This window comes from Erigeron canadensis, chromosome 3, assembly GCF_010389155.1.
Source record: "Erigeron canadensis isolate Cc75 chromosome 3, C_canadensis_v1, whole genome shotgun sequence".
Taxonomy (NCBI): domain Eukaryota; kingdom Viridiplantae; phylum Streptophyta; class Magnoliopsida; order Asterales; family Asteraceae; genus Erigeron; species Erigeron canadensis.
This window is the reverse complement of record NC_057763.1, coordinates 45,430,654-45,539,270: the sequence shown is the minus strand read 5'-3', so window position 1 is coordinate 45,539,270 and position 108,617 is coordinate 45,430,654. Positions and strand designations below refer to the sequence as shown.

Sequence of the window (108,617 nt, the reverse complement as noted above, 5' to 3'; positions counted from 1 at the left end):
CAACTACAACCTTAGATCCTCATCATCATCATCGTTTGTTGCTAATTCTTTTCAATCAGATCCATCTGAATTGGTTTCACCCTTGAAATCGGTCGAAACTCAACAAACCACCACCATGCCGCCGCCTACTACCGTATCCCACCCGGCTGCCGGCCACCATTCAATGGCCATGGCAGCGAATATTGATGGGGGAGGGTCAAATCGCGATCAGATCAAAGGAGGGGGGGAGAAAATAGCGGCTGCACTTTCAAAAAACCCTAGTCGACCCGTTTTTTCATTCCCACCGATGATCACCACCACACCACCGGCCACCACTGATCTCCACCACACCGCAGCTGCTGGATCGACTAAACCCACCCATATTTATGATGGGTCGGGTTCTGGGTCGGCTACTTATGGGGATTCGGGTAATGCTACAACCGAAAACCCTAATTTGAATGGTGAAAACCCTAGTTTTGCCTTCAATGTCGCGATGCCACCCCCTCCACCTCCTTTGCATGGGGACTCGACCACCTCTCCGATCCAGTCTGTTCCAACTGTTAATCTCGACCGCATGAGTACCTTCTTGCAAGAACAACTACAAAATTTAAACACTAGTGTACCAACATTTTCGGGTTTTCCTAACCCTTTTGTTGGTTCAACTAACAGTGGTGCTACTCTTGCTAAGACTACAACTCCATTGGATCAAGTTGATGACACTGTTAGTGCTGGTTTACTTGTAAGTTCGAAGGAAAATGAAAATGTTGAAGGTTTTTTGGATAAAATTGCACATGCAGCCGAGTTGCATAAGGATTCTCATGCACACGTTGGTTTTCATATTTCATCCACGGGCCCTACTGATTTACTTGATGATGATGGTAATGTGAGATCTATATTGGATGATGATGGAGTCCCGCCTATTACTGATGCACACTTTGCTCATTCTAGTCCGAAAGGTGCTCAAACACCTATTTATTTGCCAATCTTTTCAAAGAAGCGGCAAATATACATAGGACTGGTAAGCTTCGTTTCATTCCTCCTGTTTTCACTGAGATAGGTACTAGACATGCTGTTATTCCTGATGATCTCATTGTGAAACAAAGTGAGCAATGGCTGATGACTTTGGTTGGTAGTTTCGTTGGTAAAAGACCTGCTTTTCCTTTTGTTCGTTTTCATGCATTTAGGTTGTGGAAAAAATATGGTCTGGTTGATGTTGTCTTGAATAATCAGGGTAGATTCTACTTTAAGTTTGATAATGCTGAGGGTATGGATTTTGTGATTAAGAATAGGCCTTGGTTGTTTAATGACATTCCTGTTTTGTTGAAGAAATGGGAAGTCGGGATTGAGAATGATAAAATTAGACCTACTTATGTTCACATGTGGGTTAATATATATGATTTGGATGCTACTATGTGGGATTATGATATTCTTAGCCACATCACTAGTGTTATTGGGGTCCCCGTTGCTTTAGATAGATTTACTGAGGAGATGATTGAGAAAAAGTCGGGTAGGGCTATGTTTGCTAAGGTGTTGATTAAAGTTAGAGCAGATCATGATATTCCAACTTTTGTTGAGGCACTAGTGTTGGGTAAAATGCAGAAATTCAGGTTACAGTATCTCTGGAAGCCGGATAGATGTTCTCATTGTGCTATTTTTGGGCACAAGTTTCTTGATTGTGTTGACAGGCCAAAGTCTGCTGAAGAAATGGAAGCTGGGGCTACTACACCAGCAACTGAAGCGGGCCCATCTGGCACCAACACACATGATCCACAGGTCCCACAGGATGAGCAGGGCTTTCAGCAGCCTAAGAAGAGAAGAAGAAGGGCCAAAAAAGCCCAAGTTGCAGCAGGTATCCAGATTCCTAAGCCCAAGGTACGATATGTACCTAAGGTCCCACAACAGCCTGCCAACTCCAAAGGCAAGGCACCGATGACCACCCAGGACACATCAGCATCTATAGATTCATCTCAGCCAGTCAGGGTTACACCAGATACACATTCAGGTACCAGTGCTATTCCCCAGCAGGACATTCCATCTACTTCAGCACTAGTTGTCACTACAGGTAACCAGTTTGAGGCATTATGTGCTTTAAACACTGATGATGCCAGCATCCCATCACTACCCACTATGTCACAGCAGCATTAGTTGCTTTATACATCATTATTGCTTAGATTACTAGTCATAGATTCATGTGATAGATTCTTTTATTTTGATATAGTCTTGGGTGATCTGGGTCTGTCCAGTCACTCAATTGGTTCATATCCTGCATCATGGGTCTCCTTTATTTACTATAGGGAGACCCGTGAGGGCATTTACTTTGTAACTCTTTATTTTTTCAGTAATATTATCCAAAGGCGCAAGTCCTTTTATCCAAAAAAAAAAAAATTAACATTAGAGTTAATTGTATTTTTGGTCCTTGTCGTTTGTAGGTTTTTGCAAGTTCAGTACCTTTTTAGGTTTCATTGCATTTTTGGTACCTATTTTTGAAACCTTTTGCAAATTTGGTACAAATTAACGATGGCTGTTAAATAAAACCGTTAAGTGTCGTTAGAATTAAAAATGGTGATTAATTATAAATTTCTAAAAGTGTAAGGGGTATTTATGTTAATAGTGTTTGTCAAAAAGTTTGTCATGTTATCACTGAGATATACACGTGGTTCTTATTTATAAAAGTTTACAAGCTCTATAAATGAAAGTTTTGTAATTAGCTCGCTAAATCTAAGAAACAATGGCGGCCGGAATGTACCATAGTTCGCCGGAAAATTGAAAACGCATCAGGAAAACGAAAATCACGATTTCTACCTCATTTCTTCGAGTAAAAACTCGAAATTGATACCAATCGACTTTGAATTTCACCGCACACAAACCTGACCAAAATGAACTTCGGAAACCGTTGATGGAAAATATAGCAATTTGTCGAAAAACTTAAATTTGTGATTTCTCCTTTGTTTTATCGAATAAAACACGAAACCGGTACGGAAATGCTCAATTTTGCACTCCGCACTAACCCTAACCCATTATTTTGTCAAAAAACTTTGTCGGAAAAGTATCTGTCAACGAATCTCGATGAATCGAAAAACTTAAAATTTGAATATGGCCGGAATCGAATCGTGAACAAAATCTGATGTTTTCATATCAATTTGACAAATCATGAAAACGGAATCGAAAAGGGAAGTTTGCCCAAAAAAAAGTTTTTCTTTTTTTTTTATAAAAAAAGTGGATATAAAAGCAATAAAAGGAATAAATGTGTAACACAAGACAACAAACTACAACAATCACGTGTATATCTGAATGACAACATGACAAACTTTTTGACTAACACTATTAACGCAAATGCCTTTTACAGTTTTAGAAATTTACAATTACATACCATTGTTAATTCTAACAGCACTTAATGGCTTCATTTAACAACCACTGTTAATTTGTACCAAATTTGCAAAAAGTTTCTGAAATAGGGACCAAAAATGAAATGAAACCTGAAAAGGTCCTGAACCTACCAAAACATACAAACCATAGGGACCAAAAATGCAATTAACTCTTAACATTATATGAAAATATAAAAGAAAGTTCGTATCGTCTTATCGTAACCGAAGCTCACCGTTTCCTTATCTTCTCCTAATTGTTGTTTTTTTACATTAGAAATAATACAGTTGGATATTTTCTTGGCAATTTACAAGTGAAAAAGGGAATTGCCAAATGGAATATTTGAGTTTTATCTCGTTGCCAACATAAGAATTATCAAACAATGACGTTTAATTATGTTATGTGTCAACTTTAATTTGTCAAATATAATTATCAAACCTGAGAATGTATGATTTTTTTTTTTTTTTGAACATTGAGAATGTATGATTTGATTGTGTTGAATGGATGTTGTTCACTTGTTTTAATTTGTACGTGTAATTGGATTGTATTAATAAAGTGTTCAATGTAATTATTTACTTTTTTTATGTGTTATTGGAAATTTAATTTGAAATGTATCAAGATTCACGAATCTGTATTAATACGACAGTTGAAACCTCGCAAAGCGGCCACAAACCTGACTACTTTTCCATGATTCATGTGGAACACGAACATTAGTGAGTCATCTTCGTTTTTTGTAGTAGACAAATCATTATGATATATGCAACTTGGAAAAGGCAAATAGGCTGGTAAAAGCCTTTGTGATGTATTACTTAAATCTTTTTTTGTTTTTCATATACGAATGTAATTATATCAACATTGGGTAATCAGTTAAAAATGACATGAGGATATGAGCATTTTCAACATAAGTTCACAGTATATAATATAGTTTTATTGGGTCCATGCAACTATGCAAGAGAGCCTATTCAACTAGTTGATCTTGATTTAAAACCATAGAAGGAAAACTCTACCTTACCCACCTATTTCTAATCCCTTTTTTCTTAAAAAACATTTTACGTTACGTTCTTTTAGTAGAAAAATTCAGTTAATATATAGAAATTTCTCTACTATAAAATATACCTCTTTCCATGCGTTCTTTGTTGCGTAGCCGTTTCATTTCTCCGATCTATATTCATCATTTATGAGTTTAGTAGATACACATTATTCTAGGATTAGAATAAAGTTTATGAGTTTTGCTAATCATAGGTTGTCATTAATATATAAGTTATTTTTATTATTATTACTATAAAATTACAAGTTTTTTATACAGTTTAATAGCAATTATCAATAAAAAAAAAAATTTAAGATTATATATCGTTTGATGCATAAAAGAAATTGTCAACAAAAAACCAAAAAAATCAAATCTTGGAATAAGTCAAGATGATATAACACAAAGCCATCAATAATAAATTAATAATATTAATATTAATATTAGTAATAATATAAAAAAGAAAGACGCAACGCATAGCCGATATATCGAGTTTGACATCGATGGTCCTCCAAGTTTTATAATGGAATCTATCTAATAAAGTCAACTCTAGTGCAGTGTTTAATAATTGGTAAAGAAAAAAATTATCTTTTATTATTTCAAAACTAAATATATAAAATGATATAGGAACCTAAAAGGTAGTGAAATGGAACCATTTTTTAAAAAATTATTTCATCTAACTACAAAATCATAATATTTAGAAAACCTAAAACACAATGCTATTTATTGTCACACATCTGTCCGCTTAGAAGAGCCACTCGCTCTGTATTGTCACACAAGATAAGCACGCTGCCCACTTGTTGGCCGAGCGAATCTAAGTTCTCTTTCGTCTTCCAATAGTTCTGACCCGCAAAGTGACCCCGAAAACTGTCAACCTATGACCAACTCAAAATTAGAGTTGCAAGGTGAGATTTTATATTCTATAGCCTATGCGTCTGCTTATGATGAGATAGGAGTAGGCTCCGGGGGATAAAGTGCATAAAATAAAATGCATAAATTATATTTTATAAGCAGTGCGCCGCATATAGCGATAATGCATATAACGAGAAGGGAAATGATCCCTAATCCCTATACAACATAAATTTACTATACATAATAATATATGCATTAAACAGTTGTACAATACAATTGTCTGATGCATATATTGTTGTGTATGATCAAAATATGTTATGTAGGGATCACCTCCCTAACGAGAATGTCGTGTATGGTCAAAAATCAAAATTTGTTATGTATGGTCAATATATATTATGACATTCAAACTTTTGTGTTTATGTGTGTATACATGGATGGTGTTTATTAAAGATGGATGAAAATGATAAAGAGGCAATGAAGTAGAAGAGGATTACAAATATTGAAAGAGGAATAGACAAGAGATAAAAACTATATTATGGATCAGATTAAATTTTAATTTAAATTTAACAGATTTGGATATGTATTATAATAATGTTAGACGGATTAAGATTAGTAACAGGATATGTTAAAAAAACGGGTATCTTCTAAATCCACTATGTGGGCCCCGCAGGTGAGTTTTTTTCAACGTCTCATGTTCGAGTATTGAGTTTCTCATCTCAAGGTATTTTCCATGAGGAGGGGGTTAGAGGTCCAACGATTTGTTGGTTAAAATTTCCCCCAGCACGTCTGAATCGAAACTAACTTAAAAAAAAAAAATCTATCTAGCTTAAAAAGAAATAAAGATTAAAGTTTAGAACTGATGTATAACTAATGTAGCATATAATGTCTATAAATGTGACAATAGTAATCTTTTATTGATATTTTTATGCTTTTGTTACTGACTCACTGTTGATTTGGTAAATGCATTATAAAAAAAAAAACTATTTCAATGATTTTAAAAATAGTATTAATAATTTAATTTTTTCAAACATAATTAAGTATATAAATGATAAACTTTCAAGTATAGATAAAGTAAAACAAAGAAAACAATAAATTTTTTTTCCAATGATAATCACCGTGCATCATGAAAATCATCATACATCAATTGCTTCGTGAATATTCGTGCATCAATTTAACCATAATCTAAGAGTCAAGACCTTGTCATATTTGTTTTACTTGTAATTAAAGTTATTGAAAAAATTAAAATTTAACTAAAATAAATTTTATTTTAATTCTGTACGACAAATCTAACTACAATATTAAAATGCCCCAAATATACACCGTGTTTGGTTGGAAAAATTCATTGTAATTATAATTTAAGTACTATTTTTTTCATGTTTGGTTAGATAGTTAATGACATTATAATTTAAAACATTTCATCAATTTACCATATATATATATATATACACACATATATATAACTAAAAGAGGATAATTTTTTGCTTATTTGACAATTATGAGAGAATGACATGTAAGATTTTTCATTATGTGTCATTTTTCCATTAATTTTCTAATTTTAAGCATTCTATGTCATTTACATTATTTCTAATCATTTATCCTAATCATCATTTTTATTCACAAATTGTTCCTAAAACTATTACTAATATTAATTAATTAATTTAAAGTCTTCATATTATACGTATATCTACTAGATTTTAGTCTTTTAGATAATTACTAACATTAATTAATTTAAGATTTTCAAAATATACGTACATATTAATTTGACATTTCCAAAGTATACATAATAAAATTTTAAAATATCTCTATATAACTAAGAGAAAATATGTTTTTCTTATGTGACATTTTTAGTTTTTTCCATTAAATTTGTTATATTTATATTGACATATATGATCTTGATCATGAATTTTAATCCTAATCATCAATCATAATTTTAATAATTAATAATTATTTTTCTATTTTCTTTATGAGTACAAAAATATTTATATACATTATATTGTGTTTTTTTTTATTAATTCAATGATATTTTTATTTTTTAAATGAGATTGTTTATTATATTATGTTATTTTTCTGAAAGTAATTATTATATTATATTTAAAAAATATATATCATAAAAACGATTTTCATGATTTATAAATATTTATGTTTCATTAGTCATTCTTTTTAACATATTTAACGTATCATATATTCATAAATTATAATTTTTATTGTTTGCATTATTCGTAATCTAATAGTTTTTTATATCATCATAAATTTTGAATAATGGTATAACTATCAGTTATTGTATTTTTTTATTTATGCAATAAGTTAGCCCCGCACAATGTGCGAGATTAATCTAGTATATATATATATATATATATATTATATATATATATATATGAATTTGAAGTTATTTTATACATATGAAAAAAAAGTTTTCAATTCCTTTCAAATTCATAACGTTGACTAAAATACTCATCTTAAGTTCTTATAATTATTATGATTGTGATTATTATTATTTAGTAATTATATTATTGTTATTTTTATTTATTATTATATTATTACTTATTGTAATATCGTTTTTGTTTACTTTTACATTGAATTGTAGCAAATTTTTATATATATCTTTTATAAAAAAATAAAAAAATAATAATTAAACCTACCAGTAATACCAGTACCGAGTACAACAGCAATACGATTAAAATACCGGTATTTAAAATATTGTGTATTTCAATTAGAATTGTGTATATTGGCCATTACCCACTTGTCGTTTGGCACAAGAGAGCTCTAGAGGCGTGGCAAACCCAATTTTCGACCTGTATATATTTTTGAAGGTTCATAAAATTTTGAAAATATATATATATATACTATCTTATAATAATTATCACTTTCTCTCTCATAAAAGTATTAGATGGAAAATTACCATTTTACCCTTTATAAATTAGTTTACACCATTAAATCCCTTATCTTCTAAATTATATCTACTATCACTTTACATCAATTACATTTACACAAATTACTTACACAGTTGCACCCACCATGAACACCACCACCATGGCCGCCGTTACCATCGCCAATCGCCGTCACCATCAAACCGCCCCCGCATTGCGCGGGTACAATGCTAGTTATAAAATAGAAGAGCTAATCATTCAATATGTTATAATAAAAATAGGAAAATCTTAGAAATAATTGGTTAATTAATAACTTCTATTGTATATATATATATATATATATATATGGGAAGGGAATATGAGGCTGTTAGGCATTTAAGTTGCGTGAAAAATCCCTCACATACCTTTTTATAAACCATAAAAATCATGGGGGGCCAAACATTTATTAAAAATATTAAAATATTGGTATGTGAGAGGTTTTTCACCTAAGTTAGATACATAACAGCCCTATACTCATTTTTCTATATATATATATATATAGGGGCGGTACTAAAGGGGGGCAAGGGGTCCAATGCCCCCTCCAAATTTAAAAAATTTCTATAGGTTTTTAATATTTTGTCATCTTTCAAATTTATTTTTCATAATTTTTTTAAGTTTGCTCCCTTTGGAATTTTTTCCTGGTACCGCCTCTGTATATATATATATATATATTAAAACAGTAGTTGACTGGGCTTTTAAAAGCCCTCTTCAAAACTAAGACTATCTTAGAAAATTGTCACCTAAGATTTATCCTATGTGTCATTCACATAATTTTTTTTGATAATATTTATCCTATATATATTAGAAATCTAATAAAGAAAGTTTAAATAATTTTTAAATTCAACAAATCTATGTTACCTAAATGTTTTACTTTCATATTTTATCATCTTAATTCATATTTTTCTTAAATAATAAAATAATATTAATTTATTTACTTTAAAATTGTTTGATTTTCAATTAAGTTTGATTTTCTTTCAATTGCCCAAGCTGATGAATGATTACATTTACATATTTTTAAGATGGCCTTATTTATACCTAATCTATAAAATTTAACAAAGTATGAACTTAAATATGATGCTAATAGTTAAACATATACTTATAGTCATATATCATGGTATATAAACAAGTATATTTATAGAAACAATTCAATCCACTAACAACATGTTTCCATGATATATTTTTTAATTCTAGTGTTGAAGTTTATTTGGATAATCTTTTGAAAATTTTATTGTAAACTTGAATGTATTCATAAATTCTTAATTAACAAATATACATGAGAAGATATAAATATATAAAAATTAAAGTATATATATATATATATATATGATCTTGCGATTTTAATGGTCGATTTTTGCATATAAAACGGAAACCCGGACCGATCTATTCCGTTTTTTAGAAAACCAAAACCAAACCAGTGGGGTTGTTTTTGGGTTTCTTCAGTTTGGTTTTTTCCAATTTCGGTTTTGCGGTTCGCTTTTTGCTCACCGATGATATATCGTAATGTAATGTAATTCAAAATAATGGTCATATGTGAATTGACCATGAACTATAACATATCAATTTTTACATAATGAACTTATAGAGTAATTACTAGTGCGTTAAATAGTTATTGAAACCTGTATATGCATAAAAAAAAATTTCCAAAAAAAACCTTTTTTACGTATGTATTAAACAATTTTTTTTAATTGTCACACATCATGTGAGTGAAATACCTAGTTTGTTATATACTTATATAGTTATATTACTCCGTATGATTTTGTTAGGATACATAATTTATTGTAATAACATTAGTTATAACTTATAAATTATTTTATCTATATATTTGACTTCATTAAGATTTTGCGACAGTTGTTTTTTCGAACTTGATGTGTACATAAATTTTCTAGGCCGCTGGGGTCTCAGATTTAATATTGTACGTATAATACGTAGTTATTGCTGAGCACAATTGATCTCGTGCTCCATGATCCTAGTTTAGCCAACCCAACTCTATTGCCTTGTTAATTGCAATGAATATCCACAATCGACCTCCACAATCGTGCACCTGCCGATTATGTAACCAACATGCTGAATCCGCGGATCACCTATTTTCACACTGTACCTTTGCAACCACACTCTGGAGTTTCATTCTCAACTGGTGCAATCTCCCATTTACTGTGCCTTCCAGCATCAGAGAACTTTTCGAGCTGCACAAGTATGTACTTTCAACTCCAACCGGTAAAATGCAAGCTTGTGAACCTCGTCGTTCATGCATAATGTTGGGTGATATGAAAATGCCGGAATGACTGTATCTTTTTGAACCAAAACCCATCAATCCGATATGCTACCAAAGAAGTCAAAATCACAAGCTTCTTATGGTTAACAACTCAGATCATCAAAAGCCCTTGTAGACTGCCCAAATTGGTTTCGTTTTAACAACTAATTCTTCATGTAATCTCGACTTCTCTATGATGTAATTCTAGCTCCTCGCTAGCCATCAATTTATAAAATCGTTTTGAATGTTCAAAAAAAAATTACAATGAATATCCAAAGCAAATTTTGACCCATAATGCATCCGGGTTATTCATAATTGAAATTTAAAAAATTAAGTTTCTATTTAAATGAGACATCTAAATGTTTGAATAGAAGTTATTGAGTAAAGTTAAGCTCGAAGAGTGTGTTTGTAATTTATCCATCTTAAAATTAAAACGAAAGTATAAAATGTCTGTAACGTATTAAATCTTCATATTAAAATTAGTATTCCATATTAGTTTAAGCCCATATTTCTACTTTTCATTATAAATCTCTGGTTGAGCACTAAATTTACATGTTAGAGGTATCGAGTTTGAGACATGTGAAAGACATTTCGAGGAATTTGTGAAATTAAGTCTTCCAGTGAAACAGGTTTAAGTCCTGCAGAGGCCGTATAGTAGTTTTATCCCAATTAAATGTCGTGTCTTTATGGCGGTTTAATTGGGGGGTTTCTCCTTCTACTATGTATTGAGAATGTGAGAGCTCTCTAGCGCGAATATGGTTAAAACAATATAAGCTAGATACCCTGCTACGAACAATACACTTAAAAAAAAAAGTTTTAAAGCCCATTCTCGTCTTAATTGACATTCTTATTATATAATTAGTATTGTAAACATAATTACTCTTAAGCCCTAGCTAATTATTGGATTGGTATAATACTCGTATTATATATACTAAGGAAAAAATAGTACGTAAAAACGCACATACTATATATACGGCGTATTATTATATGAATTACACTATACTATATGGAAATGGAAATTTACGATACTGAAACATATGGGCTTAATTAATTAGATCGAGGTCGTCCTCCATTTCTCTAATAAGGTTGACAAAGTCGTCGAATTCGCTAACTATACGATAAACCTTATTAGCTTCTTCATAATTTACGTACAAGGAAAAGACAACGATCATACAACCAGTCAATGCGCAAGTTTGTATCTATAAATATGGACAAGTTTTACAAGGAAAAACCACCACAACTTAACCACCCATTTTTTTCTATATATTCTTCCTTCCAATATATATATTTTCATACTAAAGAAAAAATAAAAAAGAACTAGCTAGCTAGCGTATATGGTGAGCCAAGAAGCCATGGATCAAAGGTTTTCAAGTTGTCGTGGCGTATCGTTTGAGATCCAATCCCATAGGGATCCATTCGCCATCGATCGTCATGTAGCCCCTACTCCAAAACTTTGGCTTCCATGGAGCAGTAATTCTTCTAAGAGAATCGTACCAACTTCTGGTGCCATTATTTCAAGATCCACTAGTCGAGCCAGCAGCCATTTTTGCGACGTGGATACAGACGATGATGCGGACAATGTGTTGATCAATATCGAAGAAGGCTATGAGCTAGACTACCAATTGCCCTTACCACCTCAAGTTCAAGAACTCCCCCTAGCTCCAAGTAAAAAGATTGTTCCCAATAAGCCAAGCAACAAACCGAAAGTAGAGTCGAGATTATCGGTGATCTTGCTCGATCAAGGCATGTTTACGGTGTATAAGAGACTCTTTGTAGTTTGCTTGACTCTTAACATTACAGGGTTAGTCCTTGCTGCCACGGGTCATTTTCGTTACGCTAGAGACCATGCTACCTTGTTTTCCATTGGAAACCTTCTGGCTCTGATACTATGTAGAAGTGAAGCCTTTTTACGTGTCGTGTTCTGGCTTGCGGTGAACGTATTTGGGCATCCGCGGGTGCCTCTACGCCTTAAAACTGCCATCACTTCTTTACTTCAATCCTTAGGAGGGATACATAGCAGTTGTGGCGTTTCTTCGGTTGCTTGGCTTACATACTCTTTGATTCTTACACTTAAAGATAGAGACAGCACCTCGAATGAGATCATCGGTGTCGCCTCAGCTATTCTCGCGCTTTTGTGCTTGTCTTGTCTTGCGGCGTTTCCCTTGGTTCGTCACCTCCACCATAACGTCTTCGAAAGAACTCACCGGTTCACGGGGTGGCTGTCCTTGATACTCCTTTGGGCCTTCATTGTGCTCACGAAATCGTATGATCCCGATACCAAATCGTATACAAAAGACGTGGGATCAAAGTTGGTTAAAGAGCAAGAATTTTGGTTCACGTTGGCCATAACTATACTTATCATTATTCCATGGTTGACCGTGAGGAGGGTTCCGGTCAACGTCTCGGCCCCATCGGGCCATGCTTCTATTATTAAGTTTGCAGGAGGAGTGAAACCGGGGATACTAGGTCGGATTAGTCCTTCCCCGATGTCCGAATGGCATGCATTCGGAATCATTTCTGACGGGAAGGACGAACACATGATGCTAGCCGGTGCAGTTGGCGACTTCACAAAGTCGCTAGTGTCAAACCCGCCGAGCCACTTATGGGTTCGACAAGTGCATTTTGCGGGTTTGCCTTACTTAGTTAACATGTACAATCGTGTGCTGGTAGTGGCAACTGGGTCGGGTATTTGTGTATTTCTTTCATTTTTGTTACAACAAGGTCCAGCCGAGGTGTGCTTCTTGTGGGTTGCAAAAGGGATTGAACAAAATTTCGGCAAAGAGATAAAAGAGTGGATGAGTAATCATCCAAAAGATAAAGTGATAGTTCACGACACCGCGGTGATGGGGCGGCCAAATGTTTCCGAGATGAGCGTGGAGGCGGCGAAGAAATTCGGTGCGGAGGTTGTGATCGTAACGAGTAACCCTGAAGGTAGTAGGGATGTGGTGAATGCTTGCAAGAGTAAAGGGATTCCAGCTTTTGGTCCCATTTGGGACTCTTAACTAAAAAAAAAAACTTAATTAATTATTAATAAACTCTAAATTACTATAGCAATATACAATACAAAAAAACCAACAATTGGAATGTAATATTGTAGTATGTGCTATGTAATCGAATGAACTCATGTGATTATTAGTGTGTTTTTGCTGTACTGTAATAAAGATTAACAAAATTTTCCTTTAACTTAAAAAATTGGGTTTAATGTTAAGAAAAAGTGAGTATGGAGCTGTTACACTCACATACCAATTTTTTAATATTTTGAATAAATGTTTGGGCTCTATGATTTTTATGGTTTAAAAGAAAGTATGTGAAGGGTTTTTCACTCAATTTAAGTGTCTAATAGCCTCATATTTCCTTCGCCCTTAATATTATATGGGAAACTATTAGATGTTTTTAGTATCTGACTTTTTTTTTTTCTCTTAAATATATCTTGTTACTTGTTTGAAAGGAATTTTTTTCATTCTTTCATATTTGAAAGCTTCTACGAAAATTAAGATTGCTTTCTTTCAAGTCTTTAGTTTGATTTGACTGGGTCAAAGTACCAAATAATCGCCCCCTTTGGTACCAACACGCAAGAAGTTAAAAGTACAAATTCTAAGTCGGCGAAGCGACTTCAAAGGTCACTTTCTAAGTTTCTAGCTAGATTATAATCATCTAACAATGATGTAAGAGTTCGTTGACATGCACGTTTTCCATCTCTACTTGTCCCCAATCACAAAATTTTATTTCCAATTACTTGAAAATATATATATATATATATAAACAATTGAAATTCTAACCTTTTAAAGCCCTCTTCAAACTCAAAACTAGGCTAAAAAACTACCACGTGTGATTTATCTTATATGACATCTTCAAACTTTTATAATAATATTGTATATTTAACAAAATCTAACATATTATAAAAAAATTAAAAAAACCCCGTACATATTATGAATAAGAAAAACTCAATGTTAATGTGGTAAAGATATCACAAATCAAGATAATTTAAAAAGCACATATTATCAAATCATATACTATCAAATCTTTAATTATAAGAACTAGTTAAAATAGTCTTTCTAATTAGATAAATGATATCACTAACTAAAAAATCAATGTTCAGCCTATATATACATAGATTATTTTATGCCTTGCATATCTCTTCATCTACTCTATATATACAACACGTACAATTAATCTGTAGAGCTATTTGGTTATTATTTGTTAAATGGGTATGCAAATTTGGTTGCAAATAGTTAGCCATCATAGTTTTTTAGCGTAATAGTTATGTCACCGAACTTATAATTTCAAATAAACATTAAGTTGATTGGAGGTAGTGGTATTACGCAACATTGTTAAGATTTGAAAATGCCAGCAAAAAGAATTAAGTAGTTAGAAAATATTTGTCGATGCCCGTCCTCTAAATCATATATATATATATATATATATATAACGTTCTTTGATATTAATATGAGTGTTTTTAAAAACCATGAACAATTTTGTTAAATAGCTGTACATCGTGTGGGTAAAAATACCTAGTATATATATATACGAGGTCTTTTACCCCGCGCGATGCGCGAAATATTATAAGTTATTGTTAGATTGGTGTTAACTTAAACCCTTTGACGTAGACACACACAATAACTAATATTTTGTTTAATTAGTTCAATGCGATTATTATCTAATTTGCAAACACATTAATAAAAACAAAACAATGTTAAATATGAATATAATAAATATATCAAATTATCAAAATGTTTTGGAGATACATACGAAGATGAGAAATAATGTTTACACATAAATATAATTTAGATAAAAACGGAAAAAAGAAAATTAGATGATGCAAAATATACATAATTTAATAGAAGCAAATAAATAAAGCTACATATATTTAAGAATGATTTTCTACTGAAACAAAAATATCCATAAACATTTTTGTAGCAAAAACACAATTGCATATCAACGAAAAACCTATTTATACCAAATACTACATAACATTTACATTCTTCAATGTTTATGAAGCTAAATATGATATGAGGGGTCATCTTACAACTTATCAAAGAAACAACCACCCCCATAAAAACCTTCAAACTAAAATACTAAATCCATAAGAATTTGAAATAGTAAACCTTCTTTTCTTGTAGTTGTGCAACCCGAATTTACTCAAAATTCACTTAGAGAAAAATAAATAAATTATGAATCACGTAACAAAAGAGTTTTATATATGATATTAAAATATTAATATTATTAAAAGAGCTCACATAAACATCAAAATATTAAATGGTCTCGTATGAAATTTTCGTTAGAAACTTTGGTAAACATTTTATTAAAGGAAATGATGACAAAATTTATTGTTTTATGCATTAGTATACAAAATAAACTTTGTGCTAGTTGATCGATGGAAAACAATAATGTGCATGGCAAATCGGTTTTTAATATAATGAAAGAGTATACTTGCCTTATAAAATTGAATCTAAATAATGAAATAAATATAGTTTCTTCTTTTTCACATATAAATATTGTGGAAAATTTATGGAGATGCCACGTAACATAAATCTTACGTGATAATTTTTTAGAATAACTTTGAGTTTGAAGAATGCTTTAGAAGGCTCGGTTTCCTACTGTTTTAATAATTATATATATATATATATATTCCAAAAACAGAACTAATATCAAGTAGTTATTTACGAATTACGACTAGTGAGGACGTGTGGTACGGCTTCAGATAAGTTTAAATGGCCCGAAACTACTATATATTAAATTGGGTCGTCGATCTATGAAAGTGGTAAAAGTAAAAAGGAAAAAAAATTAGACCCTTAAAATAATAGTCGATAAATTCACCGTTTAACTAATCAAGTAATAATTGAAAGACATTCAATCATATTTTGTCTAACACATTATCTTTTAACAATTAAAACAAATTAACAATGCATGAACTTTATTCAACATATGAAGATAAGATTTTAAAAAGCAAAATACTATACAAAAAAAAAAAACTAATTGGCGGATCAAAGAAAGTATAAAACTAAATAATATTTGAATCTTAATAGAAGAGTGTCGAACGTATTTCAAGTTGAATAAAATTGGTTGAAAACTTGAAATATTAAATTAATGGGTTGATGCTGGAAAACTTGTAGTGCATTATGTAATATTTAAATGAAAAATAAATTAAACGAGCATCTTCATCGATGTTTTAAGGTAAATATCGACGGTATTACTGGTATTACCGGTATCGGAGACCACGGCGGTATTTTAAGTCCGATATTTTCACTATTCAATACCGGCCGGTATTTCCGGTATTTTCCAGTATTACCATACCGGTATTTCCGGTATTTTCAAAATATAAATTTTGATTTTTTAAAAAATTTATTTTTATGATAATTTTATGTTATTCTTTTGTTATTTGTGAACTTTAAAACCTATATTTTGTTATAAAATACATATTTGATATTATTTTTGAGTAAATTATAATTGCATTTTGACTTTTTTTTGTTAAATTGTAACAAGTTTTGTAAGATTTTTACACAAAAAAATATAATAAATTAAAAATAGTCGTACCGGCCGGTAATTCCGGTATTACCGGAAAATTTTTCCACGCCGGTATAACTAAAATAACGATTTTAAAACATTGATCTTCATCACTTCATGTCTTCATGTATATGATGTATTGGGCCTTAGGCTCATGACCCTCCGGGCCTCCTGCCTTGTCTAAGATCCGGGAATGATTATTAAAGTGATAATTCTTTTTTGAATAGCAGCAACTAAAGTCATAATTTTAACAATATACTGTATATGTTAACTATTAAGTTATCTATTAAGTGGAGTATATTTTGGTAAATTAGAGACTTCTTGCAAGAATGAACTAACATGGTCGGCTACTCAAGTAACTTTCATAATTAAAAACATTTAATTAGAATTATTTTTTTCTAAAATTATCTAATAGTTATAAGTTATCATATTATTGGTTATATATATACAACGTTTTCATAGTATTTCATTTCTATGTATTTTTATTTATAAAATTTTTGTGTACATATATCTGAACTTTTTTTCATTTTTTTTTGGAAAATGATTTTATGTATTTATTTTTTTAAATATATAATAACATTTATGATTTATCTATCACATATCATGTTTATTAGTTTAAGTTTAAGTTTATACGAGGGCTCAAAAGCCCGTGCTACACACGTCGAATGTGAAATTCGTTGTTTGCATGCATTTTGTTGCCGATGTTTATACAGTAATATTTTTTAGTGTCTAAATCAGGTTAAATATGTGTATAATAATAAACTTCTTATGATATGTAAAAAGAGGCAAGACTTTACGGAGGCAATCTTCATAATAAAGAGTAAATAGTCTTGATATGTGTGAGAGACTTATGTCTTCCATCTTAAATCTTACCTTATTAAAAAAAAATTCTAGTAATTTTATGCGATAACATTATGCAACCGTTTGCAGTTAAGACCATGTTGATGCCAAATAAGTCGATACACACCTAATGAGCTTATTGGGGTAAATAGGTAAAAGTATTACAACTACTATTGAAGCGGGTGAAAACACTCACCTTCTTCCACGAATTCCAGTCAGCATAACCCAACAATAATGACGTTAAAGAAACTCGACGGCAGGAGACCCTTCCCAAGAGATGTCAAAACATTATGCAATAGTGCCTTTAGTAATTTACTGATTTTCCTTTGAAGTTGGAACATCATGCTCCATTCTACTTGACCCAGTCAGTTGCAAGTACCTTTAGACTTGACCGTTCAGTTGCAAATATATGGCAAGACACTCTATTAGTGCAGAGCTTGTTGCCTATGAATGTAAAAGAAAAGAAAATAGTCCCAATGGGAAAGCGCACAATTTGATTAACAGGGATATCCTTGACACAAATAGAATGTCTTGATATGTTTGAAGTGATAAACTTTGAAAGCATGTAAAAGTAGAAGCCGTTTCAGTATGTGTTGTAAGTTCTCTATGAGTCCTTGGTCATGGCATCTCCAAGGAACCTATATGACACATCGGAAAGCAATTTTGGGCTGAACAGAAACAAATCAATGACATGTTCTCTTTTGTGTCTTACACACAACGAGTCTTTGTTATCTCGGTATTGCTCAAGCTTTGAGCCGCCACCTGAGAAGTGTCAACATCAGCTTCAAAGTCTTGATAAACAATCTTGGCGAATCAACAAATGAAAGGATCATTATAGCTTGGGTCCATATGAGTTACCATCTGTGGTTATTGTGTCACTTAATATTTTCCTTTTACTAGGTTCGTCCGCCTTTATAATCATAAATTTTAACCCACTCAATTATATGATGATATACCTCTATGCTCATGTGGTTTAACCGTTCAGTTATACAATACTCATTATATAATGAAACACCTTTATGCTAATGTGGTTTATAACATATCATTATTGTTGTTTGGAAGTATGAGATAATAAAACAATTGGGTAGAACTAAGACCTCATATATAAATCACACTTCTATTAACATAGCTTCTATTTATATTCTTTGAGTGATGGTCCAACTTTCGGAGTAAAATTCTATAGGAGAGTTATGCGTTGAAAGTGAACTTTGAGAGATTTTTTACCAGTTTGACCCATTTCCTTGATTGGTTTTAAAATGTACAAAAATATGCCATGTTTCAACTCAAACCCATCTTGAACCATTACCCACTCTGCACAACCCACCCATCTTGCCGCCTATAAAGTATTGGAATTACACAAATTAAATACTTAGCTACTGGCGTAAAAACTGCCATTTTAGTATGTGCAAACAAATTTTGTGAATTGGTGGTCCATTAAAGTTGAGTTACCCTGTTTTCAGATTCGTGATCCAAATTTGGTGGCAATTTGGTCTTTATAGAAGAAGATCATCATTTTATGTGGATGGGGCCTTTTGCACAAATCTTGTGAATTAGTGTTTAAAAAAAGTAGAAATAAAACTTAATAGTTTATAATGATCAAAGTGATTATTGTAAGGATACCTAAACACCACATTGTAAAAAGCACACACGTTAGGTTATCAAAACTTTTGACAACTACAAAATTTGTGTTTACCATGTGCATAACATATTGTGATTTGCTATGAACCATAAACCTCATGGTGCTTTTCCTTCCAGGTCTGTGATATGCCACGTAAAAAAGTTCCCTTCAATAATTTATACACACACGCACACACACATACACACACACACACACACACACACACACACACACATATATATATATGCCTGGATATAATTTCAATAATGTTTTTGAACTTTGAAGTAATTGTTATAGTTAAACATACCAGTACTAATTTCTATATTTAATATGACTGTTGGGATCCATTAGCTCATTTGGTGTTGTGTCCACCTTTTTGAATACGTGTAGGGTTGTATCCACCATGGCAGCCGTCGATAACTCCGTGCCAAAGTGAGCGTAAGCATGCATAAGGGTCTTGTTGGAATTGGGTCCTCACTAATATTCAGCCTTTTAATGCTGCATTTGTTGACGTTGTCGCCGCTGAAATGCCCAAGTAAAAGAATCTCGTCTCCGGGAAATGAATTGAAAAACGATGCAAAGTAAGAAAGTGTTCTTTCTTAGAATCATAACCCATAACCTACATTTGTTTTGTATACTGATAAATAATTCTTTTAAGATATTTTTAGATCAAAACTACTTTGCCAGCAGTTCTAGATGCAACTCAACCATTCAATTTAGTCGAGGTGGTGAGTCAATTCAGTTACCCAGGAATGGGTTGATTACATTTTCTCTCAGAAATGAAAGTTAGCTTTATAGGCAATAGGTCTAATGGGTAGAAAGTAGCTGATGTATGCTTTAAAGCAATTATATCTCTTATATCAACTTTTCTCCAAAATTCAGATTATTATGATAATAATTTTATTAATAATTCATAAAATGAATTTAAAGTGGGCAAAAGGTGTTTTCATGTGAGACCAAACGGGCACACTTACATCTACAAAAAATTGACCCGTTACCCAACCAGCTTACCAGCCCATCTTGACACATGACACTGCCACTGAACCGAGACAGAAAAGTTAAACATAGATACATTCTTGGGGGGTAACAGTTTCCTTTTTAATGAATCAAGAATGTTCAAATAATACATCATTGTTTCCGTCATATGGTAATTCCCTATTTCACACATTTAGGTAAGGTGTAGTTATCTGAACTTTTGACCGAACGGCTAATGACATCCCCCGAATATAAACGACAGTTAAAGTCCAGCAACATGTGATCAATGAGACTACTACTATTGTTTTCGTGTTGTTCGATGAGCCTGCAGAGAAACAATTAAAAAAAACCTACGAAGATGACAATTACAAAAATCCATTGGTATGACGTATGATTTTAATTTTGGAACTTCATATTTGTAAAAGATTTTCTTTGACTCTTTATTTGAAACATGTATTTTGTGCCGAGGCCGGCTTTCAGAGCAGCCGGCAAGACAGATGCATCGGGATGATCTGGCAAAATAGATGCATTAGGTGAGTCATCCCGCACCTGTAAAGGGTGAACTGGCATATTACATCAACACAAAAGTGCACATTGTTCACCCATTATCTACAACATCGCATTAATGCATTTATACCTTAAGGTGTTCTTCCAACAGTGACTTGGCATCCCTATGAGCAGCTTCTCATTGGTTTCATCATGCCATCACAATCTCAAGCTGAATCCTATACATGTGAAACCATCTAACATAGACAATGTAAGTAAAACTGATACTGCATGCTAACATAGGGAATCCGTGTAGGTAGAATCAATACCTTGTCCGTGGATGATTGACTTTCGCTTTGGAGCCTTCACAATTAAAATGCCCATCCTCTCGCTTGAGATCTTTCCCACACAAATTCAGATGATTAGAACATTGAACTTACAAATTTAAACCCAAATATGAGTAGTACTTTAAAACCAATAGCTAAATATTGAAAGCCAAAATCCAAAAGAGGCATGAAGAAACAACAATAACAACAAATAAGAAATCTACAAAGTCATGTTGGCAAGAGGTTTATTTGACGACTGATTTTGACCACTAAATTTCATAAGTAACCATATAATAGGATGATGTGGTTTAATGCAATACCAATTAAAAGGGATGAAGGAAGGCTGGAAGGGTCATGTGTTTAATAGAATAGTTATTTGTCAGAGGCAAACAACTTTACCCTTAACTATGAGAAAACGAAAGATACTTCTAATAAAGTAAGCTGCTTATGAATTAATTGAAACTACATGAGATAATTAATAATACCATACTGTTAACGTTTCCAATTCCCAAATTTCACTAACTAATTACATTCTCTTTCAGCTTCCAGCGATCATAACTCACTAACTAATTACATAACCCATCATACATAATTCACTAACTTATTACTAACTTATACATTCATTCATATACATAAACCGGAAAACGAACAACTTATATATATATATATATATATAGAGAGAGTTTCCTTATTTTGAGAACCAATTTTTTTTGTAAGAACCATGAGAACTCTTAACTTATATGTTTGTTCACATGTTTCTTTTGTTCATTCACATGTGAAATGATATAAAAATGTATGTTAAAGAAGAAAATTTTTGAAGAAACCTTCAAAATAGCCTTTTGTGAACTTGTGAATGCATTTGTTCACGTTTTTCGTTCACATGTGACAAATGGCTATAAATAAGGTTTTGAAAAAAATATTTTCTTCTGCAACATATATTTTTATAACGTTTCACATGTAAATGAAAAAAAAAACGTGTTATCCTATATAAAATTTAGGAGTTCTCACAGTTCTTACAAAGAAATGGATTCCCAAAATAAGGGCCCCTAGATATATATATAAAGATTGCAAAATTTAAAAAGACACTCAATAATTCATGAATCATTCCATTAATAACAATTAAATAAAATTTAACACCTACATATACATAAAAATTTTACTATAGCTCCGAATAACCCAATCACCACCATTAATAATTAGTAAAATCATAAATCCAAGTAAAATCATTAAACACCTAATTAATTTTTAAGTCTTAGCATTGATTTCATTTTTACAACTTTTATATATAATATATATATAAGATAAACACGAAAACATGGCCATATTTGGATTCGTAAAATGAAGTAATGAACATGAAATTGCCTAAAGCCCAATTTTTTAGCCCAAAAATGCCAGTATGATACTATGATTTACCAGTCACAGGCTTTACAGCCCAAAAATAAAAAGACTAGTGCACGACTGCACGCGCGTTTCGAACTTTTCATATCAACTTAATTTGTTTAATGTTCTAAAAAAAAAACTTAATTTGTTTAGCATAATACATATTTGGTAAAGAGAGGAAAAAAAACAAACGAAAATGTAGACATAAAAAATATCAGACTTAATCATTAAATGTTTTATAGCAATATTAATAATGAATGATTTTGTATATTACTATTAATAATAATATTAATCAGTTATTTTGTATCTTATTTTACTTTTTGTCTTTTAAATTCTTCCCTTTTTTTATTTTGGAAGATTTAAATATATACCCAACTAAAAATGTTTTGTTGGATGTACGTACATTGATTATAAAACTTGACCGATAACTTTTATTTTCAAGAATGCACATAACCACAAATAAGCTAAGAATCATGCAGCTATTATATGTGGATTGAAAGCCCTTTGCAATGTGCCAATGTATACTATACATGAGATAAGACAAAAGAAACACTTTAGCTATTGTTATACATATTCTATGATGGACAATTATTTTGGGCCAAATGAAATAAATTATATGGTAAGTGATATATCTACAACAGTTTTTTGTCATTCACAATAAATGTATATACTGTACAGTTTACAACTGTATAAAGCATACATTGTTGTGAATAACTAAAAGTTGTTTTTGATATATCACTTCCCAAATTATAAACCTTGAACACAAACTTATCTTGTAATTCAGGTAGTGATGAGAAGATTAAAAAAACGTTATCTTGATCGATCCAACGAAGATCAAAACGTTATCTTAGACCGGCACACAACAACATAATTTTTCAATTAAGTAAAGCTTGCATATAGGAGTTGGTTCCAAGTATCGGGCAGCCCAGGAACACACCAATGACTGCAATCTACACCTGAACCGCCACCATAAGATTCGGGATGTGCATCCTTCCTCAACTGCGATAAGGTCGTGATGTCTAGCAAGTAAACGGGTTTCTTTACACCCCCTAGAACTCTGTTCAAAACACCTTGTGCTTCAGGTAACCCTGCAGGATACGTTGACCCTTGCAGCGGTTGGAGTTCTCCATAACAACTCTTGGAGGATGATCCCCATTCCTTCCCCCTAATTGTGAAAAACATTTCGTAAATCAAATATCTCATTGTGCACTAAAAAACATTAAAATATATGACACATTTATAAAGTTTCACTAAAAGCCATAAAAGTGTCATTAAAAGCAATAGAAGTGTCACTCATGCTCAAAACATCTACTTCCCCATAAAAAGTGTTACTATAGTATGGGTAAGGATTTTTACCTGCTCCATTTTTACCTAGCTATACTTTTGCAGTTATCGTACACTTTCTTAAAAGTACTAAAAAACTGTGACTTAGTGACACTATTTTTTAGCAAAATGTGTCACTAAAAAGTAAAAACCCTTATATGTTTTACCTACATTTGTTAAAATGGGTCACCTAAAATGGATTTAGTGACACTTTTAATGGTCACTAATACCTGTCAATGAATGACATTTTGCTTGTACATTGTTATAATCTCAGTTTCTTTTCTTTGCAGGGTCTATATATAGTTTTTAAAAGTATTAATAGTGGCCGTCTAGCTAGCTTGATGTTGGATATGAAACACTTACTCGTAATGTGAAGGAGAGATCCCTTGAAATATTACTTTGGTTTTGGATGGATCAACATTAAGGTCGACCCATTTCCCCCATGTTGTCATGCCTTTATAATATGCATCCAGACGGTCCATATCTTTTGATACAGTTGAGCCATATTGCACATAATCCCATCTATTGGAATATATATATAACATATGAGATAATCAACTTAATTATTAGTATTATCATTATAGATGATGTAAAAATGCTAGCTATATATGGAGATGAATGATCATGCATACGGTTGTAGTCGTCCTTTGTGTGTCCACCAATGCCATGAATTGAAAACCAACACATCCATCCCTTTCCACGCATTGCCTCCTTGAATGGAATCCAATTTCAGTACGCGGCCAATGTTTTCTTTCACAATATCAACCAAGTATGTCGAGCGATATAAACTTATAGTTACTCCATAATCCTGCACACATGTATCCATTAACTGTTAAACCATGATATTTCAGCTGGCCGGACCGATGTGTATTTTAACTAGTTCTAAACATCTATGAAGTTTATGCATTTTCCTCTAATTAAGCTAATTAACCTTGGCCCGAAATGCCAAATCTAGCTATATACACTAGACATAGTGAAGATCTAGCTTGATCATTTTCATCTATGAAGTTTTTGACTTTGATATATTGAGCATAACAACTATTCAGTTCTAGTGGCCTTGCCTGATCTTAGACTTCTTCCATACATCTCATGATGTTTACGATATACCCATAAATTAAAACTTTTATGGCTATCAAAAACTCAGATAATGATATACCCTCCTAATTCAACCCGGACACCTAACTACAAGACGATGACATTTGACAAAATCAATAGGTTGAAAAAGAGATTTAGTAGAACCCATATGTTAAATTCATGCGTTTTAAGTAATTTTCCCAAAAAATATTAGTAAGATATATTCATATATAGTTTGAAATGATCTTTTTAACATATTTAAATTGTCAAATCAAAGTGGTCGTTCACACGTCGTTTTTAGCAAAAAAAAGAGACGTACTAAGGCTAGCTGATGTTTACAAATTAACACAGGGGACTGTCAAAGGAAACACTTTCTGCGAACATTTATTAACTACTTTCCACTAGCTTTGAAAACACACTTGTGAACTTTGTTGTTTTCTTTTGTTTTGTCTTCATCATACCTTGAACTTGACATAATTTTATTCTATACGAAACCACTTCAAATTCGTATACACGTAATTAACTGCATGTGTCTTTGATCAAAATCGTTGATTGAATTGTGTATTTGATTTTAACCTGTACTTTTAAATATTTATTTCTAATATGTCACTATATATGTATTATATATAGATAGTCAGTATGTTTAATTAATACGAGTAAAATATATTTCCAAAAAAGAAGTACTGTAATGTATACGATAATTGGCCTTTTGTGAGGCGAGACGCTATAATAAAAACAAAAAACATAAAAAGTTAATTGACGCATAACATAAATCATGCTGTGATCGATTAGATATTTCATATCCCAGTTTACTTTGTACTTGGAATTAGAAGTATATATATTAATTTGTATAGATATGTACGTACGTAGCTAGAGTCCCAATTTTAAATTAAGGTTGTACTTATAAATTAGATATAGATAAATGACTATTTATAAACATTATAGATAAGAAGTCTGTGAAGAAAATGAATATATACAGTACGTACGTACCTGAAACGTAAGGGAAGTAAGAGAGTCTTTGTGTTGAAAAGATGTCTTAGATTTGGGTACAGATGCATGGAGCAAACAAGCTAACGATTGCCACATATTCTGACTCAGTGAGTCACCCACGAACATCACCTTCTTCCCTCTCCATTTGCTCAACAAATCCAACCCATTGAACCTGCGCATGCATTACGTACACATCCATCTATATTCATTAATTATTTACCAATATATATATATATAGTTTTTTGAACATATATAATTAATGTTTAACTAACGAGTAGTTATTAAACATTAAAATCAAATTTTTACAATTAAGTCATATATATATGGACCCCGGCCCCGCATGCCAAATTTGATTATCATTAAGTAGTTATTTGCGGTAGCTATCTTAATTAAACTGAAAGTACGTACTACTAATGGACTAGCTAGTTGTCATTTCACTATAAGCATCGATCAACTATGGTCCATAGATTCCATATACTTCATAATTATTTTATAATTATTAATTGAGACATATTAATTTAATCAACAAGTAGACACCTAGCCACGTTAAAATAATAATGTTACGAATCAATTAGTGCATGAGATCGATTCCACTTTGATGTACTTTAATTATTTCTAGCTAGTTCAATTCTTTAAATGAAAATGAAGATGTCTTTGAAAAAAATGCATATATAATAATAGTGTGGTAGCTTGTCATAAATCATAGACGGGGATATATGGATCGGAGCGTAACTGTATATATGCATGACGTACTCAATAATATTTCGTTTTCAGAACATGAATGATTGTTCACGTCCCTTCCATTAAATTAATTAATTAAAACACGAAAATAATATATAAATGAAATCGATCAGAAAAAACACTAAAATCATAACAGTTCTACTGTAGTATATCATTTGTTATCAATTACGTACGTACATGTGCAGCTAGCTAGGATTGAAAATTTAAACGTACACCACATTATATTATATGATTAATCATCAATTAACATTATGCAAACCATGATTTTGTGTACATACGTATGATCGCAAAATAATTAATAATGGTTTAGATCGAGAAATTACGTCAAGTTTTATTTGACTGTTTTATAATGAGATCAAATTAAGTATCAAAATGTATATCGTTATTATTTTGTACGTGTACGTGTGCATCAATTACTAGCTAATTAACGGTGCTCTAAAATTGTATTCCCGTGTACATATGCTATGTACGTATATGTGTCATGTGTGCCCGTGTGTAAATAAAGATAGAGATGGGTTATATATATATATATATATATATATGGTGGGTTATTTTAGGACCACCTCTTATTTTAGTACCAATTAAGACATGTGTTTTTTGTAACTTACATACCACCATCATCATCTATAACGATATAAAAGACTTTTTTGTCAAAACACTAAGACTTTTTGGTGACGGGCCCATCGGAAAATCATGTGTAAGTTAACTTACACATGATTTTTCAGCGACGTGGTGGCCGAAAAATCATGGTGGTGGTCGGAGATGATCATGGTGGTGTGTAAGTTACAAAAAAACACATGTTCTAAAATTGGTCCTAAAATAACTTGCACCTATATATATATATATATACACGTACCTGGGCAAATTACATGACTGGGGTTGCCAAGCATACTTTAGATACTGAGAGTCCGGGCGGCCGTGTTTAGAGCAATCAAATTCAGAATCAATATAGGGACAGCTAGAAGCTGCATAAAGCGGGTATGAATTATCAACAACCCATTTTCCCTTGAACAAATCACACCCCAATAATTCTCTCCCCCTTTTTACTGATGAACCACTACTACTATTTATATTATTATTATTATTATAGGAGGATGATAAGGCTTGTGTTTTAGATGACAAAGTTACAACTACAAACAGTTGCAGTTGAAGAAGAAAAAATATGGCACCAGTCAACAAAAGGCATCTCTTTTGACACCCAAAATCCATCTCTTAATTTATATTGGATTTTGGTGTGAAGAGAGCTGATCGAGGGTACCAATTAAGAAGAACTGTGTACTCAATCAATAATTGTGTGTTAAACAAAGCGGTCTTTGTGCCCCTTTAGCTTGGTCTCTCATGCCTTTAATTAGCCCATTCACATTATTCTCTTTATATATAGAGGAACATATATACATTTGCATGCACATAAATACATCCCTACATACAAATTGTACATGTATATATATATATAGTACGTGTGTCTCTAGTTAGAGTACGTCGTTGTATCTAACACACGTGTATTTAGTTTTATTTATTATAACTATATATAGTATTACAATTTACAACTGATTAATTAAACCGATATATGTTTTTGGTTTCAAAATATATATATAAATATCAAATATAATATTGCTACTTTATGTGGAAGTGAACTAAGTTACAAAAAAAAGAAATGTAAGTTTAACTTTTTACGATTGATAGGAAAGTGATATTGTATGTACATGGAAAATTGTATGTTGAAAAGGATGTGAAGGGAGAGAACTGAAGTTTCATATGTTTAATTTGGAGTTTTTATTTTTAAGTAAATTTCTTTTTAGAGAAATTAAAATAGGGAAAATAATGGAATCCATATACAGTATATCTTGGCTGGATTCTCTCTAGGAGAAATATTTTAGCCAAAAACCGAGCTTTACTTTTACTGGGTAATTAAAATATATCAAAATGGAACCATTCTCATATCTCCTCATTTTCTGTTGCTCAGATTGTGGGCTATCGGTTTTCATCGGAAACTGATCATTGTGCATCGAAATATTTGAGTTTTTTTTAGGTAGATGTGTAAAATATTCACACATGTAAGGGGTCTGACGTATATTATTTCAACCAAGTCAATATTAAAAAGAATCCGGCCTCAAAGGTTAACATAGGTTATATATATATTTTTTTTATATATATGTGAATTAATCATTGCAGTGAAGGCTAACTCTAATATAAGCTAGTTTTATATACTTTCTTACCCTCCAATACCCGATAGGAGAAAAACCTTTTAACTAGCCGTCCAAAGGCACGACACTAATTAAGGATAAAACTCTGCCCTTTCAAGGTTTGATCCTGAGACATCACCCATCACAAAAAGACTATTGTCTTATGTCCAACTGCAATGCAAGTGGAAGTACAACATAGGTTATATTTCCCAACTTTAGTATCGAAGGTTTCTTTATAGAATTTTTTTTCTTTCTTTTGAAACCACGGTAGTAGATCACTAATGTGGTTTAAGTACATTCGTATGGAAAAATACATACATGTCTATATGAAATAAAAATTACTATTAAATACCTAAACAATTACATATAACTTAATATGCATGTCCATGTGTGATTAAATTTGTTCACATGTACCATTTACACATATGAATATATTAAATTACATATATTTTTATATGTTTTTAACAAAATTTTTATTATATAAATCTTTACATATTAATGAATTTAAAAAGAAAAAAAAAAGGAACTATAGTGTAAAAAAAGAGACATATGTATACTCAACTGGTCATCCTTTTGTCATGATTTACATTTCGGTCCCTCCTTTGTAATGTAATGTTTCTTTTGATGTTATTTGATATGAAAATTATGCATTATTGAGTATAGTGTTTAGTTTTATCTTAAGATATAAGTAATTTTTACACTTTTCATGTTGTGTGGATATAAATTTTATTTGGTTCATTATATGTAACTAACCCGTTAAATGTAGCGATTAATGTAAAAGTGTATACGTGACAAACCATATGAGCTGCTAAGTAGAAATTTTTGATTGGTCAAAATAAAAATATTACATTAATCGTTTAATTTAGCGGGTTAGTTATATACAATGAACCAAATGAAAGTTATATTAACACAATAAAAAAAAATATAAAAGTTACTTACTCTACCAGATACTTAACCCAATATATATTATCTTGTTCAGGTTAATTTGAACCTGAAAGTTTTTATAATAAACATAATATCTTACTTCACCAGTTACGAATCATCCACACGCATTATATGATAATTACGAATTTTTTAAGTTTCTAACAACAAAATATCACACAGATAGATCACACCATTAAACAGTAAATTATAAGGGTTGTTTTGGCACTTCAATGGTAATAAAGGATTTTAATATAAGTCATGCATGGATTACAAATTCATGCATGGAAATTTGAAATTTATTTTGTTAATTTAATGTCAATAAACTTGAGTAAAAAACTAAAAATTCAAACATATTAAATAGTACTCCCTCCGTCTCACTAAACTTGTCCACTTTTTAATTTTCAAAGTCAAACTTTACGAACTTTGACCATAACAATTTGTATTTATGTTATATAATAGTTGATGAAAGTTATACAAATGAAACACACATCTAAAACACAATCAATTCATATAACTTTCATCAAATATTATATAACACAAACAAAAATATTTATAGTCAAAGTTTGTAAAGTTTGACTTGTATAAATTTTTTTTATACAAGAAAAGTGATCAAATATATACATAGTAAATATTCATTTGAAAACTAAAATTTTTGTAAAAACTAAAAAATTGGTTAAAACATAGTGATCTGAATCTACCACAATGTGTTTTAACTGTGTTTTTTAAAAACACAATGTTTGTGCTTTTTAAAAACACAATGTTTGTGTTTTTATTGTGTAATTAACACATTTTGTTAAGTCTTATATCACAGTGTGTTTTTTATAACGCGTGAAAATCAGAAAATTGTTCAAACACACTGTGATATGAATCACATTGTATTCGACCAGTTTTCTAGTTTTAACGAAAATTTTAGTTTTCAAATGATCACAACTCTATATACATAATAGTGTTTTAGGTGAAATAAAACAACTATTAAAGTAATACAAATAAAACAATAGATTTTTTTTCAGTAATAATTATCGTGCATCATAAAAATCATTGTACATCAATTGCTACGTGAATCTTCGTGCATCAATTTTACCATGATCTAAGAGTCAAGATCTTGTCTTATTTATTTTACTTTAATACTTGTTTTACAATACTCATACCCATATATAGTACAAAAACTAATGGTATATACAACTTGCATCGCACCGCGTTTTATCATGATGTTTCCGAAACTGGAAAATGTGGCATGCTTTCATGACTTCACCAAAAAGTTAACTTGTTTGCATCTTTTGATTTATACATACTCATTAATCAACTTGTTTGGAACTCGGATCATGATTTACGCATCATCGATCGTGAGTTTAATCATATCCCAAGTTAGAAAATTATCCAACAGATTAATTACATTAAAGTTCGAACAATTCTCAAATGTGATTTCAATTCGACTTTTTTTTTTTTTTTAGTATACACAAGCCAATGTGATCATGACATTATGTCTCTCTCAAGAAAATAAAAACAAATTCATATATAAAAATATAGTTAGTTGCAGTAGCACTTTCAATCTACGGTCCATTTGGTTAATTAGAAATGTATACATACTAACACTCTAGCTAGCTAAAAGTCTTTGTGAAAAAGGACATATATATATCCTTAAAGTTCAAACATACGATGTATACTCAGGAACATGTAAATAGCTGTTAGAGCATACTGAATCAATACATTGAATTCATTCAATTTCACTGAATATTATACTTAAACACATAGATAATATAAACATTAGATGATTAGATAAAAGTGATAATATTTAAAAATTAAAATCTTAATTAAGACTCAATACACATGCATTATACTATATACTAGTTACAGAGTATTTAAGGCATCATACAAATCAAAATTATAAACTTAATTAATGAAAATATAGTAAAATTATAAAGGAAAACAACGTTTAATTAGATAATATTGAATTATTACCACGTAGTATATAACTAATAGCAGTTTTGTATATTGCAATACATATATAATTTACATATACAAAAATGCTCGTCGAAGGTCGATTGTTGCAAGCTTGTGGAAAGGAAAACATTATGATGACTTTTGATGGTAGTTCAGGCTTGAGTACAACTTTTGCCTCTTGCTTCTATGGTTTGTCAACTTCAATTCATTTGGTACAAGAACATAGGGCCAAGCGATATATTGGACCAGTTTTGCACTTTTGGTTCTTCTGCTCTGTTGAGTTCATCTGAATTTTAGAGATTTTGAATTTAATTAGTTTGTCATATATTCTATTCTCATATAATTTATTTTTTTGTGTGTGTGATTGTGATGTGATTATTATATTAATTTTGTTTATTTAATTTTATGAAATTACGACTGTTTGGAAAGATTTATCATGTTTTAACATTGAAATGTGATTATGTAAAACACTTTATGTATTCCACTAATCCATTAAAACAGTTTTGCTAGAGCCTAGAGTATACTTACATTTTATGTATTCCACTAATCCATTAAAATAGTTTTGTTAGAGTCTAGAGTATACTTACTCTAGGCTCTAGCAAAACTGTTTTACTGTATGCAGTTTAGTATTTAAATTTGTGAACATTTATTTTACTTATCTTTATATATATATTACTAAGAAACAATTGGCCTATAACTCAATTGACGAATCCAAGTTTCTAATTATTAATTCTCTGATAGCCTAGTGGTAAGACAAGGCATATAATAAATCATAAGATTATTGATTCGAATCCTATAAAAAGATTTTCTTATATTATTTATTGTGTTTCTTCTTAATCTGATGTATAAACATTATTGATTGATGGGGATATGATCAGGTGATATCACTAATGGCTTGATGATACTCCAATAGTCCGTCAATAATCGAAATTCGTTGTTAAAAAGAAAAGAAAAAAAAAGTCTAAATGTTGCAGATGATAAACCATAAAAGCAAACTATCATGTCATTACTTTACAAAAAAACAAATTGTACTAATATGTTAAGCAAATTGTCAATGAAACACATATCAACTCACAATTACGTGAAAACTGTCTACTCATATATCTTTGGTTTGACTTTCCGGAGTGACAAACATGTGGTTTTTTTTTTTTCTGCTGAATTCCCTGTGATCATATCCTGCCCGAGGCCTAACAGGCTTTGAGGGTCAAATGTTCATATATATATATATATATATATATATCTAAAGGGGATGGTAATAAAAGGCTGTTAGGTACCTAAACTTAGGTGTGAAACACTCACATATTGTTTTTTAATTCATAAAATTCATGGGGCTCAAACATTTATTTATTAATCAAAATATATTAAAAAATTTGTATGTGAGGGGTTCAACACTTAAGCGGCTAAGCTTAGGTGTTTGACAACCTTATATCACTTTTTCGATATATAAATATATAAATAGATGTCAGCCGTACTTGTGATGGTTCCCAAGGATCCAATATGACCACTTTACTTAGGTCTACGTAGCCACGATATTGTTCTATGCAAACGGGGCGGTTGTTAGAAGTTCGGCGAGCTTATTTTTGTGTCGTTGGGAAAGGGTTGACCTTTCTAACGCATATCCAGTCGTTTTTGGTAAATGTTCATACAAAGATTTTTGTTACTAGTTTATATAAAATGTTTAAGTTTAAAAATGTTTTTTAACATTACTAATTTAATTTGTTTTCATAAATGAACAATTAACTTCAATCACACTTATAAAACTTAAGAGCGAACATATATACTTTAATTTCCTTTTAATATAGAAGAACCACGCACACATCAACCCCATAGATGGGGTTACCCAACCTTTTAATTTAATTGCATACTCCTATCCCCACTCCTTTGTCCATTTCAGTATGTATTTTTCTTGTGAAGGCCAATTTCTCAATAATTATCATTAAATTATTACAGTAATATATACGCCTTAACATCATATGATTGCATTTCAAGGATGATAGCGGACTTAGATCAGTTGCTTTATCAATGACTTTTAAAGATAAGATCAAAGAAAACCATGTATGAAGACAGAGAAGACACTTCCTCTTGTCCCAAGCAACTAAGCCACCATTAGCATTCATAGTGGTATATGTGTACCTACACAATTCATTGTCAACTCATAATAGTCCACAAACCAAACAATATTCTTTTATATATATACGAAGAAAAATGATTAATCAACCTAACTTATATGCCTAAAAATCAACCTAAAACCTTAAGAATTTGACATGTGGATTTCACTAATTCTCTTTCCTAATCTTGCCCTCTGATTTTTTCACATATCATCATCTTACGATTAGGCATATCTTTAGGCACACCAATTAGGTTGATTTATCATTATCCATATATGAATGGAGTGTGAAAAATAAATTTCTTAACTAACACTCTAACAGATCAACTTAATATACCAACTTACTGAGGAAAAAGCCGCATACTGTTCCGATGTTTCCATAATAACACAATTAAATGAAAAAAATGGTCTCTTTGGCTCTATCATGCTAATACTGATATTGGTTATGCATGTCATTAAATAGTATCGCATAGCATAGCATCCTCAAATCAACTTGTATATTTTCCAATAATCAAAATAGGAAACCACGTGTGTGGGAACCAATAAAGTTAGAATATTGGTATCAAGAATTTGGCCTTTTTGGGTCCCATTTTTAGGTTCAATCGAACATCATTACAGCCAAAGCAAACAAAAAGACTTTAATCTCTTATTCTCTTCTGGTACGTTACATATAGAACAAACATATTAGGTATAGTTTTGTTAAACGTTAAAACTTGTATCTTAAAGGAAATTACCATTACGTGAATGGAACTAGCCAGGCTATGCTTGTCAAATGCACGAACATAGTTGGGACTTGAGACCGAGGGATGGAGCTAAAACTATCTTTAGATCTCTAATGGTAAGGACGTCTTTACGCATTCGTTAATTCTCACATTATATTCTTACGCATCGTTACAAATTCTTAAAATTCTTTAATTTTATCTTCAACCATGTAAACATCCTTACATATCCTTATATCATATACAAACAAAAATTAGATATTAAGAATATCTAAAAACATGTCCTTAAATATGGACAAATCACATATGAACATGTAAGGACAAACATGCTTTAGTATTATAAATAAGAAAGGACAAGTAAAGATACGAAAGGACGTGTAAAATCATCCCAGTTGGATTGAAGTTATTTTAACAGACTACAACGAGGACAAGTATAAGTGCCGAGATTCTTCTTAGATTATCTAGTCGAGTTAAACTTAACCCGGAGTTGGTAAGTACATAGCTCATGTTTATTTCAAGTAATTTGGTTCCCACTATATAATTAAAAGACACACCTTTTATCCGTAAAAGGTATGAGGTGAGTTATTTTGAGAATTCGCAAAAAAAAAAAAGCGGGAACAATTATCGACTACTCATTTTGTCTCATTTTCTCTCTTATATAAAATATGAAAATTTATCCAAATCATTCAAAATATTTTATCTCACAAACCGTGAATCGTAAGATGAAAAAAAAGCATGGGTAGTCTTAAAATCAAAAAGTCGTCAAAAGTATCGAATTGCATCTCTAATGAAAGAGGACCCTGCTTTGTAAAAATGTAAATTTCCAAAAAATTCAACTTTAAATATAACTCCGTTAATAAAATGCGGAAGCGATGTTACAAAATCTCATTTGATCCCTAATGGAATCATTAAACAACTTTAAATGTTGTTACCAGCATCATATCATCACAATAATAAAAGGAAATCCACAATCAATAATATAAAATACCAACCGGCATAATAAATAAGTCTACTTAAATCAACTAGTAAATGGGTAACTAAAAGTCATCTTTATTTATCATCAATAGCTACCCCATCTCTCACAAATCTACCAACTCCATTAGCGTTTAACCCGAGGGCACAACACATTTTCAACAAAACAAGTGTCATCTTTGACATTTTAAGACTACCCATATTTTTTTCATCTAACGATTTACAGTATGTGAAATAAAACATTTTGAATGTTATGGATGAATTATAATTTATTATTGAAGAGAGAATAATGTGTGAAGAATGTGTAGTCTAGAATTGTTGTCTTATTCTTTCTTTTTTGAGAAAATTACATTTTTGGTCCCTCAAATTGGCAGGATTTTCAGTTATTACCCTTAAGTGAATTAATTATAGAAAAACCCCTAAAGTTGGTCAATTTTTTCACTTTTCACTCTGTGACTAACGACCGTCTATTAGGTTCGTTAAGTGAGGGATAGATTCGTCATTTCACCATGATTATTTCTTCTTTTTATTCCAAACTCAAACACAAAAAGGTTTTGCAAAAAAACAAAATGTCAAATGAAATCATGGCGGCCGAAAATTTGAAAATCATGCCGGAAAAATTAAAATCTAGATTTATCTCTTGTTTCTTCGAATCAGAACACGAAACATGTTGCAATCGACTCAAAATTTAATCGTGCACGAACCCTAGCCAATTTAATCCGATCTAGACTTCGCCGGAAAAACTTGACTGTCGAAAAAACTTGTTTGAATCGAAAAGAAAGATAAAATAAAGCAATTCAATTCGAATCCAACCAAATATAGCCAAAACCGATCTCGATCCAAACAATTTCGAATCCAAAAACCCTTGTTTCCGATTTCAAACTTGTGTGTTTCGAGTGTATGTTTGTGTGTCTTTCAGAGTGTGTGTTTGTGTGCTCAGTGTGTGTTTTTCAGTTCACATTTTGTTTTCCGACCCCCTTGATTTTCAAAATCTGGCTTTGTGTTTGTGTTTGGAAGAAGAATAAGATGATATCATGGTGAAATGACGAATCTGCCCCTCACTTAACGGGCCTAATAGACGATTGTTAGTCACAAAGTAAAAAATGAAAAAATTGACCAACTTCAGGGTTTTTTCAGTAATTAATTTACTTAAGGGCAATAATTGAAAATCCTGCCAACTTGAGGGACAGAAAATGTAATTTTCTCTTCTTTTTCTTGTTAGTTCTCAAATAACCATTCCTCAAAAGGTATGGGTGTTTGACTGTTTGGTAGGATGGAATGGAAATGGTAGAAATGGAATGAGAATTACTTCCCTTGTTGGTTACATAAGAGAATGAAAATGAAGAGGTAAAAGGGCGGATCATTTCCATTCTCATAATTTCTTTCAAAATGGTGAGGAATGGTGAGAATGAAATCAAGTTAACCTTTTTCTTATTTTCTCATGGATTTAACTATTAATTTCAATAATTTATATCATGATATTATAATTAATTTTTGTTAATTTTTTTTTTCCATATTAATTTGTTTATTTTTTACATTTCTCTTATGTTCATGTTTTGTTGTTACCAAACAATGTAATATATTCACTTTCCAAACACTCATTCTATTTCCTATTATTTACTTTCTTTATTACATTTACATTTTGTATGATTTCCTCCTACCAAACGTAAGTGTATAAACTTTGGTAAGATATATGTTGTGGTATTTGGTCTCAAATTTTGTCCACATTTTTATAGATATTAGATATTTATATTCTTTAATGTGTTTGATAATAATACTTGCCTCATATCATGATTATATACATACCCTATATCCTATATAAATAAAACACCATGATTCAAAAACAATATGACCCATAACTAGAGATGGTAAAAATACACGTACTCGATAGGGAATTCGATACCCACACTTGATTTGAGCAAAGAATCCCCGAGTTAACCGGGGAGGGGGACAAGTATATGGATGTAAATCTATTCCCCGATTAGGATGGGAAACCGTAAATCCCCGATTCCCATACCCAAACCCAAAAGTACTATATATTTATTAGAATCACTTTAAGTTCTTTTCTATATATTAGAATCATTTTGAAGTTTAGAGCTTTTGTTTAATATACTTTTTATGTGTTATACTTTATTAATCATTTACTTAATATATATATATTAGTGTATACATAAAAAGAAAAATGTTGAAATACACATTCTACTTCTTATCTACTACTACAATATAAATATATGTTCTTTCAAAAAAGATATCCCGGATACCCGACGGGGATCCTCGATACCGGATGAAGACGGGTACGGGGATGTAATTTAATATCCCGACGTGGATGGGGACTACAAGTCAAAATCGGATACGGGAATGGGGATTGAGATCCCCGACAATACCCTCCCCATTACCATCTATACCCATAACTGTTCATAAAATCGAAATACTTTATCACAAAACCAATGATCCAACGCGACCCAAAAACAAATCCAGTCCGTCCAAAACACCGCATTATCCTACATATGACCCATTATTTTTCTGTGATTCTCGTTAATTGATTGTTTAGTTTATTGCAAAATGTATACTAAGCTTACTTTTTATTTAATTTAATATTTTTATAACTAGACGTACATAATAATCAACGAAAGAAAAACTTTGGTCCTAAAGCTTATCTTGGATGTAAAGTCACAATGATATCAATGCTAACAGCCATACAAACAGCACTTCGAAAAGCTTGTGTGTAGGGACTATGCTTTAAATTAGCATAGAGACACTTTCGTTCTATAGTCAACTGGTTACAATTTTCTAGTATAATAACAACAAACTTTGACGTTCGAACTAATTAAGAGCTTTCATTTATGCACGTGAAATCAAGTAGAGGTTGATCAAGTTTACACGCAAGAGGTTGTGATTTTTTTTTCCTGATGTGATTTCAAGAGCCGAACAAAAATGAATACCACAAAGAAAAGTCAGGACCAGGCTCCCTAATGGAACACACGGTTATCATACGTTTGTTTAATTTGGATTCAGAACATTCTAGCCGAGTAGCTGATCGATTAATCATTGAGTGATTTTTACGTAATACACTAATACTACAACTAATAATAGACAGTCAATTACTTATTATTATTATTTTTTTTCTTATTGATAAATTTATTATGTCAACGATAAACACCTAGGACTAATGCCAACGGATGTGTCAGGTCATTTTGCTCGCCTCTAGTCTCTTCGTTTTGGAGACAGTGAGACACTAGTGGCCTCTCTTCACGACTTCACCTAGCCTTAAGAAGTGATGGTTAAAGGCCCCCCCAAAAAAAAACAGGCCAAATTAAATTCTGCCAAGCCCAATACAACCTTGTTGAAGTTACCAATTTAGCCCTATCTCCTGAAAGAACCCGATAAGGCTATCATCATATTTCTGTCAAAGAGGATAACAGAATAAACAACAGAGCAAAAACCAAGAAAGAAATCTTGAATCTTGAAGACATGGCGATGTCTTGTGTATCATCCGTTTGTACAACATTTGGAGCACAGAGTACAAGAGCTTCACTCCCTTTCATCAATGCTTCAAGAAGCTCAGTTTCCCTAAAACCAGTTGCAGCTCTTGCTTCAAATGCATCATCATCTGGGATTCTTCACTGTTCATTTGTATCTTCTTCGCTTTCTTTTTCATCTTCATCTTCATCTGCATTTGCAGGTATTTTTCCTTTTACCAAAATCTTGAAATTAGTATCAAGATTGCATTTTTAAGCCTTAATAGTTACTGGGTATGTTGGTTTTTTTTTATCTTGGTGTTATGGGGTTTGTTAAAGTTTGAAAATTTAGGGCTATTAATGTTTTAAAAGATTCTGGGCTATGTTTGTTAGTTTCTTGGAAGCAGTCTATTAGGGTTTGTTCTGTTATAGGAGATTGCTATATGTTATTATTATTATGTTATTCTCTAAGTAATTTGATTAGTCAGGATTTCGGAATTCCTATTTTGGTTGATAAGAATGTTAAGTACTTTTTTTCGTATGTAGTTTATGGTCTTGTTGGATTTTCACCTATGTTTAGTAAGGATATTCATTTAAATCATAGAAGTTTTAATTTCAAACTAAGTTGTCATATTTATACAGTGTCGGACTGTCAGGTGTCCTAGAAGTGAAATATGTATAGAGCGTACATACATGTTCGTTATATACAACTTGAAAGCTTGGTACTCAAATCTTGTGATGTATCCGTTAATGTTAGTTTCGATTTCTCGTTGATAACAATCATTTAGAAAAGATTGTAAAGTCTATGAACTCATTCAAAGTGGCCGGGAACTGTAAAGTTCTAGGCAACTTCCAAAGAAAGAGGCCGAGTTTGGTTTTACACATCATATAGATTACAAGTATTTGTAGCTTTCCTCAAAAGTGATGCATATTTTGCTACTAATCACACAGTCCATTTAGATTATCTAGTATCTAGTAATTGTAATGTACCTATGATAAAGAAAAAAAGAATTTACAGAGGTTTGATCTTGAAAATTGGTCCATTGACTTTATAAGTCGACACACACTACTGAATTGTCAGATGAACTTGCCAATTGTTACAGGTTCATCTTTGGGATTGGATTTTAGCTCTGGGAGTGGGACAGAACCACAAAAACGGCGTAGTTTGGTGGTGAGGGCTGGGAAAAAGTTTCAACTTGCTCAAACAAAGAGGAACAGGTCCCGAAAATCTTTAGCCCGGACTCATGGTTTTCGTTTAAGAATGAGGACTACAAGTGGAAGAGCTTTGTTGAAGCGCAGAAGAGCCAAGGGGAGATGGATACTCTGCACTAAATCTAACCCTAGTAGCGGAAAACGTGCTTAAGTGAGTGAGTTGCTACTTCAGGTCACCCTTGCAGACCTTTGTTAATGACATTTTGCTTCATTTGTGTAATTGTATTAATTTCAAGTTAGTTCAGCTACTCAAACATTCTCTTTTGTCACTATTTCTTAAGCAATATATCCCAATATCTGTGAAATTTATTAGTTTTGAATCGAGACTTCCGTGTTTTGCGTAGTTGTGAAAGTTTTTTTCATGTTATGAGGGGGTAGCAAATGACTTTAGACTTGAAGTTATGGTTTTGTATAAGGCTTTAATGTTAAGTTTAGCAGCCAGATCTATGAGATGGTGTAAGAAAATGCTTTAATTAATTAAGGAACATGGCGACACATATCTCCTATGCTAGGCATTATAGGAGCTGGATAATATTAGTTCTATACCTTGCAGGTGGACCTATGTTTTGGGTTTAAATATGACATTTTGGAAGTGTTGTTTCTATACTTCTTTACAAAACAATCAACTCTAGTTCAGAAAATACAAATTGTATCGACCAGTTTATTCATGACAGATTGACACTTACTTCCTGTAATATGTTTGTCTTAATGTTTACTTGGTTTTTGGCCTTTAATTTACATAAGAGTCCTCATACTTCCATGAGGCAATTAGAAACATATGGACAAGAATAAGAAAGGCTTGATATACATAGATTCCACATCTGTAACTTCCAAGGCGTAAATCAAGCAGTTGGATAAGAAGCCATCATAGCAATGCCACATAGGCCTTCCTTAGCTTCCACATCTCTCTGCATCCTGATGTATCCCTCTTCACCCCAACTGGTGCCCCACGAGTTCTTCACGAGCCAGTACTTGACGCCATCATCACTGGTTCCATATCCAACGGCTGTAACCCCGTGGTCTAATTCAGTACCGCAGGTTCCATTAAAAACACCACTGGAGTAAAATTGGAAGTCAGACTCTCCAGCATCGATGGCAACAGAAACAGGCTGCATAGCAACAGCCTTCAACAAAGCTGACTCGCTGTTAACAGGTACATCCTCATGTCCCGTGATCTTGGCTGCATATACATCTTCCTCTTTTGTGTTGCAGGTTGCATCTGCTGCCTCGTAAGGGTAGGCAGCCTCGGTGTTGATGCCTTTGTTTTTGACAATAAATGTGAATCCACCGTCCATGTAACCGCCTTCACACCCTTGGTCTTCTCCACTCCTGTCACAGTCAACCAGCTCTTGCTCCGATAGTGAAATCAGTTTCCCAGTGGTGAGTTGAGTAATTCCTTCAGTAGCTGCGATTGTTGAAAACGCCCAGCAGCTCCCTATGGATTATAGAACGATAATAGTTAAAAATGAATAAAGTCTAGGAGTTAGGGTCTTCGATATAGAATCTAGGATGGGCTTACCACATTGACCTTGATCCTTGATAGGGGTAACAGCTCCTTTCTTCCTCCAGTCCATGCTAGATGGGACGGCAGTCACATCTTCATACTTAAATGATGTGCTCTGCCTCGATCTTGGTGTTGATGGGAACTTGAATCCGTTGCGAGTGGCCTTAAACTCCTCATTTGTTTGGTCTGCAAATCCATTGATGCTTAGCTTGTAAGCCTGGTTCCCAGCATTGTTGAATGCTTCAATGTATGCGACATTGTCCTTGAATATCTTGAAGCGCATTTCTCTTTCCATGTCATCTTTATATACACGTCCATAGCGAGTCATCCATTCCTCATGCCTTTGTAACATGGTCTCGTCATTTAGTGTTCTAGAAGTGACCTGCTGACATGCCCACATCCCAAAAACCAGCAGGGCTGCTAGGATGATTGACCTATTGAGTGAAAAACCCATTGTTTTGGTTTCTGATAATATGAGTATGATTCTTAAGTTACTAAATGTGATATACTCTACAATCTTTGAAGATAGTCTATATATAGAGGGAGAAGATGCTTGCTTAGAGGTCTTCTTGGCATTCAAAGATGTAGAAATTTTGGGTTAGGATAGTTGGCAAGGCAAGGCAATATATCTTTATAGGTTAAAATTAGAACTATATTGCCACAATTTGAAACCTGATTTGTTTTTTGTTTTTTACTTTTGGAGCGGTGTTACGTTAATTATATTGGTTTGTCAGTGTTGATATGACGAAGGAGCAGTTCTATACATCGTTTTTGGATTATCTTTTGTCTTAAGTTACATTTAGGCAATAGAACCTCATAGTCTCAAGTAGTCAAATACATGTATAACGTAGCTATGAGTAGTTCACTCATACAATTCAAGGTACTTGAAGACCTGTATATCATTACACGCCATTGGGTGAGTAGAATGTCTTTTACACTCATAAAATGCATACAAACATAACATTTTTATACACTTAAAAGAGTGAACTTTTTCTTTTTACATCTAAAATAATGTTTTACATGATTAAAAGTTGGGTTAAATCCATAAAAAAGGTAACCTATTTACATGAATTTCCTATTAAAGGTAACCTATTTTCTTTTCGTCTACTTAAAGGATCTTATTTTCAAAAAGTTCCAAATAAAGGGTATCTCGTTAGTTTTTGACAGATGGAGCTCGTTAAGTGCCACGTCATCGATGCCACGTCATCATTTTTGATGATGTGGCACTTGACTTTGACGTGGCACTTAACTTGACTTGATTTTGACCGGTCAAAGTCAAGCGCCAAGTCAACAAAACTGATGACGTGGCATCGATGATGTGGCACTTAACGAGCTCCGTCTATCAAAAACTAACGAGATACCCTTTATTAAGAACTTTTTGAAAATAGGATCCTTTAAATAGACGAAAACAAAATAGGTTACCTTTAATAGGAAATTCATGTAAATAGGTTACCTTTTTATGGATTTTTCCCTTAAAAGTTCGAAAAAACAAACAAATTATATGCGCATTTTGAAAAGTTTGTAGAAAACTGAATAGAAATCAAATATTTGTTGTAGTGATTGCAGACTTGCAGTGGCATACTGGTGTATTAAGAATTTGAAAGCCAACGGAACTCTTTACAATGTATATAGTGTATGTGCATGAGTTCATACAAGGTTAGAAGAAGAATAAAGTAGTGATATACAAGAAAACAACAAAGTATTCTTTAAAGTGACTTCAAAACTGAGACAGTGTAGATTAATTAAAACACAGGACACTACACTATCTAGCTAAGTACAAAACCAATCCTAATTATATATGAAAGGTCAGATTAAACTTCAGTTTTCTAATAGTAAAATATCAACATAATCGTCATTATGTCTTGCCCTGCCCCACCAATCACGTAATTATGTACTTAAGTTTGTGTCTATATATACCATTTTTCACATGGCTAAGAAAGGCAATTACATATCTTCTGCAATTCGAACCTCCGGATTAGTTTGTTAACCTCACGAGTCCATTAGCAATTTAGCACGACTCAAAGTTAATTATGGGTTTCTCACTCAACAGATCAGTCACCCTAGCCGTAATGCTGGTTTTTGGCATGTGGGCATGTCAAGTATCATCACGTGTGCTAAATGAAGAGACCATGTTACAAAAGCATGAACAGTGGATGGCTCGTTTTGGGCGTGTATATAGAGATAACGAGGAGCGAGAAATGCGGTTTGAGATATTCAAGAACAATGTGGCATACATAGAAGAATTCAACTCTGGAAATCAGGCCTACAGGATGAGTGTCAATAAATTTGCTGACTTAACAAATGACGAGTTCAAAGCTACTCGTAATGGATTCAAGATCCCATCCACCCTAAAATTGGCTCAAAACAAACCGTTTAGGTATGGAGACTTAGCTGAAATTCCACCTAGTATGGATTGGAGAACGAAAGGAGCCGTTACTCCAGTTAAGGATCAAGGTCCTTGTGGTGAGTCAGTAATAAAATTTCGAACTAACACTATTTTGTTAATTAGTTTGATATTTTTGGGCTCACTTACTGTTGATATTTAATCATTAGGAAGCTGTTGGGCATTTTCAACAATTGCTGCTACTGAAGGAATTACTGAAATTACCACCGGGAAACTGATCTCACTATCGGAACAAGAGCTGATGGATTGTGACAAGAACAGTGAAGACCACGGATGTGAAGGAGGATACATGGTCAATGGGTTTGAGTTTATTGTTGAAAACAAAGGCATAAACACGGAGGCAGCATACCCTTACCAAGGAGCAGATGGAACTTGCAACACTACAGAGGAAGCTGTTCATGCAGCCACAATTAGCGGATATGAGAATGTACCTACCAACAATGAGTCAGCCCTGTTTCAGGCAGTGGCTATGCAGCCTGTTTCCGTTGCTGTTGATGCTTCGGAATTCCAGTTTTATTCTGGTGGTGTTTTTAATGGAACATGTGGTACTGAATTAGACCATGGGGTTACAGCCGTTGGGTATGGGACCACTGATGATGGTATGAAATACTGGCTCGTGAAAAACTCATGGGGAACGAGTTGGGGTGAAGAGGGATACATCAGGATGCAGAGGGACGTTGAAGCTAAGGAAGGGATATGTGGTATTGCTATGATGGCTTCTTATCCAACTGCCTGATATACGTCTTATATGAATGATTTTGGATTTATGTAATATCTATATCTTAATCATCTTGTCCATATTTTGTGACTTGTAACATGAAAATTCAGAAAATTGCATAGTACGATAGTATCTGATACACTTATCTGTAATCTATGTATAAAGAAACTGAACTGTATACATGGTCTTCTTTTATTTATCAGAAAAATATTTGTCTAATGGAATGCATTTCATCCCAACCCTTGCCTTTTAGTATCTTAAATAGATATGACAAGTTGCGGCTATACAACCGCAAAAATTTGAAAGGGTTGCAGTAAGCATAACCAATATGATGACCCTGAACCTTAACTAGGGTGAGTGGGTTCCTTTTTGTTACCTATAGTCTATGGTATGTTGTACTGCAGTGAGTCAGTGACCAAAGTGCCTTTGGTTGGAGCTATTCGAGATGATCTATCAACCAAGAGATTGTTCATTCTAGTCACATAGATGTCTGTCTTTGTAAACAAAGAAAAAAAGAAGTTTTCACTGCAATAACTTCTATATAGTGATAACCCAAACACAATAATATTCAAGAAAACGAAAAGGAACAAAGTCGGTGTACTTTTGAGAGCCACCCATCATGTAACGTGTAATAACCCTTGTCTGATTAGTAATTAACCTCAACATTGACTTGATCTAACTCACTTATATAGACTAAGTAAACAAGGTAACAGCAAATTGATTTTAGTGGAGAACTAATGCCCAAAAGCAACCGAAAAAAAGGGGATATATAAATAGATTTTGTTTACACTTCAGTTTCATGGATATTAAGGGTGAAATGTTTAGACACTGTAATAAAAAAGTTGTTAAGAAGCACGTCTTTTGTAAGTACCAAATTTTCTTTCTTTAGTAAAGGTCTTGATCATTAACTTATATACAACAGCCCCAATTTTTACATATACATATTTACTGAATTTTCATGACAGAAAAGAAGAATCATCCACAAGATAACGCCAAGACAACTTGATTTTACATAGATTCAGCATCAGAAGCTTCCTTGCCTACCTCGAGCATATATCAACTATCAATTAAGCAGTTGGATAAGAAGCCATCATAGCAATGCCACAGAGCCCTTCCTTAGCTTCAACGTCCCTCTGCATCCTGATGTATCCCTCTTCACCCCAACTCGTGCCCCACGAGTTCTTTACGAGCCAGTACTTGATGCCATCGTCACTTGTTCCATATCCAACTGCTGTAACCCCATGGTCTAATTCAGTACCGCACGTTCCGTTAAAAACACCACTGGAGTAAAATTGGAAGTCAGACTCTCCAGCATCGATGGCAACAGAAACAGGCTGCATAGCAACAGCCTTCAACAAAGCTGACTCACTGTTAACAGGTACATCCTCATGTCCCGTGATCTTGGCTGCAGATATGTCTTCCTCTTTTGTGTTGCAAGTTGCATCTGCTGCCTCGTAAGGGTAGGCAGCCTCGGTGTTGATGCCTTTGTTTTTGACAATAAATGTGAATCCACCATCCATGTAACCGCCTTCACACCCTTGGTCCTCTCCACTCCTGTCACAATCCACCAGCTCTTGCTCCGATAGTGAAATCAGTTTCCCAGTGGTGAGTTGAGTAATTCCTTCAGTAGCAGCTATTGTCGAAAAAGCCCAGCAGCTCCCTATATATTGATTATTGTAACATGCAGCAAGTAAACGGAATTAATTACTGGAACAAAAAGAATATATCGGTAGCGTTCGATTTTGTAGTTTAATTACGATGGGCTTACCACATTGACCTTGATCCTTGATTGGGGTAACGGCTCCTTTCTTCCTCCAGTCCATGCTAGATGGAACCGCAGTCACATCCTCATGCCTGAATGCTGTGGTTCGAGCAGATCTCATATTGGATGGAAACTTGAATCCGTTACGAGAGGCTTTAAACTCCTCGTTTGATTGGTCTGCAAATGCGTTGATGCTCAGTTTGTAACCATGGTTCCCAGCGTTGTTGAAGGCTTCAATGTAGGCCACATTGTCCTTAAATATTTTAAAGCGCAATTCTTTTTCCTCGTTATCTCTATACACACGGCCATAACGAGCCATCCATTCCTCATGCTTTTGTAACATGATGTCTTCATTTAATGTTCGAGATGTAACATTGCATCCCCACATCCCAAACATGAGCAGTGCTACAAAGGTAAGTGAGCTGTTGAGTGACATCCTTATAACTACTTAAGATTTGTTTTCTTGCTGTGTGAGAACTTTGATTTTCAAGTAACTGAATTTAGATTTGTACTCTCAAGTCTATGAGGAAATGGGTTATATATATTATATAGAAGATCGAATAATTAGTATGCTCAGACGGATGGACCAAAAAAGTTCTTAATAACGTACTTGGCATGGCAGGGCAAAATCTAATGACAACTTATAAATTATGTTAAAACGTTGGTTTGCTTTGCCAGAGACGTTGTCTTGTTAAAGTTCAGCTTTCTGTTCTTTGATATTTATTCAGCATACTCCAAAACTGTTGTCAAGCGTTTCAGTGACACCAAAACTGTCTTAGTCTAACTAGTTAAGGACGGTATTATGTCTTTGTCTATTCGAAGCCAAACACAAAGAATAAAAAATGTCTTAAAAAGATAGCAGTCATTACAACAGGAATGGGCTGAAACTTTATTCCACTAGTCTAATTGTAAGGTGGGGAAAATTGTCATAACCAAAACAAGCTTCTCTTAGGATGACCTGAAATCTTCTTTGTTTAAGTAGCTAATTTCACATATAAACAACCTTATTAACGACCCTTAACTGCAGTCTGCAACTAACAGTGGTAAAGGTTCACCAAAAAAGGGATTTTTCTTGTACGGTGACTTGATTTTGAATGCAGCTACCCCTACAGAAGTTTACCTATAATAATGACAATAGCATAGTTTTCAATGGTACGTTTGGAGTGAAACAGCATCACTTTTGCCACCAAATACAATAATAATAGGAGGTTACTAATTTCAAGTGGGCTTAAGACCATTCACATACTCGGGCACAGCTATCAACTCAACCCCTAACAGGAGAGCAAATGTGACAACCAAGTATTAGTAACTCAAGTTGTCAGGTACACTGTATTTCATGGAACGGTTGTATGATTCTAAAGAACACTGTATTTCTATTTTTACAAAATTAAGCTGGAAGTACAAATGGTAAGTTTTTGAAACTGACTATGTTGCCAACTTGAATCACAACATATATACAAAGCTAATACTTGCAAGGAGAATGCTATGATAGTCACCAGCTAAATTTTAGACAATTCTGCTAGCTTCAGAGCTTCCTACTTCATACTTCTACATAATGAAATGGATTACTTGGTACCTTATGCCATTTCTTGAACTGCACAATATTATCAAAACAAATTAGTACTGCGTTCCAGAGAACTTGATAACTTGAATGCACTGAAGTGTACCTAAAGTTGAATTTGAAGGGACTAAAGATTGCAGAAAATCCCCAACATAAATGCTAATCATGTGACGCTATTGTTGGTGTTATAATATCCCCTTAGCTTTGCTTGTTCATGCTTGCGGTTAGTAAGCTAGCAAGAGCTTGTATCAAAGATTTCGGATCATAAACTATACCCACTTTTGGATCATGCACTGACTCAACGGGGACCTGCGAAGTTTATAGTTGACCATTACAAAATGTTTATTTCCACAATATCCATCGTAATTTGTCTTTGAAATAGTGACATGGCTAACTTCACAATTTCTTCAACTTCATTTGGTACCAAATGAATAACAAGGTAAAAAAAATATATATATAACATACGTATAGAAGATTGTGAGAAACCTACATACCACATGAACGATTCCTTGGGCAGCCAAGCATTTGACATCTACAGGTACTTGACCACCTTTTGGCACAAAAATAGTGTTAATATATTCACTTGGCTGCAAAAACCACAATACATAAATTTGATCAACCGTCAAGGATAGTTTGAAACTATAACTGAAAATTTAGCCATCAAACTCACGTTGTTTTCTAGACGATTGTTGAGATGACCATAAGTTCTATTTAGAGCATCGGTGATGGCAGTTACAAAGCAAGAGGCTGAAAAGCCACTAGTTTCTCGATCAGAAGTACCATTCAACAAAAGTACCTGATATTTATTATAGTAAAAAAATTTTACAATCTAGCAATGTCTTGGCATCAGAAAGGATGTCATAAAATAGAATAATCACTGTTGAAAAAAAAAGAATAAACAATAGGGTTTTAAAGAAAATAACATCAAACAATGTTTGATATAAAATGTGTTCTATCACAGGTTTACTCGTAAAGCATCCTAGGAATTATTTTTCTAAATACCAAAGAGCCTTTGACCAGGCAGTATTCGAGATGACCCACCAACCAAGAGGTTGTGGGTTCTAGTCCATGAAGGACATATGGTAAATATGTGTGGATACTTGTCTGTCTACAAAAATAAACTTTTTAAGTGTCCATTTGAGACTTACTTTTGCACATGATCTTGAAGCAATAATTTCCCCAACTCCTAGCAAGACCTGCATAATTATAGCATGAAAAAAATCAATTGGCCAAATAAAATCAGGAAAGAGCATTATGCAGAACCAAAATATGGCACTACTCAATTTGCCTAATACTGTCATACTAGTCCAAATCAAAAGGTTTAGCTTAGGGATGAATATTAAACCCATTTACTAATGAGTGGGTTAATTTGGCATGTGTTTTATCTATAACCAGTTAATCTGATAAGATTATACAAAAAAAAAAAAAAAAAAAAAAAAAAAAGAAAAAGAAGGGAATAGGTCAAATAGATTGAAAGTTGTCCATAGTGTATTTTCAACGCATACAACCTTCTAGCTCAATTATAGCAAAAGAGAAACATAGTGGTATTAGAATTAAATGACTTTTTGTAATCATATTTTTGACACAATACATATTTACTGGAAAAAATGTGTTTCAATCCAGCCCGAAATCGCCCATTTTGACCCAAGCGTATTTTTGACACGTTACCCAGCCCACCCCTTTTGCTGTCTCCAGTTTAAAACCCCTTTCTTATAAAATCCTCAACAATTTAGCCAAAGAACACAACCCATGAAAATTATACTTGAGCAACTACAGTCAACCATCAGTATGACAATAAAGTATGAAATTACCAGAGAGGGACAGATGGAAGTAAAGAGGGATCCCATGCCATATACAATGCAATCCACATTTCTCAACTGTTCAAGAACAGATGGATTTACATTGGGGAAGACCTGCCAGATAAACAGAAATAAACACATCAATGATTTTGTAAATTAATAATACCTGATACTATAGCTAACAGCTATAATGCCAGTTTTAGTTGACAGAAATTTCAAGCTTTATAATTCTTTAAAAAATCTAGAATGTTCACCTCGTGTAATAAGTTGCTTCCTTCACTGGACATGTAGAAAACCCTCTTTATTCTTGAAGGTAGAGCGGAGGAATTTACCTATACATAAAGATATATAACGAATAGTGGTGTTATTTTTGTCTGCAGCATTGAATTAGAATTTATATAAATCTTAATAAAGGTATTCTTATAAATAAATAAATAAAACATTCAATTAAATGCAAATTTACCTTATCTATAAGTTGCAATGATCCACTACTCGGATGAGATATCTCATTCTGACCACGAATTATCGTTCCATCCTAAACTTCAGAAGAAAAACAGTAGGCAACAAGATAGTGTTACAGAGAATAAAACATCCGATCATTAAAGTTCAGGGCATCTATCTTAAAGCGATAACAAAAATCACCATTGTATTACAGAACAATTAAAAAAAGTTTCATGATACAAGTTGCTTAGCTTACCCATAATTCACACCCCAAAGTAAGGCGATCATTGGTGGATATCACTGGCAGGACCAGACTCTCTGATGGAATCTGAGAAACACGCGAAAACAAAAATATTGCAGCATCCAGAGACTGAAAGAATATACGTGCACCTGCAAAGAAAAAGTTACCAATGCTGGAAGAAGTGGTTCGAGTTAGATAATTAGTTCAATCTCACTCGGAATAGCATGCTAAAAGAAAATTAACAATAAATGAATAACGTTACGCATACCTCCCATTGCTAAAACTAAATGACTCATTGGTTCTTCGAAGGATCTGTGAGTATAAAGAACCCGTTTATTAACGAAGTGTAAATAAAAAGATGTAAAAGCATTAAACAGGTATACTTTTCATTTAAACAATCACATCTACTCTTGATTAGAAATAGAACATTAACACACAGCAAAAGCAGGAAACCTGATTCTGAAAATAGGCAAGAAAGGCACGAATGGTTTCTCGGTATGGCTTTGAAACATCTTTCCATAAAAGATGTTCCCCTTCCACAATGCCGTACCTGTACAGTTATTAGCTTAGCACCCTCGCAACATAAATTACTTTAAGAATGGTAAAGGTGTGTTTTTTCAGGCCGTTAAATAGAAAATAGGTCCATTCAGGTTGTATTTATTAATTGCGGGTCTATGGGTAAATATGAAAACTCGCGTCTCAAAAGTCGCTTATTACATATGCTTTTCAAAGAACCGGCCTCATTCATTAAATATAATATACGGCATAGTTTCTATAAGCACATTTAACACAATAATCATTTGCAAGATGTAAAATAAAATGGACAATAGGAGTGTTGTATCTTTGACTTCTTTTAACATATTATCCATCTCACGCCACCTCTAGAATTCTAGACAGCAGGCTATTCAGAGCACTATATAATCAAAATGATTCTAAGTTTACAAGTATGTACCATTCTAACTTGGCTGCTTGTGCATCGAGAGGGAGACGATAACCAAGCAAAGTCCGCACTGCAAGAGCCTCAGAAGTACTTTGATCAGACAACCGCAAGCATCTTGACCGTATGTCTCCAACTGCTGGACCCCCTGAAACATGAACAACAAGATTTCCGAGTCAAAAAACCAAACAGTTACTCCTTTTACAGATTACCTTATATCCTGGGCTTATTGAAATTTCGAAGGCCAGTAAACTCACATTTCTCTGGCTTATGAGCTGATCAACTTCTGAGTTTAATTAACAGATACGCTCGTGTTGATAGACTAACAAATCAGAATATTGAGTGTATTGGTTTTTTAATACTTTCAACAAGCCGATAAGCCGAAAACATGATAAGGCAATCCAAAGACCCACTAAATGTCATAGAAGAATCGTAAACGTTACCTAAAACACGGACAATCTCAGCTGTACTTCCGCCGTCATCAGAAACAGGAAGAACATGGGCAACACTAGTAGTCAACTTCTTAAGCTCTTCAACCACACCATTAAAAGCAGTCCCTCCTATAAATCAGTAAATTCTAGAATAATCGGGCTTAGCCGATAAAAGGGTCTTCCTTTTTGACCTTATAAATCAGTAAATTCAACTGAAACCCCATCAACTTCATTTTGTAATTACTAGTATAGTAATGTCCTTTGAGTATCATATAATATATCTCATTATCCTGATAATTGAAAATATCAAAATCTTGCAATAATTAAAATAAAAACACAAAGTAACATTAGGACTCGGTTAGCCCAAATATAAGCCGCATACATCCAAGTCAAGATTGGGGATAAATGTATTTATATTTATATATGTATACATACATATAAATACATACCTGAGAAAACAAGAATGGAAGGCTGGAAGGAAATAGCAGCAGCAGAAGCAGGGGGTGAATTGTAAATATTATTAGAGTTATAATTAAGGGAAGACATGAAAAGGGATCTTGAAGAAGAAGAAGAATGTTGTTGGATTGGAATAGAGAAAGGGTGTTGATTGTTGCTAAATATAGAAAGGGGAGGAGGACTGGTGGTGATGGTGCTGCCAATTTTCAACACCATTATATTTGATTCCTTATTATTCTCTTGTTTCAATTTTCTATCCTGCTCTCCTTCACCGTCATGTGTTTTTCAATCAAAAAAATACCACTGCTCTTCATTTACCTTCTATTATCAAAAATCTAAACAAAGCATGTATGCATTAGAACTGCCAATTTTTCTTTGGGAAAATGTTATAATAACATCATGACGAATGGGTGATCCATTTACATCAATTTTCACACGTTTTAATAACTCCCGAATGTATTCTCGAGTCTTTATTAAAGGAAAAAAAAAAATTGAATAGGAGAAGAAAGGATACAAAATTATATTTATAAAATGCATTCTCGAGTTTTATCATTTAAAAGAAAAAAAAGTGAATAAAAGGATGTAAAGGCATTCTTGAGTTAAAAGAGAAGGATAAGAAAAGATAAAAATATGTAATTTTACATTTATAACCTCATAATTATTATAGTTCATATAATGGTTGAAAGGTATATTGATAAATTTATAACTTATCCTTCCAAATCATGTCGAATATGGAAGAAAAGTTTTTAGCTCCAAAACCCCTCACTTTTCCTTTCCATCACTTTCCTTTCTTTTAATAAAAAAACTCAAGAATACAAAAACATAAGTTTTCCTTTCCTTCCCTTTCTTATCTCATCAAATTAAAACTCGAGAATGCACCCTAAGGTTTGTTAGAAAAACGTCATTTAACTAGATAATGTTAACGTCATATAACTTTTCCAGGTGTAGTCTTACTTTCATTTTGTAATGTTTGCATTCTATTCTATTTTTAAACGATGAATAATGTTTACAATTTACAAAAGTCTTATTATCTTATACTGGTTTCAAGAAAGTTATAACAAAGAAAAAGTATGTCTAACTCGATTCAACTACTGGATATCATTGAAAAAGTATTGTTTTATATATATACTAGGTATTTAACCTGCAATTTTAAAATAGAATTTATTAATTTGAATGGTGTGACTTTGCAATAAATATCTTTTCTATTCTTTAAAAAAAGTTTGAAATTACTTGTGAATGCTGGTAAGTCTATCATAAGTTATCTTAACTCATTTCACGCTAATGAGTTTTCACAAAATAGATTCCCTATTAAACTCTTTGATGAGAAACCTTCTATAATGTCCAATGATATTGACTAAACATAAAGACAATAAGTTTAAATACTTATAAGATAATAAATGAATATATATTTATGTTTTCAAAAAAGAAAGAAAATAGCAAAAATGAAATACATATAAATAAATATTTAAGAAGTTTTGATATTTTAAATTCAAAATATAAATTCGATGTGATCTGAAATCAGGTACTTATATATTGTTTCTATATTGATACATATATTTTTAGTAATATGTACGACATTTCAATTTAATTATGGTATTATTATTATTATTATTATTTTAGAACTTAGATACACATATAAATATTAGATAAATATTATATAAAAAGTTTAGAGATGACACATAAGATTGAGTCCTATGTGGCAATCTTATAGAATAGCTTTCAATTTTTAGAGACCCTAAAATCGTTCGATTTCCTACTGTTTTAATAATTATATAGATATATAGGGTTTTGTTAGTAACAGCCCTTAGGATTGTTAGTAAAAACTAATTTGGTGTATTAAAATTTGTACATTGCTATTACAAAATTTAAGAGACAATTTTTAATATATAATGTATATGTTTTTAAACATCATTTTCCATATATATAAGAAAGAAAAATAAAAAAACCCATTAATGATTTATGTCTAGCTCTTTTCAGTTATTGTCAGTTTTAACCATTAATAAGACAACCTTTCAAAATATGTTAAAAAAAAAAACAACCTTTCAAGGTACTAAAACTAATAAAAGACAACCCACTAATAACTTAGTATTTGTTAGTTCCATTGTATTATTTCTATTTTAATTGTTCTTTTAATTTTCGTTTTAGAAATATATAAAACGAAACTAACAAATAATAAGAAAATCAAATTGTAAAATATGGAGCATATGTTGTAATAGCGACTTAGGTTTTAAAAAAAAATTTACAAAATTTTCAACGTGTGGCAAAACATGCAACTTTGCCTAAAATGGACAGATAAGACCAAATGCCATTTTTTAAAAGTCATCATTCTTTATTGCAACAAAAGTCAAGAAATTACAAAAGAAACACAGTAATACGAAACACTTAATTTATACAAATGGTTTATCCAACATGTAAAAATTCATCATTTTATCTTAGAAGTTATGTTATTTAACACTGCATCATAACGAAACTACAAAAAGAATGTGATAAGTGGATGACATCTTTCCACCCATAGGTGTCAGCAATTTCTTTACCAGAGATGCTATCAAACTTGTGCACATAACATACATTACAACCCTTTCACTAGCCAAATCGAGCATATAGTTGCGACTTGCAAACCTCCGATTCTTACAAATTCACTTGGATTGGCTGTTGGTGGTTTGAATGTCTCCTCGGCAGTTTCTAAGAGAAGCTTCATATCACAAAACTTGGACATTCATTCTAGGCCTGGGACTCGTTCTGTCATATCAGACGCTTCTAATATAACTTTCATTCATAGATAAGTTTGCGTACTTAAAAGGGCCTCTGATGCAATACACCTGATATTCTTGATCCAAGTTGCTGCAAGTTAACTGTTGTATCTTTCAAAGAATAAGGTGGACGGCTGGGTGCAGAGGGGAGGTTCAGGTTTGTTGTAGGTGAGCACGATCGGAAATCCTTCATGAATATGGATTCCAAATAGCAAAAAACAAGTATGGCAGAAAAAATATTGTTTCATAGAAATATTATGACTGGTCAAAAATCATTGATTTCGGATATAGCAATAGCAGCATGAATATACAATCAAAAACCTAGCAACTAGATAGCAGGCTAAAAGTCATATCATCCCCACAACGTTGATGTTGGTAAAACATTAAGAGGATTATAGCTTATAAGTTGAGGAGAAAAAAAAAAGAAGATTATCTATGGTAAACTTGTGTATCCTAACATATAGAGGTTTCACACGTAAAAGAACTTAAACTGCACGGAAGTATGATAAACTGACAAGACACAAATTACAGTCAAAAGCATGATATGGAGCAGACAATGAATCTGCAGCATCAATATATGTTTCAATAAACATGCTGGTCATGATTATCTTTATCAATATGATCATGACATTGGAAGTATGGTTGCTACATTAGCTAACCAAAGAGGGGGATGAACCACGATGAATCTTTGCACACATCAATAACATCTTAAGCAAACAAAAGGCCACTTGGATGTTATATTTTTGTCTTTTCTTATGAAAAACTACATGATCATTAAAATCTCCAACTTATAAGCAAACTGCACACATATAGATGTACAAGGACAAAATACAAATAAGTAATTCAACATTAAGACAAGAGTTGTTAAGGCAAGCAACAATCCCTGTCCTACCTTGCTTGAGGATGGTCCATATCATGAATATAACAAGAAACCAAAAAACACACTTACACCTAGATTCAGTTCCAAAATTTAACATCATGCATAGATACTGTAATGATATGATATGATTAGCTTTAATCTAATGCAGATAGGCTGCCACAACTATGCCACATTTTGAATCTCAAGCTGCCCACTTTACCTGACATGTTCAATACAAATGTGTGACATATAGTTCCTCATAACTTGTTAGCATTACAAATATACACAATACAAACTATCATCAGACAAATTTCTTTCATCCTAAAGCAACCCACCAAAATAGCTAAGCAGATGTCCAAATACTCATATAACATAAAAAAAACTTCAGGTAACAATACTGCCGATCTGTCATTGTCAAAAGACAGTGTCCCTTTAAGTATTGGTAGAAGCAATGACATAGACTGGTATCAGCTTTTAGTTCATGATGTTGAAAAATGATGACCAGAATGATTCATCTAAATAGAACCCAACAAAGAATACAGATATCCAGAGAATCGTCTTTAAATGGTACATGTAGAAAAGAAGAGACATGGTGTATCACAAGCTTTTAGGGGAGTCTGATATCTCAAATCGTCTGATGCAAACAACAGGAAAGGCAATCATGAACATCATAGAACATAGATTATCCAATCTCAAATCGCCAATCATTTTCAACCTTGCAAATCTCAGGTAGCACCCAGCAAGGTGATACAAAAACATATAACAAATAAAAAACAGACACAAGAATAGCATATAATCAAACATCTATTATTTGCTTAGAGACATTACAAACAAACACAAACTACAGCAAAGGATGCCTGATAGAACATTCATAAAAATAAGTACAGCTGTTTGCAAGTTCTGAACAAAGATTAATGACTGACTACAGTAAACATAAACTAAGAGGTATCATATAGGCAGATAGAGTGAAGCAGCAACAAAGGTACAGCAATCCATTTATCAACCATAGACACCAAGCACGAAATCAGCACAAGCATTTAAATCATTTGCGTCCAACAAGCTCTCAAACACCTGAATCAAATATCCACATTGAGCTCAATCCATCACTTCCACAAGCTAGCACCAAAACCCAAATAAACAACAGATAATCGCCTTTAACTGTCCATACAAGTTATAAAGGAAGGAATAGAATATCTATTACCAGCATACCTACAATGTACAATTCTGAAAGAAGAATAGCACCACTATAGGCACAATTACCAAGATATAATAACTGAAGAAATTTCGGGATGCAAATGGTTCTGTTCGGTTAGCTAAAAATTTTAAACCATTTTAAGCAACAAAGGCAGGCAGTTAGCTAAATTATGTGACTGATATGATCATTACATCAAAACTTGATTCGGTTAGCCACAGGTATTTTTTAGGTTTTTCGGGGTTTGACTTTTTACAATTTCAGTTTTCCCGTTTTCCAGTCTAGCGGTTAGATCAAAGGTACGGTTCTTTACATCCCTAGAAAAACCAACAGAGACCTAATTTAGAGTAACATTCCTAACCAAGACGACTAGTTTTTGTATTTTAAAATACCCACATTTACATCCACCAATTATATGCAGCAAACGTGCTTTCTACATCTACTACACAAATGCCCACATTAATAAAAACATATTCAGATTAAATATTCTAAGGCTGACATAGAGTCAAAGAGGCACAAACAGTAATGAAAAAACAAATGAAGAAACAGCTTCTCCAACAAGAATAGATCTTAGACATGAGAACAAAATGATTTTTGAACAAGTAAAGAAAAACAAAAACAAATAGATTTAGCAAACACTGATGATCCTATGAAAACTAACTCAAATAGAACAGGTATCCCATCCTACCACCATACCACGCAACCAATCAAGAAAAACCCGGCACTTATAAGCATTGGCGGAGTGCCATATCCATAGAACTCGCTAAATACAGCATACTTATCAACTAAAAAGAATGCAAAAGCGACTACAAAGAAAGTCAACAAACTACTTATCTGACTCTGGTACCAAAAAAAGATAATATGACCCAGTTTTTCTGAAATTCCAGACAGTGGTGCATTCATCCGAATGCAAGATATAATTAAGGCATAAATGGACTCAAAAGAGTGAAGGGAAAAGCATAAAGTTACCTCAATAATATGGCGGCCCGCCATGGTACATCCCACCATGAGGTCCCCTTGGACCAGCTGGAGGCAGGTTAGGTTGTGATGGGTAAGCTGAAGACTGACCATAATTTCCGCCATCACCGTATCCTCCCTGAGTAGGAGGCAATCTGTTCATAGAAGTTCCAAGATTATTCGGCCCGGGGTAATCCGGAGCACCAGCCCCACCACCTGCGTAATGCGAGCCACCACTAAAGGCTCCAGTCCCGTATCCACCAGTACCATATCCACCAGTACCATAAGCAGGTGGCCCCTGATTTGCATACCCAGGACCACTTCCAATTCCAGAATGCGCAGAAGCATTCAGATGCGGATTCTGATGAGAAGGCAACGGAGGCACGCCAGAAAATGCACTAAACGATGATCTCCCACCTGCAATACACCATTACAGTAACAGTTAATCAGTTCCTAATTCTCCTGCTGTATAAGTCACTAAACACAAGTCCAGGTCAGTTAAATCCCTTTGTTACATTCCCAACTAAGATTTCATTTTTTTTCTATAATTACTCGTTTCTACGCAAACCATCACCCACTAAACAAAACATACAATCATACAGTGTCTAACAAGCACAAAAAACACATACAAATACCAAAAACAAAACAATTTAAAATCGTCTAACCTGGCAAACCATAACCCGAATTCATAGACCCAGGCATCGAGCCAATGGGCGGTGTAGCGTCACCAACGCCACCGCCACCCGGCTTCCCCTTCTTCCCATCAGTAGCCATCTTACACATAACCTGATGACCATCAATATTCTTAACAGGATCAACCAAAGAATTCCTTGCACCTTCCTCACTCTTATAAACAAAAAAAGCAAACCCCTTTTGCTTCCCCGTCTGCTTATCGAACCCCAACGGTCCTTCCTCGATTTCCCCGTAGCTCGAAAAATGACTCAACAATCGTTCCGAACTAATCTCAAACGGCACATTCCCTACGTAAATCTTCCTCATTGAAACATCCACAGTCAACGAATCCCTAGCGGCAGCCAACTGGGCCACCGTAATCCGACCATCAATTTTCTTACTAGGTTGTTTCAACGCCAAAACAGCACCGTCCACGTGTTTAAATGTCACAAATCCATACCCTTTACTCTTCCCTGTGTTCTTATCGGTTATCACTATCGCTTCCTCGAGTTCTCCGAAAACCGAAAAAATCGATTTCAGTTTTTCGGTGGTGGTTTCCCAACCGATTCCTCTGATGAAAAGTTTCCTCTGTGCGGGATCAAAATCTGCTATGGATCGTACGGAATCCAAGACGGCGACGTCGCGAACGACGACTGTTTGTAAGACGTCTAAAAGCTGTTCCTTAGTGAAGGATTCGAGGATTTTGCGGGCGTCTTGTGTCGTTAGGGATTGACCGACGTCGTTTTGGATGAGATCGGTGGTGCCGTTTACGTCGTCGGATTTACGTTTCTTTAAAAGAGGGTCCATTTGTTTGATACGGTGGTTAGGTTTTCGTAAACCCTAATAGGCAGGCAGAGGAGGAGATAAAAGAAACCCTAGCTGATAATATAATTTGATTGATGATTCAAGTTTTTTTTTCTTAGCTTTTTTTCGTTACCGGAATATAATATCTAGGGTTGGTTGGGTGGGTTTTATATTAAGTTGGATTTGGTCTAATTGGGCTCGTAATCGGATGTCATTATTGGGCTATTTTGGAACCAGGCAAATAAGACTGCTGAGTGTTTTAAATACCGGTACATACCAGCCGGTATTATCCGAAATACCGGATATCAAGTGGTATCTCGGTATAATTATCCCGGTATTTTGTCTGATATTTTCACTATTCAATACTGGCCGGTATTTCCAGTATTACTGGGATAGTAATACCGGTATTTTAGTTTTTTTTATTTGATTTTTTTAAAAAATTATTTTTTGATACTTTAATATTATGTTTTGTTATTTGTAAGATTTAAAACTTATATTTTGTTATGAAATAACTATTTGGTATTATTTTCAATGTTTTAAAAACCGGTATTTTAGTTATACCGGCGTGGAAAAATTTTCCGTTATTACCGGTATTATCGGTAATACCGAAATACCGGCCGGTACGACTATTTTTAATTTATTATATTTTTTTGTGTAAAAATCTTACAAAACTTGTTACTATTTAACAAAAATAGTCAAAATGCAATTATAATTACTCAAAAATAATACCAAATATGTATTTTATAACAAAATATAGGTTTTAAAATTCACAAATAACAAAAAATAACATTAAAGTATCATAAAAATAATTTTGAAAAAATCAAAATTTATATTTTGAAAATACCGGAAATACCGGTATGGTAATACCGGGAATACCGAAAATACTGGTCGGTATTGAATAGTGAAAATACCGGGAAAATACCGGACTTAAAATACCGGCGTGGTCTCCGGTACCGGTAATACCGGCCGGTATTTACCGGAATTTAAAACATTGATTATTTTTAAGCAATGTTTTAAATATCGGTAAATACCGGCCGGTATTACCGGTATTACTGGTACCGGAGACCACGCCGGTATTTTAAGTCCGGTATTTTCGGTATTCCCGGTATTTTCCGGTATTACCATACCGGTATTTCCGGTATTTTCAAAATATAAATTTTGATTTTTAAAAAAAATTATTTTTATGATATTTTAATGTTCATTTTTGTTATTTGTGAACTTTAAAACCTATATTTTGTTATAAAATACATATTTGGTATTATTTTTGAGTAAATCATAATTGCATTTTGACTTTTTTTGTTAAATTGTAACAAGTTTTGTAGGATTTTTACACAAAAAAATATAATAAATTAAAAATAGTCGTACCGGCCGGTAATTCTGGTATTACCGATAATACCGGCAATACCGGAAAATTTTTCCACGCCGGTATAACTAAAATACCAGTTTTTAAAACATTGTTTTTAAGTGAATTGTACTTGTATTTTGATTATTTTTGTTAAATTGTAACAACTTTTGTAAGATTTCTATAAAAATACAAAAATTAAATTAACATGTCGGTACGTACCGGCCAATATACCGGTACTAGGTACCTGACCGGTACGACCAAAATACCAGTATTTAAAACATTGTTGTTGGCCCTAAAAGAATACCGGTTTTGGAAAACCGTAACCTAAATCGTAAAAAGTTGGTTTTTTCCAAACTGGTTTGATTTGCTTGAAACCATTGGTTTTAAACTGGTTTGAGATATTACCGTTAGAACCAGTCGAGGACGTGGTTCGCCAAACGGTTTTACCGGTTGTCAACAGTCTGATCGTTAGAATGACTAATAGTCTTCTTTTTTTTCCCAGTAGTTAACATTTATAAATAGATAAGTAGTTACCGTTTATTAAAGGACTAAACTGTATATAGCTCATTTTTTTCACCAATTTGCCATTCTAAAACTGTTATAAATAGAGTACTTGAGTAGTTTGGTTCAGTTACAACACCCAAATGCTCTAAAGATTTTCAAAATATCAAAACCTCTCATGTTTAGCTTTGCAATCACAATCATATGTTGTTGGTTCTTTGAGTTTGTCAACGGTGGTAGCAATAGTAACAAAAAATGGAAACCTAGATGTCTTTCAACACTTTGATTTGAATAAGATGTTAGATGGAGATTTTTTTATTAAAAAAAATGCAAGTGTTAGATGTTAATGATTTGAACCTGATCTGTGACATATAAGGTAGGCAATATGCTAGAAGTTGGAACCTGCACACCTTTGCAGAACAAGGGTGATAACACACATGCTCATAATATCACAACTTTTTGCCACAAAACGTTGTTCTAAGATAAAAAGAAAGCCAGTCATCGATAGCACGAGATGGATTGACTTTTTGATATTTTTTTAAAGTGTTTTATATGCCATTACTTCCAATATTTTTGTCGATTCACTATATATTACCAAGTGGGAGGTATATTAGCACCAAGTGTTGAACTATTAGTAATTATGTGGCAAAAAATCAAATTACGTTTAAAAAAGGTGAATTTTAGTGAATCGTAGTGAACTTTTAGCCAATTTAAGTGTTTTATATGCACCTATGTTGATTTTTTTTTTATTATTTTCAATTCACAAAATATTACCAATTGAGAGGTATGTTTGGGTCAAGCGTTGAATTATTAGCAATTATGATAATGAAAGTCGAATTACATAGTAAAAAAGTAGTGAAAAAATATAGGAAAACATATAAAATATGGGTGGTGAATCAACCAAATCTTGACTTTTAAATTAAAATCAAGATTCAAATTCTATTTTTAAATTTTCATCCTTAATTTCAATCCAAATGTCAAGATAACTTAATTGATCAAATTGGAAACAAATCGTGAAAATCCCTTCCTACAAAATAGAGAAATTGTCACAAATCGTTCATGTGGTTTGCTCGATTCACATTTTCATCCCTGTGTTTTTTTTATCAATAGATGTCCATATACTTTTCATTTTCATTGCTAGTCGTCCCTGCCACTAACAACCGTCATTTTTCCTCCGTTAAACCCCTCATGTGCAATGCACATGAGGGTATAATCGTCTTTCTTGTAACCACATAGACTATTTGTGATAATGATATAAAATCATACTTATACCAAAACACCTTATTCTTTCTCCTCTTTCTTGTTCTTTAATCTGAACATGCTTTTACGTATTTAATATACTAAAAGATGATTTGTTTCCTTACAAAAATAAGCAATAAACTCTTTATACAAAAAACATAAGTCTTTAAAAACGAATGGAAGCTTCAAGAACAAAATAGGGTCGTTTATCCTCCATTGGGTAGGTTTTTTTAAGGTTTTGATCGGGTATTGATTTGGGGGAAAATGTAAAAAGGGTTTTTTTATAGTATATATATATATATATATCGACAATTAATCCCTGTGGTTTGTTTTTATTATAGGTAGACGATTTTACCCACACGTGACAAGTACGTAAGGGGCTTAACGGCTAAAAATGGACGGACGTTTGTAGCAGGGACTTCTGACAATGAAATGAAAAATCGCAAGGACACTTAATGATAAAAAAAATCGAGGGACCAAAATGCGAACCAAGCAGAATACAGGGACGATTTGTAATAATTTCTCTGCAAAATATATCTTTTTAGATAGATATTTGTCATAGCATTGGTTTGGTTTGGTTTAGTTTAAAAATTAAAAATATAATCTTACTTGTACGGCTGGTAATTCCCTTATTTTGTAATTAGTTTAAAAATGAATTTTAAGAAAAACACACTTTAAATACATTAATTTAAATATTTAACAATATGTTCATTTCGAATCATCATGAACTTACTTATACAATACTATGACATAGACATAGTCTATATTTATTTACCCTTTATACTAAAAACCAACTTGGTCTATATTTATTTACCCTATATACTAAAAACCAACTTGGTTTTTACAAGTCTATATGCACAATGTACAACATACAAATATATATGCATAAGTTACAAACCCATTACTTATTTTCCTGATTCTTTAAAGATAAACAAAATTTGGGGAGTGGTGGCAGCGGTCGTTAGATGCGGCCGGAAAAGAGGCGCGCCGCTGCCCGATCAGCGGAGATGCCGTCTTAATTTCATCATCTTCGGTTGGCCACCGTCTTCCACCGGCCACTTCCTTACCATAGCCACCGTCATCTACCGGCTATTTCTTAACCGTCTCAATTTCATCACCTTCGGTTGGTCACCGTCTTCCATCGGCCATTTCCTTACCATATCAAAATTCAAACAACAAATAAGATCTACGGAGATATTTTAATCATTAAAAACAACGGCTCAAAATGAAAATTGCAAGAAGAATCTGGTATTGATGTGGCAGCGGCAACGTTGTAGGTGGTGGTAAAAAAATAGGATGTTTAACCAAGATTGTAAAAAATGGTGAAGAAAACAACATACATCAACTAATAGAAATTCATGCATACATATATACAAATGGAAAAGAAGATGATGATCAATTATACTAGCATATTTTCCGCTGTAAATGATTGATATCTAAACATAAATTACAAAGAAGATAAAGATATAATAAAATGGTCAAAATAAAGATAGATATAGGTAGGACTCCACATAGCTTTTCTCACCGACAAATAGTGGAGAAATAAATTGGATTCAAATGTGGTTTGGATTCCACGTACTAACTATTTTTCATTTATTTTGTACTTTTGCAGTGTTTATTAAGGGGCGTTTGTTACTGTGATTACAAAATAGATTTTGCGTTTTTAAAATAGATTATGCGTTTGAAAAAGCAGATATGTACATGTTTCTTCAAAACTGCGTTTTTATAGCAGATTATCACTTTTTCACACAAACACTTTTTTAGATTAATTGCGTTTTACAAACGTAATAATCAGATAATCACTTCACTTCTAAATTGTACTGTAAAAAAAAAAACAAAACGGACTAAGCATAAAAATACCATCTTTTATCTTTTTGAAATGATAAAGTTTTTCGACTTATTCATAACATTACGTTATAGTTATTAATCGTCTATAAACATAATTATTAACTTAAGATTTGTAATTTGTTAAGTCATAAGTTTCATCAATTAGAGATGGACTAAATAGTTTAATCGGTTTCCTATTTCTTTAACCATTTGTTTACACTGTTATGATACCTATTAGAGGCTCCCCAATGGACACCACAAATTCACCTAAGACTAGTCCCTGTCAGCGCCACATCAGTAAAAAACACTTCAATGACTAATCCCCTCAAAATGCACCCAATGGACTCATCCACCAAAGACTAGTCTTGGACCCACCAATTATTTAATTCTACCCATTTATCCAAACTTTATACTTTTAACCCTCTAAACTATTAATAAAATACATTTTTAGTCCATTAACACAAATTATTAACAAAACACACAAGTTCATTAGAAATAAAAAATACAAATACATTTAGAACATAAAAAAAAACAAATTACAATAAAATAAAGCACACAACCTAAAAATGAAAAAAAAAACAAAAACAAAACACAACAACTGTTTGAACCTAGATTGACTGGCTCAGTGACGATACGGATTTGACCGCGACAACCATCACATCTCCTGAATTTTCAATGCGAACCTAATAAGCTCTTAGCGAGCCTAAGGTGACAATGGTTGTCCTAGAGTGAGATAAACGTTTCTCATGAGCTCTAACAGGATAAGTAATAAATGAGATTGGCTCACTTGTTTTGTATGCTCGAAATGAACAAATATCATTTCGTTTACTATGAGATTGATATGCGAATAATAATATAGTAGTAAGTGAAGACACTTCTTTTAGTGTTGTATTCGTGTGTAGTGAAGTGAGTGAATGATGTTCACTTAACTATATATTATGTGATATCAAGTGGTAGCTAGGAATGTGAATATGACTCACTCCATTTGCTTTATCACATGAGAGAAGTGTTATATGTGTATGAGAGAATTGATGACATCCCATGGTGTCCAGTATTGTACTCGTATGTGATATGTATATGTAAAATGAATATGATTCATTTATTTGTGTGGTCCACCTCTTGTAATCTCATGTATTGGTTAAAGAGGTTTTTTTAGTGAAATGTTATTCACTTTTGTATCATGCATGAGATAGAATGCAGATATGTGGAAGTGAATGTGATTCACTTTTAAGGGAATATTTATAGGCTGAAAGTGTAAGTAATTTATATGATAACAACTTTTACCCACTCATTTGTAACAATATAATGTATATGTAAATAAGATGGGTCAAAGGGGTTCTTGTCATGCCTCTAGGCCTTAATAACATGTATGTAATTACATACGTGATCAACAACATTTTTATTTTTTTAAATTAAACCTAAACTAATTGGGACCGAAAAGGAAGTCTTTATACTCCGCCATGTGTTTCTTCTTAGCTTCCTTGATGTAATTCTTCTCCTCATCATCACATTATGTTTTGTCCATGAAAGAAAGAGCAGTATACATGGTGCGCTTCCTTTCTTCCTCACGAATGGCAGCCAAAGACATTTGTTTTTCATCCAACACCATCTCCTTTTTACACCCAAGTCGGTCGAGTCGGGCGGCTAGGTCGAAAGCTGAAGAACGAGCAGACCCCGCATCTGAAGAAGCAGATGTTCGTGATGCCTTTGACTTAGTAGGGGGCGTGTATAAGTATCCTGACCGAAGAAGTCATTATCACCAAGGTCCACCGGCGCAAATTGGGTCCCCTCCTCCTCCTCATCTTCACTATCAACAACATTAAGAACGTTTTTCCTTTTATGCAAGCTTCGGCCCAGAACATCATGACTGGATAGAGCGAAGAACTTTGGCTTATCTTTCACAAGCAACCAACAATAGTATATGGTAAACTGAGTTTTGGTTTGAGTAAAGTACTCTGATCGCGCTTCTTCCATTACTTGGGTATCGTTCTCACCACTACACCGATGACCATCATAGCCTTTCCAGATTGCGTTGAACTTTGACACATTTGTTATGATCTTTCTCCACTTGCCACTTATCTGATTGTGGTTTCTTTTGTTGTTGGGGAATCTTGCATTGTACTTATCTATGATTTTCCCCCAAAAAAATCAACAGATTGGTCTTTGCCGACGTATGGATCTTCTGTAGCATCGATCCAACACTCAGTGAGAACTTTCATCTCAAGCTCGGTCCAATTTGACAAGTTTGCAGCAGGTTCTTTTGGTTGTTTGCTTTTCTTGGTGCGTTTGGACATGCTTTTGACCCGACCCTTTTTTGGTTGTGCTTCAGGAATGGATTGGGGGGTGGGAATAGATTCCGGCGTGGGAGCAGATTCATGTGTGGGGGTAAGGTTACATGGTGGTGTGGGAAACGAGTGTTGATCAAGTTGTTGAAATTGTGCAGCTAACGACGACCCCCATGGTAGAAATTAGGGGGTTGTGCAGCGGCAAATGAAGCATAATAAGCTGCCATGAATTGAGCATAACAGGGGTCATTTGGTGGTGGGATGAAGGGTGTTTGTGGTGGCTGGTTAGAGTACGATTGATTAAAATCGTTCACGGCGTTGTTTCAGAAGTCATTTTCTTTTTGGTTGTTGAAGTTCGACATGATTTTCTGCTTAAAATGGTTTTGTATGTGTGAATATATCTGAATAATGCAAGTGTGGTGTGTTCTAGTGCTTATGGAGGTGTATATATAGGCTTTTTCAAAAACTAGCCGTTAAAGGACTAAAAGTGTAAAATTTTTGAACTGCAGGTGGTCAAACAAGCCGTTACAGGGACCTGTTTTGCCAACTTTTGAAAGTTGAAAAGTTTTGTCTTCTTCCTTGAAAACTATCCGTTGCATTACAAAAAAAATACAAACAACATTCGTCCCTGGAGGAACGAACACACCGGACGAGTGACCCGAACGAACAAGGGACGAGTCCCACCCAACGGTGTGGACTCGTCCGATGATGTCGAACGAACAGAGAGACGAGTCCATTGGGGACCTTTTTAGCATATTAAAATTTCTACTTTGGTTATAATTAATAATGATAAGAGTTAGCTGTAATTAAAAGTGATAACAACTTTTTTTCAAATGTATATATTACCATTAAATGCTTTCTACGTTAGAGAACTTGTACCCGCGGCAAAGCGCGGGTACAAATTCTAGTACCATATTATGACATAGGCATAGGTGGTGTTTGATAACCACTTAATCCATGAATCATGACTTAATCTTAATTGTCTAAGTTGAAAATTATGTTTGTTTAAGACTTATCTAATAAGTCATCACTTAATTAAAAAGTACAACTAAAATATATTTTACATAATTATCCTTGATAACTACCCCACTATCCACTCCCTAATTTCTATCAAGGGCGTTATAGTAATCTTAATTATTCAGTCGGTTAATTCAGCATACAAAACAAACAACAATTATTTATTTACCGTCTTACTCGTTTCAGACACATTAAATTCAGACAGACACTTAATTACACGGCACTTAATGGATATAAACATAACAGGCCCATAGTCTATTATCCGATTGTATAATAGTCTTAATATCAATATTAGTTGCTATAGTTCTTTATTCTAAGTTTATAACTTAGATTTTACACATCACAATTTCATTTTATATGACAAATACACACTTATATATATATATATATATATATATTCTGCAACTTATAACTTTTCATATTTCAAATAATAGGGTAAGACGCATCCTTAGCGATACCACATAATCCTTCTTCTGCAGCATCTCTTTGAATTCGTATATAACCATTTTCTCCCCATGACTCACCCCATGAGTTCTTCATGAGCCAATAATCGGTCCCATCCATGGTGGTCCCATACCCGACTGCAGTTATAGCATGGTCGAGATCAGTTCCACATCTCCCGCTAAAAACACCACCATTATATAGTTGAAAATAAGATCCTCTTGCATCAATGGCAATCGAAACGGGTTGCTGTGTTACCGCCTGTAGATTTTAAAAATGAAGATGCCACAATTTTAGTTCACAAAAAAAAAAACACGTACGTACAGATTATTGTGTATAGCCAAAGAAAATGTGTACACATAATAAATATATACTCATATTGAACATGCATATGAAAAATGTCAAACACGATTATATATTATTTTGGGGGAAAGGTTAACTAAAACATGCAATACCTATCCGGGGGATTATGTAAAATTCAGGGGAGGTTATGTAAAATTCAGGGGGCTATGTATGTTTATCAAATTTAAAGGATTATTTGCGGATGAAGAGCTAGATGTCAAAGGGGCTTCTTACTCCCCAAACAAATCCTCCTACTTTGTAACTTTTTTTAAATTGGCAGTACCTAAGCTTAGGTAAAATCTACAGTACAGATCATTTTTCCATTATGGAGTGGTTTTGACTCCAAAAATTGAATAGCTAAGCCTAAAATCTACTATAACAAAAATTATCTGGCGGTGAATATTGAGATGAAGTGGCTCCAAAAAATTCAATGGTGACTCTTTGGAAACAAAGTTGTCACTTGTCAGTTTTAAGTGATTTTTATAATTAATCAAAAGCTATATATGTTATTTATAAATACATAAGTACCGGCCAGTACTCATTTATATATAATTAATTATACCTGCAGCAGGGCCTTTTCGTCATTCATCGGAACTCTCTCAAACCCAGAGATTGTGGCTGCCGGGATGGCTCTTTTACAAACACCTTGTTGCGCGGTGTATGGATAAGCGGATTCAGAACTTAGACCGTTATTGTTTACGATGAACTCGAAGGCCTTCTCCATAGTACCTCCTCCACAACCATGATTGGTAGTATCGCAGTCAACGAGTTCTTGCTCTGACAAAGATATTAATTTCCCGGTTTTGATCTGGTTGATACCTTCCAAAGCTGCCACCGCCGAAAACGCCCAACAACATCCTGTTTCCAATATATAGAAATGAACACACATGCATAAGTTGATCGAGAAACCTCTTATTTGAGTAGGTTCATTAGTAAATGTATCAAAACTTATAGATATGATTAGAAGGTAATTCAAATATAAGTGTTATGCATGCATGGCAATATATAATGAACATAAATATAGTGTGGAGCCAGAGATATTGTAGAGTAGGTTTATTAATAAAAAACTATCAATTAATTAATTAGATCGACGTGTTATGGATATACTCGAAGGGTTCAAATGCGAAGTTAATTAATTACATGAAATATATATATATATATATATATATATATAGAGGAAAGTTATTTTGAGAACCATAAAAAAAAAGAACGCGAGAACCAATCTGGGCCACACATCTCATCTCTTTTTTTCTCTCTCATCACTTTCATCCAAATTTTTCAAAACGTTTTATCTCACAAACCGTGCATCGTTAGACGGAAAAAAAAACCATGGGTAGTCTTAAAATTTCGTCCTCTTTCATTAGAGATGCGACTTGATATACTTTTGATAAACTTTTAAATTTCGAAATTTTTTTTTTTCGAATTTTTTTTTTACCTGCACATGTGTAGGATGTGTATGATGTATACCCTACACATGTCCTGCACATGTGTAGGACGTCCTACACATGTATAGGATATACATCATACACATGTGTAGGATTATCGCTAAAAAAAAAGTTAAAAAAAAAATCGAAATTTAAAAGTTTGTCAAAAGTATATTAAGTCGCATCTCTAATGAAAGAGCACAAAATTTTAAGACCACCCATGTTTTTTTTTTCGTTTAACGATGTACGGTTTGTGAGATAAAACCATTTGAATGAATTGGGTGAAAATGAGGAGAGAGAAAATTAAATATCATCAAGATCAAAATCAATGGCCAGGATTGGTTCTCGCGTTCTTTTTTTTTATGGTTCTCAAAATAACCCACCCCTATATGTATATATGTATATGTATATTGAAAAGTTATTTTGAGAACTTTTTTTTGCGAGAACTTTTGAAAACTTTTCAAATCAAGCCCAATCCACCCCTATACTTTACCCTATATATATACATATGTGCACGAATATTGCTATGATTACATGTGATCGACTTGCATACATGTGATCATAGCAATATTCGTGCACATGTGATCAAGAATCCAAATCTCCACATAATTGTATAAAGGATGATAATCCATGCCTCCACACAATTATAAACTTTAAAATTACATATAAGTTATTTAGAAAACCATCAAAAAACAATTTTCATGTAAAGAACAATCATCGGTTGGGCTTGATTTGAAAAGTTCTCAAAGGTTCTCGTAAAAAAGGGGTTCTCAAAATAACTTTACCCTATATATATATAGGGGTGGGTTATTTGTAGTACATGTACTTTTTATAGTACATGTGTAACATGTGTAACTTAACTTACACAATTCTTCTTCTTCTGACCACCACCATGATCATCTCCGACTACCACCATGATACTCCGGCGACGGCGACCATCTCCGGCGAAACTTACACATGTGTAAGTACAACTTACACATGTGTAAGTTAACTCTCTGGCGAGAATCAGGTTCATTTTCGGATGTTTACGGTACGGGCCAGAGGCCCTTATCAATTCTAAACTTAACCGTCAAGAGACGCATATGGGAATCGTATGGATTTGATGGGCGGCGATCCAAGAGATGGTGGCGGTGTGCTACGGTACGGGCTCCGCCATTGCTGCCGACGCCGTCGCTGGGTGGTCGGAGATAATGGTGGCTAGTGGTGGTTGTCTCGCGAAGGAAAAAACCTAGAAATTTTAAACGCTAATATGCTAAAAAAAAGTTGTACTTACACATGTGTAAGTTAGTTACACATGTGTAAGTCTCGCCGGAGATGGTCGCCGTCGCTGGAAGATCACGGTGGTGGTCGGAGATGATCATGATGGTGGTGGTGGTGGTCGGAGATGGAAGGAAGAAGAAAGAAGAAGTGTGTAAGTTAAGTTACACATGTAGTGACACATATATTATAAAAAGTACATCATATATATATATATATATATATAATTTGTGTATGTCATTAATTACAATTGTGATCGACTACTAAATGGAGTACGTACGTACGTAATATATACGAGTAGTAAAGTATAAGCTTAATTAATTACCGCATCTGCCTTGGTCCTTAACAGATGTTACCGCCCCTTGTTGTGTCCAGTCTACTTCACTGGAAACAACACTAACATTTGCATACCGAAAACTAGTGTCGGAGACCTCACGTGGAAGTGGTTGTTTCTTGTAACCATGATGGGAAGCACGGAACTCCTCATTGGTTAAGTCAGCGAATTGATTGACCTCAAGCGTGTATCCAACGTCAGGACCTCCATTGTGTGCTTCCACAAGCGCGACATTGTCTTTAAATATCTGAAATCTTTGTTGCTTTTCTTTTTCATCTTTGTAAACACGTCCATGATGCGCCATCCATTGCTCATGTCGAACCAGCATGGACTGCTCATCAAGGATGCGTGATGAAGTGGCTTGGAAGGCCATGGCTAGTAGTTGCAAGGCTATGAATATGGTTAAACTTTTTTGGTAATAATTGTAAGCCATGTTTGATATATGTTTGTTGTTAGATCAGCACTTTTGTGTTGATGTATGGCATGGGTTTTATAGGCCAAGTATCTTTGATAACGCGTCGTACACACGTCATGTATAAACCCACTAAGAAAATATCTTATGTTACGGAACTCTATATTGTGAGGGTATCAATTTTCTCACTGGATAAAGTTGATTTTTTACTTTGGCTATTTGTGAGAACATGATGACTTTTATTTTTCTTTGATTTCTTACTATTAAAAATCGTTAGACACCATCAACAAAAAGTATTTAATCTCGTTTTGTACAGTACATGTTTTGGAGCTTCTAGCATCTTCTGATCTTCATTTTCTACCTAGATCTATCTCTTTTAATTACTTTCGGTTAGTAAACAATGTCTTTAATCTTTTCAGACTTTATTATTCCTTTAATGACGATAGGCTAATAGGCTGAATACTTGTTTGGATCGATGTGATCATATACACGTTTATCTATTTTACTTTATTTGTTAGATATTTTTGAGTGTGTTTTACTGTTTATCGTAGATCCATGTTTTACTAGTTCTTCATATTATTACCGGTTCAATATCTGAATGTATTAGTTTAATTCTGATGATCGAGCTATAAACATACATAAGGATGGAAAACACTAGTAGATTCATGTTTTACTAGTTCTTCGTATTATTATGTTTACAATAAAGTCAAATTAGTTATGATGTTTTATGCAAGAAAAAGATATTATTACTGTATAATAATTAATGTAGCGCTATCTACAGTAAACTTTTCAATTTTTTTATTTTCATCACTAAACTTTTAGTTTTTCTCTTTTGCCACAAAATACTACTACTTTTATTGTTTTACACTTTTACCCTAAACTTTTACATCTTTTATTTTTAATACAAAGTTAGATTATTTAGATTTTTAGGTTTCTTAATTTTTGCTATATAACTTTAACCTTTTAACTTTTGTCATATAACTTTAATTTCTTCCACTTTTAGCACGAAAGTTTGGTTTCATATAGTTTTTAAGCATACGTTTTTCTAACTTTTGTCACGAAAATTTTAGTCTTTTTACTTTTTATCACATAAACTTTTAACTTTCTACTTTTTGTCACATAAATTTGATTTCTTTTACTTTTGGCACAAAAGTTTTGTTTTATTTAGTTTTTAAACTTTCGTTTTTCTAATTTTCGCTACAAAACTTCATTTTTTTTACCTTTTATCACTAAAACTTTTAAAACTTTTACTTTTTGTCACATAATTTTTATTTCTTTTACTTCTTGCACAAAAGTTTTGTGTTGTTTACTTTTTAAACTTTTGTTTTTCTAACTTTTATAACAAAAGTTTCATTTTCTTTACTTTTTATCACATGCATAAATTTCCTATACTTTTCGTCCTTTTACTTTTTACCACATCACTTTCGTTTCTTTTATTTTCCACGTACACAAAAGTTTTGGCTTATTTACTTTTGATACTTTTATTTTTTCAAATTTTGTTAGGAAAGTTTCATTTTCTTACTTTATTTTTGAATTTTTAACTTTTGTCAACGAAGTTTCATATTCTTAACTTTTTACCACATAACTTCAAAACTTTCAACTTCAGCCACCAAATTTTCATTTTCTTTACTTTTGGCCACATAACTTTTCACTTTTTAACTTTTACCACAAAAATTTTACTTTTATATAATTTTTTCCACATGTGTAGATGTCACGTAATGTCTCCCGGGGCAATGCCCGAGGACAAAAAACTAGTTATAACATATTATACATCTTTAGTTAATGAAAACTTTTTTAATGAGTTTTTTTTTAAAGATTAGTTCTATTAGAATATTGTTTTTTTTATTTATATGAAAAATATGCATGTGTACGTGTTTATCATAAAGGAAAAATTAGTTTTAATATTTTTATGAAGAAAAAAGAGATTAATAACATGGGAACATATTAAATTAAAAGACAGAAAATTTAAATTGATGAAATTTTTTTTTAAGGTGAAGGTTACAATGTGTAACATTTTTTAAAAGCTACGTATTTAGTGAGATAATATCTTTTATAAAAGGCTAAAAAATGTAAATGGTGATAGAAAGCAATATAAAGTGTCAACTAGTGAATTTTTATTCCAAATTAAAGGTTATAAATTGATTCTATTGGTCAACAAAATGTCTTTTTTGGAAGTTTTTTCTTATTGTACTATTAGCATATCGTGATTGCTATATTACTTGCTAATAAACAAAGTGGGACTATACGGTATCTAGACGCACCTTGACAAAGTTCTGAGGTTAATACTAACATTTCCACTTGGAATCAATTGGTATCCAATAAAATGATTACACGTCTGATAATAAGACAATTGATTCTTTTTCAAGTCACTCTCAAATTGCCAGTTTTCTACATGAACAAACACGTTCCTGTTATATTTTTACATAGAAAAACAAGTTTACTTGACATCATATTTGTTTCAAGATTCTCATTTATAAATTACTCGGTCAAATTTATAAAATTTTAAAATTGACTCTAACAAAGAGCCCTCATTTTATATAATAATCATATTTTAAAACACTGGAGAACTTTTAAAAACTGTTTAAAATTTGTAACAATTTAGTTGTGAACGTTGTTTTGTATAGATATAAGGTAAGTATTAGAGAGTTTATGCTATGAGTCATTTGCAATCTTAGTTCCGCCACTTTTAATCTCTTGATATATAATCTAAACTAAACACTGCTACAATCTAACCTATATGAGCTGTTGTCAGGGACGGTTTTACCTTAGGGGCAGTGGAGGCAACTGTTCCCATTCCAATTTTGGTACAATGTAATTTTTTAGAGATATATTTGAAATATAAATAAATAGAAAATATATACGAATGATTACAAATAAATGTCGCGGTAGTTGTCATAAGTTTCTTCTTTGAAAGTACGTTACTTATGTTGAAAACATTAGTTTTGAGATAAGGTTACTATAGATAGAGTAAAAATCTTGAGTTGTTTTGTTTTTTAATATAGTTGAAAAAGAGATGTTTAATTAACAATGGTGCATTCTCCCAAGTTAGAGGTGACTTGAGGGGTAAAGTTAAAAGGTTAATTAAGAAAGTGTTTTTTTTTTGTTAATTTGGGTAAATATATTATACATTAATATAGTATAGTTGTATCTGAATATGTTATTTTCTTTTCAAATTAGTATATAATAGTAATCACAATAGTCATGTAAAAAATATATGTACATGCTAAATTGTATATCATTGTTCTAAAATTGCAAAGACCAATAATGTTCATGTAAAAGATAGATATTTACATAGCCGACACTCACCTATGCTAAACCCGGTCTTCTCAACACTGGTCGTTGATAATCTGACTAAACCCGACGTTAACAAAATTCTTTTAGGATTCCATTTTTCTATTCTCGGGCTAGGGCCCATTTTGTATAAAAAATTTTCTCTCTAATAAATATAATAAACAACTTTTAAATTTGTCCCCTTACAAAAATTATTCTGGCTCCGTCCCTGGCTGTTGTATAGTTATCAAATGTCAACAAACATACTCATAAACGTACCTTCTTATATATCCGGTTTAAAATATCCATTGGGACGATACCTAACACTGCATTCTTGAGTTTTATTAAAAGAAAATAAAGGAGAAGATTGAATAGGGGAGGAAATGATAGAAAGTTATATTAAAAAAATAAACTATTCTTGAGTTTAAAGGAAACTAAAAGGAAAAAAGGGCTACACAAGTAGAAATTCCCTTCTAGATCTTTCTTTTCTTGGCCTGTTCTTTCACCATCCCCCTTCCACCACCTGCCGCCGATGAAAAAATGCTTCAATACATCAATGCATATACCAAATCACAAGTCAGAAATTCCTATATAAAATATATATATATATAAAATAGAAAAACAGAAATCTTGAAGAAAGAGATAAAAAAGAAAAATCGAACAGGAAAATCGAATTGAGTTTTGGGTTTGAAAGAAGGGGTGGTTCTAGGAAGCTGATAACAGTTTGGTATATCATCTACTTGCCTTCATTCTTTCTGCAATACACTTTCTTTACCTCCATTGAGCACCTTTTCCCACAAATGTTTTATTTTCCATCCAAATCAGGCTAAAATGGTCAGAAACTTTTTAGATGAAAAAACCCTGATTTTTCCTTTCCTACACTTTCTTTTCTTTTGAAAAAAAAAAAAACTCAAAATGTAAAAAGGTAAAATTATTTATCATTTCTTTTCTTTTCCTATAAAAAAAAACTCAAGAATGAAACATAAGTCAGAAAGCTTCCGGCCAAATTTAAATACCCGGTAAGAAAATTGTAGAAGTATGGAACACATCATGTCAACTATTTTTACTTTCAGTTGATGTTTAAAGGATTTAGAACACACTTTTGCAAAAACACTCTACTCTTCAACATTAGGTGTTCACTGAATTCACTAATAAACTTAACTGTGGTCATCTTAATAAAAAAAACTAAACGATATACTCGTAATAAAATTCTGACGTAAGATATAAGGTCGTTTTGACCCCAAAGGTTGAACCATATGACTTGCAGCTTACTCTAATAATTAACACTTGATATTTTCCACTACGATTAAAAGTTGGTATTTTGTTGACAAAAAGATTTTTTTTTTAAAATGGATTTCCATTTATCCGCTTCACTGGGTGGATATGGGTATCAATGAAAAATTTGACATTAAATGGACGGATCCAAATCTCATCCATTGTCATCCTATATTACTACAGCATATTATCCTATCAGTCGGAAACTGCCTGCAGTCTTCGAACTTTCATTTCTACACAGTAGAACTCGCAATTTCCACAGAGAACACACGCACCTACAGTACAATGCTACATGAGGCGAACAAACACTAGTATATTTAACTGCCGTGTATGTTTTTGTAAAATTCAGCCTTAAGCATGTAATCCAGACATCCTTTTATAGGCGCCATTAAACAAGACTGACCAAAATATCGCTAAAAATAACTTTTTGTTATTATTTACCTTATATGTTTTTATCTACCTTAACAGAGAATATGGAGCCATAGTAGTGCATACTATTTTGACAGAAGACTGCATTTACAATTTGTCAACCTGAAACATCGTCCAGGGACATATTCATAAAAACTACTATGCTCTAGAGTAAATCTCATTCAATGAATCTATGCAATTATAAAGGGTGTAATTTCAATTAAATTCAGTTAGAGCATGGTTAATCCTGTTTTTGTACAATTTTAACAATTGAAGATATGTTCCAGAAGATGACAGAATTTTAAACTCGGAGATACACCTTATACTCAGTGCAATAAAAAGTTATAGTTTGCGCTAAATGAACATGTCAGTGATCATATTTCAACACAATCATCGTCGTCATCTGTCTCATTATCCCAGTCAAGTTCAAAAGAGTTGGCTGATTTCATCAACTCCGTTAGTCCAGTTAGATCCTCCAAGTAAGTAGGATGATTGATGGCTTGTAGGATAAAATCCAGACCCCTATCCCGATACTCAGAAATCACCTGAAAATCAAAATAGTTCCGAAATACTTGTGTTTAATCATAGGCGTAAAGAGGTCAGCTTGACTTTTGAAGTCAAAGTCAAAGCTGCAACTTCTCATATTCAAATTGGCAAGAATATATTGCGAATTAAACTCCAAAACTGTTTCTTCGGAAAATATGCTAATACAAGATAAATGCAGATATCAGAATGTTCTAGAGATTGTAAATAAAAGTATTGAGTTCCAAAAAATGATTGTATTTAACCTCAAAAGTCAAAAGTGTAGTATGTCTGTCTTAAACCAAATAGGTTTGCTCTATATTCATAAGTCATTGAAAAACTAGTGTCTCAATTCGTAAAAGAATACTTACAATTTGGCAACAAGCAGTGCAGCTATTCGAGGAATGTCCCACGAGTATCATCTGAGAAAACTGTGAAAGCGCGCCTCGAATTTGATGAGGTATTATACCAAGAGGTTGCTCGTTGCTTCCACTATCCAAAGAGTTGCCAAATTCAGCTTCTGCTGATATCCTACAGAAAAATAACACCAAAACTAATATATAAATATATAATATAATCAGCTAATTCATTATCATTTCCCAATTCTTTTTCCATTCTTCTAAGTTTGATCATCTGGAAATAATTTAATGCATAACACGTGACAAATTGATTTAAAAATTTATTAGGTTGAAAGCCGAGGCATTACCCAAGCGGATGATGCAAAATGCCAACCAAAAGTTCAACTGCAAGGGCCGATGCAATAGGAGCAAGTCCAGGACGTGTCACAGTGCATTGCTGGTCCAACGTTCGATTCGCTGTTGACTGCATTAACAAACATATAATACACATTATAATACTTGTTAGAATAATGGGGTTATTGTACTTTTTTTTTTTAACCAGTCATTTAATTAATTAGTGATTATATATATACACTTTAGGATTAAGCAACATCAACATGTATATTTGTGTAATTTTTGAAGCCTGAAAGTATATGGAAAATAGCTAGTTATCATATGAAGTCAATGTGTGGTAGAGATCAGCTGAAGAAATTAAGTACATCCACAGGGGCAACAACGTCATTGCAGAAGTAACAGCCGAGCCTTGGCTTGGTATCACTCTTTGTCAGTGACATTCCTTCAACGCTGGTAGATAACGAATCAATATGTCCGGCTATAGATTCATCAGTTGTAAAAGGACCAGCACCATGACGCATTACCAAGAAACTGTCAAACCCCAACGCCGCGGTAATTGTAAGCTAAATATCGGGAAAAAAAATAAAATAAAAAGGATGTTTAATGTCAGTATTCTGGGAGCTGAAACAGGTAAGGGCCCAAGAGTAATCTCCTACATTACAGAAAGTCCTGACCTTGTCAGCATTGGCACATAAAAGAGTAGGAAGCCAACGACTTTCCCGTGTATCAGTCAATAAGAAAACCGCATCATGAGACTCAACCAAATCATGAAGACGTTTGCAGTCATCAAGTACATTTTGTTCTTCTTTACTAGATACTGGATGCCCAGGCATAGGTATCGCCATAACTATACCTTCTGCTTCCTGCAAATGGAAATCAACAGATACGGTGTTTTAAGCAACTTCTGACACATATTTATATGAAGCTTTTTAGTAATGCAGAAAATTAAATAGCTAGTTACCACTGCTGGAAAAATTCTGTTGAGACTTTTAACTGCTGCCGAGGATTTAAAATCTCCACCATCAAGACAATCTTCCAATGTATATAAAGATTGCCTCAAAGGATTTGACATGGCCACTTTACCACTATCAACCAGTGTTATTTTCCTTACACCCCAAGCCTGCAATACACATGCATTTAGGAGTATAGGTATATAAGTTTGAGTAAGTGAAGGATGCTTCTATGGTCAGCGAAGTGTGGCAGAGTTGCTATTACACTCTTTTTGAGGTAAATTAGTACACATGAAACAAAGGATTGTAGGAACATGACAACGTTTCACTATGGATTATGTAGAGGAGAGATACCAGCTTCGTCTCAAAACTATATATCTCAAATAAGTTTCCACAACTCACAAGGAAGATACGGAGGAACTATGTAGACCCAAACCAATCTCATCAATTTTATATTGGGTTGAAATTTGAAACTAGAAATAAATATGGTGCAATTGTTTTTGGGCATCATGGAACGTACAGGTAACATCGGATGGATGGGTGGGTTGAGAACTGGTGAAGACAGGTTCAGAACAAATTAGGTAACGTTCAGTAAAGGTTAGGTTGACTAAAAGCACTATTTGTCTAGAAAAGTTAAATTGTTTTATAGATCTGACGATAAAACAGATCTAACTTTAGAATAAAAAAGAAAATTTTCAAAATTTATAAATTAAGGCAGCTTTCTACATGTTTCTTTTAATATTGTCCCATTAGAGATAAAACATAAACCGAATAGAGCATTCGAGCCTCTCATAAATAATATGATAATGCCACCTTTAACATAAACGTAATTGGTGCATTGTTTTGAGAAGACAACACTCACCATAAGCATGCGTGCCACTTGGCATCCAAGAGTCCCGGCTCCTAACAGAAGACACTTGGTACTAGACAGCATGCTCAAATTCAAAGATGGCAGTGCCCGCCACCTCATTAGCTTTAAATTCAAATCCGCAGCTGATATAGCCATCCTGCAAGATTTTATTACTTATTTTATAATTACTAATGCATAAAACTACAGTTTAGTCACCAAGCCTACCTAGTGGGATCCATGGAAGTAGATAGGTTAATGCATCTAGGGACCATTTTCCCTTTGTTATTGAGTTCCCATCCAACAGCATTAGGCACATGTTCTTGGTCTTGCCATGCTGATTTACATTATGATAAAAAGATTTTACATGTAACATGACATTTATATACCGAAAGCAAACTTTTAAGAAGGAAACTACTATTTTTAACGAGTTGTTACCCCTTTCTGCCTGTTCTACCTTGTGAAGGTTGTATCAGAGCTTCGCCAACAAGGGACAAACCCAAGTCAGCAAAGCCACGGTTCTCACGATAACATAGAAACTGGACCTTTTTAATGTTCCATCTTGCAGAAATAAAAGCCAGAAAATTCCGGAGAGGCCAGCCAGGGTTGGTTGGAAGATGGCATGGATCATAAAAGGCAAATAGAATCTGCAACCATAGTAACAAAGTCTTTATGGTGGCATCTTAGCAAATTTTGCGTATAGATTAGGCAATTTCAACCTGCTTACTTACAATTGGGTTAAATTGGGTTGTACTTGCACTTAGCTCAATCAGGGCAAATGAGTTAAGTTAAGATATAGCTATAAGAAGGAAAGGACAAACGGGTTAAAAGAAGCCCGAAGACCATTTTTAAAGCATAAAACCTACTACATTGTTTTATTTAAAGATCTAAATTATTCTTGTAATCATAACTCGAACTTTATTTATGTATAAAGATTCTATTATAAAAAAGGGATTGGAAAATGTTTGCAAGGCAACCCAAACCAGTTTTGGATCTATTACCTAACCCGCCCAAAGTGCCACCTATATTTAAAAAGACATGCGTCCGCACCTTATGACCTTCATGTTGACAAGCTTCAAATTCCTTTAGAGGTCTAATAGTAGCAAGTGAATTTGACGAGATGGAGACCAAAAAAAAGGGCACATCTACAAAATCATGTAACAAGCAACCAAATTGTTTAAGATCTAAAGATATCTGAACTGCTAAACTACAATAATTGAATTTAAAATGCTAACTATGAACAACTGAGGATGAAACAAAGTCTAAATGGCTCCACCTGCTGTTAAACTTGACATACGCCACTCATTACAGCATGTCGACACAGATTCAGTCTGTATAACATGGACGTAGTGAAGCTTAATGTTTAAAATATCTATAAAGAAACATGATTAGAAGAAAAATAAATCTATACCACAAACCTCTTCTGCGGTGAACCATTTTGATGCTGGTCTCAAATCAACCAAGGTTGCTGGAGGGTCAAGAACCAGAGCAGGGAAAGCAAACCAATAATAGAAATTAAATTTCTTGAGGTCTGCAAATGCTATAACAAGGAACCTCAAAAGCACAGAACTATCCTCCTCTGCCTTTCCTGATCTAATATCCTCCCAAATCTGGCATTCAAAAAATTCATATCATTTTATAAACGTAACAATAGTCAAGCTTTGACAAAACTACAAGACTTTAGTAGATCAAAGATACCTTCTTTGCTTCAGCCTTTAACAAACCTTGCTTATCAAGGGATTTAAACCCTTCAAAAGTATTTGTGTTCAAAAGAATACCGGGAACAGAACATTTGTTTCTGTTTCCACGGCTTGTTTCAGTTAGTACTTCGTCACTTGGCAAGGAGTTAGTAAGTAAAGTTAGATGGCTTGATACTTGAGGATTTGAGCAAGGTGTATAAAACCCTGCAAGGACATTGTTAGACAATCAGATTAGTAACCACTTCAATTTTGATTAGTTATACAGAATCACTTTCAATTTCGTGCACAAGAGATACAACTTGTAATTGTAAGGATGTCTATAAACTTGATTATTTAAAACTATTTCTTATCGAATAGAACAATGCTTAAATTATTTGACTTATCTATACTTCTATAATAAAACAAATAAGGTTTCAACTTTCAATTTCAACAAAGTACACATGATAATACATGATGTACCATACATCAATGCCCCACAACTTTCAACTTTCATTTTCATCTCTTTCCTCAAATCTCAACCATTCATTTTTATCTCTCTCCTCCATAATCATTTTATTCCTCTAATTCATTCAAAATCTTTTATCTCAAAAACCGTGCATCGATAAATTATAAAAATTATATGGGTGTTCTTAAAATTTCATGTTCTTTCATTATAGATGCCATTCGATATACTTCTCGACGAATTTTTAAATCCGATGGTGGAGCCCGTACGGCTAAGGCATTTGGCTATCACACTCTATGACCTATCACCTCCTATGACCTATCACACTCTATGACCTATCACCGCCGCAATGCGCGGGTAATTTCTCTTGTTATGATAAAAACTTTAACTACATTAATATAACAATCCATAAATAAACTTGCCAAAGGCACAGATGCGAAAAGCATTAGAAGTTAAAGCAAAATACCTGTTATTGGGATAGGTGACTCGTCGGTTTTTAGTTTGTTGAGTTTCAGTGAGGATAATCCATGCCAAAAACCCTCATCTACAGAACTTTGAAAGGGTGCAAACTGTAAAACAGGACCATCCTCATTTCTGGCCATGCTTGCTGACACCAATCTATCCCGGATTTGCTAGGTGTCAACTATATTCTTCTAAGTTTAACTCTAAAAACTCGTGCGCAGCAGCACAGCTACCAAATGGTCACACTGTAGCACAAAGATTAATAAAACTAAGTGAAAACTATCATTAACAATCAAGAAACCGAATACAACATATAGTGCCACTCAAAAGTACAAACTCCTATCAAAGCCAAGCCAAGTCCCTAGAATGTCATACTTACTACATTTCAAATTTATTAATCGACTAGTAATAACACCCAACAATCAGTAGCGCGGGTGCCTAATATAATTACCTTCAAATTCAACAATTATGCTAGCAGAACAAACATCAAAACTGCGATGAAAATGTGAATTAACAGCTTAAAACATACTCCCACACAAGGCAATTTCGGATAGATAATTTCTATCTTTTGTATTAGTACAAATATAATTAATTTAATATAAGATCAAACTTTCATGGTGACTAAATTTCGGATAAAATAATGAGAGGTTTAAATAATCATGCTCAAATAATAACAAATAGAAAGTTGATAGGAGTTAGGGTTTGTAGATGTTATATTACATGTGAAACTAATATCAAATCACCGCTCAGCCGGCGGTATCGCAGTTGACGACGGTTGGACGGAAACAGAAAACCGATCACAATAGGAACCGTGATGTTTATTGATGATCAATAAGAGCGTTTGAATTGGGCATCGGGTCGACCACTAAGGCTCGGCGTCGTCGTGGGTGGAAGGGCCCTTGGCGTTCGTCGACGGCAAGGTGGGAGGCGTAGTCCAATACTCCAATCTTCTTTATTCTGTTTCTGTTTTCTCTTCTTTTTTTTTTCACTTACATACGTGAAAATAGACCAAAGTGGTAGATTGTTTTTTAACTTTTATTTAGATTGTTATCTTTACAAATAATTTCGCTCAAAACTTCCTCTCAGTATTTGAGAGCAGGAAATTAAATCGTAAGCACAACTATTTATTCCTTTGCAAGACTCAAACCTATTTATAATAATTGATGACGACAACAAATAGTTTTGGTTATTCATATAGAAGAGATAATGTAGTAAATTTTAGAGATTAAAAATTTTACTTAGGGTGTATCGAGTATTAAATAAGCACATGATAATGTTAGTTATATTAGCAAAGCTATAAGTATTTTGGAAAGAGTTTGCTTTAGTGGTCAAGATTAGATATAAAGCATAAAAATTACAGCAAAGAAATGATATATTTCTAGTTAGATATACTCTGTATTTTATTACTTTTTTTTTTATAAATAGTTTATAACTTATTAAATTAAGAAAAAAACATGTTTGATATTTGATTTCTTTCAGAATAAAATATACAGCTATTTAATCGGATACAACACGGTGAAACCTCACTGTTTAATAGTGAAGTTTTGTATGTTAACTTTAGGCCGTGAAAAGTATTTTTATTTATGGTATTTTTATTCTAATAATTTATATATTAAATGTGTTAATTTTTAATATAAAACAATAACAATAAACATAATATATAATGAGATCGAGCTTGGTGGTTACGTTGACTCTAAGTTAACAACAATATCTTGACTAACCTGAGTAATAAGTGACCAAATGTCCTACAAGGCTACAAGTTATCATTTCTATATCTTTTGGCGGTTTCAATTGCCTATACCTTTTAGATTTTGGATACTATATGAATAACAAAAAACAAATAACCAGGTTATTAATTTATTTTATGAGATCATAGTCTTTGTATTATTTCTAAACATACATCGCATATACAAGTTTTTTTTGAAAAGTCATATATACCACATGATTCATAAAGACATTTGAAGATTGATATATCATCTATTACATATATAGCCACCAAGTGTGAAGCATATGCATCATAAAAAAACTAGTATTATGCTGTAAGTTGTTTACATTAGCCAGTTAATTGTTCTCGAAAAGGTTTGTGGCCTCATAAGCGAGGTATTATATTTTGCAAGTTTAAATGGACAACTTTATGATCATCAATACCAAATAAAACATAAACATAGACAACAGACATAGACATAATTAATATTCGACTAGAATTTTAGTATAACAAACTAAGAAGCGTAAGTTATACAAAGCAACCTTTGTGTACAATTCTTTAAAGTTTAAACTTTACAAAGACGATATGAACATTCGTCACCGATTGGCAATTGGCCTTGATTTAATCAGTATAATTTGAATACAATTTCAATCATATATGACAAAATACACACCTAAATACACTATATATTCAACAATTTTTGACTTTTTTATATTTCAAATAGGATAAGACGCATCCATAGCAATACCACATAATCCTTCTTTTGCAACATCTCTTTTAATTCGTATATAACCATTCTCTCCCCATGATGTCCCCCATGAGTTCTTCATGAGCCAATACTTGGTCCCATCCGTCGTGGTCCCATACCCGACTGCAGTTATAGCATGGTCAAGATCAGTTCCACACGCCCCGCTAAAAACACCACCCGAATATAGTTGAAAAGCATATCCACTTGCATCAATGGCAATAGATACAGGTTGGTGTGTTACGGCCTGTAAGGAAACACACCACAAGATAATTAAGTTCAAATATAAAACCACATGGTATATATGCAACATATATATTACATACCAAAAGATTGTGTACATATATATTACATGTTTGAATATATATTCTCATATACTATAAAAGTCAAACACCATTATTAATACTTGTTTATGTATATAAGCAACTAAAAGATAAGTTAAAGTCAAATATTAAACAAAGTGGTCACTGTTGATTTATTACCTGCAACAGGGCCTTTTCATTGTTTGCCGGAACTTTCTCATAGCCGGAGATCGTGGCTGCCGGGATGGCTGCTTTCTTGGTGTTACAAACACCATCTCCTTCGGTGTATGGATAGGCAGATTCCGAGGTTAGACCTTTTTGTTTTTCGATGAATTGGAAGGCGTTCTCCATAAGACCTCCTTCACAGCCTTGATCGATGCCATCAACATCACAGTCAACGAGTTCTTGCTCTGACAAAGATATTAATTTCCCGGTTTTGATCTGGTTGATACCTTCCATAGCTGCCACCGCCGAAAACGCCCAACAACATCCTGTTTCCAATATATAGAAATGAACACACATGCATAAGTTGATCGAGAAACCTCTTATTTGAGTAGGTTCATTAGTAAATGTATCAAAACTTATAGATATGATTAGAAGGTAATTCAAATATAAGTGTTATATATGAATTTCACACTAAGTTAAACTATAATCATGATGAAAATTTTTGTTTGTCGGTTCGAATTGAATGCTCGATCATCTTGCATGTATCTAGCTCCCTTAATACACACATGTACATATTTTTATTTTTTTTAACAGTGAATTAATAGTTAGCATTCGAGACACCAAAGTGACATCCAATTGGGCAATCTACAGAACTCGAACCATGCATGTCTGGGATGAAATCCTGGACTACGTATTAGTAATGAACTTTAAAATGCTTTCTGTTAATAAGTGAAACTAGATGACAAAACAAGTAGGTCCGGCGGGTTACGAACATGTCAAAACAGGTACTTATTTGAACGGGTCAAGCTTGCCCGAAACATATTTTACCATATTTTTTTTGTTCTGTTTCCTAATTTGCGTATATGATGATAATTTGCATCCAAAGCTACCTTTGGATGACTTAAATAATAAACACGTTTGGTGTATATAAATTTTTAGCTTAATTAACTAGTTCACTTGATCCACCTATTCCCAAACATAACTTTGTGTATCTCATTCAAATCGTGACCACTAAATGGAAACCAAATAAGAAAATGAAAAAATATATATATAAAGTATATATAGCTAATTAATAGCTTACCGCATTCGCCTTGGTCCTTGATAGGCGTTACCGCCCCTTCTTTTCTCCAGTCTACTTCACTGGAAACTGCACTTACATTTGCATACCGAAAAGTGCTAGAGACTTCACGTGGAAGTGGTTGTTTCTTGTAACCATGATGGGAAGCACGAAACTCCTCATTGGTTAAATCAGCGAATTGATTGACCTCAAGAGTGTATCCTAGGTCAGGACCTCCATTGTGTGCTTCTACAAGCGCTACGTTGTCTTTAAATATCTGAAATCGTTGCTGTTTTTCTTTATCATCTTTGTAAACACGTCCATGATGAGTCATCCATTGCTCGTGTCTAACCAGCATGGACGGGTCATCAAGGATGCGTGAAGTGGCATGGAAGGCGATGGCTAGTAGTTGCAAGGCTATGACTATCGTTAAACTCTTGTTGTGATTGTAGGCCATGTTTGAGATATATGTTAATTTGTTGTTAGAGCTCTTTATGTGCAAGAATGTTAGTGAGTTAATATATATGCCATGGCATGCATGGATGAATGGGGTTTTTATAGGCAAAGTATCTCATGCTTGGTTGATATGTAACTACACAAATTAATGTTTTGTATAATTTTAGAATTAGTGGACACATTACACTTTAATAAAAAGGAAATGGCTTTGCTATTTTTTTTTTATGGAATTTAGCCTCAATATTTTGATGGTGTGTTGTGAGATCGATTAAGATGGTAATAAGTCTCACCTCTATTTAAATAGAAAGACTGCTTTCAGTGTATCTAAATTATTCAAAAAGATTTTTGATCTTTACATGAAATGAAGATCGAATAATAAAAGTATAATACTAACAGTTATAATAACAATAATAACAAGTTGTGTCGTTATTTGGGTGACTTTCAAGTACGATATCCCAATTAATTTATACGATTATCCTCCGAAAAATTTGTTAGCTTTTGCTAGCTAGCTTGACATGAACCTACTTGTAGCGATATCCCTCCACTCCAAAGAAAGAAGAAAAAATTAACTCAATTCCTTATCGACTAATATATATGTATGTATGTCACTTACGTACCGTAATTATCTTTTATTCTCGTTCTTGAAACATCGCTATTCGCTAGTAATTACTGATTATAAATTCCTAGCTGTGAATTTGTAACTTTAAAATAAACTATATTTTCATTAAAATGTTTTGTAACATGTAAGTTTTGAATTAGTTATACTACTCCGTAATTACTAATCATGAAATTTAAGCTGAATGTTCTGCTTTATCAAGAAAATTTGAGTTCCTTTCGCTATTTTTTTTCTTCTTTTTGCAACTTTTAATGTTTATAGTTTTACATGAGGCATTTTAATTGTTGATAAATTTGGGTTCATCGTTACTTATTTTGAGGTCCTTTGATGTGTTAATTACAGGACGATTTGGTGATATATGCTGACGTTTTGGTGCAAATGAACTAAATTCGGTTGCTATTGTGACATGTCAGTTTATTATTTGGCTCTGACAACATATATATTCCTGAATGCATTACAGTTAACAATAATAGATGGTAACTTTAACAATATAGTTTCATTTAGATTAGATGCGATTGATGGAACTAATCTGATTTAGACCCATTTCCAAGTTCCATTGGGCCATACTCAATTACGTACGTACATGTCCTCAATATTCCTCACAGATGATCATTTTATTCTGAATTTCGCTTGTTTTCATAATGGGAAATGATATTCATACAACAAAAATTAGACATCTACAACAATACCTGTACGCATTATTCAGTTGTATTATGTGCATCACAATTTGTATGTTTGTTGTAGGCTAAATTCCGTTGTATGAATATCGCTTCCCTTTCATAATAATTACGTTATGTGACGTACTGTTTTTCAACTAAATATCTAGCTTTCATTGATCAATTCATATATATTAATGAAAAGTTAAGAATAAAATTAGATGTGAAACCAAAAAAAGGAACAGGACGTAAACAATTATAAGGAAGGCCGGGTTCGCTTTTATTGAGATATCGTGTTATGAATATCACACATACTATTATTGATATGATTACTTGAACATAATAAAGTTATCACAAATTTGTAAACATGACAAAAGCTTTATATGTTGTTCTTTAAAAGGTAACAAGCTTAATTAAGTGAACTTAATAATAGTATCGTCTCTCTTATCTATTGCCCGGTACGTCTGTCTTATATATGTTGCACCAAAAATAAAAATTATAGGAGATTTTTTGGGCGGTTGCCTAATCCAATATAATTCGTTGACTAAAAAGTGATATTCTAAAAGTAAAATTAATTATAGCTTAGTAATTCGCCCGTTAATCTAGTTATATAATAAATGGTTAGTAGTAAAATAAGTTACTCTAACTCTCTATATAATTAACAACAACCAAACTCAATCTGATTAGAGATGTGATATGTATGTGAGAGATGAGATGTAATATGTTTTTTGAAAGACCTTTAGCAAGAGTACAATCACAAGGTTAAGATGGCAAAAGCTATGTTTTACCTTCAACAATCGCAAAAGTTAAATTTAAAAAGATGGCAAATTAATACCGGAAATTAAATGAGAGTTCTCTTAAGCCGAAAATATATATATATATATATATTTTTTTACATTTTAGTTAATTAGTGATTGCTAATTAAAATAGTTGAAATATACATATATAGTTTTAGAGATAAGCATGCATGATTAAGATCCAGAGAACACCATGAAATCTACTTTCGCTTTCATGGGCTCAATTGCATGCTCGTAAGTATATATATAATATATATATATATATGATGAATCTTAATAGAAGAATTCAACTTTGGAATCAACTGGTATCCAATAAATTAAGTACGTGTCTACACATATATCAGAATAATAACACTACGATTGATTCTCTTTAACTCATTGTCAAATGGCCAGTGAATACATAAGCAAACAAGTTTAATTAATTAGTTGTCTACAATTCTAGATTACTTGATATATACAGCATTTTAAAGTAGTTAACGTCACAAGCTCTCATTTCGTATAACAGTCTAGCCATGTATGGCTCTCATGTGTTGCGTATATTCTATATTACAGTTATTGTACTTTTCAGTGGCGGACCCAGAACCCGGAAGTGACCTGTAACATAATTTTCTTTCCACTAACCTTGTATAGGCATAAAGTAACGATAACAACTAAATTGTTACGATTTTTAACATTTTTTAACAGATTTTTTTCTATTTTTAATGTATGTTAAGAATTTTTGGCATTTTTTAAGTAGTTTTTCTTTATCATTTAGTTATACATATACATCTTTATAAGTTTTATTGATAAAAAAAATGTTTTAAAAGTTTAAAGTTGGTTACAAGACCGGTATCCCATATTTATTTGACCCGTAACACCAATGAAAACTACATTATTTTTTGAAAAATTTTAATTACATGAATTTAGCGGACCCGTAGCCCGGGCTACCCTTTAGATCAATGTAAATCCGCCCCTGGTGCTTACAAAGTTATAAAATAATTTACTATTAATCAATTTTTTTTAATTTTTTGTCATTTATAGTCTTAATAATGTACGTGTTGATTACATAAAAGTAATCTTACCTACAAAATAAACACAGAATTAATATTAATTCATCCTTTTATTTATTTCTATGACAATAATAATTTCATCACTCTAAAAAATTTAACATATTGATATTTTCCAACCGGACATATCATAAAATGTTATATATATAGAGAGAGAAAAAAAAAGTGAGTATGTGTTGTTATGCACCAAACTTGGATAAAAAAATCTCTCACATATTAATACTTTAATATTTTGAATAAATGTTTGGCCCCTATGATTTTTATGGTTTAAAAAAAGGTATGTGAGGGGTTTTTCACCCAACTTAGATGACTATCAGCCTTATATTCTCTTCCCTCATATATATATATATATATATATATAATGAAATATAAAGCTTTTTGACACCTAAGCTTAGGTGTGGAACCCTCCACATACTAATATTTTATTATTTATTGTTTAATAAATAAATGTCTGAGCCTCCATGACTTTTATGGTTTAAAAAATTAATATGTAGGTGTCCGACATCTAAGTTTAGTTACCTAACAGGCTTATATTTCTATCCTATATATATATATATAATTAAACAGATAAACTAATTTTCCATTCTTTTCATCTTTATTGTTTTTGTTTATTCTTTATTTTTTTATATAGTTTATAATATATTTATGGAGTTAATAAAAGTTGAACAATTAAAAGAACTAATTAAATGTAATAAATAACTATATCGGGTTAAAGTAAAAACTTAAAGGTATTTGTATTATACTCTCGTATCAAGTTAAAGTTTTTTTATTTTTTATTTTTTTGAAAGGGGTGAATTTCTTATTTATTACGAATTATAATTATTTTTTAATGTTCGAAGAATAATACGTATAGGATAAAGATCTTGGAAGAATGATACTTAGGTCTTTGCTTATAAGGAGTGAGTCCTCTCAGCTTCTTGACTGTCACATCAACATCACATTACCTAGGACTCTCATCATGACTCTTTGTCTATAATTATTTATTTAATAATTTATCTCACACACACAAATGCACATATATATATATACACTACGCATATATATTATATATATATAACAAAAAAAAATGTTGTAGATCCCACCTCCTTGCGACCTTCAGCTTCTTGGTGAGGACTATTGGCCAAAGACTCCCTCCGAAAACTCTCGCTGCTTATAGCGTCCGGAGCCCTCAAGCACATAGACGCATGCCTTAGGGCATTATAAGCTAAGGCCTTACTACTTTCATATATATATATATATATATATATATATAATGCAATTTTTTTATTTTTAATTTTGAATGGACTTTTATTATAAAAAAATTAGAACAATTTAAAAACCAACTTATTTCACTTCTTTCCTTAAATCAACTTCTCATTTTATCTCACTCAATCACATGATAACTACCCATATACTAAAACACTCACATATATATGAACGCTAGTAGTTGATAATAGAGTATGTATGTTCGGTTATACGATTCGTGCAAGCCAATGCGTCCTACTTATTTGAGAGTATCAAATTCTCCTACGCTAACTTATTTTATTGTTCCAAGAAAGCAATGAATAACGACACTTGATTAACTTTATGGTGATTAAGATGATTATTATTTATATTTATATATTTTGACAATAATTCTATAAAACTACAAAAAAAATCTAATCAACGTTATTAAGTTATATCTTTCATCATACATCATATATCAACTACAAACCAAAAAGGCACATCATATCCTAAGAATATGATGTTGGCTTTATGGTGTTTAAGATAATTATTAACTTATGGCATTTAAGTGTATAAAAATTGATGCATTTTTCTTAGCTGAAATGAACCTATGATGATACGATAATTATTAAGATAAATATTTGTTTTTCAAAAAAAGTTAGTTTATTTGACCTTCGAGCAAAAGAGGATTTTCATTTGATTGAGAACAGAAATTGGCCGAGGACATTTTATTGCAAAAGGAGTTAAACAGTTGAGTTAATTATATAACAACTCGATCGTTTATCCATATTTTGATGATATAAAACATTTCAATAGCGTTTTTTTTAGAACGGCTGAATATTTATTAATAATAATACCAACTAGCAAGGCGCTAGAGGTCAAAACATACAAAACATACAATCTAAAGTACAACATTTACAAATCTAGATCTTATTTGGAACTTTAACTGCTAATTTTGTAAAAAGGTTGAAAAAACTTGTACCAATTACAATATAAGAGACACAAGAAAAAACCTCATCAACGAATGCCGAGTCATCGGTTTTCACTTCGCGATGTGTTTGATGCAGACCCAAACAAGTCTCAAGGAAAAAAAGACAATACAAGCTTACATAAGGTAAAAAAAAAAAACCAAAGTAAACATTGTCCAGTGAAATCACGAGCCATTATTCAAGTGTTAATCCATTCTTCCCATGTAAATTTGTCTTTCCTATCACGATTGTATATCATAATCATAATTATATGAATAAGAAGTTATATTTTATCTGTCAAAAACTTAAAAACAAGTTAATTTTTATATTTAAGGAGTCACTTTTTTTACATATATTAATTTAGTTAAAATATTTTATTCATATATAACTACTTAAAAATTTTTGCTAATGTAAAAATATATATTTATCTATACTATGTTATAAAGCAAAAAGTCCATGTCTAACATTTTAAGTTTCAATATTTACTTCCTCAAAATACTCCTTCTATCAATTATATATTACCAACCACTCTTTCTCTCTTCTCAAATCTCAACCAATCATCTGTTTTCTCTCTACTCCATAAATCATTTATTTCTGCAATTCATTCAAAAATTTTTATCTCACAAACCGTTCATTGATAAATTATAAAAATTATATGGGTGTTCTTAAAATTTCATGCTCTTTCATTAGAGATGTCATTCGATATATTTTCGACGAATTTTTAAATCCGAGGGCAGAACCCGTACGATTAAGGCATTTGGCCATCACACTTTATGACCTATCACCCCACCATCTCACCGCCGTAACGCACGGGTACTTATTCTCATATTTTAAGCAAACAAGATTTTGAACTTTCAACAATACACACATGTTAATCATGATGTACAATACATCTAAACCACATTAAATCAATAACCGGCGCCACCACTACCACAATGAATCGCCGCCGCCACCACTGCCGCTACCGCCACACACCTTCACCACTGCCGCTACCGCCACACACCTTCACCACTGCCATTATACAGCTACAACATGCGGGTGTCATTCTTGTAATCCTAAAAAGTCAATACAAGAAAAATATTATATTAGAGACACCAAGTATTATTTTAAACATACTTATGAACACAAAAATTTAACTTTCGTTCAATGGACCTGAAAATGAATTTTACTTTTCTAAATCTTCACAAAGAAAAAAAGTTGTATACAACCCCAAAGTTAATAAACAAACTCCTAAAATCAAAAGGGATATTATTAAAACTTGTCGTCCATAAAATTACATTTACCTTCAAAAACTTACAATTTTACAACAAAAAGAGGTGTGATAAGTATGGAGGGCCAAAGGTAAAAGAAGGTATAAACATACAACGGCGTCGTTTTGTTATAGATAGTCGGCCGGGAAACGCATCAAATTTCGATAATAAAAGAAAAAAGGTACGAAATTTTCACCCTTTTTTTGTTTGTTGTTAAACTTAATTGCCATAATCGTTTCTTAGAATCTTAGTATTATTATTATTAGTATTGTGATTATTACTGCTAGAATCCCGTCTGTATAATGTACTAGTTATATCAGTTTAGGATCTAGAGCTGATTTTATTTTTATTTTTTTTGTGTGTCTAAATTCTAAAACGCTAGCTACTTTTATCAGCCTTTTTAGGAAATTATTAACAATGGTGCCCTAATTGTCAGACGTCTTCGAACCTAGTGACATGTTGGGGGTGCTCTAGTACCCGATTTAGTTCATCTGAGTCAAAGACCCGTCTTTCCCATGTAACCTGAACAGGGGAAAACTCGTCCGTTTTATACAAGGGATTTTATGAGCTCTCTGTGAGCTGTTTGAAACTTGGAACGTTCTTTCATATGTAGTTTTCTATGAAATAAAAGTAAAAGTTACAAAAACGGCTCGACAAACACATCGTAGGTTTAACCTTTTAGGCTGTTAGGAATACTATAAAAAAGATATTGTGATTAATGCGGTCTAAAAAGTAAAACCTCTTTTACCCTAAAAAATACTGTAAAAAAGATGAAAATTTAGAGATCAACACACTGAACTCCTTTTTTAATTTGCAGTCAAGGTGTAGTGTATGATGAGCAACCAAGTGGAATCTCCAATGGAGGTATCTAATCACACTGAAAACGAATTGGAAAAAAAACCTCAAAAAATTTACCGTTGCAAGAAGTGTCGCAGGATGGTTGCAACAGAGGATCATTTAGTTCCTCATGAGCATGGAGAAGGCAAAAAATGCTTTAGATGGAGGAAGAAAGCAGGTGATGTTTCAAATGAGGATGAGCCACCTGAGTGTTTATCTATATTTGTGCAGCCTATGAAATGGATGCAAGCAGGTCAGTAATCATGCTTTCCTATTTGCTAGAGGTAGAAAAAATGGGGGTGTGGTACAGATTGGATAAACGGGCTGGCTTGGGTTGACCCACAAATACTTTAGGAGGTTTTATGCATTTAGATTACATTTTGGGTGATTTTTCGACCCATTTGAACTTCTTGATCCACTTTGTAAGTATTACACACTTGACTTGTAGGAACAAAAGTATAACCCAACTTGACCCACAAAACTGTTGCCTCTTCTTTATGCACCTTTAAGAATTCTCTGTATTTATAACCATTATTATCATGTTATCAGCAGTTGAAGAAGGTGCTGTGGAGGAGAAGCTTCAGTGCATTGGGTGCAACACTCGTTTGGGTTCATTTAATTGGGCTGGTATGCAATGCAACTGTGGGGTATGGGTAAATCCAGCATTTCGGCTGCACAAGAGTCGTATAGACGAATGTCGGTTTTGAGATTTCACACTTGGCACCAGTTTCGTGTTAGAAGATCCAAATAATGGATTAGCCAACTCTTTAAACTAAAAGAAGTTTGCAATTTTCTAGGAACACTCGGAAATATCTCATTTCTTATCCAAGTTGCCTGACATTTAAGATAATTAACATTGTGTCCATATTGAGTTTTTTTCCCTTCCTTTCACTAGCTTTTATATCATTTAAACAGTTATTTCGATTATGTAAAAAAGTATATGATTTTAAAGTATGTTAAGACTGTTTAGCTAAAATGATTCATGTAACAACACCTGTTTTTTTTCTTTTTTTCTTCATATATGGTTTAGGAATGTTTCTATAAACAAGAAACAGTACTTATTTAGTAACCTCCAATAGCACTTTGGTACATGCATGTAAAAGAAACTTGCAACAAAAAAACCCCCCATAACTCCTTCAATTGTCCGAGTTCTTGAACCTACTGACCGGCTGCAAAGGCTTCTTCGGGGAATGTCTTGGTTATCCCAGCAAGACTCTTGAACTGAATCTTTCCAGTAGGTGGATCATCAACACTGATGTCATTTACCGGTGGCCACAACATCAACTCTTTGGCTTTGACTCCCTTGAGTTTCTTAATCCTCTTCTTCTCCACATAACCAGTGATTTCAGTGTCGTAACTAACTTGCTTTTTAATCAGCTTGAAAGTATGTTCAACTTTTTTCTTCTGCACAATCCACATGTAACCGGTGGTCTTGACGAAGCCCACTTCAATTACATCGGCTAGAGGAAGGAGACCTAATGGAAGACCGTATTCTTCAAGAACAGATACTGCAAGTTTAAGACCTTCTTGATGGCCTTTCTTTGTGATTCCTCCTTCTTTTGGATCGGCCATTGATGATTGGTTTATTGATCGTTGCTTGTTTAGCGTTGGGGTGGGTTATGATCATTTTGGTTTGATTAATTTTATAGGGATGATTATGAGAACAAGACAATGTTGGTGGATAAACCAAAGTGATCACAACTTTGTAATGCCCACCAAGGACTTGTGAGTTGCGAGCCGACTATATGAAACAAATATCTTGTTGCTTGGATTAGGAGATATGTACAGGCATAACCTTGCAATCTTCTTAGTCTAATTATAATGAATTCTTCTTTCTTTTAATTTAACGATTATCCAAGGGATTTTTTAGCCAATGATAGTGCATGTCATATATCGAGTTCTTTGATCCAAAAGTGACTGAAATTCGCCATAATTTTATTGATTTATTTCTTATTCTACAGAGCGACTACTCCAGCTATCGTCACAAATGACTATTACTGTATAATCCAATTTTGTGAAATCATACGCAGAACTGTTTTTAGCACTTGTATTTACAAGCTTTTTAACGGTTATAGTCCAATATTTTAAGGTTACAGTTATGACGTAGTAAAAATTATATGTTTAACTCATATATACGTGTAATGTAAGGATAAAAGTAGTATAGTATGTAGTTCTAAAAATAACACATTGAATAACAGTAATTTTAACCCGTTTGCACAATAAACATGCTTTATTTTCTGCATTGTTTTTTTTTTATCTTACCCATTTGATCTATAAAACTATTGACCCATTCACCCATAGATGGTTTTTCCTTATATAGAATGGTATTCTATTTTACTCTTACTTTTAAATTACACGCATGCCTCTGAAACTCAGAATTTTCGAAAAACCCCTATTTATCCACCTCTGAAGATCAAAATTTTTACCAATAGATATGATCACCAATCCTATCTATTACTATTAGTGACTCAGATCACAAATAATAAATTCTCGCTTTCACACCCTTTTAATTTCTATTATTATTCCCAAATCGTAGCATTGTACCCCGCATCCAGATCCTAATTAATATAACCTGAGAAATTTCAAACCAAGTCATGGTGATGCTTGTTTTGACGCTACATATGAGTCAAAGTTATGCTTGAAATGGCAAGAGAAAGGTATATCTCTGAAAACGAGCAACGTTATGTATAATGCAGAATTTGGCATAACTAAACAGCTTCTTTAATCACTTTCCACAAATGTTTGATACATGTTGCTCGTTTTCACAGTCAAATTTGGAACCGTCGTAACATGTCCACCATTGGCTATAGACTTCTCAGTTTTAGTTTTTCACATGCCTTATAATTAGATTGACAAAAGCTCTATCAACACGAATCTTTAGATAAACATGTATACAGTATACTCATGAATTTCATTAAATTATCTTTGACTTAGGTATACGCCGGTATTCCCACTGACCTCTAATGAGGACAATAAACTAGACACCCAACCACTAGAGCATATACAACTTAAGATGCAACTTAATAGTAATTAGAAGTTGTTCACTGTCTCCTTTTCACAACAGGACACAGAGAACCCATAACATCTTGAGTTAATTACAGAAATCGTCCCTATAGTGGACTGTTACTTGCAGCTTTCATCCCTAAGTTTCATAAATTACAGTTTTGGTCCAAATAAGTTTGCTCCATCAACAGTTTTAGTCCAAACTTCAAACTGACGTTAAATTACCCATCACGTAGTCTTTCCCTTACAAAAGGATCAAAATAATTACTTTTGATATATATTTTTCCTCCGGATCTTCATTATCATCATCAACAAATAACATATCAATAATTTTTCCAAACAAAATCACTAGATTTATCATAATCACTTACTTAAGTTTCATCTAAACAAATTCCAAAAATCTTATCATCAAGAATGATATTTTCAAAACTTTTTTCTTCCCCACATTCTCAGTTGTGAATCCCATCTAAGATCTAAACACATGAGAATTTCTATATATGTTAATAGATCTAAAATTCAAAATAAAACTAAAAATCCATTTGTAACCCTCATTGACCACCAAAATTTAAGTAAATGAAGAAAAGGTAAAGAAAAAAATTCCTATAGCCGGACACCGACGTCGGTGGCCAGACCACCACCACCATATATCTATATCTCTGATCTATATCTTCGATATATATAGATCTATGTCTATATCACTTTCATTTCCAGAAACAACTGCGCCACAAAAAGAAAACTGGTGGGAAGGATGAGTGGCGGCTACGATCCTTGGGTTTGGGGGAGGCGACAAAGTGGTCTTTTCTGGCGTTATGGTGGTCTGATTAATCGGGTTTCGGTTGGTGTGAGTGGTGGTTGGAGATTCAGGTTGATCAAGAACTCGAGCAACCTTCATTTTTCCCTCGAATAAGAATAAAATGTTAGCTCACCTGATTGCAGTTTACCAACATAAGAAGTCAGGAACATATATATTTCAAAGTCACAAGGTTCTGAATCTTTGATATTTTCATGGATTTCCATGCGTATCATCATATTGGATGTGGTGGTGGTAGGTTGATTTTGACTAATGATTATGGGGTATATGGTACTGATAATGAAAGCAAGTAGATATGGAAATTTTTCCATATTTTTTGGTTTTGTGTATTTATATCCGTTTATATTTATATTTATTTTGTAATAAAAAGAGTTTTGGTTTTTTTATTTCGTTGGTTAATTTTGGATTTGGATTCGAACTTAAACTTGATTTTCAACTTTAAAAAAAATGATTAATATTGTAATTAGATGATGATTAATTCTGGGAATTCTTTTTGTTTACTTACGCTTTTGGTCCTTGTGTTTAGAAATGACCAATGTACCCATCATGTGGAAGTCACGTGATCTCATATTTAATGGCCGTTAATGATTTGGACCAAAACTGTTGACGGAGCAAACTTATTTAGACTAAAGCTGTAATTTATGAAACTAATGGATGAAAGCTGCAAGTATCAGTTCACGACAAGAACGATTTCTGTAATTAACTCTAACATCTTATATATTTAACAAAATAAAGCGAAGAAATTATTTTTTTTTCCTCCTAAGGGTGAACTTATAGTATATTAACATCCAAACATTTACAATTAAAATTTACATGAGCCTTGAACATTATATATATATAACAATCCTAATTTAAATAACAATCCTAATTTAAACTACTACAGTGCAACTCAGTTAGCTTTTATATAGCTTGGTTGGTTTATAGTTGGCTTGGTTGGCTAAATAAGGTAGCGATTTACAACTGCTTATGCATCTCATACAACACTTGAATGCAAGAAAATACTAGATAAGCTCTACCAGATTCTCTTGCCACATTTACTTATTTTCTTTTAATTTCTTTTGTCTCTATTTCTCTTTTATACACGCATAGACTCTCTTTTGTCTATTTCTTCTCTCTCTTACACATAGGCACACATAAGTACAACAAAAATATAAATACTTATATATTCTTGATATAAGAAATGATTTTTGAAATGGTGATCGACGTTGCTAGGGAAAACGACTATGAACTTTGTAATTAACATCAAATCTATGCCTGAATACATATCCATCGAAAAAACATATACATATACCACATCATTCAAACCTAACCCAACAAATCTAAAAACAAACCACCGGGATGAATCAACGCCGGAAAAAATCGCCGAGAATAGCTGCTACCATTAACCACCACCGGCTTCTTTTAATCTTTTACTTCTTCGCACCCACTACCACTAACCACCACAAACACCAAACTTACACAGATTTAAGAAGAGCTAAAAAAAGTGACATTCTACCAACTGCTTCATCTAACTACGCCAAGCGCCAACAATGACATGATTTCACTCCACCAAAAATTAGATTTGCTAAAAAATATATATAAGATTGATGTATAATAAATAATATGATGATGTGTTTTTGTTAGACGTAGATATAGAAGGAGAAAAAATGCAGAAGAGGAAGAAGTATGCCGGTGAAGAGGTGGTCCACTGCGGTTGTCGCAAGAAGTTGCAGCGGCGGAATAGGGTGCTGTATTGACTGCATTATGACAATGATGTCGCGTTGGGTGGTTAGTTTATAGAAACAGAAGATGTAATGTAAGGGGAAATCGGGACCGGTTTTTTTACCCAAACAAACCGCAGGAGAAGCAAATAATCTTTAACCTTTAAACACAAAAGAACATGAGAGCCTTGGAGAGTCAGAGAGGCAAATAAAGTAATTTCAGTAGTACAAATGATGTGTAGGTTTGTAGACAAAAGCATGATAATTTCTAGATAAGTTACCCACATACCACAATTTTATAAAACTGGATGTGTAGGTAGTATGCCACGTATTGGATGAACTGCCACATTTTCACTTACCAAACAAATTTAAATTTTTATTTATTGGAATTAAAATATGTATATATTAATAATAAAAAAACTTTCACTAATTTCAAAGGCTGCATAATTAAGCTTGCTGAGTTTGATCTATTTAAACTTTTATAAACTCCGACATTCCGTATTATATTAGAATACTATAAATTTAATATAACAAAATTCGTTACATTCTGAATTTCATAATGGTTTTCATAACCATATAAACATTGAGAATTAAACATGATAATAATTTTAAAAAAAAAAACATTTCTATAAGTTGTTTATTAGTATTTTAAATATTACAAAATGTTGTATTTGCTTATACATAATCTAGGTTTGTAACTTCGTATTATCATTTACTATATATACTTATGTATTTTTAATAAATTTGATACTGCGTCAACTAGGTAATTACCGTAACAAAAATTATACTTTGTAAAAACTTAAAATCAAATTCTACGATACAATGTTCAATTTTGTTAACATTTTTGGACCCGCAGCGAAGCGCGGGGTGCTATAACTAGTTCCAAGACTAATACTGCTACTTCTATCAAACTAGAACAGCCGAATTCAATTACTTTTCTAATGACTACAAATGCAAAAGCTGATACACAGTCATCCTTCTGATTCCACCTTTCCAAGTCAGAGCAGAAACAAGCATGAGCAGCCTTATTTAGCCCTTAATGCATACCTCACACATCCGACATACTCAGCCTACTCTTGTCCTACAAATTTTGGCTGAATACCCTACTTCTCATATTCCCTAATAACATGTTCAGTTTTCCTAACCTTCAACCCCATAAGCCTCAATTTTATAGCTTCACTTGTACTCTCAATAACAGCATTCTCAGTTCTTTCCTCACCACAAAACATTCTTCTATTCCTTTCCTGCCAAATGTAATAGACAGTAGCTACCAAAATTAGTCTTCCCACAACATTAGCTACTGCATTACTCTTACACTTTGATGACATTATGGTCACTATGTTCTCCCAGTCACCATTTATTCCTGAAACCGAACTCTTCTTTAGCATTTCTTCCCACACCTTCTTTGAAAACTTGCACTGAAGAAATAAGTGGTCATGAGAGTCCATACAAGCTTTACAAAGATAGCATTTCATATTACCATCCTTATTCCAAACCATAATTCTGTCTTCAGTCTGTAGCTTTCCTTGCACAGCCATCCACATGATAAACATGTGACTAGGTATTCCTTGTGAAAACCAAACTAGCTTGCTCCAATGTACTTAAGTAGCGCTCTCTCTATAATCCTCCCATACATTCTTAACAGTAAACGCTACATTCTTATCATCATTTTGTTTCCACACCACTCTATCATTTCTAACTATATTATCTTGAATATAAATTTATGTTAAAAACGGGTACTGATCAATCCACTCAGCTGGCCATTTCCACCCATCATTATTAAACATATTAGCCACATTCATATAAGTATCAAGCCCTGCTTCATAGATTCTTCTCCTACTGATTATATTACATAAAGGGCCACTGTTGATCCACTAATCATACCAAACAGAGATGTTGTTACCATTTCCCACTTTATGTCTAATATGGGATCTAGCTTTCTCTCTTAACTCCAATAAAGCTCTCCACAACCAACTGTCATTATATTCATAATCCATTTCCCAGAAATTTCTCCCTTTGAGTTTAACAGTATGTACCCATATCAAGAAGAGTTGATTAATATCATTCAGGGTTAGAGGTAGATAGGAAATAAAAGTTCACCTCTTCTCATAAAAAAATATATATATATAACTAATTTGATACACAAACAAGTTTTATTATGATACTAGCAAGATGTTAGATAAAAAGTTCACCATGTCCAACAATAACGAGGAAAAAACCAGTCAAAAATACAAAGAAAGAAACATAACTAAACATCAAATGGAGGATACATCACCCATCTGATTCATAAAGCAATCCCATATGCTCCTTAAAAGCCTGCATCATTGCTTCACTATATGCAGCCTCCAATTTATCTTCCAAATCATCATCATCATCATTATTGTTTATAAACCTATCCATGACGACATCATCCTCATCATCCGTTATCAATATTAGAGCTACCCCCTTCATTACGTAACCTGAAACCGGCAATTCTAACAAAGGATAGTGACTCCGAGTCATCCCATGAGGAACGGGTGGACATTTAAGATCCGGCAAATGACACTTCCTAATCTCAGTAAGCTTTTCACGGCCAAGAGAAATTGTCCCCCTTTTATCAGGATGTGGTAATGCTAACCTTTTCCAACAACGGAAAATCAATAACGCACTCTAATAATACGCACATCCTAAATATCACATCACATAAACACATATCTGCTAAACATGGTAACCGATGATTAGCTCGTCTTCCATACAACAAAACACCATTATTATCGTAAATTGAACTCGGGGACAGAAATACAAATCTTTGTGTGATTAACCTTCCACTTGAACAAACAACTACGGTTATCATCATTACCTTTAACGCAATCAGGAAACTGGATGCATAAATTCCGGAGTTTACTAAAACTCAGCATAGACTTATATGCAGAGTTAAAGGACTTGAGTTCAAAAGGATGTATCATAACTTCATCCTTAGAAGGATTAATCATATCATCATCATCATCATCTTCAACCTTATTGTCATTAATATTACAGAGGAGGAACTTTACCGGTGTCAATATCGAGGACCTGATCAACAACTGCCGCTTCTTCTTCTGCTTTTTCTTAGATTTCCGGAAAAAAGGAAAAAGAAACAGTGTCCACAATATTATCTACAATCCTATTGAAACGTTTCGAAACCAGTTTGCAAAAGCACCGGCTTTTCAAATCTATTACTTTACTTAAAATTTCGCTAATGATTTCGTCTGGCAAACGAGAACAAAAATCGTCTGGATTCAAGATTTTCTGATCCAGACGGGCCGTATAAGACCCATCTCTCAGGCCGTCTCCGAGAATGCTAAAAAAAGTTTAGGCCCAAGGCAAAAAGAAATAACGGGCCCCCAAATTAAGAAAATATTTACCATAACCTTTGTTGGTTTTTTAATTACATGTCAACTCCTACAGAATATGTTATTTAACTTTTTGGTTTGGACTAAAAACAATGAAAGATCGTCAAAGTATAACTACAAAGACCAAAAAGATGGACGTGGTCTAACGTGGCTGTTAATGTGGAAGAGGCAGCTATAAGCTGGACAATGATTTGATCCAACCAATCGATTTTCTGTCAAAATTAAATAACAGTCATCTTAACGACGTTAGGAATCAGGCTTATAGCTTGATGTCGTTCGATTTTGGCTATGTAGTCGCCTTGTTGTCACTTACGCTCTGAACACAGTGTTTATCTCATATCTGTGTCTCACATCTTCAACCATGTGATTTTGCATCGTCATTTTTGCATCTATAATGGTCATATTTGGCCTGTCGTTTGCCATGATTTGAAGTATGGATGAAGGTGTGTGTTGTATACTTGTGTTATATATATATATATATATATGATAACACTCCGGTGAGAACAATCTTAAAATAAGAACGGTGAGAACACTTAAAAAACATCATTTTGATGCATTAAAAGTCCATAAAACTAACATAGTGCATAACTAATTATCATTATTTAAGTGTTAACAACACATTGATCCGTCAAAATCGAAAAAATCACGTTTTTTGGTGGATGCATCATTTTGATGAATATGCATCCAAGATGGATGCACAAAAAAAACATGATTTTCTTGATTTTGACGGATTAATGTGTTGTTATACACTTAAATAATGATAATTAGTTATGCACTATGTTAGTTTTATGGACTTTTAATGAATCAAAATGATGTTTTTTAAGTGTTCTCACCGTTCTTATTCTAAAAGTGTTCTTATTTGATTGTCCCTCTATATATATATAGGTGGCAATCAAATGAGAACCAACTTAAAATGAGAACACTTAAAAACTACAATTTGATTCATTAAAAGTCTATAAAACTGACATAGTACATAATTAATTATCATTATTTAAGTGTTTAACAACACACATGGATCCGTCAAAATCGAAAAAAATCACGTTTTTTGTTGGATGCATCATTTTGATAATATACATCTAAGATGGATGTACAAAACAAAAAAAGATGATTTTTTTAATTTTGAAGGATCAATTCAAATAATGTTACAAAGACTACAAAGTTAGCCGGACCAAGTAAAAAGACAAAATTGTGGATTTATTTTCCCAATTGGCTCAGGTGGTGTCTTGTAAATCCCAAAATTCTCAAACTCAGTAAGAGACCTGGGTGGGGCTTAAAGATCTTGGCTCAATGGCTCAGTGCATCTTGACTTGAGTCAGAGTCAAGATGTGTCGGAAAGTATGAATATCTACCAACTCCTGCACTCAATATCAAAGGAAAGTGACGTTCTATTAGTGGGACTACTTTCATAACCAAATACAGCAAGTACAGCTACAGAAAGAAAAAATCCAGCCAAATCCAATACCTGTAAAAATCAACAGTTCAGATCTTGAACTAAGCAAAGAAACATCGATATAAGAATGAAAAAAAAAATTGGTGGCAAGGAAAAAACAATAAATGCAAAAGGATACATTCAACTCAGACATATGAGTACTCATTCTAAATGACAAATGAAAGGAATTTCTACACAATTTGGGTGACAAAAACTGCTCCCACAGATCCTCAATTTTTTGGAATATAGATACATATAGATGCCCCTTATTTACTTAGAATTCACTCATAAATCATAATGGAACGGTTAAAGTTATTTATGACTCATTTGCATGATAAGTCATGCCAAAGTCATCCTTTCTGGTGGTCAAGATATGTTTCGACTCATTTGGATGACACGTTTAAAGACTGATTTGGGATCACTGACATGATAATAACATGCCTGGCTTGAAGAAACTAACTTCAAACAATGGTTTGAATCTTGCAGTTAGTTTTGAAAGACCCTAAACTTGATAAACAAGTAATGAATTAAACTTGTCATTTACTTATTGCTGGTACACAGTTAGATTATAGAAAACAATAGATTCTGCACCTCAAACTTGGATTGAAACCTTTAAAAATACTACAAACCAGAAGCATATATGCCATTTACCGTCTTGGTGAGCTAGCATTTGTTTCACCAAAATGTTATTTCAACTCTAGACAGTATCCATTAATTTCAAAATCATTCTTTCAACCAAACATACCTTTGGATGCCTAGCCATATAATAATTAAGCAAGTAAAGCAAATGAACTCCTTCACCGGCCATTGTACTTGTATTATACTTTGCTTACCCCATTTGGAAATTTAGGTGACTCTTTGCGGTACCCTATGCAGTTTAGATGCTTTACCTACTTGATAGCTGATAAATATCCAGACCTGAACAAAGCTTGGATAGGTGCAGTTTATCCAAACTTTAAAAACTTCAAAACTTAGTTACTATCATCATCAACTAGAAAATGCTTAAGTATGTTTCATTAGGTTATACACAAATTAAAACAACATTTGAGGTTAATAATAAAAACAGTTGCCGGGATGCATTCTGATTCATAATCCCCAACGACCCAAACACAGTTATCGTATACACATAAGATCAAACCAGATCAAGTAGGCCGCTTTCAACTAGTGGTTTAATTGGCTTGTAACGTACGACATATATGTCCCCTGCATACATGTTGAGTTGGTTTTCTTCACCACTGTCAAAAAAATACTAAAATAGTTAAGGCACAAAATGTTTGAGTACTCTTTCTTAAAACGTCAAAAGAAACAAACGATCTTGCCTGTCATCCACTGGAAGAGTCCTAAAAATTTCCTGGTTCTGCAAACGACACATCCAACTTTGGTTATGGGGACCAATAGAAAAAAATTTGCTACATATAAAAACATGGGATTGCAACAGGGGACACATGAAGTATTTAGGTGGTATTTTTCACCCAGTCACTTATTCGATTTGGTTATATTTTATCTCCGATAACAGAAATGTTGGCAGAAAGAGGAAACAGGTGGAATGTCACCAAAGTACATTTGTTTATGATAAGGTCCTCTAAATTCTTTTGTTGGGTAAAAGGTTACCCCGATGATTCTATTATAACAACAAATTGGTGCTTCATACAGGTAATGTGAGTGAATAACACATTAACTCATGTATATGACATGCCATATACATGTAGACAACTAGCTAAGACTAGTAGCAAGAAAAACCATGTACTTGCACTACATAATCAAAAGAAACATAGATATACAATGCAATCTTACCAGCTATACATTAGCCATGTTCATCTCTTCCATCATAAATCTCTTCCATCATAAGGTGCGCATTGGTGCATCTTCCACGTCTTCAAAACAAGCATATTGCTGGACTTTTCTTTGAATTTGATAGTTAGAATCTTCAATCTAGTGGTAGCCACGATCAGGTCTCGAATCTGGTTAGCACTTCGAGTCTCTTTCGAAAACAATCTTGCATTTCTTTCTTGCCAAATGAAGTATATCGCTGCTGCCACCACCAATCTACTTATGATGCTCGATGCAGATTTCCTCTTTGACAATGAGAAAAGATGACTTACAATCAAAATCCATTTTCCATCAATTTGTTGCATATGCGCCAAAGGTCTGATTAAATTCCAAACCTCCATGGAAAAGGAACACTGGAAAAAAAAGGTGATCTCGAGAGTCCACACCAGTTTGGCACAATGGGCGACACATTAAGTTGAAATTATACAAGCTCCCAACTTCCCAATGTTTCATCCTATCTTGAGTTTTTAATTTATTCCTAATAACTAACCACAAATGAAACGCATGTCTGGGAATGCAATTATGAAACCAAACAATGTTTACCCACGATACCTCATCTTGTCTTAAGCGAATTGTATCCCATACGACACTTGCTGAAAATCGAGGGTTCTTACCTTCAGAAATATGCCAAGTAAGCAAATCAGGTTTATCAGGAAGAATATGAGGAACCTGAATGTTTAAAAGAACCGGATAAAGATCATTCCATGCTTGAGGCCATAACCACTCTCCATCCTGAACAAGATCAGCAACCTTTGAGTTCAAGTTAAAACCAGCACGAGCAATGTTTCTTGGAGAAATGAGTCGATTAAGGGGACTTTGTTGGCACCATATGTCGCTCCATACTCGAGTGTCCCTCCCATTACCGATGATGCTCCATATATAGGGGCGAATACTATCACGAATTTTCAACAACTTCCTCCACCCCCAGCTCATGCTTCCATTATGTGCAGTATCCCAAAAACTACGACCTTTAAGTTTATAATCATAGATCCAATCCACCCATAACGATCGCCTTTTGGTAAGAATACTCCATATATGAACAACCATTAATGACTTATTCACATCCCCAATTCTGCGAATTCCCAACCCTCCTTCATATTTAGGAAGACACACTGAGTTCCAAGCTACCTTAGATTTAACTTTACCCTTTGAACCGTGCCCCCATAAAAACAGCCTCATTTTTTGCTCCAAATCGTTAACAATTCGGGTTGGAAGAATGAAAACCGAGGCCCAATAAACATGCAAAGAGGATAGAACCGAATTAATTAGTTGCAATCTACCCGCGAAAGATAAAAACTTAGTTTTCCAATCTTCAATACGTTTCTCCAATCGCTCAACGAGTACTTTACAATCTTTATAAGAGGTCCTCTAAATTCTTTGTATGCAAAGATCAGATTATTATTAAAACCATGTAATTTTATAGATACTAATAGTATAAGTCTATAAATTAGATAATGTTGAGCTTCATGTAAACAAACACCTAATAGTTACATAAGCACATACATAATTCATGATTAGATAAAAGAATATACCCATGTCATCCTTTACACTTATATCAAATTGCTTCAAGGGAGACTTGTAACGAACGGGCAATTTAGACAAAACGGATCGTTCAAAATGCTGGCTCGTGTTTTTAGTAGACCTGAAACTAAAGATTTTGAGCTGGCAATTTTAAGAAATGACCATAGTGTAGTTGCAAGTTGAATGTCAAATGAAAAATGGCCTCCTGTTTTTGACTAGACAGTCTATTCCATTTACTAGACAGTCTGTTCTTGACTGGCAGTTTTTGGATGTGAAACAAGAACCTCTCAATTTGTAATACAAATAAAATCAACTTGTCGCCGTATTACTAAATTTAAGCCAAAAAACACCACCAGATGCATTTGATAGCTTATATATATAAAACAAAAAGTCAATCATTTGGCTTATGATCGAAAAGTAAACATTTTTTTGTGTTTTATTAATGACACATCATCGCATAGACTACTTTTATTAAACCATTAAGCATAGCAAAGTGTTGACTCTAAACTGCATATGATCAT

The 108,617-nt window shown here is 33.0% G+C and overlaps 14 protein-coding genes and 2 long non-coding RNA genes across 18 annotated transcripts; 4 read left to right on the top strand and 12 right to left on the bottom strand.

Annotated features, from left to right (window-relative positions):
* The first annotated feature begins 11,632 nt into the window (after positions 1-11,632).
* On the top strand, positions 11,633-13,517 carry LOC122594355 (adenylate-forming reductase 06235). The gene has a single exon (XM_043766825.1). It carries the CDS (start codon positions 11,710-11,712, stop codon positions 13,375-13,377), a length of 1,668 nt encoding a protein of 555 aa, XP_043622760.1. The 5' UTR covers positions 11,633-11,709; the 3' UTR covers positions 13,378-13,517.
* Positions 13,518-20,422: 6,905 nt separating this feature from the next.
* LOC122592988 lies at positions 20,423-21,206 on the bottom strand. Its single transcript, XR_006322778.1, has 3 exons — positions 21,128-21,206; positions 20,950-21,037; positions 20,423-20,861 (listed from the first exon to the last, which is right to left on the bottom strand). It is a non-coding gene; the product is annotated as an uncharacterized LOC122592988 (long non-coding RNA).
* Positions 21,207-23,260: 2,054 nt separating this feature from the next.
* On the bottom strand, positions 23,261-28,033 carry LOC122592987 (protein trichome birefringence-like 38). The gene is made up of 5 exons (XM_043765318.1): positions 27,489-28,033; positions 25,892-26,063; positions 24,460-24,635; positions 24,191-24,349; positions 23,261-23,669 (listed from the first exon to the last, which is right to left on the bottom strand). Exons 1-5 carry the CDS (start codon positions 27,839-27,841, stop codon positions 23,384-23,386), a joined length of 1,146 nt encoding a protein of 381 aa, XP_043621253.1. The 5' UTR covers positions 27,842-28,033; the 3' UTR covers positions 23,261-23,383.
* Positions 28,034-38,820: 10,787 nt separating this feature from the next.
* Positions 38,821-40,468, top strand: LOC122592340 (50S ribosomal protein L34, chloroplastic). The gene is made up of 2 exons (XM_043764542.1): positions 38,821-39,160; positions 40,040-40,468. Exons 1-2 carry the CDS (start codon positions 38,950-38,952, stop codon positions 40,297-40,299), a joined length of 471 nt encoding a protein of 156 aa, XP_043620477.1. The 5' UTR covers positions 38,821-38,949; the 3' UTR covers positions 40,300-40,468.
* A 449-nt stretch (positions 40,469-40,917) lies between these two features.
* LOC122594256 (senescence-specific cysteine protease SAG39-like) lies at positions 40,918-42,106 on the bottom strand. Its single transcript, XM_043766730.1, has 2 exons — positions 41,668-42,106; positions 40,918-41,583 (listed from the first exon to the last, which is right to left on the bottom strand). Exons 1-2 carry the CDS (start codon positions 42,104-42,106, stop codon positions 40,991-40,993), a joined length of 1,032 nt encoding a protein of 343 aa, XP_043622665.1. The 3' UTR covers positions 40,918-40,990.
* Positions 42,107-44,060: 1,954 nt separating this feature from the next.
* On the top strand, positions 44,061-44,989 carry LOC122592236 (senescence-specific cysteine protease SAG39-like). Its single transcript, XM_043764430.1, has 2 exons — positions 44,061-44,115; positions 44,206-44,989. The coding sequence occupies exons 1-2, from the start codon at positions 44,061-44,063 to the stop codon at positions 44,790-44,792; spliced, it is 642 nt and encodes a 213-aa protein (XP_043620365.1). The 3' UTR covers positions 44,793-44,989.
* An 814-nt stretch (positions 44,990-45,803) lies between these two features.
* LOC122594257 (senescence-specific cysteine protease SAG39-like) lies at positions 45,804-46,975 on the bottom strand. The gene is made up of 2 exons (XM_043766731.1): positions 46,543-46,975; positions 45,804-46,434 (listed from the first exon to the last, which is right to left on the bottom strand). Exons 1-2 carry the CDS (start codon positions 46,970-46,972, stop codon positions 45,842-45,844), a joined length of 1,023 nt encoding a protein of 340 aa, XP_043622666.1. The 5' UTR covers positions 46,973-46,975; the 3' UTR covers positions 45,804-45,841.
* Positions 46,976-47,729: 754 nt separating this feature from the next.
* On the bottom strand, positions 47,730-52,760 carry LOC122594255 (uncharacterized protein YNL011C). Its single transcript, XM_043766728.1, has 14 exons — positions 52,396-52,760; positions 51,959-52,075; positions 51,531-51,663; positions 51,032-51,128; positions 50,847-50,890; positions 50,594-50,750; positions 50,360-50,431; positions 50,151-50,228; positions 49,909-50,010; positions 49,246-49,293; positions 48,768-48,893; positions 48,592-48,684; positions 48,204-48,406; positions 47,730-48,130 (listed from the first exon to the last, which is right to left on the bottom strand). Exons 1-13 carry the CDS (start codon positions 52,616-52,618, stop codon positions 48,296-48,298), a joined length of 1,401 nt encoding a protein of 466 aa, XP_043622663.1. The 5' UTR covers positions 52,619-52,760; the 3' UTR covers positions 47,730-48,130; positions 48,204-48,295.
* Positions 52,761-54,771: 2,011 nt separating this feature from the next.
* Positions 54,772-59,767, bottom strand: LOC122593644 (UBP1-associated protein 2C). Of its 2 annotated transcripts, none has more exons than XM_043766074.1 (3): positions 58,826-59,767; positions 58,173-58,577; positions 54,772-57,127 (listed from the first exon to the last, which is right to left on the bottom strand). In XM_043766074.1, the coding sequence occupies exons 1-2, from the start codon at positions 59,637-59,639 to the stop codon at positions 58,174-58,176; spliced, it is 1,218 nt and encodes a 405-aa protein (XP_043622009.1). In that variant the 5' UTR covers positions 59,640-59,767; the 3' UTR covers positions 54,772-57,127; position 58,173. The 2 variants fall into 2 exon arrangements, with proteins under 2 accessions (XP_043622009.1, XP_043622008.1); XM_043766073.1 differs by having other exon boundaries at positions 54,772-57,082; positions 58,826-59,765.
* A 3,738-nt stretch (positions 59,768-63,505) lies between these two features.
* On the bottom strand, positions 63,506-64,170 carry LOC122593645. The gene is made up of 2 exons (XR_006322852.1): positions 64,088-64,170; positions 63,506-63,873 (listed from the first exon to the last, which is right to left on the bottom strand). It is a non-coding gene; the product is annotated as an uncharacterized LOC122593645 (long non-coding RNA).
* A 1,888-nt stretch (positions 64,171-66,058) lies between these two features.
* LOC122592235 (zingipain-2-like) lies at positions 66,059-72,021 on the bottom strand. Its single transcript, XM_043764429.1, has 4 exons — positions 71,640-72,021; positions 69,196-69,491; positions 68,281-68,552; positions 66,059-66,248 (listed from the first exon to the last, which is right to left on the bottom strand). Exons 1-4 carry the CDS (start codon positions 72,019-72,021, stop codon positions 66,059-66,061), a joined length of 1,140 nt encoding a protein of 379 aa, XP_043620364.1.
* A 5,191-nt stretch (positions 72,022-77,212) lies between these two features.
* Positions 77,213-83,609, bottom strand: LOC122594087 (ubiquitin-like modifier-activating enzyme atg7). The gene is made up of 15 exons (XM_043766564.1): positions 83,349-83,609; positions 82,633-82,873; positions 81,723-81,928; positions 81,443-81,634; positions 81,301-81,355; positions 81,075-81,169; positions 80,482-80,671; positions 80,253-80,361; positions 80,040-80,184; positions 79,189-79,347; positions 78,902-79,090; positions 78,593-78,790; positions 78,242-78,357; positions 77,907-78,066; positions 77,213-77,558 (listed from the first exon to the last, which is right to left on the bottom strand). Exons 2-15 carry the CDS (start codon positions 82,766-82,768, stop codon positions 77,388-77,390), a joined length of 2,121 nt encoding a protein of 706 aa, XP_043622499.1. The 5' UTR covers positions 82,769-82,873; positions 83,349-83,609; the 3' UTR covers positions 77,213-77,387.
* Positions 83,610-84,953: 1,344 nt separating this feature from the next.
* LOC122593016 (senescence-specific cysteine protease SAG39-like) lies at positions 84,954-87,103 on the bottom strand. The gene is made up of 3 exons (XM_043765353.1): positions 86,627-87,103; positions 85,561-85,871; positions 84,954-85,325 (listed from the first exon to the last, which is right to left on the bottom strand). Exons 1-3 carry the CDS (start codon positions 87,057-87,059, stop codon positions 85,050-85,052), a joined length of 1,020 nt encoding a protein of 339 aa, XP_043621288.1. The 5' UTR covers positions 87,060-87,103; the 3' UTR covers positions 84,954-85,049.
* Positions 87,104-93,670: 6,567 nt separating this feature from the next.
* LOC122594445 (probable inactive dual specificity protein phosphatase-like At4g18593) lies at positions 93,671-95,396 on the top strand. 2 transcript variants are annotated; one of them, XM_043766895.1, is made up of 3 exons: positions 93,671-93,775; positions 94,412-94,684; positions 94,981-95,396. In XM_043766895.1, exons 2-3 carry the CDS (start codon positions 94,426-94,428, stop codon positions 95,136-95,138), a joined length of 417 nt encoding a protein of 138 aa, XP_043622830.1. In that variant the 5' UTR covers positions 93,671-93,775; positions 94,412-94,425; the 3' UTR covers positions 95,139-95,396. The 2 variants fall into 2 exon arrangements, with proteins under 2 accessions (XP_043622830.1, XP_043622831.1); XM_043766896.1 differs by having other exon boundaries at positions 94,984-95,390.
* On the bottom strand, positions 93,995-96,003 carry LOC122592234. Its single transcript, XM_043764428.1, has 2 exons — positions 95,683-96,003; positions 93,995-94,042 (listed from the first exon to the last, which is right to left on the bottom strand). Exons 1-2 carry the CDS (start codon positions 96,001-96,003, stop codon positions 93,995-93,997), a joined length of 369 nt encoding a protein of 122 aa, XP_043620363.1.
* A 5,045-nt stretch (positions 96,004-101,048) lies between these two features.
* On the bottom strand, positions 101,049-101,483 carry LOC122592233. Its single transcript, XM_043764427.1, has one exon. It carries the CDS (start codon positions 101,481-101,483, stop codon positions 101,049-101,051), a length of 435 nt encoding a protein of 144 aa, XP_043620362.1.
* Positions 101,484-108,617: the final 7,134 nt, after the last annotated feature.

Bases quoted from the DNA above. Each gene is read 5' to 3' on its own strand.
- LOC122594355 (XM_043766825.1), top strand. From the start codon at position 11,710: ATGGTGAGCCAAGAAGCCATGGATCAAAGGTTTTCAAGTTGTCGTGGC.
- LOC122592987 (XM_043765318.1), bottom strand. From the start codon at position 27,841: ATGGATTTTGGGTGTCAAAAGAGATGCCTTTTGTTGACTGGTGCCATA. The intron at 26,064-27,488 runs GTACGTGTATAT...ATGCATGCGCAG, and splicing joins CAGTCATGTAATTTGCCCAG to GTTCAATGGGTTGGATTTGT. The intron at 24,636-25,891 runs GTACGTACGTAC...ACATGTGTGCAG, and splicing joins TTACTTCCCTTACGTTTCAG to GATTATGGAGTAACTATAAG.
- LOC122592340 (XM_043764542.1), top strand. From the start codon at position 38,950: ATGGCGATGTCTTGTGTATCATCCGTTTGTACAACATTTGGAGCACAG. The intron at 39,161-40,039 runs GTATTTTTCCTT...CAATTGTTACAG, and splicing joins ATCTTCATCTGCATTTGCAG to GTTCATCTTTGGGATTGGAT.
- LOC122594256 (XM_043766730.1), bottom strand. From the start codon at position 42,106: ATGGGTTTTTCACTCAATAGGTCAATCATCCTAGCAGCCCTGCTGGTT. The intron at 41,584-41,667 runs GTAAGCCCATCC...TATAATCCATAG, and splicing joins CAAGGATCAAGGTCAATGTG to GGAGCTGCTGGGCGTTTTCA.
- LOC122592236 (XM_043764430.1), top strand. From the start codon at position 44,061: ATGGATTGGAGAACGAAAGGAGCCGTTACTCCAGTTAAGGATCAAGGT. The intron at 44,116-44,205 runs GTGAGTCAGTAA...TTTAATCATTAG, and splicing joins TAAGGATCAAGGTCCTTGTG to GAAGCTGTTGGGCATTTTCA.
- LOC122594257 (XM_043766731.1), bottom strand. From the start codon at position 46,972: ATGTCACTCAACAGCTCACTTACCTTTGTAGCACTGCTCATGTTTGGG. The intron at 46,435-46,542 runs GTAAGCCCATCG...ATCAATATATAG, and splicing joins CAAGGATCAAGGTCAATGTG to GGAGCTGCTGGGCTTTTTCG.
- LOC122594255 (XM_043766728.1), bottom strand. From the start codon at position 52,618: ATGGTGTTGAAAATTGGCAGCACCATCACCACCAGTCCTCCTCCCCTT. The intron at 50,229-50,359 runs GTAAATTTGCAT...CTTTATGTATAG, and splicing joins CATTGCAACTTATAGATAAG to GTAAATTCCTCCGCTCTACC. The intron at 48,407-48,591 runs GTATGTAGGTTT...TAAACTTCGCAG, and splicing joins CCCAAGGAATCGTTCATGTG to GTCCCCGTTGAGTCAGTGCA.
- LOC122593644 (XM_043766074.1), bottom strand. From the start codon at position 59,639: ATGGACCCTCTTTTAAAGAAACGTAAATCCGACGACGTAAACGGCACC. The intron at 58,578-58,825 runs GTTAGACGATTT...GGTGTATTGCAG, and splicing joins TTCGGGTTATGGTTTGCCAG to GTGGGAGATCATCGTTTAGT.
- LOC122592235 (XM_043764429.1), bottom strand. From the start codon at position 72,021: ATGGCCTTCCAAGCCACTTCATCACGCATCCTTGATGAGCAGTCCATG. The intron at 68,553-69,195 runs GTATAATTAATT...TAAAATCTACAG, and splicing joins ACGAAAAGGCCCTGCTGCAG to GCGGTAACACAGCAACCCGT. The intron at 66,249-68,280 runs TATTTGAAATAT...GTCAAAGGCATC, and splicing joins AAGGATGCGTCTTACCCTAT to ACGAACATCTGCTTCTTCAG.
- LOC122594087 (XM_043766564.1), bottom strand. From the start codon at position 82,768: ATGGCCAGAAATGAGGATGGTCCTGTTTTACAGTTTGCACCCTTTCAA. The intron at 81,170-81,300 runs GTGGAGCCATTT...ATGATTTTGTAG, and splicing joins TATGTCAAGTTTAACAGCAG to ATGTGCCCTTTTTTTTGGTC. The intron at 78,791-78,901 runs GTCAGGACTTTC...CCCGATATTTAG, and splicing joins TATGTGCCAATGCTGACAAG to CTTACAATTACCGCGGCGTT.
- LOC122593016 (XM_043765353.1), bottom strand. From the start codon at position 87,059: ATGGCCTACAATCACAACAAGAGTTTAACGATAGTCATAGCCTTGCAA. The intron at 85,872-86,626 runs GTAAGCTATTAA...TATTGGAAACAG, and splicing joins CAAGGACCAAGGCGAATGCG to GATGTTGTTGGGCGTTTTCG. The intron at 85,326-85,560 runs GTAATAAATCAA...GTTTCCTTACAG, and splicing joins ATGAAAAGGCCCTGTTGCAG to GCCGTAACACACCAACCTGT.
- LOC122594445 (XM_043766895.1), top strand. From the start codon at position 94,426: ATGATGAGCAACCAAGTGGAATCTCCAATGGAGGTATCTAATCACACT. The intron at 94,685-94,980 runs GTCAGTAATCAT...TCATGTTATCAG, and splicing joins TATGAAATGGATGCAAGCAG to CAGTTGAAGAAGGTGCTGTG.
- LOC122592234 (XM_043764428.1), bottom strand. From the start codon at position 96,003: ATGGCCGATCCAAAAGAAGGAGGAATCACAAAGAAAGGCCATCAAGAA. The intron at 94,043-95,682 runs GTTGATGATCCA...ACATGTCACTAG, and splicing joins CACCGGTAAATGACATCAGT to GTTCGAAGACGTCTGACAAT.
- LOC122592233 (XM_043764427.1), bottom strand. From the start codon at position 101,483: ATGGCTGTGCAAGGAAAGCTACAGACTGAAGACAGAATTATGGTTTGG.